At 44.1% G+C, this 144,179-nt stretch overlaps 1 protein-coding gene across 6 annotated transcripts; it reads left to right on the plus strand.

The window, feature by feature from the left end:
• The first annotated feature begins 9,872 nt into the window (after window positions 1-9,872).
• Window positions 9,873-93,880, plus strand: guf1 (GTP binding elongation factor GUF1). 6 transcript variants are annotated; one of them, XM_070863153.1, is made up of 17 exons: window positions 9,873-10,018; window positions 14,599-14,710; window positions 15,281-15,429; window positions 15,849-15,929; window positions 19,849-19,926; window positions 20,140-20,223; window positions 24,736-24,800; window positions 44,852-45,055; window positions 46,071-46,210; window positions 46,816-46,939; window positions 53,584-53,716; window positions 53,871-54,014; window positions 56,603-56,736; window positions 60,610-60,711; window positions 72,682-72,801; window positions 73,770-73,806; window positions 92,959-93,880. In XM_070863153.1, the coding sequence occupies exons 1-17, from the start codon at window positions 9,875-9,877 to the stop codon at window positions 93,094-93,096; spliced, it is 1,989 nt and encodes a 662-aa protein (XP_070719254.1). In that variant the 5' UTR covers window positions 9,873-9,874; the 3' UTR covers window positions 93,097-93,880. The 6 variants fall into 6 exon arrangements, with proteins under 6 accessions (XP_070719254.1, XP_070719263.1, XP_070719284.1 ...); XM_070863162.1 differs by lacking the exons at window positions 73,770-73,806; window positions 92,959-93,880 and adding an exon at window positions 66,867-66,941 and having other exon boundaries at window positions 72,682-72,768; XM_070863183.1 differs by lacking the exon at window positions 14,599-14,710 and having other exon boundaries at window positions 9,939-10,018.
• Window positions 93,881-144,179: the final 50,299 nt, after the last annotated feature.

Consider the following 144,179-nt stretch of genomic DNA (forward strand, 5'->3'; position numbering starts at 1 on the left):
TATCCTTTGAAGCGGCATGAATAGGCTGAATGGAGGCCTCTACAACGCCAGCAAGGTGTGAATTGCCTTGCATTCATCCTTTGTTGCGGACTCTGAGTCATCTGGGTCACCTGAGGCCTGCTGGCAGTTGCAGACTCGTGGTTTCTGCCCTGTACATTTCTGCTCGCAAACACAGTTCCAGTTAATTTATGAACATTGCTTGCACTTGTGTGCTGAGAGATTTGTTTGGTGTTATCACTGGTGGACATAAACGCCTGTGCTATCGCAATGGCCTTACTGAGGGTCGGTGTCTCTCCAGTCAAAAGTTTTCGTAGGATGGTCTTGTGGCCAATGTCCAGTACAAAAAAGTCTCTGAGCATTTGCTCCACGTAGCCATCAAACTCACATTGTCCTGCAAGTCACCTTAGCTCGGCGACGTAGCTCGCCACTTCCTGACCTTCAGATCGCTGGCACACGTAGAACCGATACCTCGCCATCAGCACGCTCTCCCTCGGGTTAAGATGCTCCCGAACAGGTGTACACAGCTCCTCATACGACGTATCTGTGGGTTTCACCGGAGCCAGAAAATTCTTCACGAGGCTGTAGGTCAGTGCCCCGCAGACTTTGAGGAAGACCGCTCTTCTTTTTGCAGTGCTTCCTTCTCCGTCCAGCTCGTTGGCTACAAAGTACTGATCTAGCCGTTCAACATGGGCTTCCCAGTCCTCACCCTCCAAGAACGTCTCCAGGATGCCCACAGTTTGCTGAATCTTTGCGTTGGATTCGTATACTCGTCGCCAGTTGTTGTGTTCCTAACACAGATGAGACTGCACACAGGGAGGTTAAAGTAACAGTGACCTCAGTCTTTATTAAGACACTCCAGAGTGAGAAACAGGCCTTAGGGGCCAACTTATATACAGAGCTCCCAAGGGATGCTGGTATCCCTTGGGACTTCAGGGGATGCACTCCCTGGTGGCGGAACATGGGAGTACATGCTTTATAGATACACAACAAATATCGCCCATGGTTATTGCCGTTCCTTTTTTACAAGCCTCCATTATTTCTTTATTTATACTCCGTCCAACTCTGTAACTACTTTTAGGGGGCCTATAGACTGTGCCCACCAGTGACTTTTTCCCCTTATTATTCCTTATCTCCACCCAAACTGATTCAACACCTTGATCTTCTGAGCCAATATCATTTCTCATTTACATACTCATCACATCCTTTATTAGCAGAGCTACCCCACCTTCTTTTCCTTACTGTCTGTCCTTCAGAATTGTCAAATACCCCAGAATATTTAGTTCCCAGCCTTGGTCACCTTGCAACCATGTCTCTGAATTAGCTATCAGATTTTTACCCATTTGTATTTATTTGTGCTGTTAACTCATCTATTTTGTGACGAATGCTGCATGCATTCAGATGAAGAGCTTTTAAATTTGTTTTTTTTTTACCATTTTTTCCTGCTTTGACCCCACTTTCTGATTCACCTTTATGTTTATACATTCTGTCCCTTCCTGTCGCACTCTGGTTTTCATTCCCCCCACTATTGCCTTTTCCTCATTGACTTTTTACATTTTCGCTCACCTGAACCTACCCCCCCATTAATTAGTTTAAAGCCCTCTCTACAGCCCTAGTTATTCAATTTTCCAGGACCCTAGCCCCAGCACGGTCTATTTGGAGCCCAAGCCAATGGAACATAGAAACATAGAAACATAGAAAATAGGTGCAGGAGTAGGCCATTCAGCACTTCACGCCTGCACCACCATTCAATATGATCATGGCTGATCATGCAACTTCAGTACTCTTATCCTGCTTTCTCTCCATACCCCTTGATCCCTTTAGCCGTAAGTGCCACATCTAACTCCCTTTTGAGTATATCTAACAAACTAGCCTCAACAATGTTCTGTGGCAGAGAATTCCACAGGTTCACAATTCTCTGAGTGAAGAAGTTTCTCCTCATCTCAATCCTAAATGGTTTACCCTTAGACTGTGATCCCTGGTTCTGGACTTCTCCAACATCGGGAACATTTTTCCTGCATCTAACCTGTCCAATCCTGTCAGAATTGTAAGTGTTTCTATGAGATCCCCTCTCATTCTTCTAAACTCCAGTGAATATAAGCCTAGTCGATCCAGTCTTTTTTCATACAGCTCCCTCTTACCCCAGTACTGGGGCCAGTGTCCCACAAACCAAAACCCATTTCTCCCACACCAGTTTTTGAGCCATGTGTTTAACTCTCTGATCTTATTTACCCTATGCAAATTTGCTCGTGGCTCAGGTAGTAATCCAGAGATTATTACCTTTGGAGGTCTGCTTTTTAATTTGGCCTCCAGCTGCTCATAATCCCTCAGTAGAACCTCTTTCTTTGCCCTACCTATGTCATTGGTACCCACGTGGCCCACGACAACTGGATCTTCCCCTTCCCACTCCAAGTTCCTCTCCAGCCCAGAGGAGATCTCCTTAACCCTGGAGCAGTCATCTAGCAGTGCACAGGGAACTGCTGACTCGCTTGCCTGGGTGTTATTTGGTTTGGGAGCCTGGCTGGTCCCGGTCCATTTGGGAGAAATGTTGCGGGTGAACCTTCGTTCCCGGGTATGGCCTTGGTGGCGATAGGGTCTGAGGGCTGCGCCTTAGTACAGTTTGCTCTTTCAGGTTTGTGGCGGTTGGTGCCATCGGGTGCCTGAGAGGTGGAGCCGATCAGGGGCAGGGTATCGATACCGGTGCCGTTGCCCTCCTGAGATCGCTTGTTCTGCAGCTTTTTTATTGGCTGCTTGTGGTCACATTCCATGGTACATAACTCTGGTTCCAGGGATGCAGGCTACTATATTGGGTAGCTCGCTGGACCTGTTTGCTCCCGATGGGTGTCTGCCCACTGCATTGACTGAATGCACTTGAAATCCTACATCGCACAACGTTTCGTTACTCATTGTAAGTAACTGTAGCTCCAATCGCGATCGCACGACTTTTCTTTGCTTATTGTATGTACACAACTCTGATCATCAATTACACATTTTACATCTAACTCACAGTTGCTATGACATTGAGACTTTTCTTTGCTAATTGCATGTACACAAATCTGATCATCAATTGCACATTTTGCATCTAATTCACAGTTGCTTTAAGTGTAGTGGGTTGCAGGCCTCCTTTAAGAGAGACTTGCCATCTTTACCCCAATCCTCTTCTTCGCTTGGTGCCACATGTTGCTCCATCAGCGCTGCACCTCGTGGTCTGGCCGCCGCCATCTTTTTCTTCAGCGCATCACCTCGTGGTTTGGGCACCATCTTTCCTGCATCCACGATGTCGACTGTGGTGATCCTCTTCTCCCCGGGTTCTGCCACCGAAGCTGAGAAGTCACCTTTAGATCTGATTTTCTTCCTCCGGAGTCCTGCCACTGGAGCCTGGAAGGTGCGTTCAGGTCGTTTCAGCTAGATCATCTCCAAGCAGTCGTGCTGGGCGGTCTGTGCCTCGGGTGCTGTGCTGGTATGCTCTCTGGTGCCGGATCCAACCTCAGGTGAGGGTTTGCTTTGCCTCTGAGAGCGGCGGACGTCGATCGCTGGAGGGATGAAATCTTCCCAACTCCAATGGATCTTCTCCATCCACCTTCTTCCGAATAGCGTTGGTCCATCACCTGCAACAATCCACAGGGATAACTTGTGCGCCACGCCATCATGGAGAACCTTTATATCTGCACTACCAACAACTGGGATAAATTCATTGGTGTAGGTGCACAGCTTTGCCTGAACCGGGACCAACTTGGGTCATTCAGTTTGATTGTCCTATAGGCTCTCAAAGGCTTCTTGATTCATTACTGACTGGCTCGCCCCGTGTCCACTTACATGAAGACTGGAACGCTATTCATCTCGACTTCCATCCTCCACGCGGAACACTCGGTGGTGCAGGTAAACATGCTTCTATATGCACGTTCGTCCAGAAGGCTAGGACATAGCGGCATTTGTTGCCAACCTGAGATATCTTGCAGGGTCTTGCAAATTTGGACCTGCGTTGGAAGACATGCTGCGTGAATTTTTCGTGATCGGGGTCAACCATGAGGCGACCTTAAGTAAGCTGCTGGCTGTGGAGACGCCGGACCTCAGCAAGGTCATCACCATTGCCCAGGCTTGCATGTCCACACAGAAAAGCACGAAGCAGATATCGCAACAAAACAGGAACTCCACGGCAAGTACTGTGTACAAAATTGTATCGACGGCCGACAGAGCTGCACATGGCAGGGCCTACTCGACTGCATCTACAAGACCGGGAGCCACTCAAAGTTCTCCATCGAGGGCCTACTCGACCGCGTATGTGAGAACGGGAGCAGCTCAAAGCCCGCCATCAGGCGCAAACCCGAGCTCAACGTGTTGGCGTTGCGGGGGCAATCACCGACCCCATCAGTGCCGCTTCAGGCAGTATGTATGCAGAGGGTGCGCGAAGACGGGGCATCTTCAGCGGACTTGTCCACAGCAGAGCAAGCGAGCTGCGACACACCACGTCGATGATGACCAATTCAGCGTGGATCTGGCGATGCAGCCCGAGTCATTTGAGAGCTCCGAGGAGGAAGTGCATAGCGTATGTGCGTTCCTAACAAAGAGCCAACCGATAATGATGGAGGTAAAATTACTAACAAAGAGCCAACCGAAAATGATGGAGGTAAAATTACTAACAAAGAGCCAACTGATAATGATGGAGGTAACGTTAAACAGCGTGCCGGTATCCATGGAATTAGACACGGGTGCGAGTCAATTGATAATGAGCCAGAGGACTTTCGAAAAGCTGTGGGAGACCAAGGCAGTGAGACCCAAGCTGAGTCCGCTAAATATCAAGTTGCGTACCTACACCAAAGAGCTCATATCAGTGATCGGTAGTGCAGTAGTAACAGTGTCATACGAGGGAGCGGTTCATGATCTACCGTTATGGATTATCCTGGGCAACGGCCCATCGTCATTCGGCAGGAGTTGGCTCGAGAAAATAAAATGGAAATGGTACGATATCAAAGCTTTGTCATCAGCGGATGATGATTGGTGTGCTCAAGTGCTAAGCAAATTTCCCTCACTTTTGAACCGTGAATTGGCAGCTTCAAGGGAGCCAAGGTGCAGATTCACCTAGGCCCAGATGCAAGGCCCATCCATCACAAAGCCAGGGCGGTCCCGCACGTGATGAGAGAAAAAGTCGAGGAATTGTGGAGACTACAGGTCACGATCAGCCAAGTTTCGAAACATAGAAACATAGCAAACAAGATCAATACCCGCTACCGAAAGCTGATGACCTGTTTGCTAGGCTAGCCGGGGGAAAATCGTTCACCAAATTGGATCTAATGTCGGCCTACATGACACAGGAACTGGTTGAATCATCAAAGAAACTTACGTGCATCAACACACACAAAGGACTGTTTATTTACAACAGGTGCCCTTTTGGCATTCGTTCGGCGGTAGCCATATTTCAGAGAAACATGGAGAGCCTATTGAAATCCGTCCCCAGGACCGTGGTATTCCAAGATGACATCCTAGTCACAGGTCGTGACACTGTCGAGCACCTGCACAATCTGGAAGAGGTTCTGCGTCGTCTGGACAAAGTGGGACTCAGGCTGAAACGTTCGAATTGTGTTTTCATGGCACCAGAGGTCGAATTCCTTGAACGAAAGACTGCTGCAGCCGGAATCAGGTCTACAGACATGAAAAGAGAGGCCATCAAAAATGCACCCAGGCCCCAGAATGTGACGGAGCTGCATTCGTTCCTAGGTCTTCTCAACTACTTCGGTAACTTCTTACCCAAATTGAGCACAGTATTCGAGCCTTTGCACAAGCTGCTCAGGAAAGGAGATGACTGGGTGTGGGATGAACTTCAAGACAGAGCCTTTAAGAAGGCTAGAAATCTGTTGTGTTCCCACAAGCTACTGGTACTGTATGATTCATGCAAGCATCTAGTTTTGACCTGTGATGGGTTGTCCTATGGGGTCGGCTGCGTACGCCAGCAAGCCAATGAGATAGGCAAACTACAACCAGTTGCATATGCATCTCGAAGCCTGTCCAAGGTGGAAAGAGCCTACGGCATGGTAGAGAAAGAGGCTTTAGCATGTGTTTATGTGGTAAAAAAAATGCACCAGTACCTGTTTGGGCTTTGCTTCGAGCTGGAAACCGATCACAAGCCGCTTATATCGTTGTTCTCGGAACAGAAAGGTATCAATAACAACGTGTCGTCTCGCATCCAGAGGTGGGCGCTGACATTATCTGTCTATGATTATGTCATTTGCCATAGACCAGGCACCGACAATTGCGCTGATGCATTGACTATTGCCCACACCGGAAGTGGAAACGCCAATGCCCACAGAGCTACTCATGGTCATGAATGCCTTTGAAAGTGAAGGGTCGCCTGTCACTGCTCAACAAGTTAAGAACTGGTCCAGCCAGGATCCAAACCTATTGGTTGTAAAACATTCTGTTCTTAACAGGGACTGGTCGACCATCTCTATGGAAATGGGTGATGAAACCAAATCTTACAGCCATCGCAAAGATAAGCTTTCCATCCAGTCCGATTGTTTACTGTGGGGTAATCGTGTTGTAATGTCCAAGAAAGGCAGGGCGAGATTTGTATGGGAGTTACATAGTATGCATCCCGGTATTGTCATGACGAAGGCCATCGTCAGCTCCCATGTTAGGTGGCCTGGCTTAGAGTCATGCGTGCATCAGTGTAGCACTTGCATGCAGTTAAGCAATGCCCCAAAGGAAGCTCCGCTCAATCTGTGGTCATGGCCATCCAAACCGTGGTCTAGAATCCACATCGACTTTGTGGGTCCCTTCCTTGATAAAATGTTTTTTGTGGTGCTGGATGCATACTCCAAATGGATAGAATGTGTGATCATGTCATCCAGCACTTCCACTGCCACCATTGAGAACCTGAGAGCCATGTTTGCCACACGTGGTCTGCCTGACATCGTTGTCAGCGACAACGGACCGTGTTTCACCAGCCTGGAGTTTCATGAAACGCAACGGCATAAAACACGTGAGGTCAGCCCCGTTCAAACCTGCGTCCAATGGTCAAACGGAGTGGGCAGTTCAAACCATCAAGCAGAGCCTGAAACGCGTAACTCACGGTTCCTTGCAGACATGCCTGTCACGCATATTGCTCAGTTACAGGACAAGGCCATACACGCTCACCGGGGCCACACCTGCGGAACTATTGATGAAGTGAGGCCTCAAAACCAGGCTCTCTCTAATCCATCCTGACCTTAACGATCATATTGAAACCCGACGTCAACGCCAGCAGTGGTGTCACGACCGCGCCGCAGTGTCACGCAACATATCTGTAAATGACGCAGCGTATGTACTTAACCATGGTCAAGGGCCCAAGTGGCTTCCGGGCAATGTTACGGATAAGGAGGGTAACCGAGTATATATGGTTAAGCTCAAGAATGGGCAGATGTGCAGGAAACACATTGATCAAATCAAGCTAAAACACGCTGACGAACCGGAACAGTTGGAAGAAGACATCGCGAGCTTAGACGACCAACAAACTCACGTCCACTGGGATTGTACTGAGACGGTCAACCAGGGAGCGAAGGGCTCCGGACCGTCTGTAATATGGACATGTGCCCAGAATTGGCGGGGGGGGGGGGGGGGGGAAATTATGTAATGTATGTACATAAGGTCTGCCCACCAACAGGGGGCACTACCGTCGGAGTTCCGAGGGTCATAGGTACACTCGTGCTGGGCTCGGTATATAAGCTGAACTTCACCTTTGTATCTTCACTTCTGGAAGCCATTAAAGACTGACCAGGTTACACCTAGTCACTGGCTCACAGTACTGAGTTCATTGTATATTTCATACACTACAGTCTTAAAGGAGGAAAGGGAGGTAGAGAGGCAGAGAGGTTTAGGGAGGGAGTACCAGAGCTTAGGGTCCAAACAGCTGAAGGCAAGGCCAACAATGGTTGAGCAGTTATAATAAGAGATGTTCAAGAGGCCAGAATTTGAGGAGTGCAGACATCTTGTGGAGTTGCGAGGTTGAAAAAGGTTACAGTGATAGGGAGGGGCAAGGCCATAGATGATTTGTAAACAAGGATGAGAATTTTGAAATCGATGCATTTCACTGGGTCAGAAAGGTCAGAAAACCATGTCTCAGTAATGGCTCTATCATAATCCCACATGTCTATCTGTGCCCTTAGCTCATCTGCCTTTTTTTCTAGACTCCTTGTATTTAAATATATACCATTTAACATTGCCAAACTGCCTCTAATTGACTGGGATCTATTTATAATAAGAGTTCCGAGTAGAGCGCATGCTTAGGGAGTCTCGTGTCAGGCATGGTGACGATGTGGCCAGCCCAACGGAGCTTCGATGCCTGAGCAAGAACACTGACGTTGGTGCATCTATCCTCCCAGTGGATTTGCAGGATCTTGCGGAACCAGTGTTGGTGGTACTTCTCCAGCACTTTGAGATGTCTGCTGTATATGGTCCATGTCTCTGAGCCATATAGGAGGACGGGTATCACTACTGCCCTATAGACCATAAGCTTGGTGCCAGATTTGAAGTCCTGGTCTTCAAACACTCTCTTCCTCAGGCGACCGAAGGCTGCACTGGCACACTGGAGGCAGTGTTGGACCTCGTTATCGATGTCTGCCCTTGCTGATAGTAGGCTCCCGAAGTATGGAAAATGGTCCCCGTTGTCCAAAGCCGCGCTGTGGATTTTGATGACCGGGGGGGCAGTGCTGTGTGGCAGGGTCAGGTTGGTGGAGGACCATTGTCTTATGGATGTTTAGTGTAAGGCCCATGCTTTCGTACGCCTCGGTGAAGGTGTTGACAATGGCTTGGAGTTTGGCCTCTGAGTGTGCATCATTCGCATATTGTAGTTCGATGACAGAGGATGGGATGACCTTGGATCTAGCCTGGAGGTGGCGAAGGTTGAACAGGTTCCCATTGGTTCTATAGTTTAGTTACACTCTAGCGGGGAGAACATAAGAAATAGGAGCAGGAGTAAGCCATTTGGCCCCTCGAGCCTGCTCCGCCATTTATTAAGATCATGGCTGATCTGTTAAGAGTGAGATTAAGCATTGCAGCAAGGCAGCAAAGAAGGTGGGCAGAGGAAACATTTCAAGGACACCCTCAAAGCCTCCTTGATAAAATGCAACATCCCCACCAGTACCTGGGACTCCCTGACCCAAGGCCGCCCAAAATGGAGAAAGAGCATCCGGGAGGGAGCTGAACACCTCGAGTCTCGTCACTGAGAGCATGCAGAGATCAAGCGCAGACAGCGGAAAGAGCGTGCAGCAAACCAGACTCCCCACCCACTCTTTCCTCCAACCACTGACTGTCCCACCTGTGACAGATTGTAATTCCCATATTGGACTGCACAGTCACCTGAGAACTCACTTTTAGAGTGGAAGTAAATCTTCCTCGATTTCGAGGGACTGCCTATGATGATGATTTATAATAATAATTAAGCCTTGTATCCTTAGTATTTAGTAACATAATGCATTGTACAATATAATTATACCAAGTAGCATTATTAAATAGGTAAGTTCTCTGTGAGCACTACAGTTAGTGAGGCCATAGGAGATCTGAGTTTTTGTTCAAAAGTAGACAAGGTGGATGCATTCCATTTCCTGATTTTTCTTTAAAAGCAGGGTACATCGAAATAGTTTATTTTGGTTAATGATTTTGCAATCTATTTCATTCTGATCATTACGAATCTGCATCCCATCATTTCCCTGTGTCCGCAGTTTGATGTGATGGGTCAAGGTAACAAAAATTGGAACTAGGATCTGGGCTGACACAAACTCTTGCTGTCTCCGTCTACCGGGAGTGAAGAGTCGCGCATGCTCAGAAGTGCGCCTGACGGGTCACGTGCTCGATGGTTGCCGGGATGCGCGCGCGCGGCCGTGGCCCCGCCCCCTCCGCGGCCGCCATGTTGACTCCCGTCGCCCGGCTGTCGGTGCCGGCCGTCGCCGCTCGCAGACTTCTGAGTATCAGGTTAAAGCGGCGGCAGGGAGCGTCGAGAGCGGCCTCAAGCGGGCCGCCCGGGATAGGAGACTGTCCACAGCGGGAAAAGGTGACGGAGGCCTGAAAACAAGCGCAGCCGCAGCGCCGGGGGAGCGGTGCAGTGCGGTGCGGGTCCTACTGTGTTGGTGCAGCTGTAGACCCGCTCACTAAGGAGCTCGCCTTCACACAAATCAAACTGATTCTGAAACGCACTTCCCCCGTGTTTAAAGTGGGGGCGGGGGTTGCAGTCTGTAAGGCGAGTTGTTGACCACGTTACCAGAGTGACACGGATGACGATATATGCACATGCCCTGGAGTAACACTGCTGCTGCAGGATGAGCAGACAGCCTGCGTGTTGTGTATTTAGTTTTGTGCATTTTATCTACATGTTACCTCTCGGTGACATCATCCGGAAACATCACGTCAGTTTCCACATGTATGCTGATGATACCCAGCTCCACGTCTCCACCACTTCTCTCAACCCCTCCACGGTCTCTCAATTGTCAGACTGCTTGTCCGACATCCAGTTCTGGATAAGCAGAAATGTTCTCTAATTTAATATTGGAAAGACCGAAGCTATTTTCGGTCCCTGTCACAAACTCTGCTCCCTAACTACTGATTCTATCCCTCTCCCCAACTTCTGTCTGAGGCTGAACCAGACTATTCGCAACCTTGGTGTCATATTTGACCCTGAAATGAGCTTCCGACCACCTATTTCCACCTTCGTAACATTGTCCGTCTCTGACCATGCCTCAGCTCATCTGCTGCTGAAGCCCTTATCAATGCCTTTGTCACCTCTAGCCTTGACTATTCCAACGCACTCCTGGCTGGCCTCCCACATTCTACCCTACTTAAACTAGAGGCTATCCAAAACTTGGCTGCCTATGTCCTAACTCGCACCGAGTCCCGCTCACCCATCTCCCCTGTATACGCTGATCTAGATTGGCTTCTGGTTAAGCAACGACTCAATTTCAAAATTCTCATCCTTATTTTCAAATCCCTCCATGTCCTCTGTAATCTCCTCCAGCCTTACAACCCCCCTGAGATGTCTACGCTGCTCTAATTCTGCCCTCTTGAGCATCCCTGATTATAATCGCTCAACCATAGGTGGCTGTGCCTTCTGTTGCCTAAGCCCCAAGCTCTGGAACTCCCTGCCTAAACCTCGTTATCTCCCTTTCCTCCTTCAAGACACTCCTTAAAACATAGCTCTGTCACCTGTGCTAATTTATACTTGTGCGGCTCGGTGTCAATTTTTTTATCTCAACACTCCTATGAAGTGCCTTGGGACGTTTCACGATGTTAAAGGCGCTATATAAATACAAGTTGTTGTTGAAAGTGAGCAATTGTTGCTCCTTAACCTCTGCAGGTTTGGTACTAAATAATGTGATTAAATAATCATCCATACCTGTTAATCCAAATGGTAAAAGATGGAAAGGTGGCTTAAAAAAGTGAAGTAATTTGTAGATACCTACCTGTCAGTGAACTATAGACTCATGACTACCTGGGAGCAATGTAATTCAACACCACCAGCTTACACATTTATGCTAGTGGTATAACATGCAATGTGCTCATATGATAGCTGAGTTTTAACATACCCTGCTTTGCCACATTATTGATGGCCCTGTCTTCAGCTGTTAGGCCCTAAGCTATGGAATTCTTTCCCTAAGCCTCCACTTCTCTGTTTAAGCCCCTCCTTAAAACCTACTTCTTTGACCAAGCTTTTGGTTACCTGTTCTAATGTCTCCTAAATTCCAACATCCAAAGTATTTTGCTGATATTGGAATGTCACCTATGGCTCAGTATTGATGTTTGTCTGATTTATGCCGTGTGAAGTGCCTTGGGACATTTTACTATACCTGTATTAAAGGTGCTATATAAATTCAAGTTGTTGTTGAGATCACCTTCATTGTAATTAAAGCCAAGGAAGTGGCATACAAATTGGCCAGAAATAGCAGCGAACCTGGGGACTGGGAGAAATTTAGAACTCAGCAGAGGAGGACAAAGGGTTTGATTAGGGCAGAGAAAATGGAGTACGAGAAGAAGCTTGCAGGGAACATTAAGGCGGATTGCAAAAGTTTCTATAGGTATGTAAAGAGAAAAAGGTTAGTAAAGACAAACGTAGGTCCCCTGCAGTCAGAATCAGGGGAAGTCATAACGGGAAACAAAGAAATGGCAGACCAATTGAACAAGTACTTTGGTTCGGTATTCACTAAGGAGGATACAAACAACCTTCCGGATATAAAAGGGGTCAGAGGGTCTAGTAAGGAGGGGGAACTGAGGGAAATCTTTATTAGTCGTAAAATTGTGTTGGGGAAATTGATGGGATTGAAGGCCGATAAATCCCCAGGGCCTGATGGACTGCATCCCAAAGTACTTAAGGAGGTGGCCTTGGAAATAGCGGATGCATTGACAGTCATTTTCCAACATTCCATTGACTGGATCAGTTCCTATGGAGTGGAGGGTAGCCAATGTAACCCCACTTTTTAAAAAAGGAGGGAGAGAGAAAACAGGGAATTATAGACCGGTCAGCCTGACCTCAGTAGTGGGTAAAATGATGGAATCAATTATTAAGGATGTCATAGCAGTGCATCTGGAAAATGGTGACATGATAGGTCCAAGTCAGCATGGATTTGTGAAAGGGAAATCATGCTTGACAAATCTTCTGGAATTTTTTGAGGATGTTTCCAGTAAAGTGGACAAAGGAGAACCAGTTGATGTGGTATATTTGGACTTTCAAAAGGCTTTCGACAAGGTCCCACACAAGAGATTAATGTGCAAAGTTAAAGCACATGGGATTGGGGGTAGTGCGCTGACGTGGATTGAGAACTGGTTGTCAGACAGGAAGCAAAGAGTAGGAGTAAACGGGTACTTTTCAGAATGGCAGACAGTGACTAGTGGGGTGCCGCAAGGTTCTGTGTTGGGGCCCCAGCTGTTTACATTGTACATTAATGATTTAGACGAGGGGATTAAATGCAGTATCTCCAAATTTGCGGATGACACTAAGTTGGGTGGCAGTGTGAGCTGCGAGGAGGATGCTATTAGGCTGCAGAGTGACTTGGATAGGTTAGGTGAGTGGGCAAATGCATGGCAGATGAAGTATAATGTGGATAAATGTGAGGTTATCCACTTTGGTGGTAAAAACAGAGAGACAGACTATTATCTGAATGGTGACAGATTAGGAAAAGGGAAGGTGCAACGAGACCTGGGTGTCATGGTACATCAGTCATTGAAGGTTAGCATGCAGGTACAGCAGGCGGTTAAGAAAGCAAATGGCATGTTGGCCTTCATAGCGAGGGGATTTGAATACAGGGGCAGGGAGGTGTTGCTACAGTTGTACAGGGCTTTGGTGAGGCCACACCTGGAGTATTGTGTACAGTTTTGGTCTCCTAACTTGAGGAAGGACATTCTTGCTATTGAGGGAGTGCAGCGAAGATTCACCAGACTGATTCCCGGGATGGCGGGACTGACCTATCAAGAAAGACTGGATCAACTGGGCTTGTATTCACTGGAATTCAGAAGAATGAGAGGAGATCTCATAGAAACGTTTAAAATTCTGACGGGTTTAGACAGGTTAGATGCAGGAAGAATGTTCCCAATGTTGGGGAAGTCCAGAACCAGGGGTCACAGTCTGAGGATAAGGGGTAAGCCATTTAGGACCGAGATGAGGAGAAACTTCTTCACCCAGAGAGTGGTGAACCTGTGGAATTCTCTACCACAGAAAGTAGTTGAGGCCAATTCACTAAATATATTCAAAAGGGAGTTAGATGAAGTCCTTACTACTCGGGGGATCAAGGGTTATGGCGAGAAAGCAGGAAGGGGGTACTGAAGTTTCATGTTCAGCCATGAACTCATTGAATGGCGGTGCAGGCTAGAAGGGCTGAATGGCCTGCTCCTGCACCTATTTTCTATGTTTCTAGACTACAGCCTCAAATTATTATCTTTTACAACATGTAATTTAGCTGCTTTATATACCATTTCATTCATTAGGTGCTGTTAATAAAACCATTCTCTGGTCGAGTTGAACATTCCTCTCCTGGGTCTGCTCATACAATGGAATTGGGCTGTAGTTGTATTTATCCTGCTGACCAGCAAAATGGTGGCATTGTAGCAATATTTCAGTTGAAATGAAGCAACATAGACAAATTATCTATGCATGTATAGCACATTAATTTTATTAGTGATAGGATCAGGATATTGGGAATTCTAACAGCCCTATTTGCCTATTATCAGAAAGTGCTGGAAATATGCAACAGGTCCATCAGCATCAGAAAAGATAAAAGACAGGTTAATGTTATGGGTAAAGTCTGTCAGAACTAGTAGTTCTTTATTAACTAATTCTGGTCAATGGTCTATGCCAAACATTAACTTGTCTTTTCTCTTTTCAGATGCAGATGCACCTGTATATTTCCAGCATTTTCAAATTTCCAGTGATTTTCTTTTTCAGCTTAAAAAAACTTTTAATAAAATTTGAAAAGATCCATCAAGATAATGTGCATTGTCTGATAACAGAATCGTTATCTAAATACAGGTTTCCTTTTTATATCTAAAACCAGGAACCAACTAGTTTGTAAGAGAGATAAATTCTGTCGTTACTGATGATTTCCCCCTCCCTTTCATGCACATAATCATAGTTGCCATGATCTTTTGTAGGAAAACTATGACCTGTCTAAATTTCCTGTAGAAAATATTAGGAATTTCAGCATCATAGCACATGTAGACCATGGAAAAAGTACACTGGCAGATAGACTCCTGGAAATAACAGGTAACTTGTCTTTTACACAACATATACTGCAATGTTTTAATTTTTAAATTGTTTTATAACCTTTTTTTAAAAAATCATATTCAAGTTTGGTATGAATTAGGCTCTTGGTAATATGTGACATTTCAATTGTTTCTCCTTTTATAATTTTAAATAATTTGTTTGTGTATTGCTCCCTGTTGTATTGCAACAGGTTACAATTATGTCTCAGGTATGAAGAAAAAGTGACCCTTATTGCCTGACTGATCTTTGATTTCACTGTAGAGGCAGATTATGTACAGGAAGTAGCAAGGGCCGAAATCAGAGCAGTTGTACGATGGCATTAACTGTCCCTGTACTGATCAAAATAAAATAATAAAACAGATTTAAAATTGGAGCTCTAGGGAGGAAATATAAAGGAAGCAAGTACCTATAGAGATAAAATTGTCAGAAATTAACCTCACTATGAGGGCTGGTTACTTTGTTAAATGTTTATTTTTTTATTTTTATTACTACATTTAAATGAGTAGCATTTTAAGTACACCAGGGTGGAAAAAATACATGTCTTAAATATTTTAATTGATACATTTTCAGGGGCAATTGTCAAAACTGAACGAAACAAGCAAGTACTAGATAAACTGCAAGTGGAACGAGAACGAGGTATCACTGTGAAAGCACAGACAGCAACTCTCTTTTACAGTCATGCAGGAAGGACCTATCTCTTAAACCTCATCGACACACCGGTAAGTCAGATCTGCTCTTTTTTTAGGGCAGGAAGCTCCGTAACTGAGCTCAAGCAAATCCATTTGGAGATACTTTTGTGGCTGTCATTGTCTTGGGCACTCCCACATAACTCTGGTTTCTGTTGCCCTTTTAGAATAAGACTTGGGAACTCCTAACTGAAAGTAGCTTCAAGCCAACTGTACTCCATTGCCAAGCTCCATTTCAGGGGAAAGTACTCACTGAGCTGCCTTTGCATTGGTGGCTCCTTGTAATTTGCCTCTTATGGAGCATATCTCATCATATAAGTACAGTTACTTATCGGGTTGGGCTTGGTATATCTGGAAAATACTTTGTTAGCGTTTGTTCATAAATGATTTCTTCTTTGCTAAATATATCTTTACACAAATGGAAGATTTTCAGCTCTGTCTTTTCCCTACAGGGCCATGTGGATTTCAGTTATGAAGTTTCTCGATCACTGTCTGCTTGTCAAGGTGTACTACTGATAGTGGATGCCAATGAGGTAAATTGATTCAAGTGGAGCTTGAATACTTTTTGGTTTTGGTCAACACTATTGCACTCTCATTGGTACAGTGTAAACATAAGAGGCTGAATTTTCAGTCTTCTGCCACCCCTGTTAGTGCCCCGGAGGGACGACAATGGCGGCGGTAAGCACTTCTGGGCAAGTGGCCAGCTTCCAGCAACCCGTCGGGACATTTGATGCCGGTTTCACAGGGGGTGCAAATCTTTACCGCCTGCAAGTGGCGAGCCGGTGTGCAACGTCTTTGATTGCGACACAGGCTCATAGAAACACAGAAATTAGGTGTAGGAGCAGGCCATTCGGACCTTCGAGACTGCACCGCCGTTCAATAAGATCATGGCTGATCATTCAACCTCAGTACCCCTTTCCTGCTTTCTCTCCATATCCCTTGATCCCTTTGGCTGTAAGGGCCATATCTAACTCCCTTTTGAATATATCTAACGAACTGGTCTCATCAACTTTCTGAGGTAGAGAATTCCACAGGTTAACTACTCTGAGTGAAGAAGTTTGTCCTCATCTCAGTCCTAAATGGCTTACACTTATTCTTGGACTGCGACCCCTGGTTCAGGAACTCCCCAGCAACGGGAACATTCTTCCTGCCTCTAACCTGTCCAACCCTGTCAGAATTTTATGTTTCTATGAGATCCCCCCTCATTCTTCGAAACTCCAGTGGATACAAGCCCAGTTGATCCAGTCTCTCCTCATATGTCAGTCCTGCCATCCCGTGAATCAGTCTGGTGAACCTTTGTTGTACTCCCTCAATAGCAAAAATGTCCTTCCTCAGATTAGGAGACCAAAACAGAACACAATATTCTAGGTGTGGCCTCACCAAGGCTCGGTACAACTGCAGTAAGACCTCCCTGCTCCTATACTCAAATCCTCTAACTATGAAGGCCAACATGCCATTTGCCGCCTTCACCGCCTGCTGTACCTGCATGCCAACCTTCAGTGACTGATGTACCATGACACCCAGGTTTCGTTGCACCTCCCCTTTTCCTAATCTGTCACCATTCAGATAATATTCTGTCGTCCTGTTTTTGCCACCAAAGTGGATAACCTCACATTTATCCACATTATACTGCATCGACCATGCATTTGCCCACTCACCTAACCTGTCCAAGTCACCCTGCAGCCTCTTAGCATCCTCCTTACAGCTCACACTGCCACCCAGCTTAGTATCATCTGCAAACTTGGATATATTACTTCAGTTCCTTCATCTAAATCATTGATGTATATTGTAAATAGCTGGGGTCCCAGCATTGAACCCTGCGGCACCCCACTGGTCACTGCCTGCCATTCTGAAAAGGATCCGTTTATTCCGACTCTCTGCTTCCTGTCTGCCAACCAATTTTCTATCTACATCAATACATTACCCCCAATACCATGTGCTTTAATTTTGCACACTAATCTCTTGCGTGGGACCTTGTCAAAAGCCTTTTGAAAGTCCAAATGCACCACATCCACTGGTTCTCCCTTGTCCACTCTACTCGTTAGATCCTCAAAAAATTCTAGAAGATTTGTCAAGCATGATTTCCCTTTTATAAATCCATGATGACTTGGACTGATCCTGTCACTGCTTTCTAAATGCGCTGCTATTTCATCTTTAATAATTGATTCCATAATTTTCCCCACCACCGATGTCAGGCTAACAGGTCTATAATTCCCTGTTTTCTCTCTCCTTTTTTAAAAAGTGATGTTATATTAGTTACCCTCCAGTCCATAGGGACTGATCCAGAGTCAATAGAATGTTGGAAAATGATGACCAATGCATTCACTATCTCCAGGGCTACTTCCTTAAGTACTCTGGGATGCAGCCTATCAGGCCCTGGGGATTTATCGTCTTTTAATCCCATCAATTTCCCTAACACCATTTCCTGACTAATAAGGATTTCCTTCAGTTCCTCCTTTTCGCTTGACCCTCGAACCCCTTGTATTTCTGGAAGGTTATTTGTGTCTTCCTTAGTGAAGACAGATCCAAAGTATTTATTCAATTGGTCTGCCATTTCTTTGTTCTCCATTATAAATTCACCTGATTCTGATTGCAAAGGACCTACATTGGTCTTCACTAATCTTTTTCTCTTCACATACCAATAGAAGCTTTTGCAGTCAGTTTTTATGTTCCCTGCAAGCTTCCTTTCATACTCTATTTTTCCCCTGCTAATTAGACCCTTTGTCCTCCTCTGCTGAATTCTAAATTTCTCCCAGTCCTTGGGTTTGCTGCTTTTTCTGGCCAATTTATATGCCTCTTCCTTGGATTTAACACTATCCTTAATTTCCCTTGTTAGCCACAATTGAGCGACCTTCCCCGTTTTATTTTTACTCCAGACAGATATGTACAATTGTTGAAGTTCACCCATGTGATCTATAAATGTCTGCCATTGCCTATCTACTGTCAACCCTTTAAGTATCATTTGCCAGTCTATCCTCGCCAATTCACTTCTCATACCATCAAAGTTACCCTTCCTTAAGTTTAGGACACTAGTCTCTGAATTAACACTGTCACTCTCCATCTTAATAAAGAATTCTACCACATTGTGATCACTCTTCCCCAGGGGGCCTCGCACAACAAGATTGCTAATTAGTCCTCTCTCATTACACAACACCTAGTCTGAGATGGCCAGCTCTCGAGTTGGTTCCTCGACATATTGGTCTAGAAAGCCATCCCTAATACACTCCAGGAAATCCTCCTCCACCGCATTGCTACCAGCTTGGTTAGCCCAGTCTATATGTAGATTAAAGTCGCCCATGATAACTGCTGTACCTTTATTGCACGCATCCCTAATTTCTTGTTTGATGCCATCCCCAACCTCACTACTACTGTTTGGTGGTCTGTACACAACTCCCACGAGCATTTTCTGCCCTTTAGTATTCCGCAGCTCTGTCCATACAGATTCCACATCATCCAAACTAATGTCCTTGCTTACTATTGCCTTAATTTCCTCTTTAACCAGCAACACTACCCCAGCTCCATTTCCTTTATGTCTATCCTACAAGAATGTTGAATAACCCTGAATGTTGAGTTCCCAGCCTTGGTCACCCTGGAGCCATGTTTCCGTAATCCCAATTATATCATCATCGTTAATAGCTGCCTGCGCAGTTAATTCATCCACCTTATTACGAATACTCCTCGCATTGAGGCACAGAGCCTTCAGGCTTGTCTTTTTAACATTCTTTGTCCCTTTAGAGTTTTGCTGTAATATGGCCCTTTTTGATTGTGGCTCGATATTTGGATCGCGCCTGACCTGTAGCGCTTTGTATAGCGCCCTGGTTGGAACGCCTGTGGAACCTGGCGTTCCAAGCTGTAGCCACCACAGTGAGGTAAGTAATGTCGATCTGAGGTAAGTGTGATTGATTTTTTTTTACGATTTCTATTTGGTGGCATGAGTTATTTATTGTGCATGTTTTTGATGGGGTTTTTTCATTTTTTTTCCCCCCGAGGCCTCTCTTGGGTCGCTCCCAGACCGGCTGTTTAGCTCGGGACTTTCAGTTGCTCAGCCAGCCTTGCGCCCTAAAAGAGATGTGCAACGCCTCCCTTAGCGCTCCATTCCAAACTCAGGGCCCAGCTGATGAATTTTGTGGTGGCAGACGCAAACCATTTGCCGGTGCAAAATTTATCGTTCCGTCTGGATTAATGCCGCAACAGAGGCGCGACTGAATTTCTACCCCAAGAAATCTATTATACCAGCATTTTAGACTGAAGTGTGAATTTTAGTTTAACTTTCTGTGCTGTGAGTGGTGATTTACAGTTAAATGAGTTTGTAGAATCTTTGAGTTCGTTCAGACATGTTATACTGTAAAATACCAGTTGCTTAGTTCATATGTTGTCTGTGAGTACTTCTGTCAAGTTTGTAGAGTGCATTGTTCAGTAATTTTCTGTTTCAATTGTTTTTCCCCCCCTCAGGGTATTCAAGCTCAGACTGTGGCAAACTTTTTTCTTGCCTTTGAATCCCAGCTAACGATAATTCCAGTGATAAACAAGGTAAGTAGACACTCTGGTTTATATACTTGTAGTTTTCGTAGATATTGTCTTTAAGTTGCAAAGTCAAATGTTTTCCCATTACCTTTTAAGAGCAAGAAACTGGAAGGATGCAAACAATGTCTTGCTTTTGTTCTCAGTACAGAAAGCCAAATAAAATAATTTATATACAGATTGTTCAATCTATTAACAATGTTTGTGAATCTATCTCTGTAGATTGATCTCAAGCATGCTGAACCTGACAGGGTTGAAAAACAGATTGAAAAGGTCTTTGATATTCCTAAAGAGGAATGCATTCGGGTATGAAACTTGCTCTTTTCCTTTTGTATAGTTGTCCAATAACTCCACCTGTGAGTGACTGCAAATATTATTCACAATAAACCCATCACATTGATTATTTATATGTTGTTTCTGTAAATGTTAACTGTTTTAGCATTTATCAGCTGTACAAACTTCTACTTTTTAATGAGTTAACAGCTTTTATCTTATTTACACACTTTGAGGATGTTTACTTTAAATATTGAAATAGATTCATTCTAAACTTGTGGCACAGTGCATTTAAAGTTTGGTATTATATTCAAATGTTTAAAACTTATTTCTAAAGTTACAAAAGTACAATACAGACATTGCGGAACATCAGAGAGAGGGAGAGTTATCTGGACACTTTGATCCAGGAGGCAATCACACCCATTAGGTTAAGTAGTGCTACAGTCTGGTTTGTAGTCAGGAACAAGAGGCTGTGACTGCAACTCAGGCAGGTAAGGGGGACCCCAGGTGCAGTGCTGGAGGAGCCTCGGCCTTTGCCCCGATCTAACAGGTTTGAGGGTTTTGCTGCCTTTGTGGATGAGGGCGAAGTCTGCAGGGTGGATGAGCAAACTGACCACTGCACCGTTGTACAGGAGGCCAATGAAGTGTGTGGGGGGGGGGGGGGGGTGCGTGAAAAGGAATTCTATAGTGATAGGGGATAGGTACTGTTCCCTGCAGCCGCAACCTGGCGTTCCGAAGGCTGTATTGCCTGCCCGGTGCCAGGGTTAAGGATATCTCCTCGATGCTGGAGAAGAATTTGGAATGGGAGGGGGAGAATTCAGTTGTCGTGGTTCATATAGGAATCAACAACATAAGTAGAACTAGGAGTGAGGTTTTGCTGAGAGAATTTGAAGAGCTAGGATCCAAATTAAAAAGCACAATCTCAAAAGTAATCTGATTGTTACCTGAGCCATGCTCAAGTTGGCATAGGGACGAGCAGATCAGAGAGTTAAATGCTTGGTTTAAAGAGTGGTGTGGGAGGAAGGGGTTTTGATTCATGGTGCACTAGTACTGGGGAAAGGGGAAGCTGTTCTGTTGGGATGGGCTCCACTTAAACTGGGCTGGGACCAGTATCCTGACAAATCGAATAACTAGGGCTGCAGATAAGGCTTTAAACTAAAAAGAAGGGGGGGGGGAGGGGTCAGGTGAGGGGAAATTTAGAAATCTAAAGAGAAAGGTCAAGGCAATGGAACAGGGTAGCGATTTGGATAAAGTTAAGCAGAATGTGACAGGAAGGAACAGCAAGTCTAACGGTAATAGTGCGTCAATGAATAAGGTGATAGCAGGGTATAATAAAAAGTTAAAATTAAAGGCTCTATTTGAATGCGCAAAGCATTTGTAACAAGATAGACGAATTAGGGGATCAAACGGATAAATAGATTTGCTCTAACAGCCATTGCAGAGACATGGTTGCAAAGTGACCAAGGTTGGGAATTAAATATTCCAGGATACTTGACGTTTCGAAAAGACAGGCAAAATGGAAAAAAGAGGGGTAGCCCTAATAAAAGGATAACATAAGGACAGTAGAGAGAAAGGATCTTGGCTCAGAAGATCAGGAAGTAGAATCAGTATGGGCAGAGATAAGAAATAACAAGGGGTAGAAAACACTGGTGGGAGTAGTTTATAGGCCCCCAAATAGCAGTTATACCATTGGACAGATTATTCATCAACAAATAATAGGAGTGTGTAACAAAGATAATACAATAATTATGGGAGACTTTCATCTTCATACAGACTGGGAAAATCAAATTGGCAAAGGTAGTTTTGAGGACGAGTTCACGGAATGTATTTGAGACAGTTTCATAGAACAATACATTGTGGAACTAATCAGGGAAGAAGCTATTTTAGATCTTGTATTGTGCAATGAGACAGTTAATTAGTAATCTCATAGTAAAGGATCCTTTGGGGGAAAGTGTTCTATCCATGGCTAACTAAAGAAGTTAAGGATAGTATTAAATTAAAAGAAGAGGCTTATAATATTGCAACGAACAGTAATAACCCTGAGGATTTGGAGACGTTTAGAAACCAGCAAAGGATGACCAAAAAATTGATGATAAGGGAGCAAATAGAATGAGAGTAAACTAGCAAGAAACATAAAAAACAGATTGAAAGAACTTCTATAAGTATATAAAAAGGAAGAAAGAGAGTAGCAAAAGGAAGCATTGGTCCTTTAGAGGCTGAGGCAGGAGAAATTATAACAGGAATAAGGAAATGGCAAAAACTTTAAAGAAATACTTTGTATTTGTCTTCGCAGTAGAAGACACAAATAGCATACCAAAAATCTTAGAGAACCAAGGGGCTAATGAGATTGAGGAACTTAAAGTAATTAATATCTGTATAGAAAAAGTACTTGGGAAATTAATGGGACTAAAAGCCAACAAATCCCCTAGACCTGATGGCCTTCTGAAAGAGGTAGATGCATTGGTTGTGATCTTTCAAAATTCCCTAGATTCAGGAACGGTCCCAGCGGATTGAAAGGTAGCAAATACAACCCTGCTATTCAAGAAAGGAGGGAGAGAGAAAACAGGGAACTATAGACCAGTAAACCTGACATCAGTTGTCAGGAAAATGCTGGAATCCATTATTGAAAAATGGTAACAGGGCATTTAGAAAAACATAATATGATTAGGCAGTTATTAAAAGGAAAATCATGTTTAACATTTAAGAGTTTTTTGAGAATGTAAGCAATTAGAAAGGCAAATGGCATGTTGGCCTTTATTGCAAGGGGGTGAATTACAAGAGTAAGGAAATCTTGCTACAATTGTACAGAGTTTTGGTGAGATGACATCTGGAGCACAGTGCACAATTTTGGTCTCTTTATCTGAAGAAGGATATACTTGCCTTCGAGGTGGTGCAACATAGGTTCACTAGATTGATTCCTGGAATGAGAGGGTTGGTCGATTGAGGAGAGACTGAGTAGAATGGACCTATACTTTGGAGTTTGGAAGAATGAGGTGATCTCATTGAAACATCATAGACTCTAAGGGGATTGACAGGGTAGATGCTGAGAGGCTGTTTCCCTGGCTGGAGAGTCTAGAACTAGGGGGCATAGCCTCAGGATAAAAGGTCTATCATTTAAGATTGAGATGAGGAGGAATTTCTTCTCTGAGGGTTGTGAATCTTTGGAATGCCACAAAAAGCTGTGGATGCTGAATCATTCAGTATGTTCAAGGATGAGGTAGATAGATTTTTGGACTCTAAGGAGATCTAGCGGGAAAGTGGAATTGAGGTTGAAGATCAGCCAAAATCTTATTGAATGGCGGAACAGACACGAGAGGCTGTATGGCCTACTCCTGCATATAATTCTCATGTTATTTTATTTAAAGTGGTGTCAGTACTAATGGCTACTGTAAACTAGCCATTGTTCTATTAATACGGTATTTTGCTTTGTGTCAACAAAATAGACTTCATTTTGCGCTAATAACAATTTGATACAACTGTGACATATAGGCAGCACCAATGCCCATGTTGTAGAGTTGAACCTAAAATACTAAGGTCAGGATTTGTTTGCTTTGCTGTTTGCTGTGTCAGCTGTGGATTAGTGGGTAGTACTGTCGCCTCCGAGTCAGAAGGCTGTGGATTCAAGTCCCACTCCAGAGACTTGGAACACAAAGATTCTCGGCTGACACTCCAGTAAGGTACTGAGGGAGTGCTGCATTGTCAGATGGGACGTTAAACCAAGGACTCTGTCTGTTCTCTCAGGTGGACGTAAAAGATCCCATGACACTATATCGACAAAGAGCAGGGAAGTTATCCCAGGTGTCCTGGCCAATATTATCTGGTCATTATTATATTGCTGTTTGTGGGAGCTTGCTGTGTGATAATTGGCTGCCACGTTTCCTGGAGTTTAGAAGGGTGAGAGGGGATCTCATAGAAACATATAAAATACTGACGGGATTGGACAGGTTAGATGCAGGAAGAATGTTCCCGATGTTGGGGAAGTCAAGAACTAGGGGACACAGTCTAAGGATAAGAGGTAAGCCATTTAGGACTGAGATGAGGAGAAACTTCTTCACTCAGAGAGTTGTTAACCTGTGGAATTCCCTACGCAGAGAGTTGTTGATGCCAGTTCACTGGATATATTCAAGAGGCCCTTATGGCTAAAGGAATCAAGGGGTATGGAGAGAAAGGAGGAAAGGGGTACTGAGGTGAATGATCAGCCATGATCTTATTGAATGGTGGTGCAGGCTCGAAGGGCCGAATGGCCAACTCCTGCACTTATTTTCTATGTTTCTATGACAACAGTGATTACACTTCAAAATATATCATTGGCTGTAAGGTGTTTTGGGACTTCCTGAGGTTGTGAAAAGTGCTGTATAAATGCAAGCCTTTCTTTTGCTTAGTTGTCTTTCTCTTGATCCAGTTTGTAAGAGAACTATTAAACAAAACTAGTTATTTTACATTTAAAACAAATGTGGTTGTTACAGCGATGTGGAGCATGTGACTCGGGAATTTACACTGCAGGTGCTTTCTCCTACATTTACCGAAGTATTGTCATTGTTACAGATTTCAGCCAAACTAGGAACAAATGTAGATAAAGTTTTGGAAACAGTTATTGAAAAAATTCCTCCGTAAGTATTTTTGACTTAAATCATTGCGATTCTGAGGATAATAGTTTACTTCTCTTGTTCTCCTAGTTTAAAGTGAAAATGAGGCTTCTATCTTAAGCAACAGGATAGGTTCCAAAATTGTCCGAATCCCCTGCCCTCGGCAGGGCTCCTCCCCCTGCCCTCGGCGGGGCCCGGACCCCCTGCCATCGGCGAGGCCCTTCCCCCCTTTCTGATGTTCCGAAATCCGGAAATACCCAAACCTGGGCGCAGGTATTTCCGGAATCGTGACATCAGAAAGGTGATCAAAAACCCTGAATCCGGAACGGCCTTGGTCCTGAGGGTTCTGGATTCTCGACACTGCACCTGTATATCAGTAATTTAGACATTAATGTAGGGGGGCATGATTCAGAAATTTGCAGATGATACAAAAATTGGCCGTGTGATTGATCGTGAGGAAGAAAACCGTAGATTGCAGGAAGATATTAATGGACTGGTCATGTGGGCAAAAAAGTGGCAAATGGAATTCAGTCTGGAAAAGTGTGAGATAATGCATAGGAGGGCTAACAAGACAAGGGAATACACAATAAATGGTAGGATACTGAGAAGTGCAGAAGAACAGAGGGACCTTGGAGTGCATAGGGAGGTAGACAGGGTTTTAAACTAAATGGGTGGGGGTGGGGGGGGGGAGGAGCGGGCGGGGGAGGACAGTCGCAGTGGAGAGAAATCTCGAATACTAAAGAGAAATGAAAAGAAAGCAATGCAGGAAAGTGATTGTGGTAAGGATAACCAGATTATGTCAGGAAGGGACAGAGCATACAAACAAAAGAGTGCACTAGCAAATAGGATCCAGGTAAGAAAAAATAGAGATAAGACAAATAGGCCTATAGTACAAAGAAATGTTAAGATGTCTAACTTTGGCACATTTACAAAATAAATGGTGTGCAATTTTTGAAACTTTTAAAAACAATACCCCGACAAATCTAAAAGCATTGTATCTGGATGCACGAAGCATCTGTAATAAGGCAGACGAATTAACAGAGCAAATAGATGTAAACAGATACAATATAGTTGTAATTACAGAGACATAGTTGCAGGGTGACCAAGGTTGGGAATGAATATCCAAGGATATTTGATATTTAGGAAGGACAGGCAAGAAGGAAAATGGGGTGGTGTGGCGTTGTTAGTAAAGGATGAAATCAGAGCAATAGTGAGAACGGATATTGGCTCAGAAAATCAAGATGTAGAATCAGTCTGGGTGGAACTAAGGAGCACCAAGGGGCAGGAAACATTGGTGGGAGTTGTCTATGGGCCTCCAAACAGTAGTGGTAGTGTAGGGGATGGCATCAAACAGGAAATTAGAGATACATGTAGCAAGGATACTACAGTAATCGTAGGTGACTTTAATCTACATATAGACTGGCGAAACCAAATTAGTAATAATACTATGGAAGACGAATTCCTGGAGTGTGTACGAGATGGTTTTTTAGAACAGGAAGTTGAGGAGCCTACTAGGGAACAGGCTATCCTAGATTGGGATTTGTGTAATGAGAAGGGGTTAATTAACAGTCTTGTGTGTGGTCCTTCAGAGAAGGGTGACCATACATGATTAAATTCTTTATTAAGATGGAAAGTGAAGTAGTCTAATCCGAAACTAGGGCCTAAATCTAAACAAAGGAAACTACGAAGGTATGAGGAATGAATTGGCTATGATAAATTGGGAACATAAGAACATAAGAAATAGGAGCAGGAGTAGGCCATATGGCCCCTCGAGCCTGCTCCGCCATTTAATACGATCATGGCTGATCCGATCATGGAATCAGGTCCACTTCCCTGCCCACAGCCCATAACCCCTTAATCCCTTATCGGTTAAGAAGCTGTCTATCTCTGTCTTAAATTTATTCAATGTCCTGGCTTCCACAGCTCTCTGAGGCAGTGAATTCCACAGATTTACAACCCTCTGAGATGAGAAATTCCTCCTCATCTTAGTTTTAAATGGGCAGCCCCTTATTCTAAGATTATGCCCCCTAGTTCTAGTCTCCCCTATGAGTGGAAACATCCTCTTTGCATCCACTTTGTCAAGCCCCTTTATAATCTTATACGTTTCGATAAGATCATCTCTCATTCTTCTGAATTCCAATGAGTAGAGGCCCAACCTCCTCAACTGTTCCTCATAAGTCAACCCCCTCATCTCCGGAATCAACCTTGTGAACCTTCTCTGAACTGCCTCCAAAGCAAGAATATCCTTTCTTAAATATGGAAACCAAAACTGCACGCAGTATTCCAGGTGTGGCCTCACCAATACCCTGTATAACTGTAGCAAGACTTTGCTGCTTTTATACTCCATCCCCTTTGTAATAAAGGCCAAGATTCCATTGCCTTCCTGATCACTTGCTGTACCTGCATACTAACCTTTTGTGCTTCATGCACAAGTACCCCCAGGTCCCACTGTACTGCATTTTTCTCCATTTAAATAATAACTTGCTCTTTGATTTTTTTTCTGCCAAAGTGCATGACCTCACACTTTCCAACATTATACTCCATCTGCCAAATTTTTGCCCACTCACTTAGCCTGTCTATGTCCTTTTGCATATTTTTTGTGTCCTCCTCACACATTGCTTTTCCTCTCATCTTTGTATCATCAGCAAACTTGGCTACATTACACTCGGTCCTTTCTTCCAAGTCATTAATATAGATTGTAAATAGTTGGGGTCCCAGCACTGACCCCTGTGGCACTCCATTAGTTACTGATTGTCAACCCGAGAATGAACCATTTATCCCGACTCTCTTCTCTATTAGTTAGCCAATCCTCTATCTATGCTAATATATTACCCCCAACCCCGTGAACTTTTATCTTGTGCAGTAATCTTTTATGTGGCACCTTGTCAAATGCCTTCTGGAAATCCAAATACACCGCATCCACTGGTTTCCCCTTTATCCACCCTGTTCGTTATATACTCAAAGAACTCCAGCAAATTTGTCAAACATGACTTTCCCTTCATAAATCCATGCTGACTGACCGAATTTTGCCTTTCCAAATGTCCTACTGCTTTACTAATGTACTCTTAACATTTTTCCAACCACAGATGTTCAGCTAACAGGTCTATAGTTTCCTGCTTTGTGTCTGCCTCCTTTTTTAAATAGGGGCGTTACATTTGCAGTTTTCCTATTTGCTGGGACCTCCCCAGAATCCAGGGAATTTTTGTAAATTACAACCACTGCATCCACAATCCCTGCCTCTACTTCTCTTAAAACCCTAGGATGCAAGCCATCGGGTCCAGGGCATTTATCTGCCTTTAGTCCCATTATCTGACTGAGTACCACCTTCTTAGTGATTATGTTGAATTCCTCTCCCCCTATAGCCACTAGACTATCCACTGTTGGAATATTGTTAGTGTCCTCTACCGTAAAGATTGATACAAAATATTTGTTCAGAGTTTCTGCCATCTCCATGTGCCCCATTACTAATTCCCCGGTCTCGTCATCGAAGGGACCGACATTTACTTTAGCCACCCTTTTCCTTTTTATATACCTATAGACACTCTTGCTATCTATTTTTATATTTTGCACTAATCTATCTCCCCTTTCTTAATCATTTTTTTAGTCATTCTTTGCTGGCTTTTAAAAGCTTCCCAGTTTTCTGTCCTCCCACTAGTTTTGGCCACTTTGTTTGCCCTTGTTTTTAATTGGATACCATCCTTTAATTAGCCATGGATTGCTATCTTTTCTTTTGCACCCTTTCCTCCTCCCTGGAATATATTTTTCTTGAGAGTTGTGAAATATCTTCTTAAATGTACACCACTATTCATCAACTGTCCTACACTTGAATCTATTTTTCCCAGTCCACTTTATTCAACTCTGCCCTCATACCTTCATAGTCTCCTTTATTTAAGCTTAGTACGCTGGTTAAAGATCCAACTTTCTCACCCTCTCATCTGAATTTGAAATTCACTCATGCTATGATCACTCATTCCGAGGGGATCCTTTACTAGGAGATTGTTTATTAATCCTGTCTCATTACACAGGACCAGATCTAAAATAGCCTACCCCCTGGTTGGTTCCGTTACATACTACTCAAGGAACCCGTCCCTTACGCACTCTATGAACTCTTCCTCAAGGCTACCCTGACCAATTTGATTTGTCCAATCAATATGGAGGTTAAAATCACCCATGATTATTGCTGTTCCATTTTTACAAGACCCCACTATTTCCTGGTTGATGCTCTGACCATCAGAGTTGCCACTGTTAGGGGGGGGGGGGCCTATAGACTACGCCCACCAGTGACTTTTTCTCCTTATTGTTCCTTATCTTCACCCAAACTGTTTCAGCACCCTTATCATTTGAGCCAATATTGTTTCTTACTATTGCAGTGATTCCATCCTTTATCAATAGAGCTACCCCACCTCCTTTTCCTTTCTGTCTGTCCTTCCGGATTGTCAAGTACCCCATAATATTTAATTCCCAGTCCTGGTCACCTTGCAACCACTTCTCTGTAATGGCTATCAGATCATACTCATTTGTCTCAATTTGTGCCGTCAACTTATCTATCTTGTTGCAAATACTATGTGCATTTCGACAAAATTCCTTTAAGTTTGTTTTTTTACACTTTTTTCCTGCTTGTTTCCTTTCCTTCAAACTCACTTTCTTTATTTTTGTTTTCTAATTCCAGCTTTACTCCCCTCCCGACTGAATCTAGTTTCAAGTTCCCATCCCCCTGCCAAGCTAGTTTAAACCATCCCCAACAGCACAGCGCGAGGATATTGGTCCCTGCTCTGTTGAGGTGCAACCCGTCCGTCCTGTACAGGTCCCACCTCCCCCAGAAGTAGTCCCAATGCTTCAGGAAACTAAAGCCCTCCCGCCTGCACCATCTCTCCAGCCACGTATTCATCTGCTTGCTAGTGCTGTTGGGGAGGGTTTATACTCATATGACAGTAGGATGGGAATCTATGCATGGAGACCGAGGGAAATAAAATGGGGGCAAAAGTTAGGAAGGAGATGAAGAAAAGTGGAGGTCAGAGAAATCAAAGGCAAAAATCAAAAAGGGCCACATTACAACATAATTCTAAAAGGACAAAGAGTGTTAAAAAAACAAGCCTGAAGGCTCTGTGTCTCAATGTGAGGAGCATTCGTAATAAGGTGGATGAATTAACTGTGCAGATAGCTGTCAACGGATATGATGTAATTGGGATTACGGAGACATGGCTGCAGGATGACCAAGGCTGGGAACTCGGAGGTATTCAGTATTCAGGAAGGATAGACAGAAAGGAAAAGGAGGTGGGATAGCATTACTGGTTAAAGGGAAGATTAACACAATAGTAAGAAAGGACGTTAGTTTGGATGATGTGGAATCTGTATGGGTAGAGCTGCGGAACACCAAAGGGCAGAAAACGCTCGTGGGAGTTGTGCACAGACCACCAAACAGTAGTAGTGAGGTTGCGGATGGCATCAAACAGGAAATTTGGGATGCATGCAATAAAGGTACAGCAGTTATCATGGGTCACTTTAATCTACATATAGATTGGGCTAACCAAACTGGTAGCAATACGGTGGAGGAGGATTTCCTGAAGAGTATAAGGGATGGTTTTCTGGACCAATATGTCGAGGAATCAACTAGAGAACTGGTCATCCTAGACTGGGTGTTGTGTAATGAGAGGGGATTAATTAGCAGTCTTGTTGTGCGAGGCCTCTTGGGGAAGAGTGACCATAATATGGTAGAATTCTTCATTAAGATGGAGAGTGACAGTTAATTCAGAGACTAGGGTCCTGAACTTAAAGAAAGGTAACTTCGATGGTATGAGACATGAATTGGCTAGGATAGACTGGCGAATGATACTCAAAGGGTTGACAGTGGATAGGCAATGGCAGACATTTAAAGATCACATGGATGAATTTCAACAATTGTACATCGCTGTCTGGCGTAAAAACAAAACGGGGAAGGTGGCTCAATCGTGGCTAACAAGGGAAATTAGGGATAGTGTTAAATCCAAGGCAGAGGCATATAAATTGTGCAGAAAAAGCAGCAAACCTGAGGACTGGGAGAAATTTAGAATTCAGCAGAGGAGGACAAAGGGTTTCATTAGGAGGGGGAAAATAGAGTATGAGAGTAAGCTTGCAGGGAACATAAAAACTGACTGCAAAAGCTTCTATAGATATGTGAAGAGAAAAAGATTAGTGAAGACAAATGTAGGTCCCTTGCATTCAGAATCAGGTGAATTTATAATGGAGAATAAAGAAATGGCAGACCAATTGAGCAAATTCTTTGGTTCTGTCTTCACCTAAGGAAGACACAAATAACCTTCCAGAAATACTACGGGACCGAGTGGTAGCGAGAAGGAGGTACTGAAGGAAATCCTTATTAGTCAGGAAATTGTGTTAGGGAAATTGATGGGATTGAGGGCCGATAAGTCCCCAGGGACTGATAGTATTTAAGGAAGTGGCCATAGAAATAGTGGATGCATTGGTAGTCATTTTCCAATATTCTATAGACTCTGGATCAGTTCCTGTGGATTGGAGGGGAGCTAATGCAACCCTACTTTTTTAAAAAAGGAGGGAGAGAGAAAACTGGAAATTATAGACCAGTTAGCCTGACATCGGTAGTGGGGAAAATGTTGGAATCAATTATTAAAAATGTAATAGCAGCACATTTGTAAAGCAGTGATAGGATCAGTCCAAGTCAGCATGGATTTATGAAAGGGAAATCATGCTTGACAAATCTTCTCGCATTTTTTGAGGATGCAACGAGTGGAGTCGACAAGGGAAAACCAGTGAATGTGGTGTATTTGGAATTTCAAATGGCTTTTGACAAGGTCCCACACAAGAGATTAGTGTGCAAAATTAAAGCACATAGTATTGGGGGTAATGTATTGACGTGGGTAGAGAACTGATTGGCAGACAGGAAGCAAATAGTAGGAATAAACGGGTCCTTTTCAGAATGGCAGGCAGCGACTAGTGGGGTACCACAAGGTTCAGTGCTGGGAACCCTTCTATTTATAATATGTATTAATGATTTAGACGAAGGAATTGAATGTAATATCTCCAAGTTTGCAGATGACACTAAGCTGGGTGGCAGTGTGAGCTGTGAGGAGGATGCTAAGAGGCTGCAGGGTGACTTGGACAGGTTAGGTGAGTGGGCAAGTGCATGGCAGATGCAGTATACTGTAGATAAATGTGAGGCTATCCACTTTGGTGTCAAAAACAGGAAGGCAGAATATTATCTGAATGGTGACAGATTTGGAAAAGGGGAGGTGCAATGAGACCTGGGTGCCATGGTACATCAGTAGCCAATCTTTCCAATTCTTTGTCAGATCACAAACGCCAGAGGTCACCTTGCACACATCAAGGATCACCCTGCGCTACTGCTCTTAGCCAAAAGGCCTAGAGCCCAAGTACCGTTCCTGGAAGTACTGCAATACCAGGTTCGTGCCATGGAGGTGGATGGGTCAGCAACCCCACACACCTCCGTGGAGGTGGATGGGTCAAACCGCCCCACCCACCTCAGTCATTGAAAGTTGGCATGCAGGTGCAGCAGGCGGTGAAGAAGGCAAATGGCATGTTGGCCTTCATAACGAGAGGATTTGAATATAGGAGCAGGGAGGTCATACTGCAGTTGTACAGGGCCTTGGTGAGGCTACTCCTTGAATATTGTGTACAGTTTTGGTCGTCTAATCTGAGGAAGAACATTCTTGCTATTGAGGGAATGCAGCGAAGGTTCACCAGACTGATTCCCGGGATGGCAGAACTGACATATGAAGAAAGACTGGATCGACTAGGCTTATATTCAGTGGAATTTAGAAGAATGAGAGGGGATCTCATAGGAACATATAAAATTGTGACAGGATTGGACAGGTTAGATGCAGGAAGAATGTTCCCGATGTTGGGGAAGTCCAGAACCAGGGGTCACAGTCTTAAGGATAAGGGGTAAGCCATTTGGGACCGAGATGAGGAGAAACTTCTTCACTCAGAGAATTGTGAACCTGTGGAATTCTCTACCGCAGAAAGTTGTTGAGGCCAGTCCGTTAGATATACTCAAAAGAGAATTAGATGTGGCCCTTACGGCTAAAGGGATCAAGGGGTATGGAGAGAAAGCAGGAATGGTACTGAAGTTGCATGATCAGCCATGATTATATTGAATGGTGGTGCAGGCTCAAAGGGCCGAATGGCCTTCTCCTGCATGTATTCTCTCTGTTTCTATGTTACTATGCTCTAGCCTCCTATTTCTGTACTCATTAGCTCATGGCACTGGGAGTAATCCGGAGATTACTACTTTTGAGGTCCTGCTTTATAATCTCTCTCCTAGCTCCCTAAACTCATCCCTCTTCCGACCTATGTCATTGGTACCTGATGTGGATTATGACAAAGACACTCAACACAGGCATGTGTGGAGAAAAGAATTGTTTAATTGCTTGATCAAGGGAGACACGGTCGACACCAGTTCCTTAATTGGATGCCTTCCCAACCATTCTCATCGAACACTTTAAGAGCTGCTTCTGTTGTACAGAATTCTTTGCAAAGTCATCATTAACATTATAAGAATTAGGAACAGGAGTAGGCCATCTTGCCCCTCGAGCCTGCTCCGCCATTCAATAAGATCATGGCTGATCTGGCCGTGGACTCAGCTCCACTTACCCGCCTGCTCCCCGTAACCCTTAATTCCCTTATTGGTTAAAAATCTATCCATCTGTGACTTGAATACATTCAATGAGCTAGCCTCAACTGCTTCCTTGGGCAGAGAATTCCACAGATTCACAACCCTCTGGGAGAAGAAATTCCATCTCAACTCGGTTTTAAATTGGCTCCCCCGTATTTTGAGGCTGTGCCCCCTAGTTCTAGTCTCCCCTACCAGTGGAAACAACCTCTCCACCTCTATCTTGTCTATCCCTTTCATTATTTTAAATGTTTCTAGAAGATCAACCCTCATCCTTCTGAACTCCAACGAGTGAAGACCCAGTCTACTCAATCTATCATCATAAGGTAACCCCCTCATCTCCGGAATCAGCCTAGTGAATCGTCTCTGTACCCCCTCCAAAACCAGTATATCCTTCCTTAAGTAAGGTGACCAAAACTGCACGCAGTACTCCAGGTGAGGCCTTACCAATACCCTATACAGTTGCAGCAGGACCTCCCTGCTTTTGTACTCCATCCCTCTCACAGTGAAGGCCAACATTCCATTCGCCTTCCTGATTACCTGCAAACTAACTTTTTGGGATTCATGCACAAGGACTCCCAGGTCCCTCTGCACCTCAGCATGTTGTAATTTCTCCCCATTCAAATAATATTCCCTTTTACTGTTTTTTTTTCCCAAGGTGGATGACCTCACACTTTCCGACATTGTATTCCATCTGCCAAACCTTAGCTCATTCGCTTAACCTATCCAAATCTCTTTGCAGCCTCTCTGTGTCCTCTACACAACCCGCTTTCCCCCTAATCTTTGTGTCATCTGCAAATTTTGTTACACTACACTCTGTCCCCTCTTCTAGGTCATCTATGTATATTGTAAACAGTTGTGGTCCCAGCACCGATCCCTGTGGCACACCACTAACCACCGATTTCCAACCCGAAAAGGACCCATTTATCCCGACTCTGCTTTCTGTTCGCCAGTTAATTCTCTATCCATGCTAATACATTTCCTCTGACTCCGCGTACCTCTATCTTCTGCAGTAACCTTTTGTGTGGCACCTATCGAATGCCTTTTGGAAATCTAAATACACCACATCCATCGGTATACCTCTGTCCACCATGCTCGTTATATCCTCAAAGAATTCCAGTAAATTAGTTAACCATGATTTCCCCTTCATGAATCCATGCTGTGTCTGCTTGATTGCACTATTCCTATGTAGATGTCCCGCTATTTCTTCCTTAATGATAGTTTCAAGCATTTTCCCCACAACAGATGTTAAACTAACCGGCCTATAGTTACCTGCCTTTTGTCTGCCCCCTTTTTTAAACAGAGGCGTTACATTAGCTGCTTTCCAATCCGCTGGTACCTCCCCAGAGTCCAGAGAATTTTGATAGATTATAACGAATGCATCTGCTATAACTTTCGCCATCTCTTTTAATACCCTGGGATGCATCTCATCAGGACCAGCAGACTTGTCTATCTTGAGTCCCATTAGCCTGTCCAGCACCACCCCCCCTAGTGACAGTGATTGTCTCAAGGTCCTCCCTTCCCACATTCCCGTGACCAGCAATTTTTGGCATGGTTTTTGTGTCTTCCAATGTGAAGACCGAAGCAAAATAATTGTTTAAAGTCTCAACCATTTCCACATTTCCCATTATTAAATCCCCCTTCTCATCTTCTAAGGGACCAACATTTACTTTAGTCACTCTTTTCCGTTTTATATATCTGTAAAGGCTTTTGCTATCTGTTTTTATGTTTTGCGCAAGTTTACCTTCGTAATCAATCTTTCCTTTATTTATTGCTTTTTTAGTCATTCTTTGCTGTTGTTTAAAATTTTCCCAATCTTCTAGTTTCCCACTAACCTTGGCCACCTTATACGCATTGGTCTTTGATTTGATATTCTCCTTTATTTCCTTGGTTATCCACGGCTGGTTATCCCTTCTCTTACCACCCTTCTTTTTCACTGGAATATATATTTTTTGCGCACTATGAAAGAGCTCCTTAAAAGTCCTCCACTGTTCCTCAATTGTGCCACCGTTTAGTCTGTGTTTCCAGTCTACTTTAGCCAACTCTGCCCTCATCCCACTGTAGGATGAGGGCAGAGTTGGCTGAAGTTTTTTTAAGCATAGTACGCTCGTTTCTGACACCACTTCCTCACCCTCAATCTGTATTACAAATTCAACCATACTGTGATCACTCATTCTGAGAGGATCTTTTACTAGGAGATCGTTTATTTTTCCTGTCTCATTACACAGGACCAGATCTAAGATAGCTTGCTCCCTTGTAGGTTCTGTAACATACTGTTCTCAGAATCAATCCCGTATGCATTCTATGAATTCCTCCTCCAGGCTACCCCGTGCGATTTGAGTTGACCAATCGATATGTAGGTTAAAATCCGCCATGACTACTGCTGTTCCTTTTTCACATGCCTCCATTATTCCCTTGATTATTGCCTGCCCCACCGTGAAGTTATTATTTGGGGGCCTATAAACTACGCCCACCAGTGACTTTTTTCCCTTACTATCTCTAATCTCCACCCACAGTGATTCAACATTTTGTTCATTAGAGCCAATATCGTCTCTCACAACTGCCCTGATATCATCCTTTATTAACAGAGCTACCCCACCTCCTTTCCCTTCTTGTCTATCTTTCCGAATTGTCAGATACCCCTGTATGTTTAATTCCCAGTCTTGGCCACCTTGCAACCATGTTTCTGTAATGGCCACCAAATCATACCCATTTGTAATGATTTGTGCCATCAACTCATTTACTTTATTTCGAATGCTGCGTGCGTTTAGGTAGAGTGTTTTAATCCTAGTTTTTAAACCATGATTTTTAGTTTTGACCCCTCCTGCAGCCCCTTTATATTCATTGGCCCTTTTTGTTTTTTGCCTTGGGTTTCTCGGCCCTCCACTTTTACTCATCTCCTTTCTGTCATTGGTCAGTCTTTCTACTGTGTGACAATTTTTTTTCCGCTTTGTAACAGATTGATTAATTGCAACTTTGTTAATTGTTTCGCATCCTCCTTGGGTATGAACATATGTATCCTGCATCCTGCCACTAACAGGAATTTATTTCTAAGTTCTGAATACAACGGGAAGCCACTTCCTAGGCCTACGACCTTAGCTCTGAATAACAGGAACTGTACCATTGTCCTACAGTTGCACCTGCTAATTCTGCCACATCAGCAAATTGTGTTTTTGCCTTCCTAATCTAAAACGTGTTTAACTCTTTAATTCCCGCTTCAGTACTGATGTGGACCACGACACCTGGCTGTTCACCCTCTGCCCCCAGAATGCCCTGCAGCTGCTCAGTGATATCCTTGACCCTGGCACCAGGGAGGCAACATACCATCCTGGAGTCACGTCTGCGGCCGCAGAAACACATTTCTGCTCCCCTGACTATTGAATCCCCGACCACTATAGCTCTTTCATTCTTCTTCCTCCCCACCTGTGCAGCTGAGCTGGTAGTGTTTCCATGGACTTGGCTCTGGCTGCGCTCCCCAGGTTGGAGAGCAAGATGGACTCAGTGGACTCCTGCACTACCTGCCTAGTCCTCCTCTTCTGTCTGGCGGTCATCCACTCCCTATCTGCCTGCACACTCTTAAGTTGTGGGGTGACCGCCTCCAGAAACATGCTATCCACGTTGCTCTCAGTCTCGTGGATGCACCGCAGTGACCCCAGCTGCTGCTCAAGCTCCAAAACACGAGCTCGAGTTGGTGCAGCTGGAGACACTTCCTGCACACATGGTCATCCCGGCTGCGCGAAGCACCTGGGACTTCCCACATGCCACAGGATGTGCAATCCATGGGACTGAGCTGCCCTGCCATCCCTCTAGTTATACTCGCAACTATCGAGTAGAACTAAATTCTAAACCTTCGCACAACACACCCAGCCACTACTCAACAAACAGCCGATTTAATTAACTGGCTCTCCTTAGATAATAAAGATCACATATATTTACTGGCAGATGCTACTTACAACAATGCCAAAGGTTTCCTACCGAAAGGAAAAAGAAAAATACTCACCAATCCACCAGCCAATCACTTACCCGCTTGGCTGTGATGTCACATTTCGATTTTGATATTTTTAAAGTACTTTTTGTCCCTGCACCAGCTGGCTCCTCCGACTCTCAGGCCCCTTTTATGGTCCTCTCGATCCTCCCGCTCCTGCTCCTGTGACTCCTCCGACTCTCGATCCTCCCGCTCCTGCTCCTGTGACTCCTCCGACTCTCGAATCCCTTTTATGGTCCTCTCGATCCTCCTGCTCCTGCTCCTGCTCCTGTGGCTCCTCCCACTCTTCCGCCCCTTTTATGGACCTCTTGATCCTCCCGCTCCTGCTCCTGTGGCTCCTCCGACTCTTGGGCCTCTTTTGTCTTGCTACAGTTATACAGGGTGTTGGTGAGGCCACACCTGGAATATTGCGTGCAGTTTTGGTTTCCATATTTACGAAAGGATATATTTGCTTTGGAGGCAGTTCAGAGAAGGTCCACAAGGTTGATTCCAGAGATGAGGGGTTTGACTTATGAGGAAAGGTTGAGTAGGTTGGGCCTCTACTCATTGGAGTTCAGAAGAATGACAGATGATCTTATCGAAATGTATAAGATTATGAGGGGGCTTGACAAGGTGGATGTAGAGAGGATGTTTCCACTGATAGGGGAGACTAGAACTCGAGGACATAATCTTAGAATAAGGGGCCACCCATTTAAAACTGAGATGAGGAGAAATTTCTTCTCTTGAGGATTGTGGATCTATCAAATTCGTTGTTTGAGAGTTGTGGAAGCTGGGACATTGAATAAATTTAAGACAGCAATGGACAGTTTCTTAAACGATAAGGGAATAAGGCGTTATGGAGAGCGGATAGGGAAGTGGAGCTGAGTCCATAATCGGATCAGCCATGATCGTATTAAGTGGCGGAGCAGGCTCGAGGGACCGTATGGCCTACTCGTGCTCTTATTATGTTCTTATGGATTGAAAATTGGTTAACTGACAGGAAACCGAGAATAGGAATAAACGGGTCTTTTTTGGGGTGGCAGGCAGTGATTAGTGGGGCACCACAGGAATCAGTGCTTGGGCCCCAGCTATTCACAATATGTATAAATGATTTGGATGAGGGAATCAAATGTAATATTTCCAAGTTTGCTGACAAAACTAGGTGGGATTGTGAGTTGCGAGGAGGATGCAAAGACGCTGCAAGACGATTTAGATAGGTTGAGTGAGTGGGCAAACACATGGCAGATGCTGTATAACATGGATAAATGTGAAGTTATCCACTTTGGTAGGAAAAACATAAGAACAACGTATTATTTAAATGCTGATGGTTTGGGAAGTGTCGATGTACAGAGGGACCTGGGTGTCTTTGTACACCCGTCATTGAAAGCAAACATACAGGTGCAGCAAGCAGTTTGGAAGGCAAATGGTATGTTGGCCTTCATTGGAAGAGGATTTGAGTATAGAAGCAAGGATGTCTTACTACAGTTATACAGGGCCTTGGTGAGACCACACCTGGAGTATTGTGTGCAGTTTTGGTCTCCTTACCCAAGAAAGGATATCCTTGTCGTAGAGGGAGTGCAGCGAAGGTTCACCAGATTGATTCCTGGAATGGCAGGACTGTCGTATGAGGAGAGATTGGGTCGACTAGGCCTGTATTCACTAGAGTTTAGAAGAATGAGAGGGGATCTCATTAAAGCATATAAAATTCTTACTGGGTTTGATAGACTGGATGCGGGAAGGATGTTTCCCTTGGCTGGGACGTCTAGAACAAGGGGTCACGGTCTCAGGATACAGTAGAAAATTTAGGACCGAGATGAGGAGACATTTTTTCACTCCAGGGGTGGTGAACCTGTGGAATTCTGTACCACAAAAGGCTGTGGAGTCCAAGTCACTGAATATATTTAAGAGGGAGATAGATAGATTTCTAGACACTAAAGGCATCAAGGGGTATGGGGTAAAAGTGGGAATATGGTGTTGAGATAGAGGATCAGCCATGATCATATTGAATGACGGTGCAGACTCGAAGGGCCGAATAGCCTGCCACTTCTCCTATTTTCTATGTTTCTATGTCCACAGATCCCTGAAGGTAGCAGGACAGGTAGATAAGGTGGTTCAGAAGGCATATGGGATACTTTCCTTTATTAGCCGAGACATAGAGCCCAATTTTGGCCATGACTTGCATTAATATTTTTTGGAGTAAGTTGGTTTTTCTGACGTAAGTTTTAAAAAAAACATTTTCCCTAATAAACTTGCTCCAGTGTAACTTAGTGAGGTACGATTTTTTTTAGTTCAGTTTTTTTTTCAAAGGGGGGGTTTCCCAGACACTTAGCCAGTTTTGGGCCATTTATACCACTTTGGCCAGCTAACACTTACACCAAATCAACTTAGGTCAGCGTATGTGGCCAGCTCTGAAAAACGTTGCGGGCAGTTAAGAAATCGGCGCAGGTAAGTTAGTAAGGACCAGCACCCAAGCACCAAGCAGCAAATATTCCAAATAAAAGTTAAAATAACTAAATAAAAATAAAGAACTCAGGTAAACAATTGATTAACAATTCAATATTTGAAGTAAATCCTACCTTGGGCAGGGGAAGGCAGCGGGCCGGCCTGTCCAGGAGGCCATTTGGTGTGCGATAGGGGCGGCCGGCAAAGATGCATCGGGAGGCTGGGGGGGGGCGGGGGCGGGGCGGGCCGGGGGGGAAGGAATGGAGGGAGAGGAAAGGCAGGGCTCGATGGCATCGGGAGGGAGGGAGAGGAAAGGCTGGGCTCCACGGCAACAGGAGGGAGGGTGAGGAAAGGCTGGGCTCGACGGCATTCGGGAGCATGGAGAGGAAAGGCTGGACTCGGTGGCCTGTGCGGGAGGCCACTCGGCCTGGGCTGGGGCGGGAGCGATCGGCATCGGCAATCAACCGGCGTCTGTATTCCACGGGGGGGAGAGAGAGAGAGAGAGAGAGAGGCTGGGCTGCACTGCAAATGAACGGTGGGGGGAGGAGAGGAGAGCGAGTCAACGCAGCATCTGTGGTGGGAGAGAGAGAGAGAGAGGCTGGGCAGATTGCCAAATTTTGGCGCTACTGTGCATGTGCGGACATCGCGACCTGACTGCAATGAGCATGTGCAGACGACCAAGCACTGTTTTCAGTGCAGGACACTGGCTCCACCCCCGACTCGACTGGCCACGCTGCATGGAGAGGCCGGACAGCGGCCAAAGTGAGGAGGAATTTTTTCGCCGCACTTCTGAATGGAGAAAAGCGGCGAAAAAAGGGGTGGGCCAAAATTGAACGCATAGAATATAAGAGCAGGGAGGTTATGCTTGAACTTTATAAATCACTAGTTCGGCCACAGCTAGAGTACTGCGTACAGTTCTGATCACCACATTACAGGAAAGATGTGGTTGCACTGGAGAGGGTGCAGAGGAGATTTACAAGGATGTTGCCTGGACTAGAGAATTTTAGCAATGAAAAAAGATTGGATAGACTGGGTTTGTTTTCTTTGGAACCAAGGAGGCTGAAGGAGACTTAATTGAGGTGTACAAAACTATGAGGGGCCTAGATAGTGGATAGGAAGGACCTGTTGCGCCTAGCAGAGAGGTCAATAACTAGGAGGCATAGAGTCAAAGTCATTGGTAGAAGGATTAGAGGGGAGATGAGAAATGTTTTCATACAAAGGGTGGTGGAGGTCTGGAACTCACTGCCTGAAAGGGTGGTAGAGGCAGAAACCCTCATCTCATTTTAAAAAAAAAGTACTTTAATATGCACTTGAAGTGCTGTAACCTACAAGGCAATGGACTAAGAACTGGTAAGTGGAATTAGGCTGGATAGCTCTTTTTCCCACTGGCAAGGACATGGTCCAAATGGCTTCATTCTGTGCTGTAAATTTCTCTGATTCTCTGAAATCCTGGAACTCCTGGATTGCCTGAATTGGCAATAAATGCTGGCCTTACCAGCGTCACCCCCATCCCCTGAATGAATACATTTTTTTTATATGACCTGACTGTTGCAGTGTGACAGACATTGTCTTCCTACCTTTGGGATCGGGCTTCAGCCAGACTGATATAGTAGAAGTCTTTTCTCTGCTGGTTGTAAAGGCCCAATATTAAACTAAATTAAATTAGAGAGTGTCCATTCTAAATTGCAATGACACTCATGGGATCGCTTGTGTGGGAAATGAACATTTTCAAACTATTGCATTAGGGATTGTTTTCTAAGGCTCGTGCTGAGGTTGTGGTTTTCAAGCTTGGAGAGCTTTTGCCCTACCTCTCCTCGTAGGAGAAAACAAGATGCCTTGCCAGTTAGTACTCAATAAAGCAAAAAAAAAGGAAAAATATTGCATTTTTGAAGCCTACCAGACACAACATAAAAAATAATCACACTAACAGTATAATGGCAAATAGCACCAAAGTGGTGCTGTTACAGGTCTGCTTGGCATTTGTTAAATTGATACTTACGCACAGTTTCAAAATACTGAAATTGCATATTCTTGTGCACTTGCTTGTATTCTGAGTTTGCCAATCCTCACATTTGCACATTCAATCCTCATATACAGGATGCTCTTGAACTGAAACTTGGTTTATTCTGATTGGCAATAGCTCAGCCTTCAATCTAAAAAGAGCACTGCTTACTGAGTACATTTAAAGTCAAACAAATAATCAGAGAGATAACCAAATTTTAAAATAGCCTTGATCTTAATTATTCAGCTTGTAATTGAAAAAAGTCCATTATAGCTATTGATTGACACTAGCAACTTAGCATCAGCAATACATTACAACAGTGACTATTTCCTAAAGTGGTTATGGTGTTGTCTTTCTATTTTCAAAATATAAATTGAAGTATCTGCTTGTAGCTTCATTACATTATGATAGCCAAGTAGGTTTCCGCACGACTACAATTATACTATGCTACTATTGACCTCCAATATCGAACCATTCCCCCAACCAGTGTCGTCTTCTCTTCTTAGGCAGTCCCTCGGAGTCGAGGATGACTTGCTTCCACACTAAAAATGTGTTCTCAGGTGACTGAAGAGTTCAATGTGGAACCTACAGTCTCTGTTACAGGTGGAGCAGACGGTGGTTGAAGGAACGGGTGGGTGGAGGGCCTGGGTTGCCGCGCGCTCCTTCCGCTGTATACGCTTGGTTTCTGCTTGCTCTCGGCGATGAGACTCGAGGTGCTCAGCGCCTTCCCGAATGCTCTTCCTCCACTTTGGGTGGTCTTGGGCCACGAAATTCCAGGTATCAGTGGGGATGTTGCACTTTATCAAGGAGACTTTGAAGGTGTCCTTGAAGCGTTTCTTCTGCCCACCTGGAGCTCGCTTGACATGCCAAAGCTCCGAGTAGAGCGCAGCTTTGGGAGTCTTGTGTCAGGCATGTGGACGATGTGGCCCGCCCAACGGAGCTGATCGAGTGTGGTCAATGCTTTGATGCTGGGGATGTTGGCCTGAGCGAGAACACTGACTGTGCATCTATCCTGCTAATGAATTTGCAGGATCTTGCGGAAGCAGCACCGGTGCTACTTCTCCAGCGCTTTTAGGTGTCTGCTGTATAAGGTCCACATCTCTGAGCCATATAGGAGGACGGGTATCACTACTGCCCTGTAGACCATAAGTTTGGTGCCGGGTTTGATGTCCTGGTCTTCAAACACTCTTTTCCTCAGGCAACTGAAGGCTGCACTGGCACACTGAATGCAGTGTTGGACCTCGTCATTGATGTCTGCCTTTGCTGACAGAAGGCTACCGAGGCATGGAAAATGGTCCACGTTGTCTAAGACCTCGCGTGGATTTTGATAACCGGGGAGGGCAGTGCTGTGTGGCGGGTTCAGCTTGGCAGAACATAAGAAATAGGAGCAGGAGTAGGCTATTTGGCCCCTCAAGCCTGCTCCACCATTTAATTTAATAAGATCATGGCTGATCTGATCATGGAATCAGCTCCACTTCCCTGCCCGCTCCCATTAACCTTTATTCCCTTATCGCACAAAATCTGTCTATCTCTGCCTTATATATTCAATGGCCCAGCCTCCACAGCTCTCTAGGGTAGAGAAGACCACAGATTTACAACCCTCAAAGAGAAGAAATTCCTCCTCATCTCAGTTTTGAATGGGCGACCCCTTATTCTGAAACTATGCCACCTAGTTCTAGATTCCCCTATGAGTGGAAATATCCCCTTTGCATCTATCTTGTCGAGCCCCCTCATTATCTTATATGTTTCAATAAGATCACCCCTCATTCTTCTGAACTCCAATGAGTATAGGCCCAACTTACTCAACCTATCTTCATAAATCAACCCCCTCATTTCCGGAATCAACCAAGTGAACCTTCTCTGAATTGCCTCCAATGCAAGTAAATCCTTTCTTAAATAAGGAGACCAAAACTGTACGTAGTACTCCAGGTGTGGCCTCACTAATACCCTGTACAGTTGTAGCAGAATTTCTCTGCTTTTATACTCTCTCCCTCTTGCAATAAAGGCCAACATTCCATTTGTCTTCTTGATTACTTGCTGTACCTGCATACTAACTTTTTGTGTTTCATGTACAAGTCCCCCCTGATCCTTTGTCGAGGACCTTTGTCTTACGGTGTATTGTGAATTTAGTATGTAGTATCTATAGGATGCACTGTAACAACTCACTAAGTTTACTGCGATAGCAATGGATTTTTATATTCGGAATTCTTTTTGTATTTTTCACATTGGAAATAAAATTATTTTTTTCCTGCTTCACATTTAATTTTCCCCCACTCCCCAACAACTTCTGCCATCAAGAAGGAAAGTGGGAACACTATTGCCTCCAGTCAGGCACCGACACAATACCGTCATCACGGGGTCAATGTCCTACAATTCCCTACCTAACCATTGTGCAGGACTGCTGCGGTTCAAGAAGGCACACCACCACCGTCTCAAGGTTACTAAACATGGGCAATAAACACTGCCTCACATCCTGAGAACAACATTATAAAAATATATTTGCATATGCGCAGAGATCCACTTCTCACCAGTAAACGTTGAATGTATTTGAGAATGAATGTGTCCATATTCTTGAAATGTAAAGGAACCTCTTGACATTACTGTAACCATGACCAGCTACTACACTGGAGTAATATGCCATTATGTATCAAGTTCATGTGGTGTGAGGTGGCCCACTCCAAGGGAGCCTTGCATTGCGATGTTCCAAAGTCTGGGATCTGAGTCTGCAGTTTTGTGTCTCTGCAAAGTAAGCACTACTTTGTAATGATAAAGGGCCGGTATAACTAAACCCTTAAAGAACAGGAGAATTATTTCTGTCATTTGAGAAGTCTCAGCCAAATTTTGTGCACTCATAACATTTAATTAATAACTGATTGCTAATTACAGGCTTTAGTATTTTAGATTAGAAATCTCAGATGTTTCTAGATCATTATTTTAATTTTATTTTAAATGCATAATTTCTGATTTTAGCAACTGAATTAAAATTAGCTGAATGAAATAATTACAAAGTGTTTTTATTTCAGGCCAAGTGCAAACCTTTCAGTTCCACTGAAAGCTTTGGTATTCGACTCCACCTATGACCACTACAGAGGAGTCATAGCCAGTATCGCACTTTTTGATGGATGGGTGCAAAAGGGGGACAAAATAATGTCATCGTACACGAAGAAGGTGTATGAAGTTAATGAAGTTGGAATCCTGAGGCCGGATCAGTATCCAGTAGAAAAACTGTAAGGAATCACTGCTCTGTGTCAGTGTCATGTTCACAAATATTAGAGCAGTAATGGGATGCATAGATGCTACTCAGCAGAGTGAAAATTCATTTCACAAGGAAAACCCAATAATTCAGGTGACAGTCTCAACTTTCTCACAAATGAAACAAGTTCTGTATTTCACAGTTTCCCATTGAGTAATCTGTTGAGATGTAAGAAAATATGCCCCAATTCTAGGTGGTATTTTGTTGCTCCTCAGCAGGTCTTTTTCTTTTCCTTCTTTCTACAAGTGAACAATTTGAAAATTGCCTTAGTGGAATTTGAGTTAGATTCGTTAAACTACTTTGGTACAGAATAGAACGTTGCCATTATAGAAATGAGGTTAAAATGTGCTGCTACTGCTTCAATTCAGTACAGCAATAAAAAAAATGTTAAGTACAGTGGTGCCCTCTAAGTCAAGTTACAGAGCTGAAGTTTGATGTTTCTGTGAGCTACTGTCTGTTTAAGTTGACATGGCTTTGTGATTTTAATCATTCACCTCTACTGAACAGAAATTGGTGTGAATTTCTAATGTAACCCATGTTAGCAACTGCAGAATTAGTCCCAATTGTTTTATCCTCTTGTGCACGTTGGCTCAAGTTAAATCTAAAATAAATTTACCACATAAATGGATTATGTACCGTCATGGCTGAATCACTTGTCAATGCTACATTTTTGGGCTCTGCGAACATTTTACAGAATAGTTGCAAAATGAAGCCTAACTTTTGTACATTGAAAGACCCTTTCTTCCATTTCATAAGCAATAATGGTTATAGTGGCTTATAAACTGCATTTTAATAGGTATCTAGATTAGGATTTAGTTAGATTACAATTCCAATTATACATTGCATTATAACAGTCTAATGTTAATGGTCAAGTGATATAAATTTGTTAGTACAGTATTATCAATAACATTTTAGGGTATTATTTACTTGGAATAGAGACATTATTCAAAACTAATTGTACTAACTAATATTTTTATTGTATTGTGTAGGTGTGCTGGACAAGTGGGCTATCTGATAGCTGGAATGAAGGAAGTGAAGGAGGCACAGATTGGAGACACCTTTCATTTACAGAAACAACCTGTGGAGCCACTAGTAGGGTTCAAACCTGCTAAACCAATGGTCTTTGCAGGTAAGGGAACTGGTGTAGCTCCATCGTGGCTAACGTGATATAAAAAGAACCAACTGAAAGAAGCTGTATTACACGGTAATGTTTCTCATTGGGATTGGAAGTTTTTGCAGCCCTTTAGAGAGTCAATTAATGATCTACACATTTGATTCCTTTTTTAAATGTAAAACAAGCTGACTAATCTCTCCAATTTTTATCACAAGGATCCTGTACTATTTTTTGAGTTCAGTGGTTTATTATCCTGTTGTCTTTGTTAAATATATTTCACCGAGAATTCTGCATTAATGTCTGATGGCCAGAAATACTGTATGGGCACTTTGTTTTCTGGCATGGCAAGGGGTCTGTTCCAGGGCCACAAACTACATTTTTCTCACATTGTTATTTTTGCCAAAGGCCGGATTTTTTTAAATTGTAAATTTTGCTGCTATACAGCGAAAGTTAAGGATTTTACAGCACTGGTGTCTTTCAAACTCGCAGTGTTGACAGTTGAAGTGACATTTATCACAAAAAGTAACAATTGAGTTGTATTTTCCATTAAATTATCTCAAGCCATTTGAGTGCAATGTTCTGATCTATGTTCTTACCTAAATAATAGTTTAATTTCCAAGGAATGTATCCTATTGACCAATCTGAGTATACCAACTTGAGGAAAGCGGTGGAAAAGCTGACACTGAATGACTCCAGTGTGACAGTTCACCGGGACAGCAGCCCAGCCTTGGGGGCTGGCTGGAGGTGAGTGACCAAATTATTCATTATACTAACTACCTGTATTGGCTTTCATGGTTTTTAATGTAATGCCTTTCTCCTCTTAGTTTTATCCTTTCTTATCAAAGGCAAAAAAACCTTTTGTGATTTCCAGCATGTATTTGGGCAGCAAATTCCTATCTATTTTAAGAAATGAGCAATATTGTTGCACTATAGGCCAACAATTGTTTTTTAGGAATAGTATTTTTTATCCCCTCAATCTCCCACTGATGGAAGGCCAGATTATTTCTTCTGAAGTTGGGACAGTCCTTTGTGATTACTAATCCATGATATTTCTCGTGTTCCAGCAAACATCATCCACTGTATCAAAGGACACCTTGTTTCCAATTTCAATAAATATAGATTATTGAATTTTGGAATACTTTTCTAAAAGTTGCCTAGACACAGAATTATAGAATCATATAAATTTTTGCATGGAAGGAGGCCATGTTGGCCTGTCATGTCCACGCCGGCCGACCAACCTAATCCCACTTTCCCGCTCTTGGTCCGTAGCCCTGTATGTTACGGCATTTTAAGTGCACATCCAAGTATTGTTTAAATGTAATGAGGGTTTCTGCCTCTACCACCCTTTCAGGCAGTGAGTTCCAGACCCCCACCACCCTCTGGGTGTAGAAATATCCCCATATATCTCCTCGAAACCTCCCCCCAATTACTTTAAATCTATGCCCCCTAGTTGTTGACCCCTCTGCCAAGGGAAACAGGTCCTTCCTATCCACTCTATCCAGCCCCCTCATAATTTTAGACACGTCAATCAGGTCTCCCCTCAGCCTCCTCTGTTCCAAAGAAAACATCTCCAATCTTTCCTCATAGTCAAAATTCTCCAGTCCAGGCAACATTCTTGTAAATCTCCTCTGCACCCTTTCCAATGTAATCACATTTGTCCTGTAATGTGGTGACCAGAACTACACACAGTACACCAGCTGCAGCCTAACCAGTATCTTATTTCAATTTCTATCCTAGATATTGGAATTTAGGACCCCTACCCCCATCTTTAAAACCCACTCCTTCAACTAACTTTGCAATTTCATTCGTTAAAATCTCCTTAATTTTGTCTGACAATGTCTGTGAAACGAGTTGGGACATTATTCTATGTTAAAGGTGCTTTATAAATGTACATTGCTGTCATACAGAGGATATTTCTGGTTTAAATCTGGGCATTACCCATGTTCTACTGTCTTGCAACTGTATTATCTTCATTGTGAACAAGCTGCAACTTTTCTGCTATCACCAAATGCCAGGGATTTCACCTAGTTTTAAGAACATAGAGCATAAGAATTAGGAGCAGGAGTAGGCCATATGGCCCCTCGCGCCTGTATGTTATGTAAAGCATAGAACTAGGTTCGATGCTAGCAAGTACTTTTTGCACAAAGTCATTGACCATTAAAGTAAGTTGCTGGCATGTGCACTGAATGCAGATTTACTATAAGTATTCAAACGGGAGCTAGATGAGTACCTGAGAGTGACAAACATACTTACATTTAGAAGGTAGCTGGGTTATTGGGGGTTGTGTCACTTAGTCACTGTCGTCTCCTGAAACTTGTTTGATAGATTTTGGGGATTGGATAGAATTTCCTGGCATTTTTCTTAAAATTGACGTACGGTTTATTTTTTTGTCTCTCTGGAGATTGTGTGGTTGCATGTAGGGGAGAGGGGTATGTGGAGGGCACAGAAGACATGGGGTGATTGTGCAGAAGTTGCACCATTCATGGCTCGAATAGTCTGGATGGACCATCATACAATCATAGAAACATAGAAAATAGGTACAGGAGTATGCCATCCTGCCCTTCGAGCCTGCACCACCATTCAATAATGATCATGGTTGATCATGCAACTTCAGTACCCCATTCCTGCTTTCTCTCCATACCCCTTGATCCCTTTAGCCGTAAGGGCCACATTTAACTCCCTTTTGAATATATCTAATGAACTGGCCTCAACAATTTTCTGTGGTAGAGAATTCCACAGGTTCATAATTCTCTGCATGAAGAAGTTTCTCCTCATCTCAGTCCTAAATGGCTTACCCCTTATCCTTATCCTGGTTCTGGACCTCCCCAACATCGGGAACATTCTTCCTGCATCTAACCTGTCCAATCCCGTCAGAATTTTATATGTTTCTATGAGATCACTTCTCATTCTTCTAAATTCCAGTGAATATAAGCCTAGTCGATCCAGTCTTTCTTCATGTGTCAGTCCTGCCATCCTGGGAATCAGTCTGGTGAACCTTCGCTGCACTCCCTCAAGAGCAAGAATGTCCTTCCTCAGATTAGGAGACCAAAACTGCACACAATACTCAAGGTGTGGTCTCACCATAGCCCTGTACAACTGCAGTAAGACCTCCCTGCTCCTATACTCAAATCCTCTAGCTATGAAGGCGAGCATGCCATTTGCTTTCTTTACTGCCTGCTTTACCTGCATGCCTACTTCAATGATTGATGTACCATGTCACCCAGATCTCGTTGCACCTCCCCTTTTACTAATCTGTAACCATTCAGATAATAATCTGCCTTCCTGTTTTTGCCACCAAAGTGGATAACCTCACACTTATCCACATTATACTGCATCTGCGATGCATTTTCCCACTCACCTAACCTGTCCCAAATCACCCTGCAGCCTCCTAGCATCCTCCTCGCAGCTCGCACTGCAACCAGCTTAGTGTCATCTGCAAACTTGGAGATATTACATTCAATTCCTTTGTCTAAATCATTAATGTATATTGTAAATAGCTGGGGTCCCAGCACTGAACCCTGCGGCACCCCACTAGTCACTGCCTGCCATTCCGAAAAGGACCCGTTTATTCCTACTCTTTGCTTCCTGTCTGCCAACCAGTTCTCTATCCACGTCAATACATTACCCCCAATCCTATGTGCCTTAATTTTTCACACTAATCTTGTGTGTGGGACCTTGTCAAAAGCCTTTTGAAAGTCCAAATACACCACATCCACTGGTTCTCCCTTATGCACTCTACTAGTTATATCCTCAAAAAATTCTAGAAGATTTGTCAAGCATGATTTCGCTTTAATAAATCCATGCTGACTTGGACCGATCCTGTCACTGCTTTCCAAATGCGCCGCTATTACATCTTTAATAATTGATTCCAGCATTTTCCCCATCACCGATGTGAGGCTAACCGGTCTATAATTCCCTGGTTTCTCTCTCCTTTTTTTAAAAAGTGGGGTTACATTAGCTACCCTCCAATCCATAGGAACTGAACCAGAGTCCACGGAATGTTGGAAAATTACCACCAATGCATCTACTATTTCTAGGGCCACTTCCTTAAATACTCTGAGATGCAGACTATCAGGCCCTGGGGATTTATCGGCCTTCAGTCTCTTCAATTTCCCTAACACCATTTCCTGACTCATAAGGATTTCCTTCAGTTCCCCCTTCTCACTAGACCCTCGGTTCCCTAGTATTTTCGGGAGGTTGTTCCTTGGCTCAAAACAGCAGGAAACCCATGGCTTGTTATAAGTGCGATTCAAGCAAAACGTAACTTATTATTAGAAATTTGTACTGTGGCATGGCCAGAAATATGTGCAGGGCACCTGCAATAAAGCCTTATCTGCCTCAGGGCTATGTTGGGAGTCTAAGCCTGCAGCTTATCTGGTTCAGTCTAGTGAAGGGTAAAGTGGAAAGAGATGGGGGGGAGGGCGCGGATATTATACGATAATATATTTTATAAAACTGTTTCAGAAAAATATTAGAAACATGCAACCTACCATAGTACCTAATGTGCAAATATATTACAAGTGCATTGATTAAAAGTCTACTGTTTCACTTCAGCGCTGTTTTAAAACATAGTTGGGTTTCTTTTTGTGCTTTTTTTCTTCCCTGGGTTTCCTTTACTTTCTACAATGAGTGTATAGTACTGCAAATGGGAAATATAAGAATAGGAAGCAATTATACTCCATGGGAGGGATAGAACTTCTGAACGGAGGAGGTGATGGAGATCTAGGTGTGTTAGTTGACTCGTGTGATATGGTCCTTAACAAAGTTAATAGGATGCTGGATTATGTTGCCTGATATACTGCCCATCAGTCATGATGAGGCTGCATGATGTCCAGGTTAGTCTTCACTGGAGTACTCCATAAGGTTCACATGGCTACAACATATGAGGACCATCCAGAACCCGGATACAGGGCAGCAGAGAGATGGGGATCAGTGGCTAAGGCTTTAAGGAACAACTTGATAAGCTAAGGCTTAGCTAAAAGGGTTTAAATTATGAAGGCAAGTTCCATAGATTACGCATATATTTCATTGTGTAACGAAGAGTAAGGCGTGATCTAATTGAAGTGTTTAAGATGATTAAAGTATTTGATAGGGTAGATTGAGAGGGACTATTTCCTCTGATGGGGGCGTCCAAAACAAGGGGCAGTAATCTTAAAATTAGAGCTCTGCCATTCAGAGCCGTTTTTTGGAATTAAAGGATATGGGGATAGTCCAGGAAAATGGAGTAGAGGTAGTAGATCAGCCATGATCTCATTAAATAGCAGAGCAGGCTCAAGGGGCCGAATGGCCTACTCCTACTCCTTATTCTTATTTTTTTATGCCCTATCCGAACATGAGACCCACCTCCTGCTTACTCGTCCCTATTCCCATTAAACTGGTGACCACCCAACTTTCATTCCTGGCCCTCATGTTAGTTGATATTGATAACCATTCTCCCTCCTCAGGTATATTCTCCTCCTTCAAATCTGCCATTATCATCCCTCTTCTCAAAGAAACAACTCTTGACCCCTCCATCCTTGCAGACTACCGCCCCAACTCCAAATTCCCTTTCCTCTCCAAAGACCTTGAAAATGCCAAATCCATGCCCATTTTTCCAGGAATTCCTCCAGTCAGGTTTCCACCTTTGCCACAGCACCGAATAGGCTCTTATCAAAGTCACAAATGACATCCTATGTGACTGTGACAGTGATAAATGGTCCCTCCTCGTCTTTCTCGACCTGTTTGCAGCCTTTGACACAGTTAACCACATTATCCTACACGTCTCTCCAGCGTCTTTCAGCTAGGTGGGAGTGCATGCACCTGGTTCCATTCTTATCTATGCAGTCGTAGCCAGAGAATCACCTGCAATGGGTTCTCTTACCGCTCCCACACCATTACCTCTGGTGTCCCCCAGGGATCTATCCTTTATCCCTTCCTATTTCTCATATATATGGTGTCCCTTAGTCACATCATCCAAAAACACAGCGTCATTCTCCACATGTACGCTGATAACGTCCAGCTTCACTTCACCGCCACCTCTCTCGACCCTCTACTATCCCTAAATTGTCAGACTACTTGTCCAACATCCAATACTGGATGAGCAGAAATTTCCTCCCAATGAAATATTGGGAAGACCGAAGCCATTTTGTCATTTTTAGCCCCTGCCACAAACTCTGTTCACTCGGCACTGGCTCCATCACTTTCACTGGCAATTGTCTGAGGGAGGGATGCTCCCGCAAAATAGCAGAGACGTGAATCCAGTAGTGCCGTGCCCAGCTGGTAGTGCCCCGGGCCATTGCGCCTCCAGCGATGACTTCATCGTCGTGCACAGCGACCCTTTTTCGCCCCATGGCAGAAATTGGGCAATGCCCCATTTAGGCTGCCGTGGGCAATGTCAGCGCCAGCCTCGCAGCGCAAACAGGGCCGCACACCGATCGCAAGGTGAAACTTAAAGGGGAGCTGCGCTGTGCCACGCGCTGCCAAATTTTTTTCCCGCCTCACAGATCATTTGTCCACTGATGTTCCGGGGTCCGGGCCGCAATCATGCAGCCCGGCACTCTGCTTCGGTGCCAGGTTGCAGCCACGGCACTCTGCATCCCTGATGGCCAAGTGAAGGCCCATCAAAAGGCTGCAGAGCTCACAGCGTCCCTCCCCTTTAATGGAAGGGGTGGTTCGTTGAAACGCATCAGCTCCACGTGGAGAGGCGTAGCACTCCGCGATACGCTTGGGTAGCGCCCCTGATCCCACCCAAGAGGAAGTGGAGCGCACGACATTGCGCTCCACTTCCTGTGAGGGACAGTAACCTCAATTACGCTTTTGGGGCGTGACTTCTGCACCAGGCTTGGAATGTCTGACCTCGGAAAAGTTACCGCCCCCAACCGGGGCAATACACAATTTCGGCCCCTTATTATCCAAGAGATATGTGGTCTCCTTATTCTTCCTACCGAAATGCACCACCTCACACCTATATATCAAAATTAATTTGGCAATTATACACCCATTCTGGAAGATTTAAAAAAAAAATTTAAACACTGGAATAAGGCTTTGAACAAGTAATTTTATTTAGATTTCCTTGTACCTTACTCTAATTAAAATGACACCGTGGTGTGATATTCTACTCTTTGTCAGTTAAACCAACATAAATCCTGCTGTAGCTATTGTGTATCACAAAGAACTATGGATAAAAGCGCAGAATTCATATGCATAGATTCCTACCATTTCAGTGTTGTAGTTAAAAATTCACAGTGAAGCTGAAAGTACATGGATACTCAAGTATGTTTTTTTTATACATAATTATCTCCATAGCATTCATTCTGTAAACGTGTGTTCATCACAGAGCTGTGCTGTTTGTAAGATTAAAATCAAGTTTACAGCACTATGGAAGATAAATTAATGCTTCTTATTGGCAGATTGGGTTTTCTAGGACTTCTGCACATGGAGGTTTTCAATCAGCGCTTGGAACAAGAGTATAATGCATCCGTCATTCTTACTGCTCCTACTGTTCCATACAAGGCAGTTCTGTTATCCAGCAAATTAATCAAGGTAGTGTATTTTTAAAAATCAGTTTTCAGACCTAATGCTTTGAAGTCTGATTCCATTGAGCAGCTTTCTGTGCCTAGATTACTTTTTAAAAAAAATATATACTTTCAAAGAGTTGAAACCAATCTGTACAATATACTTATTTTGATTGTCTTAGAACTACGGAAAAGAAGAAATTACGATTTTAAATCCATGCCATTTTCCTGATAGAGTGCAAGTTAGAGAGTATTTGGAACCAGTAGTCACTGGTACTATCCTCACTCCTGAAGATTACATTGGGAAAATAATATCTCTGTGTCAGGTACTGTGGAAGTAGTTTCCTTCTATTTACATTTTTATTTCATGATATATTGCATATAAGCACCACATGTATATAAGCACCACATTGTTCGGAACTATTAACAGTTTATGTGTCACTACCATAGATCCTCAAAAATCCTGACTTTAACAGACACCTCAGAAAAGGGTAGTTGTGACAAGAAATTCATCTATATAAAATAAAATTGAGTTTGTTCATCCATTGGTAAGGCACTGCTCTCTGTGATCTAATTGTTCTGTGGTAAACTGATGACCATCAATATGGCTGGTCCTTCCTAATGGAACAGGTGCTGGACTCTCGCCCAGCTCTGAGAACAGCAACATGCTCAACCAGCTCTTACCTTTGGTCACATCGCTGGTGATCTGTCTCCCCTCTGCAGCCTTTCTCTGCTTCTCCCACACACATCCCCTGAGTTCTAGTTTACTTTTTCAGGCCCTCCTTTGCACTTGTGCCTCGAGTTCTGCACAAAGTCGTCTTGTTTAAATGGAGTCTGCAGAGTTCACAGCAGATACATGTGGGAAGAGGCTAGAGAGACTGAAATCCGTGGCTAAGCAGCAGACAGTTGTTAGCACGATCGTTGGGAAGGTAGTAAAAAGCAGAGATCGAGGAAGGAAAAAAGAACGCTGGAGAGAAGGTAAATAAAAAAATGTACTGAGGGAATGGGAGAAGGAGGAATTTTAAAGATAGAAAAAAAGGCAGTTTTCTTCTTGCAAAAATTATGGGGAATCTTGTGATGCATGCTGGCTAACATGTGAGTAATTCCAGGAAGTGCTTACATAGCCACAATTTGCTGCAAATGTTGCTACAGTGGGCCTAGGGAAGTGGGAGCACCTTCGTATTCAATCTCAAAAGCAGCCAAGTTGCATGCTGCTGGGTGAGCAGGACCACGACCATACTGCAGCATGAGTGCCAGATGCACGCTCACCTTGAATGCTGAGAACGCAGCCTGCTGCTGTTCATTAGTGGCAGACCTAGGGATCAAGATTATAGAATGTTCCAAAAAAGCACACCTTCCAAAACTACCATTGATCCAAGCTCTCTACCAATGTCAAGCAGGTGACCAAGACATTGGAGATTGGCCTTCATGACCCAAGCACAGTGTAATCCTGGAGGAAAGGAGAAACATCGGAGAAGGTTCTTCAATCCTCACTACTAAATCCTCTGCTTTTTATCTAAGCTATGCCCCAGATATCGCCAGTTTATAATAAGTTACAACATTTATTACAGATTATATTTGTATGGCAAAAGTTGGATTATAAGATCAAGTACAAACTAAGTAAGAGATCATCTGATAAGAACATAAAAATTTGGAGCAGGAGTAGGCCATTTTGCCCCACGAGCCTGCTCCACCATTCAATGAGATCATGGCTGATCTACCTCAACTCCACTTTCCTGCACTATCCCCATATTCCTTGATTCCCTTAATATCCAAAAATCTATCGATCTCTGACTTGAATATACTCAAAGTCTGAGCTTCCACAGCCCTCTGGGATAGAGAATTTCAAAGATTCACCACCCTCTGAGTGAAGAAGTTTCTCCTCATCTCAGTCCTAAATGGCTGACCCCTTATTCTGAGACTGTGACCCCTGGTTCTAGACTTCTCAACCAGAGGAAACATCCTCCTTGCATCTATCCTGTCAAGCCCTGTAAGAATTTTGTACGTTTCAATGAGATCACCTCTCATTCTTCTAAACTCTGGTAGAGAATATAGGCCTAGTCTACTCAGTCTCTCCTCATCGGACAATTTCCCCATCCCAGGAATCAGTCTAGTGAACCTTCGTTGCACTCCCTCAATGACAAGTATATCCTTTCTTAGGTAAGGAGACTAAAACTGTACACAATACTCCAGGTGCGGTCTCACCAGGGCCCTATATAATTGCAGTAAGACGTCTTTACTCTTGTACTCAAATCCTCTTGAAATAAAGACCAACATACCATTTGCTTTCTTAATTGCTTGCTATATCTGTTTGTTAACTGTCAGTGATTCGTGTACAAGGTCACCCAGTCTCTCTGAACACCAACATTTCCCAATCGCTCACCATTTAAAAAATAATCTACTTGATAACAATTGGTGACTCAGCATTCCACTACTCAGTGGAGCGTAAACGCTGGCATGGACTGGTTGGGCCAAATGGCCTGTTTCTGTGCTGTATAAAATAATTCTATGTAATTATCCCATGTAAATATTGCAACTCAGAGGAAATGTTCCCCTAGAATTCACTAAACTAAATCTGATGTTCATAGCATCCTCTGCAGTTAATACTTCTGTACTGTGAAACCCAAATTGAATTGTTGCTTTGACCTGAATTGCAATGTTGCATGTAGTAAGAATAAACATTTGCTTTATTCTTAGTCCCATTGTCCACATGTACTGAAACTTTCTTTATCTTTTCCTCCTGACTTTGTATCTTGATAGTATGTGATTTTAAAAACTGCTACTGAGTAGTTTTAATTACTGAGCAAAACAAAGTATTTTTTAAATAAACATTATTTGGAGATATTTCTAATTCAAGTCTGTTTACTGAGTTTTAAATTTCAAAAAATCCTCACTAAGTACTGATTTGTCTTAGAGTCGAAGAGGAGTTCAGAAGAACATGGTTTACATCGATGATCACAGAGTTATGATGCAATACCTTTTTCCACTAAATGAAATAGTGGTGGATTTTTATGACAGTCTAAAATCTCTTTCTTCAGGATATGCCAGGTAGGAAATTGTAAATCTAGTTTCTCTGTAACAAAGTAGAATTTAAAGAAAATTCTGTCCTTCAGTTAATAAACAAGTAAATTCAGAGAGCAGTATGAAAAGCCTCAGAGCGGATGCGTTGCATTAAAGAACAAGTATATTGGAGGAACAATTATGACTTATCTGGAGCTAGGAGTCAAAAGCACAGTGGCTAAATTTGCAGATGATATAAAGCTAATGAAGCTGGTAAACTCCAAAGCTGAACAGGATAAGCTACAGAAGGTTTTGAATATACTTGGAAATTGGGCAGACAGGTGACATGAAATTCATTGTAGAGCAGTGCAGCGTACTTCACATGGGGATTAAAAAATCCAAGAAGGGAGTATTAGTTAAATGGAAAGAAAATAATGTGCATGAGAAATTAAACTGATCTGGGGGTTATGATTAAAAACATAAAATACTCAGGTCAGATAGCATCTGTGGAGAGAGAAACAAAAGATAGGTCTAGAAGAGGTGTAACTGGGAATATCAGAATAATCAGCATCAGCTGCCATCTGGAAAAAATGGGGGCAGAGGTTAGGATCTGAAATTATTGAACTCAGTGGTGAATCCAGAAGTTTGTAAAGTGCCTAATCAAAAGATGAGGTGCTGTTCTTCGAGCTTAAATTGAGCTTCATTGGAACAGTGTCATAGGCCGAGGACTGAGGTCAGAGTGGAGTGGAGTGAAGAATTAAAGTGACAGGCGACCGGAAGCTCGAGGTCACGCTTATAGACTGAACGGAGGGAGGTGTTTCGCAAAGTGATCACCCAATCTGCGTTTGGTCTTCCCAATGTAGAGGAGACCGGATCATGAGCAGCGAATACAGTATACTAAATTAAAAGAAGTACAAATAAATCATTCTCACCTGGAAGGAATGTTTAGGGCCTTGGACAGTAAGAAGGGAAGAGATAAAAGGGCAGGTGTTGCATCTCCTGTACTTGCACGGGAAGGAGCCGTGAGAAGGGGAGGGGGCTTTGGAGGTGATTGAGGAGTGGACCAGGGTGCCGCAGAGGGAACGGTCTCTGCGGAATGCTGAAAGGGAATGGGAAGCGGTGTTTGGTGGTGGGATCACAGTGGAGGTGGTGGAAATAATGGAGGATGATCCATTTAATGTGGAAGCTGATGGCGTGGATGATGAGGACAAGGGGAATCCTATTGTGGTTCTGGAAGGGAGGGGAAAAGGGTGAGAGCAGAAATGCGGGAAATGGAACAGACATGGTCGAGGGCCCTGTCAACCACGGTAGAGTATAATCCTCGATTGAGGAAAAAGGAAGCACTGTTATGAAAGCTGGCGAGGTCAGAACAAATGCGACGGAGACCGAGAAAGTGAGAGAATGGAATAGAGTCATAATGGGAAGCGCCATAGAGTCCTTACATTAAACTCTTTCTGTCACAGTTTTGCCCACTCACTTAATCTATCAATATCTCTGCAACTTTCTGCGGCCATCTATATTATTTACTGTACCATCTAATTTACTGTCGTCATCAAACAATTGTCTCTATGTGGAACCTTGTTGAATGCCTTCTGGAAACCCATATTGTTAACTTCCATAGATACATTACCATATTTGTTACCTTACAAAAAATTCAACTGGGTTTGTTAGTCATGACTTGCCTGTAACAAATCCATGCTGGCTCTCTCTTAATAGCTTATATTTGGATTGATTTCGAAGGAACAATTATGTAAATTGTGCACGTTCTCGCTGGAAAAGAATAGGTTGAGAGGTGACATGATTACTGTTTTTAGGATTCTAAAGGGATGAGAAAATGTAGACCATGACGAGATGTTTCACCTTGTCCAGAACAGTAGAACCAGAGGACATGGCCTGCACTTGAAGGGGGGTAAATGCAAAACAAATCTGCGGAAACAATATTTCAGTGAGCGAGTCGCCAATTTATCGCACAGACTCCCTAGGGAGACAGTGAAAGTAGTTAGTATTGATTAATCCAAATGCAAATTGCATAGATTTCTTTCAGAAAATAACATCTTGGGATACAGTATGAGTAATTGGTGTGACGCGACGTGGTAAGTGTAGCATGCTTGGAAGGAAAAAGGTGACTTTGGACCTATGGTTCCCAAAAGCTCTTCACCTCTGGGGTTTTTCTCGTTTTATTTCTGCATTTGTTGTAGACTGATTGATGGAGGTCGCGAGCTATGGTTAGTCAACAACTCAATTTAATTGTATCATGCGACTACCACGATTGTAGAAGGAAAACATATGTATAGCAGCATTAATAGTAAATCTGACCTTAATTTAACTTGAGCAAAATACTGCGGAAGCTAGAAATCTGAAATCCAAATGAAAAGAACAGAATGGACAACTTTCAGCTACCTTCACCACAATGGGCTCAAGTTTCGGCCTGAGTTGCTCCTATTTTTTTGGAGCAACTAGTTTAGAATGGAGTATCTTAGAAATTGCAATTCTCGGCATTTAGTTTGCTCCAGTTCTAGTCAGTTAGAACAGTTTCATTTTAGAACAGATTTTTTTTTCAAAAGGGGGCGTGTCCGGCCACTTATGCCTGTTTTGCAAGTTTAGGCAGCGAAAACTTACTCCAAACTAACTTAGAATGGAGTAAGTGTAGATTTTTGTACGCTCAGAAAAATCTTGCCTACACTTAGAAAATCAGGCGTAAGGAAGAGAGATTGGGGTGGGGGTGGCAGGGAAAGGGAAGTTTACAAACATGAAACACATCACTTTTGCAAATAAAGAGCCATCATCAATAATAAATGAAAAATAAATCAATAAATCAACCAATAAATCAATCAAAAAAAATTAAAAGTTTCTACTCACCAACTGCAGCACCGGGAGCCCTCCAACAGGGTGCTGGGACGGGCCCCCCCCCCCCCTCAGTGTGTGGGTCTCTGTCTCTGTCAGTGTCTCTCTCTCTCTCTCTCTCTCTCTCTCTCTGTCTATGTTAGTGTCTCTCTGTCAGTGTCTCTGTGTTTCTGACAGCAAGGGGTGGGGGGAGGAGGAATGGGGGGGGAGGAGAGGGGGGGGGGAAGAGGGGAGGGAGGGAAGGGGGGAGGAGAGGAGAAGGGCGAGGGGAGGAGAGAGGAGAGGGAGGAGGAAGTGAGAGGAGAGGAGAGGAGAGAGAGGGGGAGGGGTGAGAGGAGAGGGGGGGGGGTGCGGAGGCTGAACGGGCCCGGCCGACAGGAAGAAGCCGGGCCGAAGACTTCGGGCGGAGCCCGCCCCCAGCAAGATGCCGGCCGGGCGGGCCCCGCTGAAGACGTGGAGAGGGAGCGGACAGGACCTGAGCGGGGGGGAGCCAGAGCGGAGCTGGGGTGGGGGGGGGAGTGACAGGCAGCGGAGCGGGAGCTGAACGGGGTGGTGGGGTGGTGCGGAAGAGAGCAGGACCGGGAGCTGAACGAGGGGGGGGGCGGTGGAGGGAGGTGCAGTCCGATCTTCGCCGTGAGCCCATTGGGCCAGGGCTCGGGGCGGTGTGTTCGGGCGCCTGGAGCTATTGCATATGCGCGCGCACTGTAGCACGCATTTGCAGAGGTCCCGGCACTGTTTTCAGCGGCGGGTCCTGGCTCCGCCCCCCCCCCCCCCCCCCCCCCCACAGCTTGTGCTGCGCTGCGCCAAGGGCCTGGTTTGACCTGAGGGAGGGGAGAATACCGAGGTAAGTTTTCGCCGCAGTTTTGAGCGCGGAAATCAGGCAGGGCTGCACCGTTCTAGGCGCAGCCCGAAACTTGACCCCAAAGTGTTTACACACCCCATACACAGGTGTTTGTATAAAAATAATGGATGCCTCAAAATATATATTTTCAAGCTGTGGACATTAATATGAACAGAGTTTAAATTGACCCTTGGATTTATTGAAATAATTTTCTTGAATGTTATTTATTCTTATAGTTTTGACTATGAAGATGCAGGATACCAGGTGGCTGACCTGATTAAAATGGATATTTACCTGAATGGAAAGAGTGTGGAGGAACTCACAACAATTGTGCACAGGTTTGTCACTGATATTGTAGAGCTGCAGTACAGTTACTATTCATGCTTTTCTGTAAAACATGCTAAGCCATTCAGATTTTTTGTATTGTTCCTGATCTGAATCTTTTACTGATTCAGATGTCATATCTGCAATGAATTGGACCAACCAAGTACCTTCAGAAAACTTAAAATTACCAAGATCTCTTCCAAATTCACAGCTGCCCCTTAGTTAAAACCAATAAACTGCATTGTGTAAGGTAGGCATGCAAGTTGAGTGGTAATTTGCTAAATGTTTTGTGTACCTCTGTATTAGCTGAAGTATCTTTAGTGATTTAAAATTTTTAAACTTAAGCCGTGATTTTGCAATAATTGCAAAAGTGGAATCGAGCTGGCCCATGACACTGTCACTTGCATCAACAGCTCAGGGTGCAGGCTGCTCCAAACTTTCTGCGGTGTCTCTCCCCGCTAATTTGAATAACCTAATGGCACGTGAAAAGCTTGCCTATAGAGAATGGCCTGAAGCACACACGTAAAGTCGACGAGAGAGCAGCTCTTTAAGGTGCAGCTCATCATTATTGGATAAGTTGTGACTGTCGCAGAAGAGTAGACCAAATATTCAGAATGGCACTGCCGATGTATGTCGGCAGCACTGCCCCCTTTAATGCAGAAGAGTTGGTGGTAGTGCTGCAGAAAGTCCATCATAAAAGGTAACCAATTTGGGGTTTAAGGCCATTCTCCTGTAAAAGCACAGGTACAAGAAATGGTTTTACTGAAGGGTGGCCTTCATTCTAAAATAAAGAGGGAGGTTGTCAAGTCCATACAATTTCTCAGAATGTGTCGTGTCTGGCTGCGAATAAGAGACACTGTTGCTGATATGAGGAGGAAGATGAAAATATGTTTGCTCCTCACTTATGCGCACATTCTTATGGGACCCATCAAGGATGGAACAAACTTAAGTTGCGAACCACCACACTCTAAAAGGTACAATTTCAAGTATTCTATGCAAATACTGCCCATTTGCGCGCACACTTTCATTGTGCCAATGTTGGACAACACACACGCAGATGGAGTTGGTGACCCTAGAATGGCTTGCAGGCTGAGGCAGTTCCATGTTGTTAGGGGGGTCAGCAGCCCCCCGCCCCCATTATTAGGGGGTCAGCAGCTCCCCGCCCCCATTGTTAGGGGAGTCAGCAGCTCACCCCACCCCCCATTGCTAGGGGGTCAGCAGCCCCTTCCCCACTCCCTCCTGTTATGGGGTCAGCAGCCCTGGACCCAGGGGTTTTCTATCATCTCCAATGTTTAGTAATTTTCTAAAAATGTGGGCACTGTGGACCTCCGCCTAATGAAGACATCATGGCTGCTTCCTGGAAAAAGGCAATTGATGTGTGTAAAGATATTTCTGTCGTCAGATACCACCTGAACATTAATTTAGTTATGTATGCCATGGGATTGTTATGGGTGCCATCTTTGATTCTTTCCACTCCAGTAAACCACGTCACCCAGTGAAAGCTCTGTGCCCTGTCCAACAAATGCCTCCGTTCATTCAGTGATAACCTTTGCTTCTATAGGAAGAGCCAACCCTGTTCCATATGTTGTCTGGAGATTATTCTGAAACAGATAGTAGGACATAGGAAGATAGGAACAGGAGCAGGCCATTTAGTCCCTTGAGCCTGTTCTGCCATTCATGGCTGATCTGCAACTTAACTCCATATACCCATCTTTACCCCATATCTCTTAATAACTTTGTTTTATCAATCTCAGATTTAAAATTAACAATTGATCTGGCATCAATTGCCTGTAGCAGAAGAGAGTTCCAAACTTCTACCACCTTTTGTGTGTAGAAATGTTTCCTAATTTCATTCCTGAAAGGTCTGACTCTTAATTTGTAGACTATGGCCCAAATTTCCCCATGAGTTGCACCGTTTTTTTTGGTGTAACTTGATTTTTCTGGTGCATCTTTTTAGTTGCAAATATGGCCATTTATTTTGGGCCAGTGTAAGTGAGTGAGTTTAGGTTTTTTGTTAGGTCAGTTTTTTTTGTCAAAACGAGGTGTTCCCAGCCACTTACACCATTTATGCCAATTTGGCCAGAAAAAAGTTGTACTAAACTCACTTAGGGCAGCATATGTATCCACTTTTGTCCGCTCAGAAAGACCTTACTTACAGTTAAGGAATCGGCGCAAGTAACTACATCTAAAGCACCACCAAGCACCAAACAAAGCACAAAAAGTAATAAGCAATTAATTAACAAATAAAAAAGAAGGAACCCTGCACCTAAAGCACCAAAATCAATCAGTAATTAACAAATAAAAAATAGAACTCTTACCTTAGGGAATGCAGCGGGCCGCCGATGAGGGAGCCCATTCGGCCAGGGCTAGGGACGAAGCGCTTCGGCCCCTCCCACACAGCGCGTTTGCCGAAACAACCTGCCAGGAGCTACTGCACATGCGCGCAGACTCTAGCGCGCATGTGCAGAGGTCCCGGCACTGTTTTCAGCGCCGGACCTAGCTCTGGCCCCTCTCTTTCTTCTGCGCCACGCCAGCTCCACAGATGGCCCGAGAATCGGCCATGATCGCACGGATTTTTTTTTTCTTCTGATGTAAAATGTCAGCGGGGTGCTCGGAGGTGCGCCAAAAAAACCAGAGGGCCAAATTTGGGCCCTATGCCCCTAGGCCAAGACTCTCCAACCAGAGAAATAGTTTCTCTCTATTTACCCTATCTGTTCTCCTTAATATCTTGAAAACTTTGATCAAATCACTCATTAACCTTCTAATTCCATGGAATGCAATGTAAGCGTTTCTGATGCTAGTTCCCCGTTAGAAACAGTTCTTTGACTTGGGTTTTGGCTCAACTTTAGATTTGTTAGTTTATTGAACATACACACAATTACTTCCCCAGTATAAATCCCTACGATTTATATTGGAGTAACAAAACCCAAAATACAAAATACAAACCCCTGCACAAGGGTAATTTGCATCGACACATTATGACACAGTTAAACCCGTCTGCGATTCGACTGTTCTGTATAAGAGCAGGCGTAGGCCATACGGCCCCTCGAGCCTGCTCCGCCATTCAATAAGATCATGGCTGATCTGATCATGGACTCAGCTCCACTTCCCTGCCTGCTCCCCATAACCCCTTATCCCCTTATCGTTGAAGAAACTGTCTATTTCTGTCTTAAATTTATTTAATGTCCCAGCTTCCACAGCTTTCTGAGGCAGCAAATTCCATTGATTCACGAGCCTCTGAGAGAAGAAATTTCTCCTCATCTCAGTTCTAAATGGGCGGCCCCTTATTCTAAGATCATACCCTCCAGTTCTAGTTTCCCCCACCAGTGGAAACATCCTCTCTGCATCCACCTTGTCAAGCCCCCTCATAATCTTATACGTTTAGATTAGATCACCTCTCATTCTTCTGAATTCCAATGAGTAGAGGCCCAACCTACTCAACCTTTCCTCATAAGTCAACCCCCTCGTTCCTGGAATCAACCTAGTGAACCTTCTCTGAACTGCCTCCAAAGCAAGTATATCCTTTCGTAAATATGGAAACCAAAACTGCATGCAGTATTCCAGGTGTGGCCTCACCAATACCTTGTACAACTGTAGTAAGACTTCCCTGCTTTTATACTCTTAGCAATAAAGGTCAAGATTCCATTGGCCTTCCTGATCACTTCCTGTATCTACATACTATCCTTCTGTGTTTCATGCACAAGTACCCCCAGGTCCTGCTGTACTGCAGCACTTTGCAATCTTTCTCCATTTAAATAATAACTTGCTCTTTGATTTTTTTTCTGCAAAAGTGCATACCTCACACTTTCCAACATTATACTCCATCTGTCAAATTTTTGCCCACTCACTTAGCCCACTGTCTATGTCCTTTTGCAGATTTTTTATGTCCTCCTCACTCATTGCTTTTCCTCCCATCTTTGTATTGTCAGCAAACTTGGCTAAATTACACTTAGTCACTTCTTCCAAGTCGTTAATATAGATTGTAAATAGTTGGGATCCCAGCACTGATCCCTGCGGCACCCCAATCGTTACTGATTGCCAACCAGAGAATGAACCATTTATCCTGACTCTCTCTTTTCTGTTTGTTAACCAATCTATCCATGCTAATATATTACCCCCAACCCTGTGAACTTTTATCTTGTGCAGTAATCTTTTATGTGGCACCTTGTCAAATGCCTTCTGGAAGTCCAAATACACCACATCCACTGGTTCCCCTTTATCCACCCAGTTCGTTACATCCTCAAAGAATTCCAGAAAATTTGTCAAACATGAATTCCCCTTCATAAATCCATGCTGACTCTGCCTGACCAAATTTTGCTTTTCCAAATGTCCTGTTACTGCTTCTTTAATAATGGACTCCAACATTTTCCCACCCACAGATGTTAGGCTAATTGGTCTATAGTTTCCTGCTTTTTGTCTGCCTCCTTTTTTAAATAGGGGCATTACATTTGCAGTTTTCCATTCTGCTGGGACCTCTCCAGAATCCAGGGAATTTTGGTAAATTACAACCAATGCATCTACAATCCCTGCCGCTACTTCTCTTAAGACCCTAGGATGCAAGCCATCAGGTCCAGGGGATTTATCTGTCTTTAGTCGAATTATCTTACTGAGTACCACCTCCTTAGTGATTGTGATTGTGTTAAGTTCCTCCACCCCCCCCCCCCCCCCCCCCCATAGCCCCTTGACTATCCATTCTTGGAATATTGTTAGTGTCCTCTACCTTAAAACTGATACAAAATACTTGTTTGGAGTTTCTGCCATCTCCATGTTCCCCATTACTAATTCCCTTTACTTTTGCCACCCTTTTTCTTTTTATATACCTATAGAAACTTGCAATCTGTTTTTATATTTTGTGCTAGTTTACTTTCATAGTCTATCTTCCCTCAATCATTTTTTTTAGTCATTCTTTGCCGGCTTTTAAAAGCTTCCCAATCTTCTGTCCTCACACTAATTTTGGACACTTTGTATGCCCTTGTTTTTAATTAGATACCTTCCTTTATTTCTTTAGTTAGCCACGGCTGGCTTTCTTTTCTCTTTCACCCTTTCCTCCTTAGTGGAATATATTTTTCTTGAGAGTTGTGAAGTACACCACAGTTCATCAACTGTCCTACACATCAGTCTGTTTTCCCAGTCCATCTTAGTCAACTCTGCCCTCATACCTTCATAGTCTCCTTTATTTAAGCTTAATACGCTGGTTAGAGATTCAACTTTCTCACCCTCCATCTGAACTTGAAACTGAATCATGCAATGATCACTCATTCCAAGGGGATCCTTTACTAGGAGATTGTTTATTAATCCTGACTCATTACACAGGACCAGATCTAAGATAGCCTGCCCCCTGGTTGGTTCCGTAACATACTGCTCAAGGATCCCATCCCTTATGCACTCTATGAACTCCTCCTCAAGGCTACCCTGACCAATTTGATTTGTCTAATCAATATTGAGGTTAAAATCACCCATGATTATTGCTGTACCCTTTTTACAAGCCCCCACTATTTCCTGCTTTATGCTCCGACCAGCAGAGTTGCTACTGTTAGGGGGCCTATATACTTACGCCCACCAGTGACTTTTTCCCCTTATTATTGCTTATCTCCACCCAAACTGTTTCAACATCCTGATGATCTTTTGAGCATATATCGTTTCTCACTATTGCAGTGATTCCATCCTTTCTCAATGGAGCTACCCCACCTCCTTTTCCTTTCTGTCTGTCCTTCTGGATTGTCAAATATCCCTGAATATTTAATTCCTAGTCCTGGTTACCTTGTAACCACGTCTCTGTAATGGCTATCAGATCATTCTCAATTTGTGCCGTCAACTCATCTATTTTGTACAACAAAATTTGTTAATATAAAATTACTCAGACTAAATCTCAAAAACCCTTCTATGATTTGACTGAAACATACAATCACCCCCTCATCGATTGTTTCCTGAGATTGTTTGTAGGCCCTGACCGTAGTTACCAGCTTGTGTCCTTCTTGTCGACTGTCCAAACACACTGCTGCCGTCTTCGAAGTGGCTCTTTGTACAAAATTCAACTTGCAATATCTTGAAAAAGATTTCCTGTTGCCCTCATGTGAACGGTGGCAGTTTGTTCCTGTGCTGTAATTGAATGATGAATGCGTGAATGTCTCTAGCAGAAAGACTATGATGCTAATTATTCCTCGTTTAGGGACATTGTCCATGATCACCTTGACCACAGCCTGTCTGTATGATGAGGTCTTTCTGACAATGCAATCTTCCCAAGGTAACTGCTTATTTAAATGTTGGTTTCTAGTAGCATTTGTTTTCAAATGGTTCATGGATCCGGCCGATTGTCTGGGCCTGCACTGTTGCTGTTGGGGAGGGGTTAAGCTAATATGGCAGGGGGATGGGAACCTATGCAGGGGGGCAGAAGCAGAAGATAGAAAGAAGAAAAGTAAAAGTGGAGGGCAGAGAAACCCAAGGCAAAAATCAAAAAGGGCCACATTACAGCAAAATTCTAAAGGGACAAAGTGTGTTAAAATAGACAAGCCTGAAAGCTCTGTGCGAGGAGTATTCGTAATAAGGTGGACGAATTAACTGCGCAGGCAGCTATTAACGAATATGATATCATTGGGATTACGGAGACATGGCTCCAGGGTGACCAAGGCTGGGAACTCATCCAGGGGTATTCAACATTCAGGAAGGATAGACAGAAAGGAAAAGGAGGTGGGGTAGCGTTGCTGGTTAAAGAGGAAATTAATGCAATAGTAAGGAAAGACATTAGCTTGGATGATGTGAAATCTGTATGGGTAGAGCTATGGAATACCAAGGGGCGGCAAACGCTAGTGGGAGTTGTGTATAGACCACCAAACAGTAGTAGTGAGATTGAGGACAGCATCAAACAAGAAATTAGGGATGCATGCAATAAAGGTACAGCAATTATCATGGGCGACTATAATCTACATATAGATTGGATTAACCAAACTGGTAGCAGTACAATGGAGGAGGATTTCCTGGAGTGTATTAGGGATGGTTTTCAAGACCAATATGTTGAGGAACTAACTAGAGGGTTGGCCTTCGAAGACTGGGTGATGTGTAATGAGAAAGGACTAATTAGCAATCTTGTTGTGCGAGGCCCCTTGGCAAAGAGTGACCATAATATGGTCGAATTCTTTATTAAGATGGAGAGTGACATAGTTAATTCAGAGACTAGAGTCCTGAACTTAAGGAAAGGTAACTTTGATGGTATGAGACGTTAAATGGCTAGAATAGACTGGCGAATGATATTTAGAGGGTTGACGGTGGATAGGCAATTGCAGACATTTAAAGATCACATGGATGAACTTCAACAATTGTACATCCCTGTCTGGAGTAAAAACAAAACGGGGAAGGTGGCTCAACCGTGGCTAACAAGGGAAATTAGGGATAGTGTTAAATCCAAGGAAGAGGCATGTAAATTGGCCAGAAAAAGCAACAAACCTGAGGACTGGAAGAAAGTTAGCATTCAGCAGAGGAGGACAAAGGGTTTAATTAGGAGGGGGGAAATAGAGTATGAGAGGAAGCATGCTGGGAACATAAAAACTGACTGCAAAAGCTTCTATAGATATGTGAAGAGAAAAAGATTAGTGAAGACAAACGTAGATCCCTTGCAGTCAGAATCAGGTGAATTTATAATGGGGAACAAAGAAATGGCAGACTAATTGAACAAATTCTTTGGTTCTGTCTTCACGAAGGAAGACTCATATAACCTTTCGGAAATACTAGGGGACCGAGGGTCTAGCGAGAAGGAGGAACTGAAGGAAATCCTTAGTAGTCAGGAAATTGTGTTAGGGAAATTGATGGGATTGAAGGCCGATAAATTACCAGAGCCTGATAGTCTGCATCCCAGAGTACTTAATTAAGGAAGTGGTCCTAGAAATGGTGGATGCATTGGTGATCATTTTCCAACAGTCTATCGACTCTGGATCAATTCCTATGGACTGGAACGTAGCTAATGTAACACCACTTTTTAAAAAAGAAGGGAGAGAGAAAATGGGGAATTATAGACCGGTTAGCCTGACATCAGTAGTGGGGAAAATGTTGGAATCAATTATTAAAAATGAAATAGCAGTGCATTTGGAAAGCAGTGACAGGATCGGTCCAAGTCAGCATGGATTTATGAAGGGGAAATCATGCTTGACAAATCTTCAAGAATTTTTTGAGGATGTAACTAGTAGAGTGGACAAGGGAGAACCAGTGGATGTGGTGTATTTGGACTTTCAATAGGCTTTTGACAAGGTCCCACACAAGATTCGTGTGCAAAATTAAAGCACATGGTATTGAGGGTAATATATTGACGTGGATAGAGAACTGGTTGCAGACAGGAAGCAGATTAGGATAAACGGGTCCTTCTCAGAATGGTAGGCAGTGACTAATGGGGTGCCGCAGGGCTCAGTGCTGGGACCCCAGCTATTTACAATATACATCAATGATTCAGATGAAGGAATTGAGTGTAATATCTCCAAGTTTGCAAATGACACTAAGCTGGGTGGAGGTGTGCGCTATGAGGACGATGCCAAGAGGCTGCAGGGTGACTTGGACAGGTTAGGTGAGTGGGCAAATACATGGCAGATGCAGTATAATGTGGATAAATGTGAGGTTATCCACTTTGGTGGCAAAAACATGAAGGCAGAATATTATCTGAATGGCGGCAGATTAGGAAAAGGGGAGGTGCAATGAGACCTGGGTGTCATGGTACATCAGTCATTGAAAGTTGGCATGCAGGTACAGCAGGCGGTAAAGAAGGCAAATGGCATGTTGTCCTTCATAGCTAGGGGATTTGAGTATAGGAGCAGGGAGATCTTAATGCAGTTGTATAGGGCCTTGGTGAGGCCTCACCTGGAATATTGTGTTCAGTTTTGGTCTACTAATCTGAGGAAGGACGTTCTTGCTATTGAGGGATTGGAGCAAAGGTTCACCAGACTGATTCCCGTGATGGCAGGAGTGACATATGAGGAGGGACTGGATCGACTGGGCCTGTATTCACTGGAGTTTAGAAGGATGAGAGGAGATCTCATAGAAACATATAAAATTCTGGCGGGACTGGACCGGCTAGATGCAGAAAGAATGTTATCAATGTTGGTGAAGTCCAGAACGAGGGGTCACAGTCTAAGGATAAGGGGTAAACCATTTAGGACCGAGATGAGGAGAAACTTCTTCACTCAGAGAGTTGTTAACCTGTGGAATTCTCTACCACAGAGAGTTGTTGATGCCAGTTCGTTAGATATATTCAAGAGGGAGTTAGATAAGGCCCTGACGGCTATAGGGATCAAGGGGTATGAAGAGAAAGCAGGAAAGGGTTACTGAGATGAATGATCAGCCATGATCTTATTGAATCGTGGTGCAGGCTCGAAGGGTCTTGTACAAGACAACACCAATAGGCAGCAGTCAGTATGGTTTGTGCAATGGATCAGATTTATTTAGCTTAACAAAAAGCGATAATCGAACAAAAGCTCGCAGGCCCAAGTCCCTGGAAACTTCTGGACACAGGTCGATGTCGTCCTAAATCTGTACATTGCTGTTCGAGCAGTTTCTGTGCAAAGCTATTCTTTGAGTATGTTTTAACCAATTTCTTATCAAAGGTTCGTTTGGCCAGTGTCTATCTATGGTCTTTGACAAAATCACCTTTTCAATTGGTTCTAATGGTCAAAATACCATTGTCATCAAACCAGAGCGAGTATCCTGGCCACTCCTGCCTCCATTAATTTTGTTATCTTGTTTACAGATTCCTTCATTTCCTTGGAACCTGTTTTATTTATGCTGTTGTATTCTAATTGTTAGTTTTGATTAAACCGACTCAAATTTCTACTTTGTTATTATAATAATGTGACCTTGGTTAACAGCTCATGTTAGTTTGTTATTTGAACCTAGTCAAAACTGAGTGCGTATATTCGAGGAGCTTCTTACATTTCCATGCCCACAGAGAATCATGGGCAAAATTAGTTTGGTCAATGACTACAAATTGAATATATATATATGAATCTCATCATTATCATCATAGGCGGTCCCTCAAAACAAGGATGACTTGCTTCCACGCCAAAAAAGGATAAGTTCACAGGTGTTCCAATGAAGGACCTAAAATTCCAGTTCCTGAACTACATCCTGAAGGGTGGAAGATGCCTGTGCATGGATTTTTTTTATCGTGTGATGGCCGTTGCACCCCAACCACCACACGGGCTTGACAGAGCTAGGTCTTGGTTCAGCGGCAAGGGTTATCCAAGACGACTGGAGACCTGCTCTGCTGCACGGGCCTCGTGCGCACACATATCACAGTGTGGGCTGGCCCCTGCTGCCCCTGGCCCTGAACTCACGCCTCTCCTGGGCCCCGATCACATGCCTCCACAGTCTCTCTCTGCTCTTTCGCCCCGATCTCACCGCTCCTGCTGTATCTGTCCACGCTCCAATCACCGACCTGGACCTTGATGCCGTCACTCTTCGCTGCCGCCGCAGCTCGTGCTACTCCCTGAAGTAGTATGCCGCCACATTGCTCCCAGGCCGCTCACCTCCGCTCCTTTTATGGCCCCGACCTGCCACTGGTGTTCTCTCGCAGGTCGGGGCCTCCACACTCAATCTCTTATACTACTCTTTCGTACACCGCCCTTCCCTGTCTCCGCACTTCTTGGGAGAGGCAAAAAGCACAGAACCATACCCATTTCTGGAAACCCTGTCAAAACCTCCTCACCAACCTCTCAATGGTGATCAGGCAAGTCCCAGGAGAAATCATGTAGTATATTCAGAACCTCCCAAAAGAACATCTGTCCTATTTGCTAAAATTTAAATGCCAGCATCAACCTGGAAGAATGAAGGACAGCATTGGCAGGGAAACTTTTTCCACTAACTAAAATGGCCAGCTCCCTTTAAGAATGCATACTTCTGCAGGGCAGTTCCAGGATTTCCCATGCATTCATTTTATCTGGACAATGTGCCACTGTGGGCAGAGCCTCACCCAAATTCACGACGCTCGACTTGGGGTTTTATTTAATAATTATATAATGGATCAGATTTTGCTGAACAAAAAACAGCGTCTGAATGATGCATGGCATTATTAATGCACAAATCGGCCAGCAACTTGTAGCAAGGAAATACTAGCCCTGTGAATTACAAATTGCTGGCCAATTTGTGTCGCTCGGCCGTTAGCTTTTCAAAATCGGCATCTTTGACTTAACTTCCCTGTGATTTTAATGAAGTTGTTGCATTTGCACATTCATTGCTCATTAAACTCATGACAAAGTTAAGTCTAGTAATTAGAGCATAAGCACCCTGTTAATGATGTGATTGTTAATGACAGCCAATCAACCTCTCTTGCCCAGAAAGTGAATAATTAATTGTGGAGTCTCAGTCTCAGGTTGTGAATTGTTTTAGGAGATTTCAAAAATGTCAATTTTTTAATTAAAAAATTTTTTTTTTTGCTTTTCCTTTGTCTCTTTTTTCGCTCAATCCAATCTTCCTTTCCCTCTCTATTTCTGTTTCTGTACCTGATTTGATATTGAATTCACCCACTCAAATTGATCCACCTTCTCAGTCCTTCCTCAAACCTTATATCTCATTGGTTAGGCAGATACACTGTTTGTCCTGTTCACCAAGGTCCCAGATGCTCTGTTTCCCTCGCTGTGCCGTTATCAGCTTGCATTTCCATCAACTTTGTGAGCAAAAATTTTAAAACCTAAATGTGCATGAACAGAGCACGCGTGAGACGCCCCACTCCAGCAAAATCTGTCCCGATGTTGTTCTCTCCCCAAATTGTGCACTGCAAAATGTGGCACTCAATGAATTGGGAGCACAAGGTATGTGCCTGATTTTATGACCCATTCACACAAACTGCAAGACTACTGATGGTGCAGCACCTTGCAAAATTAACCATTCAGACTAGACCAATTAGATATGCAAAAATTTCAGTGGATCTAGATTTGATCAATACTTGTCAGTAATATGTTTAATTAATAAAGGCCTATCTTTTGAAGAGTTAATTGGTTGCTTACTTGCAGGGAGAAGGCTTACGCTGCTGGTAAAGCAATAGCAGAACGTTTAAAAGACACAATACCTCAACAACTTTTTGAAATCGCCGTCCAGGCAGCTATAGGCAATAAGATCATAGCAAGAGAAACGTGAGTATCAATTTCGTTTACCACATTTTAGCTTTGCGTGTCCTTATTTTCTAATCATGACTTTGGAAATAGTAATACAGGTACAAGAATTTTATTTTTTAAATAGAGCAGTGACTTCTCCAGAATGAGTTTCTCCCCCTCCCACAAAGAAATGGAGAATGACAACTTGCACTTTATAAAGCACCTCTCACACCCTCGAAAATGTCCCAAAGTGCTTTACAACCAGAGAATTATTTTTGAATTGCATTCACTGTTTACCTGCATAACAACAATGTCATTCACTGCAGTGGTGTACCAAAAGCATAATGGATCTATCTGTTTTGGAATCGGCTTTCCAAATTGGATGTCTGATCAGGTCAAAAAAATAGATTTTATTTTTTTTAAAGAACTGGTGTTTGTTTTGGATGTGCCTTTATTGGAGGCACTGCAACTGAAGTGAAGTGAGATTTGTCCGTGTTTTTATACTGTATTTTTTGTTCTTGTGCAAAGTATTACATCTTTCAACATTAGGTTCTGATAATTAAGCAATGCAAAGCAGTAATTGATTTTCTAACAATTAATATAGAATTGAAACATGACACATAATGTGTCTGGATGACTATAAACTGGTAAACTGCTGTGAGTGAAACAATTTTAATACTGAGTGACTTCATGTGATGTTGTATGCCTTCAGGTGAAACTTCACAATCAATCTTCATATTATCTGACCTAGGTCTCTGGCTCTCAGACTTGTGATCCATACTAAGGATATCTTTGCAAAACAGTTAATTGAATAAATAACTACCTGGAGTGATCTACAACCTTTAACTCAATTTCAGGATTCTGTCAACATTCACATGCAGCTTGGAATTTTCTCTCACTGAATATCATGAAAAATTTGTTGATTGAATTATTTTATGACAGGTTCCCAATTATTTCTGTTTCTATACATAGAATATTTATACTACATTTTTTATTTTCCTTTTCAGTATTAAAGCAGTGAAGAAAAATGTACTGGCAAAATGTGTAAGTACAGTTTTTTCCAAATACTATATTTTTCCAGAGCAAGGAAATGTGCCTTTTTATATGATGAAGTGACAATAACACACAGTACCAATACAAATCTCCGTCATACTCAGAAAGTTACGGAGCCCACTTAAACTAAATTTGAAATAACTTTAAGTTGACTTACGGGGATTCGAAGAAGACATTTAAGGAGTGATTCTATTGATCCGGCATCCCCAGAAGAGACTGCTAGATTGCAGCATTGTCTTGTAGAAAATTGTGATGAGTAAATTAGCATACAAATGGCCTACTCCTCCTATTTCTTATGTTCTATATGTCATTAACCATTGTAAACTAGAGAAATAGAACATTAGAGGTCAACTGTTTGTTTGTCCCATCATTTTAGACTTAGCAGTGTTGGGCCATGAGCCAAGATGTCACTAAAAACATTTGTGGTGGACTCTTCCAATCTGCTCCATGCCTCTAGAATATTTCCATTTTTCCATATTTTGGTTAATAAATATTGGCCCGGATTTTGCAGTCAGCAACGAAGGGACAGCGCTCGCCGCTGACCTTGAATAAAGCTGCCCACAAAGATTTAGTGGGCCCCGTGGCGTCGATTTTCCCAATTCCGACGTGACTTTTAATCTGGCGCCACCTATGGGTATCTGTGGAGTACGGGAACAGTAAACAGGCTGAGCAGCCAATCAGATCGAAGAATTCTCAGACAGCAAAGCAGGAAGTAAAAAGCACTAATTATCATTCACGTTTTAATCATTTTACAGAAAGCAAATAAAGATTGGGACATACTCATGAGATTAAGGCAGAAGCTGAAATATTAACAAATTTAACATTTTTTTTATTATTTTAAAAATCATGGAATTTTGAAATGTATTCTGAAGGAATGATATCCCACAATTGTAAAATTAGTCTTTCAGGGCCAGAGAGGTTGTTCAGTAATTATGACTGTACACCATTGAAAACTCAGTAACACCTCATTTAACAAGGCTTAACTATTTTGGTGGTTTTTACAGCAAGAATAGTGCGTAAAAAGTTAAAGTTCACGTCAAATCACTGATTCTGTGTTGATTGCATCTGTGAAAACTGCAACAGTGCACCCTATGGAGGAGCAAGATATCACTAAAAGCAACTTGCGGATTTCCGTGTTTAATTGTTCATATGCGGACACCAGAAGTTGCTGTCAGTTTTACACAGTAATGACGGCGAACGCTGACAATTTCACTGTCATTACAACCGCAAATTCCAGGCTATTATATTTTAATATACTGATACCATCAGGAAGGTCACATCCTCAGTGCGTCTCAAAATGCTTCACATCTACTGAAGTGGTTACTATTTTACATAGGTGAATGCAACATCTAAACACCAATTCTGTGATGATGTGATCTAAGGATATACTCATGTATTTCATGAACGTATCTTACTGAATTAGGCAAGTAGGTCCTAGCGCTAAATCAAAAGTTCAAATTCAGTTACCTGAGGTTTTTTTTGTCATTTAAAATATACGGGTTACATGAGCCTCATTCCTTCTTAGTTGTAGGTACTCTGTGGTAAGTTGGTCCAATGATGAACTTTGCTGTCCTTTTCACCTATTTGCTCTTTTAGCACTGCTCATCATCAGTTTAAAATAGGCACCACTAGGATTTCCTTCTGTTCTTCAGAAATTTAATTCTTAAACTTATTTGTTTATTTTATCATAAGTTTTTTTTAAACTTTTCAAGATACCATTATCATTGGAGCATTACTTTCTGCTGTTGCATTGACTCGTTACAACACTCCTTTGACCGATATCTTTTAATCGTACTGTTGCTGGCAGCAGCTACTTCATTAGCAGCAACCATGATGTTCACTATACGAATTCCAGTGGCCGTTCTAGTTTTAGAGGAGTTCCGGCAGAAAGAACAAAGGCATGTGTTTACACCTTGGATACCTGCTACCTACTTGGTCTTGTCCCTGGAGGAAGAAGAAGAAATGAAGTGAGGGTGACATGTAGCCAGGGAGACTGATGCTCAGTTTATGACCAACAGTTCTAAATGTATTCCTGCATGAATGGTCCTATATTCTTCAAAATATACTGGTTTCATAACATGCACTGATTAATCACAACTGCCTCTACTGACATACTCACTTTTCACCCACTGCCTGCTATGTTAATATGTCCCTTTTAGAAATGGACAAAGTGAACCTCTGACCATCCCAATGCCTCACCATCTCACCGAAGGGCGCTGCTCAACGCCGAGCTTACGGCTCGCATCCCGCCATAGGTCCAGTTGTTTTGGACCCCCTAGCCACTGGGCCAAGTCCTTGCTCTGCTAAGCCTGTGTTGTAGCCGGTGTGCAATGGCCACCCCACGTTAAAAGAACTCGCGCACAAGCATCTTCCACTCTTCAAAATGAAGTTCGGGACCTCGAACGTCAGGACCCTCATGGACAACTCCAACAGCGACAGAGGTTGCCCGGGAACTTAGACGCTTCGATGTTGACATCGCCGCCCTAAGCGAGACCCGGTGGGCAGGGGAAGGCCAGCTCAAAGAACAAGGTGGAGGTTACACCTTCTTCTGGAAAGGCAAACCAGAGGAAGAACGGCACATTCACGGAGTCGGTTTCACCATCAAGAACAAGCTGGTCAACTGCCTCAGAGACTCCCCCTGCAGGATTAGCGAATGTCTCATGACTCTCCGACTCACCCTATCCTGGAACCAATGCGCCACAGTTATCAGTGCGTACGCCCCAACACTTGACACAACAGATGAGGCCAAAGAGGGATTTTACGACAAACTAATCCTCCTCGGCGACTTCAACGCCAGGGTTGGTAAAGACACAGACCTTGGGGGAGGCGTGATCGGCAGAGAGAGGGTAGGGAAAACCAACTCCAGTGGTATCCTGCTCCTGACAAAATGCCTAGAACACGATCTTGTCATCATCAACACCTTGTTCCGTGAGAGGGACAAGTACAAGGCATCGTGACAGCACCCTCGCTCCAGACACTGGCACCTGCTCGATTACGTCATCGTTCGAGCGAGGGATCGCAAGGATGTGCTCATCACCCGCACCACGACAGGAACCGACGACTGCTGGACGGACACCGCCTAATCCGTTATGTCATTAACATCAATATAGCTCCAAAGCGGTGACGGCAGCAGAAGCAGTGCCGCAGAAAAGTCAACACCGGGGCAATCAAAGACTTAGCTAAGAAAGCCTTATACAGCCAGTGCCTCATTGCTAACCTGGCGACCCTTGATGATCCCAAGATGCAGAGTGCCCATAGTGTTTGGTCTGCCCTTCAGGCCACCATAACCACTGCCTGCGAAGAGACGCACGGTCACTTAACCAGGAAACACAAGGACTGGTTTGATGAGAATGACCAGGAGATCCAAGAGCTAATAAATCGCAAGTGCAGGGCATTTCTGAACCTAAAACAACAACCCAACTCGGGAGCAGCAAAGCAGCTTTACAGACGGCTTATGGCTGAGGTCCAACAAAAAACCCGTGACCTAAAGAATAGATGGTGGGTGGAGAAAGCACAGGAGATTCAGCAGCTGGCCGACAGCCATGATGTGCGAGGATTCTTCACCGCAGTCAAGTCCATCTACGGCCCAAGCACCCAAGGCTCCACCCCACTGCTGGCTAAGAATGGGGAGACACCTCATCAAGGACACTGAGGCAGTCAGGACTCGCTGGAAGGAGCACTAAGAAGATCTCCTGAATCGAGACTCTGCCTTTGACACGAGTGTCCTCGACTCCATCCTGCAGCATCTCAGCAATACCCCAGCCCTGCACGAGGTAGAAAAGGCTATCCGTCAGCTCAAGAACAACAAGGCATTGGGAGCTGATGGAATCCCGCTGAGTCACTAAATTATGGCTGAGAGGCACTATTGGTACAAATGCATGACCTCATCGCTCTCATTTGGAAGGAGGAGAGCATGCCGGGAGATCTGAGATGCAATAATCGTGACCATCTTTAAAAAAGGGGACAAGTCCGACTACGGCAACTACAGAGGAATCTCCATTATCAGCCACTGGGAAAATCATCGTTAGAATCTTCCTCAACCATCTTCTCCTTGTGGCTGAGGAGCTCCTCCCGGAGTCACAGTGCAGATTCCATCCACTACAAGGTACAACGGACTATGGAGCGTCCTCCGTTTCGGCTGCCCCCAAAAGTTTGTCGCCATCCTCTACCTGCTCCACAATGACATTCAAGCCGTGATCCTGACCAATGGATCCACCACAGACCCAATACACGTCCGGACCGGGGTCAAGCAGGGCTGCGTCATCACGCCAACCCTCTTCTCGATCTTCCTTGCTGCAATGCTCCACCTCACACTCAACAAGCTCCCCACTGGAGTGGAACTAAACTACAGAACCAATGGGAACCTTTCAATCTTCGTCGCCTCCAGGCCAGATCCAAGACCGTCCCATCCTCTGTCATCGAGCTACAGTACGCAGACGACACTTGCATCTGCGCACATTCAGAGGCTGAACTCCAAGTTATTGTCAACACCTTCACCGAGGTGTACGTAAGCATGGGCCTTACACTAAATATCCGTAAGACAAAGGTCCTCCACCAACCTGACCCCACCACACAGCACTGCCCCCCAGTCATCAAGATCCACGGCGCGGCACTGGACAATGTGGACCACTTTCCATAACTCGGGAGCCTATTATCAACAAGGGCAGACATCGACGACGTGGTTCAACACCGCCTCCAGTATGCCAGCGCAGCCTACGGCCGCCTGAGCAAGAGAGTGTTCGAAGATCAGGCCCTCAAATCTGGCATCAAGCTTATGGTCTACAGGGCTGTAGTGATAAATGCCCTCCTGTATGGCTCAGAGACATGGACCAGAAACAGTAGACACCTCAAATCACTGGAGAAATACCATTAACGATGTATCCGCAAGATCCTGCAAATCCCCTGGGAGGACAGACGCATGAACGTTAGTGTAGTGTATGGAGAAAGAATCAGACTAAACACTGTGAGCTTAAAGTAAAGTGTGACCTTAGTCTTTTATTGCAGGTCTCCAGAGTGCCTCTCCAACCTGTGAAACCTTAAATACCTGTGCTCTCAAGGGATTATGAGATACCTTGGGACTCCAGGGGATGAGCCCTCTGGTGGCTGTACAGAGTAAATACAAGTTTACATATATAACAACACTCCCCTGCCATTCTCTTCCCCCCCCCCCCCCCCCCACTCCCAAAGTAAATAGTGTAACTATTTATAATGTGAGTCGATCTGGGGCCCTGATTGATCATCTCGGTGTGAAAGCTGGTGTTGTTGAATCATTTGTTGGGCCTTCGCTGGGCTGCTGTGCAGCTGGCCTTGCTGGGCTACCTGGTGTGTTGGGCCCTGCATGGCTGCTGTGGATGATGGGTTCTGCTTCGTGGTCAACAGTGGTGCCGGTTGCCACTGGTGTATATGTTGGGAGATCAAAAAATGTAGGATCCAAGGTGGGTTGCTCAGGATAGTCCATGAATCTGAATTTGATTTGGTCCAAATGTTTCCGGTGAATGAGTCCATTTGAAAGTTTGAAACACTCTGCTCCCCTCTTTGGCCATGACAGTGCCGGAAAGCCACTTGGGACCTTGTCCATAATTTAATAAAAAATACAGGATCATTGATTTCAATCTCGTGTGACACATTTGCGCTATCATGGAATGCACTTTGTTGAAGCTGCCTGCTCTCTACCTGTTCATGTCGATCAGGGTGAACTAACGAGAGCCTTGTCTTAAGTGCTCTTTTCATGAGCAGGTGGGATCCCAGTGAGTGAGTGGGGTCTCGTGCAGTAGCTAAGCAGGGCTCGGGATAGGTGAGTCTGCAGTGAGCCTTCAGTTACCCTCTTCAAGCCTTGCTTGATGGTTTGCACTGCTCTCTCTGCCTGACCATTGGACGCTGGTTTAAACGGGGCAGATGTGACCTGTTTGATCCTGTTACGGGTCATGAATTCTTTGAACTCAGCACTGGTAAAACATGGCCCGTTGTCGCTCACCAGGACATCGGGTAGGCCGTGTGGCAAACATGGCACACAGGCTTTCAGTAGTGGCAGCGGACGTGCTAGCCGACATTATCTCACAATCAATCCTCTTGGAGTACGCATCTACAACCACGAGGAACATTTTACCCAAGAACAGGCCTGCATAGTCGACGTGAACCCTAGACCATGGTTTGGAGGGCCAAGATCATAAATGTAGCGGCGCCTACCTAGGTACATTGCTTAACTGCGAGCATGTATTACATCTGTGAACGCAGGACTCTAAGTCCACATCGATACCGGGCCACCACATGTGGGATCTGGCTATCGCTTTCATCATTACGATGCCTGGGTGGGTACTGTGGAGGTCATTGATGAAGGTGTCTTTGCCCTTCTTGGGGACCACTACTCGATTGCCCCACAGAAGGCAGTCTGCCTGTATAGACACTTCATCTTTGCGCCACTGGAACGTCTTTATCTCTTCCTGCATTTCCACTGGGACACTGGACCAGCTCCCGTGAAGCACACAGCTTTTGACTAGAGATAGTAAGTGGTCTTGGCTTGTCCAGGTTTTGATCTGCTAGGCAGTGACGGGTGATTGCTCACTCTCAAATGCTTCCATAACCATTGCTAGATCTGCGGGCTGTGCCATTTCCACCCCCGTGGTGGGCAATGGCAGCATACATTGAGCATCGGCGCAGTTTTCTGTGCCTGGCCTGTGGCAGATGGCATAGTTGTATGCGGACAATGTGAGCGCCCGTCTCTGGATGCGGGCCGATGCGTTGGTATTTATCCCTTTACTCTTGGAGAACAGGGATATAAGTGGCTTATGGTCAGTTTCGAATTCGAATTTTAGCGCAAACGGGTATTGATGCATTTTCTTTACCCCATAAACACACGTTAACGCTTCTTTCTCCATCATATGCTGTAGGCTCTCTGAACCTTAGACAGACTCCTGGATGCATAAGCAACCGGTTGCAGTTTCCCGAAATCATTAGCTTGTTGCAATACACACCCGACGCCATATGACGACGCATCTCATACTAGTACCAAACGCTTACATCGATCATACAACACAAGCAATTTGTTTGAGCATAACAATTTTTTCGCTTTTACAAAGGCATTTTCTTGGCTTTTGCCCCAAACTCATTCGTCCCCTTTTCGTAGTAAGACATGTAGTGGTTCTAACAGTGTGCTGAGACCCGGTAAGAAGTTACCAAAGTAGTTCAGGAGTCCTAGAAACGACCGCAGCTTCGTCACGTTCTGTGGCCTCGGTGCGTTCTCGATTGCCTCCGTCTTCGCGTTGGTGGGGCCTGATGCCATCCGCCACAATCCTCCTTTCCAGGAACTCCACTTCAGGTGCCAGGAAAACGCACTTCGAGCATTTTAACCTGAGCCCCACGCAATTGAGTCGACTAAGAACCTCCTCCGGGTTCTGCAGATGCTCGACTGTGTTCCGACCTGTGACCAAGATGTCGTCCTGGAAGACCACGGTGTGTGGGACTGAATTCAGTAAGCTTTCCATGTTTCTCTGGAATATCGCCGCCGCCGATAGGATTCCAAACGGGCATCTGTTATAAACAAAAAGATCTTTGTGCGTGTTGATGCAGGTGAGGGCCTTCGATGATTCCTCCAGTTCCTGCGTCATGTAGGCTGAAGTCAGATCCAGCTTCGTGAACGTCTTTCCTCCCGCCAGCGTTGCAAAGAGGTCGTCAGCCTTTGGTCGTGGGTATTGGTCCTGCAGGGGGAAACTATTGATAGTTACTTTGTAATTGCCACAAATTCTGACGGTGCCGTCTCCCTTGAGGACTGAGATGATGGGACTGGCCCACTTGTTGAACTCGATCAGGGAAATGATGCCCTCTCTTTGCAGCCGGTCTAGCTCGATCTCTACCCTTTCTCTCATTATGAACGGTACTGCTCTCGCCTTGTGATGGATGAGCAGAACCCCCGGAATTAGATGGATCTGCACTTTTGCTCCTTGGAATTTCCCGATGCCTGGTTCGAACAGCGAAGGAAATTTGTTTAAGACCTGGGCACACGAAGTGTCGTCAGCGGGTGATGGTGCTCGGATGTCGTCCCAATTCCAGCGTATCTTTCCCACCAGCTCCTGCCGAGCGTGTGGGACCATCGCCCGGTGCCACCCAGAGTGGTAGCTTGTGCACCGCTCCATCGTAGGAGACCTTTACGGTAGCACTGCTGATTACAGGTATCAGTTCTTTCTTGTAAGTTCTTAGTTTTGTGCAAACTGGAGTTAAGACTGGCCTTGAGGCCTTGTTGCACCACAACCTTTCGAAAGTCTTTTTGCCCATGATGGACTGGCTCACGCCTGTGTCCAGCTCCATTGGCACCTGGAGTCCATTTAGTTCAACATTCAGCATTATCGGGGAACAATTTGTGGTGAATGTGTGCACCCCATATACCTCTGCTGCCTCAATCTGAGACTCTGGTTCGTTGTGATCCTCCGTGGATCTGTCCTCCTCTGCAACATGGTGGTTTGCAGGTTTAACAGGCTCAGCAGCTCGCCCGCACACTCGTTGGAGGTGTCCCATTGTTCCACAGTCCTTGCAAATGTATTCTTTGAATTGGCATGAATGGAAATGATGATCACTCCCGCAGCGTCAACAAGGTGTTAATGACCTTGCATTCATCACCCTTGATGGTGGACTCTGAGACATCTGCGGATGTGTAGCTGCAGGCATGTGTGACCTGCCTTGTACGTTACGATTCGAAAACAACATCACTTTGTTCACAGTACTTGTAGCAGCACTTGTATGCTGAGAGATTTGTTTCGTATTGTCACTGGTGGCAATGAACACCTGGGCTATCGCTATGGCCTTACTCAAGATTGAGGCCTCTACAGTCAAAAGTTTGCGAAGTATGGTTTCGTGGCCAATGCTAAGTACGAAAAAGTCTCTGAGCATGTGCTCCAAATGTCCTTCAAATTCGCAATGTCCTGCAAGGCGTCTTAGCTCGGCGACATAACTCGCCACCTTCCTGGCCTTTCAGACCTTTTGTAGGTGTAGAACCGGTACCTCGCCATCAGAACGCTTTTCTTCGGGTTCAAATGCTCTCGGACCAGTGTGCACAAACCGTCATATGATTTCTCCATGGGTTTGGCTGCAGTGAGCTGATTCTTCATGAGGCCATACATTGGTGCCCCAAAGACGGTGAGGAGGATCGCCCTTCGTTTGGCAGCGCGCTCTTCCCCATCTAGCACATTGGCCACAAAGTATTGGTCGAGTCGCTCTACAAAAGTTTCCCAATCATCTCCCTCCGAGAATTTCTCCAGGATGCCCACTGTTCTCTGCATCTTTGGGTTCACTATCTGTATCTCGTCGCCAGTTGTTGTGTATGGAGAAAGAGTCAGACTGAACACTGCAAGCTCAAAGTAAAGTTTGACCCTAGTCTTTTATTGCAGGTCTCCAGAGTGCCTCTCCAACCTGTGAAGCCTCCTTAAATACCTATGCTCCCAAGGGATTATGGGAACCCTTGGGTCTCCAGAGGATGAGCCCTCTGGTGGCTGTACAGAGTAAATACAAGTTTACATATCTAGCAGTTAGTGTTCTTGATCAGGCCAACATCCCCAGCATCAAAGCACTAACAACACTCGACCAGCTCTGTTGGGCGGGCCACATTGTTCGCATGCCCGACACAAGACTCCCAAAGCAAGCATTCTACTTGGAACTCCTATATGGCAAGCGAGCCCCAGGTGGGCGGAGGAAACGTTTCAAGGACACCCTCAAAGCCTCCTTTTTAAAATGCAACATCTCCACCGACACGTGGGGAGTCCTTGGCCAAAGACCGCCCTAAGTGGAGGAAGAGCATCCGGGAGGGCGCTGAGCACCTCGAGTCTCGTCGCCGAGAGCATGCAAAAACAAGCGCAGGCAGCGGAAGGCGCTTGCGGCAAACCAGACTCCCCACCCACCCTTTCCTTCAACGACTGCCTGTCCCACCTGTGCCAGAGACTGTAATTCCTGGATTGGACTGCTCAGTCACCTGAGAACTCACTTTTGGAGTGGAAGCAAGCCTTCCTCGATTTTGAGGGACTGCCTATGATGATGATGATGATTTAGGAGCAAATCTCCATACTACATACTACATTCTCAAGAAGATGCAAACAGTTTATTTCCCTACTATTAGTATGGTGAATGCTTGAAATGGTTCCACATTGAGTTCTATGTTACTGCTGGGTAGATGTGCTTGTGTGTTAATTTAATGGGGAGTCAGTAAGTTGTTGTGAAAGAACACTTGCCTTGTTGAGTTGTCACCAAGCTTTCTCTAGCACGTCCTCTTTTGCATCCACTCCCACAATTTAAAGGGCTGCCTCCTCATGATGGACTAAAATTCAAAGATGTCAGGTCCATCACCAGTCTGGTTTCTCTCTTTGATTGTGGGTAGTATTCTCCTTTAATAAGAGACAAAATATATACTTTGGAAATAAGTATCCATTTTGCATGAATGGAGGGCCACACAACTTGCAAGTGGTTTCAGGTGGTATTTTGACGGTACATCAAAGGGGTAATTCTTCCTTACTGACGTTCCATTCATGCTTGTTCAGACAGATACAACTCGCGCCCCTTTCATTCACAGCTTTCCCTGCACTCATGAGAAAGAAGCAAAAAGCACTTAATTATTTAAATGAGCTGGCCTCAGTGAATCTGGCTTCCCACTCCCTATGTACAAGATATCATGCTCATGCAGCAATCCTAGCTTTATTTGCCAGGAATGAGGAATTGGCTCGATTATGTCATTGCGAATAAACTTTTTTCTGAGATTGCTGGTTTGATAACTTCCCAAGATTAATTGGAGCTTCTGAAGAAGGCCCAGATGTTTCCATTAAATGAAATAGCTTGACTTGTGACATTAATCGTCGCTACCATCCTGCTGTAGAGAGCGTTATTCTGCAAACCAGGTTGTTGCCTGCAGTGTCAGAAAACATAAAATGGGGAGGGAAAAGGTATATGTAGTAAAGGTGTACATAAGAACATAAGAAATAGGAACAGGAGTAGGCCATTTGGTCATTCGACCCCTTATTCTGAAACTATACCCCTTAGTTCTAGATTCCCCCACAAGGGGAAACATCTTCTCTGCATCTACCCTGTCAAGCCCCCTCAGAATCTTACACATTTCAATAAGATCACCTTGTAGATTAACCTTACATTCAAAATGCTTGTAGTTTAAAATATATTCTGTACAAGGTATTGGTGAGACCACACCTAGAGTACTGCGTACAGTTTTGGTCTCCTCGTTTAAGGAGGGATATACCTGCTTTGGAGGCAGTTCAGAGAAGGTTCACTAGGTTGAGATGAAGGGGTCGACTTATGAAGAAAGGTTGAGCAGATTGGGCCTATACTCAATGGAGTTGAGAAGAATGAGAGGTGATCTTATTGAAACATGTAAGATACTGAGGGGTCTCGACAAGGTAGATGCAGAGAGGATGTTTCCACTCGTGGGGGAATCTAGAACTAGGGGGCATAATTTAAGAATAAGGGGTCGCCCATTTAGAACTGAGATGAGGAGGAATTTCTTCTGAGGGTCGTAAATCTGTGGAATTCTTTGAGCCCAGAGAGCTATGGAGGCTGGGTCATTGAATATATTTAAGGTGGAGATAGACAGATTTTTGAACGATAAGGGAGTGAAGGGCTATGGGGAACGAGCAGGGAAGTGGAGCTGAGCCCAAGATCAGATCAGTCATGATATTGAATGGCGGAGCAAGCTCCAGGGGCCAAATGGCCTACTCCTGTTCCTATTTCTTATGTTCTTATGTTTTATTCTGCTTAATAATATGGGGCTGAGAGCTTTGCCTTTTTATCCAAGAGTTGTGGAATACGTGAACTAAATTACAGTTAAAATAGAACTTCATTGAATATTTTATTTTTATGAGGGGAAATGATTCTGGTTTGGAAAAAATATTGAATATTAGTGAATATATCTTTAATTTTTTATGCAACAAAGGTTGGTATATTAATGGATCAAATGTAAATGACTAAACTAAAACATTCAATTTTTTAGATTAATTGAAGAACTCATTACTTTTTTTTGGTGTGCATCCAAAAAATGGTTAGGAATGTAAAGAAAATACACTTGTCATATTACGATGAGTTGTGCTACTCCTGTGCTGCTACTGATGAGGTCCTGGTATTGCTGTCCATGTAGCTGAGGCCTCAAACCCAATAATAAAGATTTACAACTAACGAGTTACTATCCTTCTTGGGAGCAGAGGAGAGTTAAACAGTGTCTGCTAAAGGTTGAGGTGGCTCCAAGCTGACATTCTGCTGATGGATATTCAAAATCAACTCGTTATTCTGTGGCAGTGCCTACCTGAGCTAGGCAAACCTGTAGTGCTCTAAGGGCACTGTTGACTGATCACCAGACTGGCTCGTTAAGGGGGAACCTAGGAGGGCAGCAGACCTGTCACAGGAGCTTGGATTCTTCAGATAATCCTGCATGCCAGTGCCTAATGGATAACAAAAACAGAAATACTGGAAACACTCAGCAGGCCAGGCAGCATCCGTGAAGAGAGAAACAGTTAACGTTTCAGGTCTGTGACCCTTCATCAGAGCTGGAAAAGTTAGATATGTAACAGATTTTAACCAGGTGCAGGGAAAAGGGGGTTGGGAGAAGGAAAGAAAAAAAGGGACGGTCTGTGATAGGGTAGAAGGCAGGAGTGGTTAAATGCTGCAAATGGGGATAGCAGAATCATAAGCAGCTGCCATCTGAAAAAATAAGGGCAGAGGTTATGGTCTGAAATTGTTGAACTCAATGTTGAGTATAAACTGTGTCTGTCTGGGTTTCTCAGTAGCTTGCTTTGGAGATGTTTAAACAGAGTAATGGTTTCTACATGTGTCAGACATCTGGGAAACTAAAAAAAATGTTTCTTTGATATTGCAGACCACACAGTAATATGTTCATCTCATTTGCAAGTGAATTAACAAAGTTACTTATAAGGTTACTAATAGGCAAGGACTCTCATAGTAGAGCTGGTCTCCAGTTGTCTTGGTTAATCCTTGCCACTGGATCAAGACCGAGCTCTGTCAAGCCCGTGTGGTGGCTGGTGTGCAGTGGCCATCACACGTTAAAATAAATCCACGCACAGGCATCTCCCACCCTTTAACATGTAGTTCGGGACTGGGAATATCAGGTCCTTCATCGAAACACCCGTGAACTCATTCCTTTTTGATGTTGAAGCATAGAAACATAGAAAATAGGTGCAGGAGTAGGCCATTTGGCCCTTCGAGCCTGCACCGCCATTCAATGAGTTCATGGCTGAACATGCAAGTTCACTACCCCATTCCTGCTTTCTCGCCATACCCCTTGATCCCCCTAGTAGTAAAGACTACATCTAACTCCTTTTTGAATATATTTAGTGAATTGGCCTCAACAATTTCCTGTGGTAGAGAATTCCACAGGTTCACCACTCTCTGAGTGAAGAAGTTGCTCCTCATCTCGGTCCTAAATGGCTTACCCCTTATCCTTAGACTGTGGCCCCTGGTTCTGAACTTCCCCAACATTGGGAACATTCTTCCTGCATCTAACCTGTCTAAACCTGTCAGAATTTTAAACGTTTCTATGAGATCCCCTCTCATTCTTCTGAACTCCAGTGAATACAAGCCCAGTTGATCCAGTCTTTCTTGATATGTCAGTCCCGTCATCCCAGGAAGCAGTCTGGTGAACCTTCGCTGCACTCCCTCAATAGCAAGAATGTCCTTCCTCAAGTTAGGAGACCAAAGCTGTACACAATACTCCAGGTGTGGCCTCACCAAGGCCCTGTACAACTGTAGTAACACCTCCCTGCCCCTGTACTCAAATCCCCTCGCTATGAAGGCCAACATGCCATTTGCTTTCTTAACCACCTGCTGGACCTATCATGTCACCTCTTTCCAAATGCACTGCTATGACATCCTTAATAATTGATTCCATCATTTTACTCACTACCGATGTCAGGCTGACCGGTCCCTGTTTTCTCTCTCCCTCCTTTTTTAAAAAGTGGGGTTACATTAGCTACCCTCCACTCCATAGGAACTGATCCAGAGTCTATGGAATGTTGGAAAATGACTGTCAATGCATCCGCTATTTCCAAGGCCACCTCCTTAAGTACTCTGGGATGCTGTCCATCAGGCCCTGGGGATTTATCGGCCTTCAATCCCATCAATTTCCCCAACACAATTTCCCGACTAATAAGGATTTCCCTCAGTTTCCTCCCTCTGACCCCTTTTATATCCGGAAGGCTGTTTGTGTCCTCCTTAGTGAATATTGAACCAAAGCACTTGTTCAATTGGTCTGCCATTTCTTTGTTCCCCGTTATGACTTCCCCTGATTCTGACTGCAGGGGACCTACGTTTGTCTTTACTAACCTTTTTCTCTTTACATATCTATGGAAGTTTTTGCAGTCCGTCTTAATGTTCCCTGCAAGCTTCCTCTCGAACTCTATTTTCCCTGCCCTAATCAAGCCCTCGATACGAGGGTACTGCCTAAAAAAGAATTTACACACTATTACTAACCTGTCCAGGTGCCTAGATTGTAGGTTAATATAGATATTGCAGTGCAAAAGACAATACTATATTTGGCACACTCACTTTGTGGTAATTTAACTGTTTTTAGAGAGTTTGGATAATATTTGATCACATTTGGCTGAAAGGTGAAAAGAAAATGCCATTGAACAGTAGGAATTACGTGCCAGTAAGAGTGTAAAATTATGCTGTATTCACATTTCTTTTTAATTAAAAAATGGCTTGTTTTCTAGAATTATGGGGGGAAAATTGCGGTCGGAGGCTTTCTTCGTACGAATGCCTCCGACCCTCAAAAAATCTACGAAAGTACCTGGTGGTCCCAGTGGAACGTAAGATCCCGGTCGGAGGCCTAGATTCGCTACGCAGTGCATGGGGAGATGACTTTCCTGTACGTGTGTATATGCTGGAGTCACGTGGGCCTGGACCACCAATCACAATGCAGTATTCTCAGTGATAAAAATGGGAACTCCGTTTGTACGAGTTCCCATTACTATCAATGAGAAAAAATCCTAAAACATTGAATACAGCATAATAAATCAATAAAACACCTCACATATTTAAAATTAATTGAAATTAATTGTAATATAAGGCTCAAGTATCGGACTCGCGCTAGAACGGCGCACATCGGAGAGGCCCGCCTAGTTTGTGGAACAGAAATTGCACCGAATAGTTACCTCGTGATTCTTGGATATATGTAGGCCCGTTTCCAGCTCGGCGCAGCGCAGCAGGAGCTGCTGGGGGCGGAGCTACAGCCCTGCGCCAAAAAGAGTGCCGGCAGCCGCGTGCGCAGTGGAAGCTCCGGGCCCCCCCAGCGCGTCCTGTCTCCGGGCGACGACCCTATCCCTGTCCGAAGGTACGTCGCCCCTATCCCAGGCTGAGTGGCCTGACTGCCCTTACCTCTTCTGCGGCGGGCCCACCTGGCATCCCCTGGGGGCAGGCCCCGCCCGAGCTCCTCATCAGCGACAGGCCCGCCCAACCGGCATCTCCTGGGGAGGCGGGCCCCGCCCGAGCGGCTCTTCAGAGGTTGGAGGACTCCCGGTGCTGCAGTAGGTGAATAGAAACTTTTAGTTTTTTATTGATTGATTTATTTATTTTTTTTTGGATTGATTTATTGATTGTTTTTTTATTGATGATGGCTCTTTATTGGTAAAAGTGAAGTGTTTAATGCTTGTAAAATCCCCTAACTTCCCTTCCCCTCCCCCCCACCCCCATCTCTCGCACCCTGCGCCTAATTCCTAAAATGTAGACGAGGTTTTTCTGAGCATATAAAAATCTACACTTACTCCATTCTAAGTTAGTTTGGAGTAAGATTTCGCTGCCTAAACTTGCTAAACAGGCGTAAGTGACTGGTAACGCCCCCTTTTGAAAAAAATACTGTTCTAAAATGAAACTATTCTAACTCACTATAATTGAAACAAACTAAATGCCGAGAATTGCAATTTCTAAGATACTCCATACTAAACTAGTTGCTCCAAAAAAATAGGAGCAACTCCAGCTGAAACTTGAGCCCTTGAATGTTTTTTTTTTTAAATTTGGGGGAATTTTTTTAATGTGTTTTAATAGTGTTAAAAATAAACTTACCTTAATGACAGGGTTTTTAATATAAAAATGAGTGCTTAAATTTAATTTTTATATGTTTTAAACTCTTACGCTTGTAAAAGTAAGCTATGCATCTGCTTTTACCAGGCATAAAAGTTTGAAGGACTTTCGCTTGGCATGAGATGGGCAAATAGCCCAAAGCCCAATTTCTCCTGCGTGAATGTCCTTCTCCCGGGGATACAGAGGATCTGTCAAGAGAAATCTTGACAAATTGGAAAATCTGTTACACACTTTGTACGGACCCGCGAGGCTGGAATTTTCGGCCCTATATTTTATGATGACTGTAGTTCACAAAAAATCCACAAGATGACACTTGTGCTGTTTTAATAATTTCTAGACAGGCTGTTTGGCTGGCTTCAGCTGAAAGACTAATAAATCAGGCTTAAGTGTTTATTACTATATTATTATTTTGGGGTTCTGGGAGATGTTAACATTACTTTACATATTGGTGATCAACTTTAAATTTTTGTTTTTCGTGAATACATCATTCATAGAATCATAGAATGGTTACAATACAGAAGGAGGCCATTCTGCCTGTCGAGCCTGTCTTCAAAAGCATTTTAGCCAGTCCCACTCCCCCGCCCTTTCCCTGTAGCCCTACAATTTATTTCCTTCAGGTACTTATCCAATTGCCTTTTGAAAGCCCCAATTGAACTTGCCTCCACCACTCTTTCAGGCAGTGAAATCCAGATCATAACCACTCGCTGCGTAAAAATGTTTTTCCTCGTGTCACCTTTGGTTCTTCTGCCAATCATCTTAAATCTGTTTTTCTCTGGTTCTCGACCCTTCTCCCAATGGGAACCGTTTCTCTCTATCTATTCTGTCCAGACCCCTCATGATTTTGAACACCTCTATCAAATCTCCTCTCAACATTCTCTGCTCTAAGGAGAACAACCCCAGCTTCTCCAGTTTATCCATGTAACTGAAGTCCCTCATCCCTGGAACCATTTTTGTAAATCTTTTCTGCAACCTCTCTAAGGCTTTCACATCCTTCCTAAAGTATAGTGCCCAGAATTGGACACACTAATCCAGCTGAGGCCGAACTAGTGTTTATAAAGTATAAAGATTCCAACATCCACAGTATTTTGCTTTTGTATTAGTGTTTATAAAGGTTCATCATAACTTCCTTGCTTTTTTCCTCTATGCCTCTATTTATGAAGCCCAGTATCCCACATGTGTTTTTAACCGCTTTCTCAACCTGCCCTGCACATTCAACAATTTATGCACATATAGACCCAGGTCTCTCTGTTCCTGCACCCCTTTAGATGTACCCTTTAGTTTATATTGCCTCCCCTCGTTCTTCCTACCAAAATGTATCACATCGCACTACTCTGCGTTAAATGTCATCTGCCACGTGTCCGCCCATTATCACTATCCTCCTCACTGTTGACAGAAAACTTGGAAGTGTAGTCATCTGCAAATTTTGAAATTGTGCCCCTGTACAACCAAGCGTGTCATTAATATATATCAAGAAAAGCAGTGGTCCTAGTACTGACCCCTGGGGAACACCACTGCCTACTTTCCTCCAGTCTGAAAAACAACCGTTCACCACTACTGTTTCCTGTCACTTAGCCAATTTCGTATCCATGTTGCCACTGTCCCTTTTATTCCATTAGCTTCAACTTTGCTAGCAAACCTATTATGTGGCACTTTATCAAACGCCTTTTGGAAATCCATGTACATCACTTCAACCACATTACCCTCATCAACCCTCTTTGTTACCTCATCAAAAAACTCAATCAAGTTAGTTAAACATGATTTGTCATCAACAAATCCGTGCTGGCTTTCCTTAGTTAATCTACACTTGTCCAAGTGACTGTTAATTTTGTCCCAGATTATCATTTCTAAAAGTTTCTCCACCGAGGTTAAACTGACTGTCCTATAGTTGCTGGGTTTATCCTTACACCCTTTTTTGAATAAGGGTGTAACATTTGCAATTCTCCAGTCCTCTGGCAACAACCCCATATCCAAGGAGGATTGGTAGATTATGACCAGAACCTCTGCAATTTCTGCCTTTACTTCCCTCAGCGTCCTCTGAGGAATCCCATCTGGTCCTGGTGACTTATCTACTTTAAGTGCAGCCAGCTTTTCTAGTACCTCCTCATCAAATTTTATTCCATATAGTATCTCAACTACTTCCTCTTTCATTATGACTTTGGCAGCAGCATCTTCCTTGTTAAAGACAAATACAAAGTACCTATTTATGCCTCCATGTGTCGGTCTCCATTTTGGTCCCTAATTGGCCCCACCCCACCTCTTACTACTTGTTTACTATTTATATTCCTATAGAAGACAATTCTAGTATAATACATATTCATTTGTATTTCATAGGTATTTGGACCATCGGTGATTAATTAGAGAGATGCTTTTTTCTTAAATATATGTTTGGATCGAAATATTCTTAGTCTGAACATATGAATGGTGTTTATGTTCAAGTACATTTACAACTATTCGTGCCTTGGGGTGCTTTTCTATGTTATAAGTGCTATGTAAATGAAAGTTGTTGTTGAAGTGTGTCTGATATTGGCAACTTTTTAAAAATATGATAGGTACTTGAATAGTATTTATGAAGATTAAACTATAGCTGGAAATACTTTGATGTCTTTGTTTACAGCTTTTCTCATTGTAGTCATAAATACGGAATATTTGAGTATTCAGTCTGTCCTAAGTGTTAACCATAAATGTGCTAAAATGCTTAGAGGTTCACTATAATTTCTGAATTTTAGGTTTTATTGCAAATTGCAAAAGACCAATAAGGTGTGTTCCATATTTTAAAGTTGAAGATGCAAGGGAGGGTATTGTGCTTAATTGGTGTAAAATCCTAAATATCATAGATACTTGTACAATTGCTGATCTCTCCCCATCCTCCCTTGTTACTTTGTTTTAATCGTTTTATGCAGCTGGTCTGAGAACGGGCACCATGGCGAATGGTTTCCTCAATTCACCATTTATAATGAAATCACAAATATTAGAATAAAGAACATGTTGCCTATTTTGATACAAATAGAAAAGGACATCTTCTCTCCCACCCCCTTTATTGAAGGTGTGATTAAAAGCTGTTTTTATTATTTTCAGTATGGTGGGGACATAACTCGTAAAATGAAGCTACTGAAGAGGCAAGCTGAAGGAAAGAGAAGAATGAGGAAGATCGGCAATGTGGAAATACCAAAGGATGCCTTCATAAATGTACTAAAGAGACAAAAGGACAAGTAGCATAAAATATAAATGGCGAATCCATTCCATTCTGATTAACCTGGCCATTTATCTCATGCTGGTGCAGAATAGCTAACATTGTATAGAAATTACAAGTGTTGTATCAGATTGTGTGGCATTTCTAGAACAATATATAGACAGCATTATCACCATCAAATTAATGAAATGATTAACTCTGGATTATGCATTTAGTTACTTGCAGTACAAGTTCTTGATTTGACTCATTACTGGAAGCCTCTTTGACTCAGTGAAGTATTTCAAATCATTGTCCACAATTAAGACCAATACAATACAATTATTATGTTGTATGACTCACAATCTGAATTACCTGATGAGGATGACTTTTTCATAAATAATTTTGCTGTGATCTGTCAAATGAAATTAAATTCATATTGAGATTTACAGTTTCAATAAACAATTGTACTGCAGTTCTCGTGATTGTGAAATCTGCTCTCTGTATTTGGATACTGAACTGTTCTGAATAATGATCAGCTAATCAAAATATACTGAGCACAGTCTTTCTGTTCGTAAATAGGAGAGGTGCTATCACCTGGTAACCTGTCTTATTTTTCCCCTCTTTCATGGAGCATTAGCAGCAAAATCCGCTCATGCCAGATGTTGAGCTTGTCCTTCATGGACAATAGTATGACCTGGAGGATGTAACCCTGCCATCTAATATTCCCTTTTGTGGAGTATTAGGAAAGTAGAAGGGAGAATTATCTCCACAATGATTGTGGTTTCTGATATCCTAGATGTAGCAAACCTGAAGATACTTTTTTAATTTCAAATAAAAACAGAAAATGCTGGAAATACACAGCAGGTCAGGTAGCATCTGTGGAGAGAGAAACGTTTCAGGTTAATGGGTCATCAACCTGAAACGTTAACTCTGTTTCTCTTTCCGCAGATGCTGCCTGACCTGCTGTGTATTTCCAGCATTTTCTGTTTTTATTTCAGATTTCCAGCACCCGCAGTATTTTTGCTTAAGATACTTTTTACTTGGTTGATTACTTTTGGTGATCAGAGAGTAATTTCCTTGAGTTTTTCCTAATTTCCTCATGTTTATTTGTCTTTCCGATGAGATTATGTTGCATGTGGGGGGGGGGGGCGAAGAGGACATGGAGGTGATTATGGAAAAGTTACTCATTCCATGGTTCAGATAGTCTGGATGGACCATCATACAATCATGTATTACAGTGTTAGCTTTTCTAACAACCTGTATCTGTGTTCTATGAGAAAGAAAAATTATTAAAAGGCCATAGAAATGGACATCACTCAGATATTGTCTTGAGCAATGTTACGATGAAATGATGAGATACCACCAAGGAGGAATGAGATGCAAGAATATGGTACCAATCTTGTGTTTTTCTCTTCACAAATGCTGCCCGACCCGCTGAGATTTCCAGCATTTTCTGTTTTTATTTCAGATTCCAGCATCCGCAGTATTTGCTTTTGTCTTAATTCTACATTGCTTAATTCGAAAGATCTGATGAGTCAAATTGAAAATGTGCAAAAATTGTCGCCCATTGAAAGACGTTAAAAATTCGTTGATAATTTCAAGTTTTAAATTCCCATTCCAAATGGGGCTCAAGACTGGTGAAGTCTGATACTCAATTCAAATTCTACAATCAATATCAGGTGCCTTGTTGTGGCAGCCATCCCACACTTAGTGTAGTGCGTCTTTCAGTGAAGATGAAGGGAATTTGAGAGGTTTCAGGAGACGTTTTAAGCAGTTCTAATCTTCACATTAAAAAAAGGATATAGAGGCGTTGGTGAAGATGCAAAAAAGATTTGCGAGGATGATACCAAAACTGAGAGGATATAATTATCAAGATAGGTTGAACAGGCTTGGGGCTCTTTTCTCTAAGAAAAGGGAAGGGTGAGAGTGATCTAATAGAGGTCTTTAGATCATGAAATATTTTGCTAGGGTAGATGTAGAGAAACTGATTCCACTTGTGGGTAGTCCAAAACTAGAGATCATAAATATAAGATGGTCACTAATAAATCCAATAGGTTACTCATAGAAATTTACAGCACAGAAGGTGGCCATTTCGACCCATCATGTCTGTGCTGGCCGACAAAGAGCGATCCAGCCTGATCACACTTTCCAGCTCTTAGTCCGTAGCCTTGTAGGTTACGGTACTTCAAGCGCATATCCAAGTACTTTTTAACACTGAGGGTTTCTGCCTCTACCACCCTTCCAGGCAGTGAGTTCCAGACCCCCATCATCCTCTGGTGAAAACATTTCACCTCAAATCCCCTCTACACCTCCTCCCAATTACTTTAAATCTATGCCCCCTGGTTGTTGAGAAACTTTTTTACGCAGAGTGGTAAGAATGTGGAATGTGCTACTACAGGATAGTTGAGCTAATTAGCATAGATACATTTAAGGAGAAGCTAGATAAGCACATGAGGGAGTAAGGAATAGAAGGATATGCTGGTAGGGTAGGAGGAGATTCGTGTGGAGCATAAATGCCAGCATAGACCAGTTGGGCCAAATGGCCTGTTTGTGCTGTACACTCTGTAATATAGATTGGAGTAAAAGTAATGTAAGCAGCAAAGAAAGGAAATAGTCTTTACAATGCATCAGAAAAGCTTTCTTGATAAGTATACTCTTAGTCCAACAAGGTAAGAGGAAGTGTTGGATTTAGTTCTAGAAAATGAACTGGGACAAGTAGACTACATAAAGATCGGAAAAAATTTAAGAAACAGTAATTAGGTGTGAAGTAAAAATTGAGAAGGGAGAAGGTACAGTCAAAGATTAAGGTATTTCTTGACTGGAAAAAGCTCATTTTAATAAGATACTGTCCCAGATAAATTTCAATGAAAAGTTAGAAACATAGAAATTAGGTGCAGGAGTAGACCATTCGGCCCTTCGAGCCTGCACCGCCATTCAATAAGATCATGGCTGATCATTTAACCTCAGTAACCCTTTCCTGTTTTCTCTCCATACCCCTTGATCTCTGGCCGTAACGGCCATATCTAACTCCCTTTTGAATATATCTAACGAACTGGCCTCAACAACTTTCTGCAGTAAGAATTCCACAGGTTAACCATTCTCTGAGTGAAGAAGCTTCTCCTCATCTCGGTCCTAAATGGCTTACCTCTTATTCTCTTAGACTGTGACCCCTGGTTCTGGAACTCCCCAGCAATGGGAACATTCTTCCTGCCTCTAACCTGTCCAATCCCGTCAGAATTTAATATGTTTCTATGAGATCCCCTCTCATTCTTCTAAACTCCAGTGGATACAAGCCCAGTTGATCCAGTCTCTCCTCATAAGTCAGTCCTGCCATCCCGGGAATCAATCTGGTGAACCTTCGCTGTACTCCCTCAATAGCAAGAACGCCCTTCCTCAGATTAGGAGACCAAAACTGAACACACAATTCCAGATGTGGCCTCACCAAGACTCTACACAACTGCAGTAAGACCTCCCTGCTCCTATACTCAAATCCTCTAGCTATGAAGGCCAACATGGCATTTGCCGCCTTCACCGCCTGCTGTACCTGCATGCCAAACTTCAATGGCTGATGTACCATGACACCCAGGTCTCGTTGCACCTCCCCTTTTCCTAATCTGTCACCATTCAGATAATCTGTCTTCCTGTTTTTGCCACCAAAGTGGATAACCTCACATTTATCCACATTATACTGCATCTGCCATGCATTTGCCCACTTGTCTAACCTGTCCAAGACACCCTGCAGCCTCTTGGCATCCTCCTCATAGCTCACACCGCCACCCAGCTTAGTGTCATCTGCAAACTTGGAGATAATTCCTTCATCTAAGTCATTGATGTATATTGTAAATAGCTGGTGTCCCAGCACTGAACCCTGCGGCACCCCACTGGTCACTGCCTGCCATTCTGAAAAGGACCCGTTTATTCCGACTCTGCTTCCTGTCTGCCAACCAGTTCTCTATGCACATCAGTACATTACCCCCAATACCATGTGCTTTAATTTTGCACACTAATCTTTTGTGTGGGACCTTACCAAAAGCCTTTTGAAAGTCCAAATACACCACATCCACTGGTTCTCCCTTGTCCACTCTACTAGTTACATCCTCAAAAAATTCTACGAGATTTGTCAAGTATGATTTCCCTTTAATAAATACATGCTGACTAGGACCGATCCTGTCACTGCTTTCCAAATGTGCTGCTATTTCATCTTTAATAATTGATTCCAACATTTTCCCCACCACCGATGTCAGGCTAACTGGTCTATAATTCCCTGTTTTCTCTCTCTTTTAAAAAGTGGTGTTACATTAGCTACCCTCCAGTCCATAAGAACCGATCCAGAGTCAATAGAATGTTGGAAAATGATCACCAATGCATCCACTATTTCTAGGGCCACTTCCTTAAGTACTCTGGAATGCAGCCTATCAGGCACTGGGGACTTATCGGCCTTCAATCCCATCAATTTCCCTAACACAATTTCCTGACTAATAAGGATTTCCTTCTGTTCCTCCTTTTTCGCTAGACCCTCAAACCCCTAGTATTTCTGGAAGGTTATTTGTGTCTTCCTTCGTGAAGACAGATCCAAAGTATTTGTTCAATTGGTCTGTCATTTCTTTGTTCCCCATTATAAATTTACCTGATTCTGACTGCAAAGGACCCACGTTGGTCTTCACTAATCTTTTTCTCTTCACATATCTATAGCAGCTTTTGCTGTCAGTTTTTATGTTCCCTACAAGCTTCCTCTCATATTCTTATTTTCCCCCTCCTAATTAAATCCTTTGTCCTCCTCTGCTGAATTCTAAATTTCTCCCAGTCCTCAGGTTTGCTGCTTTTTCTGGCAAATTTACATGTCGCTTCCTTGGATTTAACACAATGCCTAACTTACCTTGTTAGCCATGGTTGAGCCACCATCCCCATTTTATTTTTACATCTGACAGGGATGTACAATTGTTGAAGTTCATCCATGTGATCTTTAAATGTCTGCCATTGCCTATCCCCACTGTCAGCCCTTTAAGTATCATTTTCCAGTCTATCCTAGCCAATTCACGTCTCATACCATCGAAGTTACCTTTCCATAAGTTCAGGACCCTAGTCTCTGAATTAACAGTGTCACTCTACATCTTAATAAAGAATTCTACCATATTATGGTCACTCTTCCCCAATAGGCCTTGCACAACAAGATTGCTAATTCGTCCTCTCTCATTACACAACACCCAGTCTAGGATGGCCAGCTCTCTGGTTCCTCGACATATTGGTCTAGAAAGCCATCCCTAATACACTCCAGGAAACCCTCTTCCACCGCATTGCTACCAGCTTGGTTAGCCCAATCTATATGTAGATTAAAGTCTCCCATGACAATTGCTGTACCTTTATTGCATGCATCCCTAATTTCCTGTTTGATGCCATCCCCAACCTCACTACTACTGTTTGGTGGCCTGTACACAACTCCCACTAGCGTTTTCTGCCCTTTGGTATTCCGCAGCTCTACCCATACAGATTCCACATCATCCAAGCGAATGTTCTTTCTTACTATTGCGTTAATTTCCTCTTTAACCAGCAATGCTACCCCACCTCCTTTTCCTTTCTGTCTATCCTTCCTGAATGTTGAATACCCCTGGATGTTGAGTTCTCAGCTATGATCACCCTGGAGCCATGTTTCCGTAATCCCAATTATGTCATCATCGTTAATAGCTGCCTGCGCAGTTAATTCATCCACCTTATTACGAATACTCCTCGCAGTGAGCCACAGAGCCTTCAGGCTTGTCTTTGTCCCTTTAGAATTTTGCTGTAATGTGGCTCTTTTTGATTTTTGCCTTGGGTTTCCATGCCCTCCACTTTTACTATTCTCCTTTCTATCTTTTGCTTCTGCCCCCTTTTTATTTCTCTGTCTCCCTGCATAGCTTCCCATCCCCCTGCCATATTAGTTTAACCCCTCCCCAACAGCACTAGCAAACACTCTGCCTAGGACATTGGTTCCGATCCTGCCCAGGTGGAGACCGTCCAGTTTGTCCTGGTCTCGCCTCCCCCAGAACCAGTTCCAATGTCCCAGGAATTTGAATCCCTCCCTTTTGCACCGTTCCTCAAGCCAAGTATTCATCTTAGCTATCCTGCAATTCCTACTCTGACTAGCATGTGGTACTGGTAGCAATCCTGAGATTACTACCTCTGAAGTCCTACTTTTTAATTTAACTCCTAGCTCCCTAAATTCAGCTTTTTACCTATATGCACCATGACAACTGGCTGTTCATTTTCCCCCTCCAGAATGCCCTGTAGCCGCTCTGAGACATCCTTGACCCTTGCACCAGGGAGGCAACATATCATCCTGGAGTCTCGGTTGCGACCGCAGAAACGCCTATCTATCCCCCTTACAATAGAATCCCCCACCACTATAGCTCTCCCACGCTTTTTCCTGCCCTGTGCAGCAAAGCCACCCACGGTGCCATGAACTTGGCTGCTGCTGCTGCCTTCCTCTGGTGAGCCATCTCTCCCAACAATATCCAAAGCGGTATATCTGTTTTGGAGGGAGATGACCACAGGGGGCTCCTGCACTGCCTTCCTACTCCTGCTCTGCCTGGTGGTCACCCATCCCCTATCTGCCTTTGTAACCTTTACCTGCGGTGTGACCAACTCACTGAACATGCTATCCACGACATCCTCAGCATCGCGCATGCTCCAGAGTGAATCCATCCGCAGCTCCAGTGCCGTCATGCGGTCTAACAGGAGCTGCAGCTGGATACACTTCCTGCACAAAAAGTCGTCAGGGACACTGGAAGCGTCCCTGATTTCCCACACGGCACAGGAGGAGCATGACATTGGACCAGGGAATGGTGGAGACACTAAATGAGTACTTTGCCTTGGTTTTCAGTGGATAGTGTGGCAGTGGGAATAAAAAACTGCAAGAGGAGTAGGTGGGAAAAGGTATAGGATAAATCAAATAAGGAAGTAGTAGTGAAAAATAAATCAGTGGAATTCAGAGTAGAAGATGCACGAGGTCTTGATGGCATGCATAAAGCAGGCTGAGGGAAGTTGAAAAAATAGCTGAGTCTCTGATCTTTCAAACATTTCAAACATTTTTGGATGTTATGCCAGAGGGCTCGAAGGTTGCCAGAGTAACATCTCAATTTGAAAAGGGATAAACCAGATAACTATAAGCCAGTCAGCCTGAACTTTGTAATGAGTAAGCTTCTAGAGAGCAGACCACCCTAGACTGGGTCTTGTGTAATGAGAGAGGATTAATTAGCAATCTTGTGCGAGGCCCCATGGGGAAGAGTGATCATAATATGGTAAAATTCTTCATTAAGGTGGAGAGTGATACAGTTAATTCAGAGATTAGGGTCCTGAACTTAAAGAAAGGTAACTTCGATGGTATGAGACGTGAATTGGCTAGAATAGACTGGTGAATGATACTGAAAGGGTTGACGGTGGATAGGCAATGGCAGACATTTAAAGATCACATGGCAGAACTTCAAAAATTGTATACCCCTGTCTGGCGTAAAAATAAAAAGGGGAAGGTGGCTCAACCGCGGCTAACAAGGGAAATTAGGGATAGTGTTAAATCCAAGGAAGAGACATATAAATTGGCCAGAAAAAGCAGCAAACCTGAGGACTGGGAAAATTTAGAATTCAGCAGAGGAGGTAAAAGGGTTTAATTAGGAGGTGGAAAATAGAGTACAAGAGTAAGCTTGCAGGGAACATAAAAACGGACTGCGAAAGCTTATGTGAAGAGAAAATGATTAGTGAAGACAAATGTAGGTCCCTTGCAGTCAGAATCAGGTGAATTTATAATGGGGAACAAAGAATTGGCAATTGAACAAATACTTTGGTTCTGTCTTCACAAAGGAAGACACAAATAACCTTCCGCAAATACTAGGGGACCAAGGGTCTAGCGAGAAGGAGGAACTGAAGGAAATCCTTAATAGTCAGGAAATTGTGTTAACAAAATTGATGGGAAAGGGCCGATAAATCCCCAGGGCCTGATCGTCTGCACGCCACAGTACTTAAGGAAGTGGCCCTAGAAATAGTGGATGAATTGGTGGTCATTTTCCAACATTCTATAGACTCTGGATCAGTTCCTCTGGATTGGAGGGTAGCTAATGCAACCCCACTTTTTTAAAAAAGGAGGGAGAGAGAAAACGGAATTATAGACCGGTTAGCCTGACATCGGAGGGGGGAAAATGTTGGAATCAATTACTAAAGATGAAATAGCAGCGCATTTGGAAAGCAGTGACAGAATCGGTCCAAGTCAGCATGGATTTGTGAAAGGAAAATCATGCTTGACAAATCTTCTAGAATTTTTTGAGGATGTAACTAGTAGAGTGGACAAGGGAGAACCAGTGGATGTGGTGTATTTAGACTTTCAAAAGGCTTTTGACAAGGTCCCACACAAGAGATTAGTGTGCAAAATTAAAGCACATGGTATTGGGGGTAATGTATTGACGTGGATAGAGAACTAGTTGCAGACAGGAAGCAAAGGGTAGGAATAAATGGATCCTTTTCAGAATGGCAAGCAGTGACCTGTGGTGTACTGCAAGGTTCAGTGTGGGCCCCCAGCTCTTTACAATATACATTAATGATTTGGACGAAGGAATTGAATGTAATATTTCCAAGTTTGCAGATGACACTAAGCTGGGTAGCGGTGTGAGCTGTGAGGAGGATGCTAAGAGGTTGCAGGGTGACTTGGACAGGTTAGTTGAGTAGACAAATGCATGGCAGATGCAGTATAATGTGGATAAATGTGAGGTTATCCACTGTGGTGGCAAAAACATGAAGGCAGAATATTATCTGAATGGCGGCAGATTAGGAAAAGGGAAGATGCAACAAGACCTGGGTGTCATGGTACATCAGTCATTGAAAGTTGGCATTCAGGTACAGCAGGCAGTGAAGAAGGCAAATGGCATGTTGGCCTTCATAGCGAGAGGATTTGAGTATTGGAGCAGGGAGGTCTTGCTGCAGTTGTACAGGGCCTTGGTGAGGCCACACCTTGAATATTGTGTACAGTTTTGGTCTCCAAATCTGAGGAAGGACATTCTTGCTATTGAGAGGGTGCAGCGAAGGTTCACCAGACTGATTCCTGGGATGGCAGGACTGACATATGAAGAAAGACTGGATCAACTAGGCTTGTATTCACTGAAATTTAGAAGAATGAGAGGGGATCTCATAAAAACATATAAAATTCTGATGAGATTGGACAGGTTATATGCAGGAAGAATGTTCCTGATGTTGGGGAAGTCCAGAACCAGGGGTCACAGTCTAGGGATAAGGGGTAAGCCATTTAGGACCGAGATGAGGAGAAAGCTATTCACTCAGAGAATTGTGAACTGTGGAATTCTCTACCACAGAAAGTTGTTGAGACCAGTTCGTTAGATATATTCAAAAGGGCCCTTATGGCTAAAGGGGTATGGAGAGAAAGCAGGAATGGGGTACTGAAGTTGCATGATCAGTCATGATCATATTGAATGGTGGTGCAGGCTTGAAGGGCCGAATGGCTTACTCCTGCACCTATTTTCTATGTTTCTAGAGGCCATTAATATGGGATCAAAATAATCACTGAGATAGTCAGCACAGATGCTTAAGCAGGATGCCGTGATAGACAACATTAATAGTTCTTTAACAGAGTATTTATAAAGTGAATGTTGTGTAGATTGATTTTCAAAAGATGTTTCATAATGTGGGCACAGGAATCTTGTTGATAAAACTAAGGCACATGATATTAAAAGGAATGTGGTCACATGGATAGGAAGTTGGTTAAAGGACAGATAACAATGTTGATTAATGGGTGTAAACAGTGGTGTTCCACAGGAAACAGTGTTGGGAGCATTGTTCTTCATATAATATGAATTATATGGATTCTGTTATAGGGTGTACAAGGTCAAAAATGGTTACCTGAATAGGACATCAGGAATGTATAGACAGGTTAGTAGATTGGGCGGGTCAATGTTGGGAGAAATGTGAGTTCTATTTTAGAGGAAGAATAAGGAGAAATAGGCACAAAATGATAAACCTAAAGTGGGCAGAAGAGCAGAGAGACTTGGGGATTCAGATGAAACAAAACGTGATAAATCTGTTTAAAAAAAATAAAAGATATGGACCCCTAAGTTTCATTAAGAAGTGTATGGAGTATGAGAACGGGTAATTCTAAATCTATGCAAATCATTGGTTAGGCCACAATTAGAATATTATGTCCAGTTTTGGGTGCCCTACTTTAGGAAGGAAGTCAAGGGTACAGAAGAAATTCACTAAGACGGTATCTGGGATGAGGGATATTAGCAATGAGAAGAGACGAGGGAAAGTGGGTCTCTTCACTGGAACACAAAACGTTAGGAGATTTAAGAGAGATGTCCAAAATTGTGAAGGGTTTTGATAAAGTAAATCAGGGAAAACTACTTCCATTAGCTGGTGAATCAATACCTAGAAGGCATAAATTTAAGATCATCAATGAAACAAAAGAGAAGAGGTGAAGAGAATGTTATATATTTGGAGCAGAATCCATAATAGCTTTTGTTTTCAAAACATCAGCAACTTGAATTAATATAGTGTCTTTAAGATAGTAAAGCATCCCAAGGTGCTTCACAGGAGCATTATAAAACAAAATGTGACACCAACCCACATAAGGAGATATTAGAGCAGAAAGAGGTAAGTTTTAAAGAGTGTCTTAAAGGAGGAAAGAGGTAGAGAAGTGGAGAAGTTTAGGAAAGGAATTCCAGAGCTTAGGGCCGAGGTAGCTGAAGGCACGGCTGCCAATGGTGGAGCGATTAAAATTGAGGATGCTCAGGAGGCCAGAATTGGAGAAGCACAGATATCTTGGAGGGTTGTGGGGTTGGAGGAGATTACAGAGATAGGGAGGGACGAGGCCATGGAGGATTTGAAAACAGGATGAGAATTTTTAAATTGAAGCGTTGCTCAACCAGGAATCAATGTAGGGCAGCAAGCACTGGGGTGACGGGTGAGTGGGACTTGGTGTGAGTTAGCATACGGGCAGCTGAGTTTTGGATGACAAGTTTACAGTGGGTAACTTCGGAGGCCAGCCAGGAGTGTGTTGGAATAGTCAAGTCTAGAGGTAACAAAGCGTGGATGAGAGTTTCAGCAGCAGATGAGCTGAGGCAGGGACGGAGTCTGCCGATGTTACGGTGGTGGAAATAGGCGGTCTTAGTAATGGCGCGGATATGTGGTCGGAAGTTCATTTCAGGGTCAAATATGAAAACAAGGTTGCGCACAGTCTGGTTCAGCCTCAGATAGTTGCCAGAGAGAGGGATAGAATTAGTGGCTAGGGAACAGAGTTTGTGCTGGGGACCAAAGACAATGGCTTCAGTCTTCCCAATATTTAGCTGGCTGAAATTTCTGCTTATTCCAGCTGGATGTCGAACAAGCAGTCTGACAATTTAGAGAGTGGAGGGGTTGAGAGGTGGTGAGGTAGAGCTGCGTGTCGTCCGCATACAAAAGGGAAGTGGATAAATATTGGAACAGAAAAATGTTAAACTGTAGAGGAAAGGTCAGAGAAATGGCACTAAATGGATGGCTTTTTTTAGAGCCAATGGCCTCCTGCATTTAAACATATATGATTCTGTAGATTATAAGTGCATCAATTATGCAGAGATATTTGTTATTTTTAGTAGATACTATTAATAGCTTCTACTAAGGCTTTTGGGGATAATTGCTAGATTTGAAAATCGATTGAGGATAAAAAAACAAATGGAAAATTAAGGAGGTTGAATGTTTTCAAATACACTTTTTAGTCATTGCTACTTTAATTTTGATCATGATTTCAAGTTGCAATCAAGTACAATGTTTTGTTTGAATTCTTTAGGCTGAAAAAAGTTAAATGTAAACTGCACCCTTCCCATGCCCACCCCCATACAGGTTCAGCTGTTTAGGAGGCTCTCTCGCATGTGTAATACTTGATAAGTTTCTCCTATTAATGAAATCCAAGGGCCAAATCTGAAGATTGCAGAGAGTTTTTGGTTGGCGCATCAGAAATTAATTTTTCAGATAAATTATTTGTGAAGATATTGCTGATAAGTTTGCAAAAAAGATGGCGAATTGACTATGATTTACATATTAAATCATTTTGAAATTTGAGGAATCTTTTGAAAATTTTCATTTCTTTTCATCTTTTGCAATTAAATTTTTAGTCCTCTTAGCAGATTTCTTAGTGGTTACCGTTGTAACGAAGGGTTGTTAGTGTGGCGACAATATCATCATCATCATAGGCAGTCCCTCGAAATTGAGGAAGACTTGCTTCCACTCCAAAAATGAGTTCTCAGATGACTGTACAGTCCGATAGGGGAATTAATTTTTGAAGAGTGGAAGATGTCTGTGCGTGAGTTCTTTTAACGTGGGGTGGTCGTTGTACACCAGCTACCACACGGGCTTAGCAGAGCAAGGTCGGGGACCGAGACGACTGGAGACCAGGCTCTCCTGTATGGGCCTAATTGTCTACGGTGGGGTGTGAGCCGTAAGCTCGGCACTGAGCAGCGCCTTCAGGAGAGGTGGTGGGAGATCTGAGGTGTGATGAGGGGAGGGGATGGAAGACACTGGGGACCTGCTCCATTTTAATCTTCTCGAAGGGTCGTAGGAGAAGTCAGTTTGGCCGCCGCCATTACCCACGCCACAGGCTGCACTTAAAACATCTACTTTTTTTTTAAAGTTGAGATATATAATTTTATTTTAGCAAGTAAGAGGGGAAGAGAACAACCAGTTTTCAAATGGCAACATTCTTTACAAGTATGTATATAAAAACTGGTTGGCACTGATATCTGTATTGTTTGAAACATAGCCAACACATACTGAGAAATTGTGCGTTATAAAAATTGTTATATAGGTTTCTATTCCATTTTAATGCAGTCAGTGTATGCTGATAAAGGAGTGCTAACTCACCAATGGTCATCTGCTTTGACGCTTTCAGCTGACGTCTCTATTTTGAAGTTGATTTCTCCATTTTACAACTATTAAAATCAAAACCTACGCATTTTTTTTTATGGCGACAATAACTGCGCTTATGATTCACGTATGAGTGGTTTTTATAATAACAAGCTTTATTACGCTGTCCCAATCCAAATTCTTTGTCCCTCTCTACTTCAACCCTGCATTTTCAGTTCTGAATTTGGATTGGGACAATTGAAGACTAAGGAAAATAGTACTTAACCAAGAATTATCTACAAGATGGATATGGGTAACAGGAGAGCTCGAGAATCTTAAGTCACTGAATTTCTTAATAGTATGGTACAGTGTAGTTTTCTGTACAATGCATTATGATTGTCTCTGCATCATAATGTCATATTTACCAAATGAAATTTAGACTAGTTATGTGTGTTTACGTAAATGTAATATTACTTGATTGTAAACTCCAAGATGATCCAAGGTAAAGACAGAAAGAAATGTAATTGATTCAGAGTGATTGTTCATTCTATGTCAAAAAGGAGGAATGCTAGAATGTTTTAAGATAATTTAAAAAGTCAATCTATCCTACCATTCCTTTTAGCATTTTAAGTAGCAGAACAAACATGAGAGAATGGAAAATCTTAATTTTGTCTCGAGATATGAACATAAGAACGAGGAACAGGTGTAGGCCATCTAGCCCCTCGAGCCTGCTCCGCCATTCAACAAGATCATGGCTGATCTGGCCGTGGACTCAGCTCCACTTACCCGCCCGCTCCCGGTAACCCTTAATTCCCTTATTGGTTAAAAATCTATCTATCTGTGACTTGAATACATTCAATGAGCTAGCCTCAACTGCTTCCTTGGGCAGAGAATTCCACAGATTCACAACCCTCTGGGAGAAGAAATTCCTTCTCAACTCAGTTTTAAATTGGCTCCCCCGTATTTTGGGGCTGTGCCTCCTCGTTCTAGTCTCCCCGACCAGTGGAAACAACCTCTCTGCCTCTATCTTGTCTATCCCTTTCATTATTTTAAATGTTTCTATAAGATCACCCCTCATCCTTCTGAACTCCAACGAGTAAAGACCCAGTCTACTCAATCTATCATCATAAGGTAACCCCCTCATCTCCGGAATCAGCCTAGTGGATCGTCTCTGTACCCCCTCCAAAGCTAGTATATCCTTCCTTTAGTAAGGTGACCAAAACTGCACGCAGTACTCCAGGTGCGGCCTCACCAATACCCTGTACAGTTGCAGCAGGACCTCTTTCGTACTCCATCCCTCTCGCAATGAGGGCCAACATTCCATTCGCCTTCCTGATTACCTGCTGCACCTGCAAACTAACTTTTTGGGATTCATGCACAAGGACCCCCAGGTCCCTCTGCACCGCAGCATGTTGTAATTTCTCCCCATTCAAATAACATTCCCTTTTGCTGTTTTTTTTTCCCCAAGGTGGATGACCTCACACTTCCTGACATTGTATTCCATCTGCCAAACCTTAGCCCATTTGCTTAACCTATCTAAATCTCTTTGCAGCCTCTCTGTGTCCTCTACACAACCCGCTTTCCCACTAATCTTTGTGTCATCTGCAAATTTTGTTACACTACACTCTGTCCCCTCTTCCAGTTCATCTATGTATATTGTAAACAGTTGTGGTCCCAGCACCGATCCCTGTGGCACACCACTAATCACCGATTTCCAAACCGAAAAGGACCCATTTATCCCGACTCTCTGCTTTCTGTTAGCCAGCCAATTCTCTATCCATGCTAATACATTTCCTCTGACTCCGCGTACCTTTATCTTCTGCAGTAACCTTTTGTGTGGCACCTTATCGAATGCCTTTTGGAAATCTAAATACACCACATCCATCGGTACACCTCTATCCACCATGCTCTTTATATCCTCAAAGAATTCCAGTAAATTAGTTAAATATGATTTCCCCTTCATGAATCCATGTTGCGTCTGCTTGATTGCACTATTCCTATCTAGATGTCCCGCTATTTCTTCCTTAATGATAGTTTCAAGCATTTTCCCCACTACAGATGTTAAACTAACCGTCCTATAGTTACCTGCCTTTTGTCTGCCCCCTTTTTTAAACAGAGGCATTACATTAGCTGCTTTCCAATCCGCTGGTACCTCCCCAGAGTCCAGAGAATTTTGGTAGATTATAACGAATGCATCTGCTATAACTTCCGCCATCTCTTTTAATACCAACAGACATTTTAGAAACGCAAGAACAGAGAATGTAAACATCCAGGTCTAGGGGATAAACATTTAGCCTAAGTACTTACTGTACTATAAACAACGCTTGTAGCACAGAGGCAAAGTCTGAAAGGTATAAGCTGGGAAAACACCTAACAAAGTGTCCTCAGCTAAATGTGCAAACTATGTACTTATACCTACATATAACATAAGCACAGGCCAAGGTTGTATTATCATATAAGAATAGAACCAGATCTCCCTTTAAGGCAGAGCATTCCCGAGGGTCAGGAGCCATGTAGCCATGCAGAGAGCCTGGAGGGCTGGAGCTGGTCACTCCACGACCTGTGTTGTTCCCTGATATCTGTGACCGTTCTTGGAGATAGTCGGAGCCTGGGAACCAGTTTGTAGTATTTGCCTGTCATTTAGTATAAATGGAAGGTATTGTGTCTGTAAGCACTCTAGTAATGACTCCACGAGGCAAGGTATTGTACTTAAACTGTGGTCACCTTAGTCCATTTATTGCAGCTCCTGAGTGAGGGTACAGTAAGGTGAGCTCCCTTTTATACCTGGTTACCTGTCGTGTACAGGTGACCCCTAGGTCTCCACCAATTGCACCCTCTGGCGGTACAAGCATAATGTATACAGTGTGAAGGTACATCCAGTAGTCTTATGTAACTGTACATTGTATAGGGAGTATATTTATATTATACATACACATCATCACTCTCCCCTAAGTCTTGTGCCACTGGCCTTTGCACTGTGTGCTCTGGCCCTAGACTTGAGTGCACAAAGCTGTTGCACCTTGTCTATGCTTTGGCTTGGCCCTCTCCCTGGAGACCCCCAAGTCCTTATTGCCACAACATTGGGAAATGGTCAGCAGTGGACGGTTAGAGGTTGCAGTGGGGGTTGAGTGGGTTCTGGGTGTGAGTGTGATCCATATGTGTCCATGGCTACATACATCCATTTCCCCGCCCCCCCCCCCCCATACATAGACCATGTGTGTGGCTCAACACCTGCATGTGCATACATGTACAGAAAGAAAGAACAAAAAAAAACATGGATTAATTACATCACTGGGTTCTGCAGTAGTGGAACAAGTACATTTTACAGGTAAGGTACATACGTGGTATCACGATCTTTTCCCTGGGTTGTGTAGGTGCAGGTGGGTGAGGACGCTAGTTCCAGAGTGACCGGACTGTGTCTAGGTTGTCTGATGGTGGCACTATGCCCCCTGCCAGCTGGGTGGGCTTGGATCGCTCACCTGGCTGAATCTCAGGACCTTTGCCGTTGCTTAGTGGTGGGCAGAGCCACAGGAGTGTGTGGCCTCCCTGTCCTTTGAGGGCTGCAGTGTCTCCCTGCTACCCTTCAGCGATAGTGGGAGCCTAGTCATCCCAGATCACATTGGGAAAACTGGAGGGTGCGAGCCTCTTGCTCCCGTTACTGACCCTGGCGGCCAGAGAGGTAGAGCCGATCTGGGGCAGGGTACCAGTAGTGGTGCCTTTGCCGTCTGCTGATTGCTGGCCCTGCAGCTGGTATGCTCCCTCTTGTGTGTAGCCACGCTCCCTGGGGCATCACATTGGTCCCGGAGGCGCAGGCTACATGATCGGGTGCTTCTGACGGGAGGTTGCCTTTGGTTTTGTCGGCGTACATGTAGAACCTGGCATTGCACATCATTTCTTAATTTACTGTCTTAATACGTTGGCTCCGACCGCAATCGCCCAACTCATTACATTTACATGCTTGCATTTGTCAATTACATCTTTTACATGTGTATTACTGGCATCGCTGTACAAAGAGTGGAACTGTCCCTTTAATTGCGATGGGTTGCCGGTCTCCTTTAAGAGGGCCTTGCAATCTTTACCCCAATCCGGTTCGCTGCTCAGCATCATGTGTTGCTCCATCCATGCTGCCCCTCGTGGTCTGGCCATTGCCATCTTTACTTCAGGCACTTCACCTCGTGCTGTGGGCACCATCTTCTTTCTCTCCACAAGGTAGGCTGCAGTGATCCTTTTCTTCCCAGGTTCTGCCATGGAAACAGGGAAGTTGGCTTCTGTGCCAATTTTCTTCATCCGGAATCCTGCCGCTGGAGCCTGGAAGGTGAGGTTGTGTCGTTTCTGCTGGATCATCTCACCGTTGGGTTGAGCGGTCTGTGTCGTCTCCACGCAGTCGAGTTGAGCGGCTGATTTCTCAGGTGTTGTGCTGGATCCAAATTTGGGGCTGCGTAGGATGTCGATTGCCGGAGACTGAAGCTTTTCCCAGCTCCAACGGATTTGTTTCATCCATCTTCTTCCTAGCAGTGTTGGACCATCACCAGCAACAATCCACAAAGGTAACTTGTGCATCGCGCCGCCATGGGACACCTGGACATCCATGCTGCCAATGACTGGGATGGTGTCGTTTGTGTAGGTGAGCAACTTCACTTGGATCGGGATCATTTTAGGTCATTGGATTGGATTGTCCCAGAGTTCTCAAAGGCCGCCTGATTCATCAGCGATTGGCTCGCCCATGTCCACTTCCATCGTGACTGGAACACCGTTGATTTCGACTTCCATTTTCAATGGAGAGCTCTCGGTGGTGCAGGTAAACACTCCGTACACCTCATCATGGGGCTGAGCTGCCTCATGGACTCTCTCTTCATCGTCGCTGGAGTCCAGATGATCGTCCAACTCTTCATCACCTCGGTGAGTACAATTTCTCTTGCACATTCGCTGGAGGTGGTCATTCGTGTTACAGCCTTTGCATGTATAGTCTTTATAGCGGCACTGGTGGGCCCTGTGATTTCCTCCACAGCGCCAGCATGGGGCTGGCCGGTTGGCCCCATATGGCGGTCTCAGGGTTGTGGGACTCGGGGTTCTGTTCTCTCTACCCTGAGAGAGACTGCGTTCAGCAGCCTTGCCTCTAAAAGGCGCTAGTCGGTTCACAGTACTTGCTGAGTTAGAGTCCCGGGGGTGAGTCATCCGCTTCGAATCAAGGCCGAGACCGTGAACGCCTGGCTCACGTTAATTGCCTTCTGCAGGGTGACCATGGTGTCCGCAGAGAGCAGCTTCTGGAGAAGGCCCTCGTGGTTGATTCCAATAATGAAAATGTCCCTCAGTGCGTCGGTGAGGTTGTCACCAAAATCACACAGTGCAGCCAATTGTCTGAGGTCTGCAGCATATTTTGCAATTTCTCGGCCTTCGGGCTGCCAGTGGGTGTAGGACCGGTGTCTTGCTGTGAGGATGCTCTCTTTAGGTTTGAGCTGTTCCTGTATCGTTATGAGCTCCGCGTATGTTTTGGTGGTTGTCTTCGCTGGGACTAGCAAGTCCCTGACGAGGCCATAGACAGTGGGCCCACAACTGCTGAGCAGGATAACTCTGCACTTATCAGCCAGCGAGGTCGGTGTGTCTCCCGTCAGGTTGTTCGCAATGAAAAAGTATTCGAGCCTTTCCACAAAGGCCTCCCAATCTTCCCCATCGGCGAATTGTTGAAACGTGCCAAGGTTAGCCATTTTTTGCGTGGAAATTCGTAATCTCGTCGCCAATTATTGTGTCTGTAAGCCCTCTAATAATGACTCCACTAGGCAAGGTACTGTACTTGAACTGTGGTGAGTCCATTTATTAGAGCTCCTGAGTGAGGGTACAGCATAGTGAGCTCCCTTTTATACCTGGTTACCAGTAGTGTACAGGTGACCCCTAAGTCTCCACCAGTTGCACCCTCTGGTAGTACAAGCATAGTGTATACAGTGTGAAGGTACATTCAGTCTTATGTAACTGTACATTGAGTGTAGAGGGAGTATACTTATATTATACATACACAACAGAAGGCTAAATCATTTACTTTAATACTTGTTATTATAAAAAATACTTGTGTGTGAATCATAAGCAGAATTATTGTCACCAGACTAACAACTCTTTGTTGTGATGATAACCACTAAGAAATCCGTTAACTGGGCCTATACTTCTAAATCAAACTTGAGATCAATGTCTTTGTTACAGTTGCTTCTGGCTACAGCCCGCTCTTATAACACTCACTATATTAAAAAAAAGCACCCTCTATACCAGTAGAGCTTATCCTTTTTCTCTGGAACTCCCTCCCTAACAGCACTATAGAAGTGCTTTCACCACTCGGACTGCAGCGGTTCAAGAAGGTGGCTCACTACCACCTTCTCGAGGATAATTAGGGATGGGCAATAAAGACGTCAGCATAGCCCACATCCCCAGAACGGATAAAAAAAAACACCCACTATTATTATAGTCACTTTGAGAGAGACTGCCAAATTTTGGTTGATTTCTGTTGTGACTTTGTGTCAGAAAAGTGCAGCAAAGCTTTAGTATAACAAATCATAGGACTAATTTCCTTATATGATTTCAATGCTCAATAGGAATGACAGTTCTTGACATGAGGAGCAGATGTTGTGATTTTTTTGTGTCAAGTGCCTTTGACTAAAAACAAGAAGCCAGACAGTCTTGCAGTTGATGGGATTGTATATTGAACCTTCTCGCTATCATTAGCTGTTTAGCATGCTATCGTAACTAAAATTCTCACATGCTGAAAGAATTTATACCACAGTTATGACTTTCAAAGCCTCTGATTACTTGATACTTAAGAAAGTGAACTATGTAATCAAGTTGGCCTTTGGATGATCAAATCACTTGAAGTGGTATTGTATGGTAGTTTAAAGTATTTAAGATCAGACATACTTCACCTAAATCACAAAAGTATTAATAGGTTTCAGAAAGCTCTTGGAATTAAAGGCAAATTATTGACCTGGTTAGGAGATTGGTTCGGTGGTAGAAGACAGCATAGAGATAATGGATAGGTAGGTATTTGAATTGCAAGGAAGTGACTAGTGGTGTCCCACATGGATCTGTGCTGGGGGCCTCAACTATTCACAATGGCCTGGATTTTGTGGTCGGCAGTGTAACTACAGATTACACTGTCAGCATCCGAAAGGAACGCACACTTACCTGATGGGGTGTCTCCTTCGAGAACTAGCTGGCAGACACTGTGTAGTAGAGGGCAACATAGTGGCCCACGGATCCCAGGGACGCACCATGTGCGGAAACGTACCTAGGACCAAGTGGACCGGTGCTCCAATCAGAAAACTGAAGAGGTCGCTCATTATTTATGAGATGTTCATGCACATTAAATCCTAGAAGGGATGTTTATGCACATTAAATCCAGTAAGAGGGTTTTTTTTCCTTTCCTCCACTTTCTGCATGGATTTACTTTAATCTTATGCTGCACATCAATGCAAAAAGTAAATAAAACCCGCAATGCAGCAATCGCTTCCTCTGAACTTTTCATGGACAATAAATACTTTTCATGGACAAAATCTAAAATGCTTCCATGTCCGCCCTCATATAGCTTTTACCATCACTTGGATTTGTCAGGAGGTATCCGCTTGAGCTGTGCAAACAGGCACAGGGCCTGTTTGCACCAGCCGCAAAACTTTTCAGGCGTAATTGCTAGGCAGTTAGGATTTCCTTGTCGGTGTCGATCATCTGTCAAGTCAGAGCTTGAAAGATCGTAAGTTCGAGATTTAGCGCTTGTGCAAATCCCAAACTTGCTGTCCATTTCAAAGGCAGTATTATAGCGTATTCTGAGAGTATCCCGCCATACTGACTGCAAATTCTGGCCCAATATTTATTAGTGACCATACAATAGAGAGCCATGTAGCTAAGTTTGTCGATGAGACAAAGATTGATGACATAGTAAGTATTGTAGATGGGAGCATAAAATGACAGAGACATTGATAGATTAAGTGAGTGGGCAAAACTGTGGCAGATGGATTTCAGCAACAGGTCAGTATGAGATTATCCATTTTCGATCAAAAAAGGATAGATCCAAGTATTTTATAAATGGTGAAAAACTGGGAACAGTGGATGTCCAAAGAGATTTAAGGGTCCATGTAAACAGATTGCTGAAATGTAGTGATCAGGTACAAAAAATAATCAAAAGGCTAACAGAATATTAGCCTTTATAAATAAAACGCTAGGATATACAGGGTAGTAAGTTCTGCTACAGCTATACAACACATCAGTGTCCTTGGAAGGAGTGCAGCCCAGATTCACCAGAATGTTACCAGGGCTCCAAGGGTCAGATGATGAGGAGAGATCACATAAACTAGGGTTACATTCCCTAGAATATAAAAGGTTAAGGGAAGATATGATTGAGGTTTTTAGGATTTTGAATGGAATTGATAATGTAGATAGAGGGAAACTTTTTCCATTGATGGGGTAGTCCAGGATAAGGGGACATAACCTTAAAATCAGAGCCAGGCCATTCAGAATAGAAATTAGGAAACACTTAAGAGCATAAGAAATAAGAACAGGAGTAGACCATGCAGCCCCTCAAGCCTGCTCCGCCATTCAATAAGATCATGGCTGATCTGACCATGGACTCGGGTCCATTTCCCTGCCTGCTCCCCATGGCCCCTTATTGTTTAAGAAATTGTCTATTTTTGTTTTAAATTCATTCAATGTCCCAGCTTCCACTGCTCTCTGAGGCAGCAAATTCCACAGATTTACAACCCTCTGAGAGAGGAAATTTCTCCTCATCTCTGTTTTAAATGGGCGGCCCGTTATTCTAAGATCATGCCCTCTAGTTATAGTCTCCCCCATTAGTGGAAACATCCTCTCTGTATCCACCTTGTCAAGCGTCCTCATAATCTTACACGGTTCGATAAGATCGCCTCTCATTCTTCTGAATTCCAATGAGTAGAGGCCCAACCTACTCAACCTTTCCTCATAAGTCAACCCCCTCATCCCCAGAATCAACCGAGTGAACCTTCTCTGAACTGCCTCCAAAGCAAGTATATCCTTTCGTAAATATGGAAACCAAAACTGCACGCAGTATTCCAGGTGTAGCTTCACCAATACCTTATATAGCTGTAGTAAGACTTCCCTGCTTTTATACTCCATCCCCTTTGCAATAAAGGCCAAGATTCCATTGGCCTTCATGATCACTTGCTGTACCTGCATACCATCCTTTTGTGTTTCATGCACAAGTACCCCCAGGTCCTGCTGTACTGCGGTACTTTACAATCTTTCTCCATTTAAATAATAACTTGCTCTTTGATTTTTTTTTCTGCCAAAGTGCATGACCTCACACTTTCCAACATTATATCTGTGATGTATGTAGCACACAAATCACTGACTCCACACGGTCTGGTGTTGATCTAACTGCTGTGACCTTGGTCCTTTATTGAACAGCTCCAGAGTGCTCCACAGGTGTGGTGGCCAGCCTTTTATACTGCCTCATGCAGGTACTTTCAGGTCTCCCACCACAGCGCCCTCTGTGGTGCACCATTGTACTTATCATACATTTAATGTACCAGAGCAATACACAACATCACTGTCCACCCACCCCGCACCACCCCCCCCCCCACCCCACCCCGAGTTCAAGAAGCCGTTGCTTGAATCCCCTAAATCAAAAAACGCATTAGCCTATTGGTAATGTTGGTCACGGATCCTCGTCCCTGAATTTAAATACAGTGACCATTCAGCATTGAAATATTAACTCTTGTCGTAATTCGCAATTCATGTCCATTATTTTAAACACGGAGACCACCCAGCATTAAAATATTATTTCTTGTCATAAATCCATCATCCTACATTCACATAGCACACTTAGACTTGCTCTAGCCTTACAAAAGTCCAAAAGTCTTTATGTGGGGACCGCAGTGGTGTGACGCCCGGGAGCATTTTCCTTTTAAGACGTCATCTTGTGGCTCCCACGAGGCTTCCGTTGGGCGCTGCCATCTTAGGTGTTCAGCTGGCCTAGAAAGAAGAAGAAGAAACACGGAAGGAGGGAAAGGGAAACACAGAAGGCGGGGAGAGGGAATTTTTGGGAAAGGTTTCAGGCATTTGTCCAAGATCCTCTTCCTCTGGCGCTGCTGGAAATACTCGCTGCTGGCGCGCTCAAACTCGGCGCGGCGTTTTGTTAACAGAATGAGAAACAACAAACATCAGCGGCAGCGCCAGTTTGCTTGCTGCCGTGGCTGCCCCTCCTGCCGCCGCCGTGGCCGCCACCATCGTGGCCACTGCCACCGCCCAACTGTTCCGCTGCGTGGGTCCGCCAGCCACCGATGGACCGCAGCGCCCCGCCGGCCCGCACCCCAGCAATGGGCCCGCACCTGTAACCTTGGGTGGAGGCTGAGGCTGCAGGATTGCTTGGGGCCAGGAGTTCTGGGCTGCTGCTGCAGCTCCAGCTCGGTTGGCGCTGCCCTTTGGAAACCCGGGGAGCAGCATTCTGTGGAGGAGTGAAGAAGTCTTCCCAGCTCCCATGGACCTTTGCCATCTATCTTCTGCCGAGGAACGTCGGCCCATCGCCTGCAATGACCAATAAAGGTAAACCGTGCGTCTTGCCCCCGTGAGATACCTGTACATCCGCTCTGCCGAGAACAGGTATCAGTTCCTTGGTGTAAGTACGCAGCTTTGCCGTGACCGGGACCAGCTTGGGTCGTGCAGCCGGGTTACCCCACAGTTTATCAAAAGTTCTCTGACTCATCAACAACGGACCCGATCCCGTATCCACTGCCATACTCACTGGGACTCCGTTGATTTTTACTTCCATTATCACTGGGGGTGAATCGTCGGTGCACGTATACAGTCCCAACACCTCATCTTCTTCTGCCTGCTCCTCACTGAATAGTGGATCATCCCCCATCTCCTCAGCCACATGGTGAGTCCGATTTCTTTTACACATACGCTGAAGGTGGCCTTTAATGTGACAGGTATTGCACGTGTACTCCGCAAACCTGCACCGGTGAGCCCCATGGCTTTCTCCGCAGCGCCCTGTGCAGAGCCACGTTCTGCAGTTTTGTCCATGGTGGCCGCTATCCTGTGGACAGTGCCTGCACGTTGAGGTCATATATGCCCAGCTGATGGTGATGGCATTTGTCAGAGTGAGTGTGGGTTCTGTGGCTAGCAGCTTGTGAAGGAGGACCTCATGACCGATCCCCATGATGAAAACGTCCTGCAGCACCTTGTCAAGGTGTGCCCCAAAATCACTTGGCGCCGCGAGTCTCCTAAGGTCCGCAGCATATTTGGTGACATCCTGGCCCTTGGGTCTGCAGTGATGGTAAAATTTGTATTTGGCCGTGAGGATGCTCTCTTTCGGTTTCAACTGGTCACGAATGAGTGCGACCAGCTCCTCATATGACTTGTCCCTGGCGCTCCCAGGTGCCAGCAAATCCCTGATGAGACAATAAACCTCATCGCCACAACTGGAAAGCAATATCGCCTTACGCTTCTCTCAGTGCGTTCGTCTCCTTCGTCAGATCGTTTGCTGTGAAGTAGTACTCGAGCCTTTCTGTAAAGGCCTCCCAATCATTGCCCACCATAAAATCCTTTAGCGAGCCCAGAGTAGCCATGGTTACGTGGAATTCATCCGCTTCCTCATCGCTAATGTGGTGTATGTAGCACACAAATCACTGACTCCACACGGTCTGGTGTTGATCTAACTGCTGTGACCTTGATCCTTTATTGAACAGCTCCAGAGTGCTCCACAGGCATGGTGGGCAGCGTTTTATACTGCCTCGTGCAGGTACTTTCAGGTCTCCCACCATAGTGCCCTCTGTGGTGCACCATTGTACTTATCATACATTTAATGTACCAGAGCAATATACAACAATACCCCATCTGCCAAATTTTTGCCCACTCACTTAGCCTGTCTATGGGCCCAATTTTGGCCATGACTTGCATCAATGTTTTTGGAGTAAGTTGTTTTTCCTGGCGTAAGTTTAAAAAATTCCATTTTCCCCAAAAAATTTGCTCCAGAGTAAGTCAGTTTTTTTTAGTTCAGTTTTTTTTTTTCAAAAGGGGGTGTTCCCAGACACTTATGCCAGTTTTGGCCATTTATGCCACTTTGGCCAGCTAAAATTTATTCCAAATCGACTTAGGTCAGCGTATGTGGCCAGCTCTGAAAAACCTTGTGGGCAGTGAAGAAATTGGTGCAGGTTAGTACATTTAAACCAACACTTACCAAGCCCTAAACAAAGCACAAAAATAAGCATTCAATAACAAATAAAAAATAGAAGGAAGCTGAGAGGACCTGCACCAAGACTTACAAAGCACTAAACAAACCACAAAAAGTAATAAGCAATCAATCAATAACAAATAAAAAATAGAAGTCCGACCTTTATGCCAGAATCAAGTTTTTTTTTAAAAGTCCCCCCCCCATCAAAACACTCTTTCTCCCCCCTCCCCCTCACCTCCCCATTAAAAAAACTCTCCGCCCCCCCCAAGAACACTCTTTCCCCTCACCCCCCCAAACACTCTTTCTCCCCCCACCCCCACCCCCAATACTCTCCTCTGCCTCCCTCCAATTAAAACTCTCAAGCACAACCAACAATAAATAAAAAATAAAACTGAAGTCCTACCTCAGCCTGGGAACTCAGCCGGCCGGCCGGCCACTCGGCCAGGGATAGTGTATGGCGAAGATCGGGGCGCCCTTCGGCCGGGGATAGGGGCTGCGAGCATTGGGTCCTGCTCACAGCCCGCAAGACACACTGGGAGGGCGAGGAGCATGCGTACAGACTTCACTGTGCATGCGTGCAGCTATACCGGCAGTGCTTTCTGCGCTGGCCTGTTGCTCCGCACCCCCACTTGACTAGCTACGCCACGCTCAGACACCGGAGAGTCGGCATAGCGGGCAGGATGGGGCCCCTTTTTCGGCGCCGTTTCCAGCTTGCAAAGTTAGCGCATTTAAGTTAACTACACCAAAAAAGGGGTTGGGGAAAATTGGGCCCTATGTCCTTTTGCAGATTTTTTGCAAGGGTGTTAGAATTGTGGAACTGTCCACAAAAAGCAGCAGATGCTTGCTCAATTAATCATTTAAAATCTGGGATCGATAGATTTTTGCTAGTGAAGAATATTGTGGGATATGGAGCCAAAGTGGGTAGATGGAGCTAGGATACAAATCAGCCAGATCTCATTGAATGGCGGAACAGGCTCAAGGTGCTCAATGGCCTACTCCTATTCCTACATTAACAACAAAATTAGATAATTAGAAGTTTCAAGAAGGTCTTGGCAAGTTGGGGGGGAGTGAATGTAAGTTATAAGGTTTCAGAAAGATTGCATTTTTTTAGTTCTAGGTGTGTGTTCCAATATAATTCAACAGCATAACTTTCTAAGTACTGAAGTAATGTAATAGCCAACAGAGAAATTACAGGTGGAGAAGAAAGAAGATTCACCACAGACAGCCCCAGGATCTGAAACCAGAGGAGAACAGAGTTGCCTGATGCTCCCTACGGAGGCACTGAATTATTTTATGCTGATGTTACCACTACACAGACAGCCTAAACACTGGAAATTGACCAGTGATGTTTTGAATATAAATTATGAGCCTATCCTTGCTAAACCCACATTATAATCTCAGACATTGAATATAATATAGATTGACCCTCCCTTATCCGGAACCTCGGGACCTAGCCTGTTCTGACTGAGGGATATTTCCGGATAAGGGGAGGTTACGTGTTTTCAGTGTGTGGTGTGTGTGTGCCGATTGGCTGGAACGACAGTCAGTCAGTCAATGTGGTATCAGTGGGCTCCGAAGGTGTCGGTGCGCCATTGGGCCCTGAAAGTGTCGGCTCCGAAGTTGGGTAAATTTATTATACATTGATATTTTTTGAGGATTTGGGGTAAATTTATTGTAAATGGGCAAGTTTTGTTTTCATTGATATTTTTCGATGATTTTGACTGGCCGCGTTGTACTCATGCGCCACCCATGAATGGTTCCGAACGAGGGTTGGTTCCGGATAAGGGAGTTCCAGATAAGGGAGGTTCAAGCTGTACTGTTATTTGGTAAAACCCAACTAACGCTAAGATATTTATTACAGTTAAATTATTGTAGTGTTTTTAATTATCTAGATTTGCATGACAGTTTATTTTTTACTATAATCACTAATACCTATTATTATTAGTTGTAGTTAAATCATGTAGTGTTAGTTACATCGAATTAAATGGACATTACAGCATGGAGAGGCCAACCAGCCCGAGGTGGTTTTTATCCTTCACATGAGCAGTAGTCATAACCCCATGTTTTAGCAATGCAACTCTATCTGATACCCTGGCCCTTGATACTGATAACATTCCACTATCACAGGTTACAAAGTAGGGTTTTTCAATAAAACAATTCCTAATTACCTTTCAGATTTACACAAAGACCATCCAATTTATCTAATCACCTTACATAAAAAAGCAGAATTTTATGCCATCAATCCAGGTTGGATTCAAACCTAATGGAAAATTTAAAATAAATTGAATGTTGTGATGGTGATATTATCTGAACAGATCTATTTCAAGTAAAAACTTGATGTGTTAGTGTAATGTCGTGAAAAAATACCAGTCCTTGAGCAATAATGCTACTATATGGTAGGACAGTAACCTTGTTCATTATTTAAGTAGATGGTAAAGAGGAAATATCATTTGTCATGCTAATGGGCTGTGAATTAATTTAGGAAGTATAGGTCACGAATAGTAAGAGGAACATTTCCATTAAAATTAAACACTAAATCTAATCTTAAGAAGGTTTTCCATCTAATTGACCATTTTATTTTATGGTAGTTGAACCATTAGGAATCCATGGTTGGCACACTGTGCTTGAAATGTATTTTAAAAGCCCAGTATCGAATTTTATGGAACTTGGAATTGTGCCAAACATATCTTGGTTGTTAATATTTTATATGAAATTGTGAGCATTTTTTTCTAACCTTAAGCTTGTCAATGTTTTAGATAACAAAAAATGTAAGGTTTGTTATATTGCGAACAGAGAAAAATACAGGCAACGTGGAAGGGGAGAGGAAGAGGGAAATGGGAATGGGAGCACGACATGATAGCAAGATTAGGCAAGGGAAGAGAAAAGTGTTTCAGAGGTAGCACAGGAAGGAAGGTGATGCAGGAGGAATGATAAGACACATATCAGAGAAGAAGGAACAGTGATCACAGTATGGTTGAATTTGTAATACAGATTGAGGGTGAGGAAGTTGTGTCAGAAACAAGCGTACTATGCTTAAACAAAGGGGACTACAATGGGATGAGGGCAGAGTTGGCTAAAGTAGACTGGAAACACAGACTAAACGGTGGCACAATTGAGCAGCAGTGGAGGACTTTTAAGGAGCTCTTTCATAGTGCGCAACAAAAATATATTCCAGTGAAAAAGAAGGGCGGTAAGAGAAGGGATAACCAGCCGTGGATAACCAAGGAAATAAAGGAGAGTATCAAATCAAAGACCAATGCGTATAAGGTGGGAAACTAGAGGATTGGGAAAATTTTAAACAACAGCAAAGAATGACTAAAAAAGCAATAAAGAAAGGAAAGATAGATTTCGAAGGTAAACTTGCGCAAAACATAAAAACAGATAGTAAAAGGTTTTACAGATATATACAACGGAAAAGAGTGACTACAGTAAATGTTGGTCCCTTAGAAGATGAGAAGGGGGATTTAATAACGGGAAATGTGGAAATGGCTGAGACCTTAAACAATTATTTTGCTTCGGTCTTTACAGTGGAAGACACAAAAACCATGCCAGAAATTGCTGGTCACGGGAGTGTGGGAAGGGAGGACCTTGAGACAATCACTATCACTAGGGGGGTAGTGCTGGACAGGCTAATGGGACTCAAGGTAGACAAGTCCCCTGGTCCTGATGAAATGCATCCCAGGGTATTAAAAGAGATGGCGGAAGTTATAGCAGATGCATTCATTATAATCTACCAAAATTCTCTGGACTCTGGGGAGGTACCAGCAGATTGGAAAGCAGCTAATGTAACGCCTCTGTTTAAAAAAAAGGGGGCAGACAAAAGGCAGGTAACAATAGGCCGGTTAGTTTAACATCTGTAGTGGGGAAAATGCTTGAAACTATCATTAAGGAAGAAATAGCGGGACATCTAGATAGGAATAGTGCAATCAAGCAGACGCAGCATGGATTCATGAAGGGGAAATCATGTTTAACTAATTTACTAGAATTCTTTGAGGATATAACGAGCATGGTGGATAGAGGTGTACCGATGGATGTGGTGTATTTAGATTTCCAAAAGGCATTCGATAAGGTGCCACACAAAAGGTTACTGCAGAAGATAAAGGTACGCGGAGTCAGAGGAAATGTATTAGCATGGATAGAGAATTGGCTGGTGAACAGAAAGTAGAGAGTCGGGATAAATGGGTCCTTTTCGGGTTGGAAATCGGTGGTTAGTGGTGTGCCACAGGGATCAGTGCTGGGATCACAACTGTTTACAATATACATAGATGACCTGGAAGAGGGGACAGAGTGTCGTGCAACAAAATTTGCAGATGACACGAAGATTAGTGGGAAAGCGGGTTGTGTCGAGGACACAGAGAGGCTGCAAAGAGATTTGGATAGGTTAAGCGAATGGGCAAAGGTTTGGCAGATGGAATACAATGTCGGAAAATGTGAGGTCATCCACCTTGGGGAAAAAAAACAGTAAAAGGGAATATTATTTGAATGGGGAGAAATTACAACATGCTGTGGTGCAGAGGGACCTGAGGGTCCTTGTGCATGAATCCCAAAAAGTTAGTTTGCAGATGCAGCAGGTAATCAGGAAGGCGAATGGAATGTTGGCCTTCATTGCGAGAGGGGTGGAGTACAAAAGCAGGGAAGTCCTGCTGCAACTGTATAGGGTATTGGTAAGGCCACACCTGGAGTACTGCGTGCAGCTTTGGTCACCTTACTTAAGGAAGGATATACTAGCTTTGGAGGGGGTACAGAGACGATTCACTAGGCTGATTCCGGAGATGAGGGGGTTACCTTATGATGATAGATTGAGTAGACTGGGTCTTTACTCGTTGGAGTTCAGAAGGATGAGGGGTGATCTTATAGAAACATTTAAAATAATGAAAGGGATAGACAAGATAGAGGCAGAGAAGTTGTTCCCACTGGTAGGGGAGGCTAGAACTAGGGGGCACAGCCTCAAAATACGGGGGAGCCAATTTAAAACTGAGTTGAGAAGGAATTTCTTGTCCCAGAGGGTTGTGAATCTGTGGAATTCTCTGCCCAAGGAAGCAGTTGAGGCTAGCTCATTGAATATATTCAAGTCACAGATAGATACATTTTTAACCATTAAGGGTTACGGGGAGAGGGCGGGTCAGTGGAGCTGAGTCCACGGCCAGATCAGCCATGATCTTATTGAATGGCGGAGCAGGCTCGAGGGCCTAGATGGCCTACTCCTGTTCCTAATTCTTATGTTCTTATGTTATATGAACAGATGCAGCAGACAGCATGGGGCAAAGAGAGAAAAAAGAATAAAACAGTGCAATAATTCAATCGTGATATTCTGTAGATGTCAACCTATTAAAGCAAAGCTAAAGCAGGTTACAAGAATGCACAGAACCCCAGATAGAATCTGAGTCTCAACTCCACTGCTAACTTCATTATATGTAATCGCCAGGAATTCCACAAGGGTTCTTTGGTGGGAGACCAGCAGTGCTTTGAGAGCAGAGACAGCGGACCTGCGTGGGATCAGCAGCGGGAGGTGAGGCAAGGCGGAGCACTTAAAAGCAAGGTTCAACAGGCAACATTTGAAAGGGATGTCAAAGTTTAAAAGTGACTTCAGCACAAGGGAAGTAGCTGATTGGTGAGTAGTGGGTGAATGTTTTTTTTCTGTTAAGTAAGTACTTAGTCTATAAATAAAGGCGCAAGTCCTTTTTTTGCCACTCGGCGGTCTTTCCAGGCCTAAGGCCCCAAACTTGGGGGAAGTTAAGTGCCGCCCAAAGGACCGCTGAGATCCTGACGGTACTTTAGGCGGATCTTTCATTAAAAAGTTCTGGAAAGACTGCCCGGCGGAAAAAAAGGACTTGCGGCATGAATCTGGGCGGCAGGAGATCCCAATCTGAGTTGGGCCGAGGGAGAAGGGGAACAGGTAAAAATTAAAATTTCCAAAAAATAAAAAAAAACACTGGAAAACCTTCAGGGGACCCCATCCACCTGAATCGCTGGGGAAAAAAATTAAGAAAAGAAGTTTACTAACCTTTTTATGCAAGTCTTCATTCTTACCGTTGAGGTTAGACCTGCCTTCACGCAGCAGTCCTTCCTCTGCTGCAGCGCACTCCCGCCCAGACCAAACTGGCAGCTCGGTGGGCAGGAGGACACTTACGCGCATTGCATGCCAGCAGACAGTCCCCAGCGGTCTTCCCTCCCCGCCGGCGGGAGGCCTCCACTAAACTCACTCGGAGGGGAGACCGCCCAGAAAACTCAGCGGCAGCGGGTGCCTGCGGACAGTGAGTCCACCAAGTTCGGCCCTATAGTCTTTTAAATAAAGGAGCCTAAAATTAATTTGATACGTGATATTTCTAATCTAAAAAACCTAATTAATTAAATCAGCTGATTGCTGAGTAGCTGCTAGGTATGTTTTGCTAAGGTTTAGAGTTTATTTTTGCTTGATAGTTCCGAGTCTAACTCAAGGAATGGCCGGACAGCTCATTCCTGTGGACTGCACATCCTGTGGCATGTGGGAAGTCCTGGATGCTTTGCACAGCCTGGACGACCATGTGTGCAGGAGGTAACTCCGGCTGCACCAACTCGAGCTCCGCATTTCCGAGCGTGAAAGGCAGCTGGAGTCACTGCAGTGCATCCGCGAGACTGAGAGCTATGTGGATAGCACGTTTCTAGAGGTGGCCACCCCGCAGCTTAAGAGTGCAGGCAGAGAGGGAGTGGGTGACCAGCAGACAGAAGAGGACTAGGCAGGTAGTGCAGGAGTCCCTTGAGTCCATCTCACTCTCCAACCGATATTCTCTTCTGAGTACTGGTGCAACTGGGGAGTGCAGCCAGAGCCAAGTCCACGGCACCACGGGTGGCTCAGCTGCACAGGGGGAAGGAAGAAGAATGGAAGAGCTATAGTGGTAGGAGATTCAAAAGTCAGGGTAGCAGACAGGTGTTTCTGCGGCCGCAGACGTGACTCCAGGATGGTACGTTGCCTCCCTGGTGCCAGGGTCAGGATGTCACCGAACACCTGCAGGGCATTCTGGGGGAAGAGGATGAACAACCAGAGGTCGTGGTCCATATCGGTACCAATGACATAGGTAGAAAGAGGGATGAGGTCCTGCAGGCAGAGTTTAGGGAGCTAGGAGAGAGTCTAAAAAACAGGACCTCAAAGGTAGTCATCTTTGGATTACTCCTGGTGCCACAAGCTAGTGAGTACAGAAACAGGAGGATAGAGCAGATGACTGTGGCTGGAGAGATGGTGCAGGAGGGAGGGCTTTAGATTCCTGAGGCATTGGAACTGCTTCTGGAGGAGGTGGGACTTGTACAAGCCGGACGAGTTGCACCTCAACAGAGCCAGGACCAATATGCTCGCGGGGTGGGTTGGGGGGGGCGCAGGAGTTGATAGTGCTGTTGGGGAGTGTTTAAACTAGCTTGGCAGTGGGGTGGGAACATGAGAATAGATTCAATAGGAAGGGGAGTAAAGCTGGAATTGGAAATCAAAAATGTAAAAAGTGAATTTGAAGGACAGAGTAAAAAGCGCTAGAAAGTAGTCAACAAGGAGGTTTGGGTGTACTAAATGCTATATACTTCAATGCAAGGAGTATAGCGTATAAGGCAGATGAGCTGAGAGCACAGGTAGACACTTGGGAGTATGATATTATCGCGATAACAGAGACATGGCTAAAAGAGGGGCAGGTATGGCAGCTCAACATTCTTGTTACAGAATCTTCAGACGGGGATTTGAGTATATGAGAAGGGAGGGCTTACTGCAGTTGTACAGGGCCTTGGTGAGACCACATCTTGAGTATTGTGTGCAGTTTTGTTCTCCTAATCTGAGGAAGGACATTTTTGTTGTTGAGGGAGTGCAGCAAAGGTTCACCAGACTGATTCCTGGGATGGCAGGACTGATATATGAAGAAAGATTGGATCGACTAGGCTTATATTCACTGGAATTTAGCAGATCTCATAGAAACATATAAAGTTCCGACGGGATTGGACAGGTTAGATGCAGGAAGAATGTTCCCGATGTTGGGGAAGTCCAGAACCAGGGGTCACAATCTAAGCATAAGGGGTAAGCCATACTAATTTACTGGAATTCTTTGAGGATATAATGAGCATGGTGGATAGAGGTGTACCGATGGATGTGGTGTATTTAGATTTCCAAAAAGCATTTGATAAGATGCCACGCAAAAGGTTACTGTAGAAGATAAAGGTACGTGGAGTCAGAGGAAATGTATTAGCATGGATAGAGAATTGGCTGGTTAACAGAAAGCAGAGAGTCGGGATAAATGGGTCCTTTTCGGGTTGGAAATCGGTGGTTAGTGGTGTGCCACAGGGATCGGTGCTGGGACCACAACTGTTTACAATATACATAGATGACCTGGAAGAGGGGACAGTGTGTAGTGTAACAAAATTTGCAGATGACACAAAGATTAGTGGGAAAGCGGGTTGTGTAGAGGACACAGAGAGGCTGCAAAGAGATTTGGATAGGTTAAGCGAATGGGCAAAGGTTTGGCAGATGGAATACAATGTCGGAAAATGTGAGGTCATCCACCTTGGGAAAAAAAAACAGTAAAAGGGAATATTATTTGAATGGGGAGAAATTACAACATGCTGCAGTGCAGAGGGACCTGGGGGTCCTTGTGCATGAAACTCAAGTTAGTTTGCAGGTGCAGCAGGTAATCAGGAAGGCGAATGGAATGTTGGCCTTCATTGCAAGAGGGGTGGAGTACAAAAGCAGGGAGGTCCTGCTGCAACTGTATAGGGTATTGGTGAGGCCGCACCTGGAGTACTGCGTGCAGTTTTGGTCACCTTACTTAAGGAAGGATATACTAGCTTTGGAGGGGGTACAGAGACGATTCACTAGGCTGATTCCGGAGATGAGGGGGTTACCTTATGATGGTAGATTGAGTAGACTGGGTCTTTACTCGTTGGAGTTCAGAAGGATGAGGGGTGATCTTATAGAAACATTTAAAATCATGAAAGGGATAGACAAGATAGAGGCAGAGAGGTTGTTTCCACTGGTCGGAGAGACTAGAACTAGGGGGCAGAGCCTCAAAATACGGGGGAGCCAATTTAAAACCGAGTTGAGAAGGAATTTCTTCTCCTTGAGGGTTGTGAATCTGTGGAATTTTCTGCCCAGGGAAGCAGTTGAGACTAGCTCATTGAATGTATTCAAATCACAGATAGATAGATTTTTAACCAATAAGGGAATTAAGGGTTATGGGGAGCGGGCGGGTAAGTGGAGCTGAGTCCACGGCCAGATCAGCCATGATCTTGTTGAGTGGTGGAGCAGGCTCGAGGGGCTAAATGGCCTACTCCTGTTCCTAAATCTTATGTTCTTATGTTCTTATGTTCTCTTATGTATAAGGAGAAACTTCTTCACTCAGAGAATTGTGAACCTGTGGAATTCTCTACCACAGAAAGTTGTTGAGGCCAGTTCGTTAGGTATATTCAAAAGGGAGTTAGATGTAGCCCTTATGGCTAAAGGGATCAAGGGGTATGGAGAGAAATCAGGAATGGGGTACTGAAGTTGCATGATCAGCCATGATCATATTGAATGATGGTGCAGGTTCGAAGGGCCGAATAGCCTACTCCTGTACCTACTTTCTATGTTTCTATGATAGAAATGGGGGTAAAAAGGGAGGGGGGGGGGTCCGCAGTATTCAAACGAGGCCATATGGGTCGAACTAAAAAACAAAAAAGGGGCGATCACACTGTTGGGAGTGTACTATAGACCCCCAAACCGTAAGAGGGAGATAGAAGAGCAAATATGTAGGCAAATTTCTGAGAAGTCCAAAAACTATAGGGCGGTAATAGAAGGGGATTTCAACTATCCTAATATTAACTGGGACAAAATTAGTGTGAAGTGTATAGAGGGTGCGGAATTCCTAAAATGCATTAAAGAGAACTTTTTAAATCAGAAAGTAGCAAGCCCAACACAGGAGAACAGAAGAACATAAGAAATAGAAGCAGGAGTAGGCCACCTGGCCCCTCGAGCCTGCTCCACCATTTAATAAGATCATGGCTGATCTGATCATGGACTCGGCTCCATTTCCCTGCCTGCTCCCCATAACCCTTTATTCCCTTATCGCTCAAAAATCTGTCTATCACCGCCTTAAATATATTCAATGACCCAGCCTCCACAGCTCTCTGGGGCAGATAATTCCATAGATTTACAATCCTCTGAGAGAAGAAATTCCTCCTCATCTCAGTTTGTTTTCGGCGGCCCCTTATTCTGAGACTATGTCCCCTCGTTTTACTTTCCCCTAAGAGTAGAAATATCCTCTCTGCATCCACCCTGTCAAGCCCCCTCATTATCTTAAATTTGATAAGATCACCTCTCATTCTTCTGAACTCCAATGAGTATAGGCCCAACCTAATCAACCTATCTTCATGTCAAACTCCTCATCTCCAGAATTAACCTAGTGAACCTTCTCTGAGCGGTCTCCAATGCAAGTGAAAAGTGAATCCTTCGTTAAATATGGAGACCAAAACTGTATGCAGTACTCTAGGTGTGGCCTCACCCTATACAGTTGTAGCAGGACTTCTCTGCTTTTATACTCCTTCCCCTTGCAGTAAAGGCCAACATTCCATTTGCTTTCCTGATTACTTGCTGTACCTGCATACTAACTTTTTGTGTTTCATGCACAAGGACCCCCAGGTGTCTCTGTACTGCAGCACTTTGCAATTTTCCTCCATTTACATTATAAATTGCTTTCCTATTTTTTTTTCCGAAGTACATTTTGTAATTACTACCCATTTAAATAATAATTTGCTTTTTAATTTTTCCTTCCAAAGTGGATAACTTCACATTTTCCCACATTATACTCCATCTGCCAAATTTTTCCCCACTCACTTAGCATGACAATATCCCTTTGCAGATTTGTTGTGTCCTCCTCACAATTTGCTTTCCCACCCATTTTTGTAGCATCAACAAACTTGGCTACATTACACATGGTCCCTTCAACCAAGTCATTAATATAGATTGTAAATAGTTGAGGTCCCAGCACTGATCCCTGCGGCATCCAACTAGTTACTGTTTGCCAACCGGAAAATGACCCATTTATCCCGACTCTATTTTCTGTTAATTAGCCAATCCTCTATCCATGCTAATATATTATCCCCCACCCTGTAAACTTTTATCTTATGCAGTAACCTTTTATGTGGCACCTTATCAAATGTCTTCTGGAAATCCAAATACACCATATCCACTGGTTCCTCCTTATCCACCCTGCTCGTTACATCCACAAAGAACTCCATCAAATTTGTCAAACATGATTTCTCTTTCATAAAAATATGCTGATTCTGCTTGATTGTGCAACAAAAAGCATAATTCAAACGGCAATTTCCCTTGTCGTGTGACTAGTAGTTGCCTGCGACGGTTCCTGAGTTAAATATCAAATTACACACTAGACACATGACAGTACCGTTAATGTTCGTTTAATACAGAAAAAGTACAAGACTCACTACTTATACTCTATTTAACTCTGCTTAACTCTGCAGAAAGGCGTTCCAAAAGGTGTTCTTTTCCACTCAAAATACTAACTCTGTTCAACTCTGTTTAACTCTGCAGAAAAGGCGCTCCAAGGGGTGTTCCCTTCTGCTCAAAATAAGCTCATAGTTACCCAATACGTCTCTGGGTGATCAATCCAGTCCAGACACTGTTCCTTCAAGGATCTCTCCCCTGGTCCCTGCTTCTGTCGAATGTTGGTTCTAGGTTCTTGCTCCAGACTTTCCGAGATTGTCTATCTTTATACCTATTTTTCCGTCACTTAACCATGTGTGTTGCTATTAATTGCCTGCTTGTTTTTACAAGAAGTACAGAGACACTCTGCTGTTATCGCAACTTGTCTCTTGCCTCCAAGAATTATTACCAAGTCGGAGTCTTCCTTACCTTGTTGAACCTTATCTTGATCAATTAAGTCTTTTTTTACCATCCCCTGCTGGTGCCACAGCTGGTCCTGTATGGTAACTCCCTCCTGTCCGTTGGCCTTCAGTCTGTTATTCCTACACCTGACCTTTTGTTTGGTCATTAGTATTTGCCGGAACTTTGTTAATTGGCATTCAGTATTTCCATACTATCTCTTACCCAGGGCAACTCCTTTGAATTTGGCTTTATTATCCTGTAGCTTTCCCTGCTGTTTTACAACTTTACCTCATCCCTTATCTCATTCACCCTGAGGTTTTTTGTGCAAGAGAGTTTATTAGTTTTTTGGACCCCAGGTCTGAACTAACTTCTTAATCCTTTCTGATATTTCCACACTTTTCCAAATGTCCCGCTGCTGCTTCCTTAATAATGGACTCCAGCATTTTCCCAAAGACAGATGTTAGGCTAACTGGTCTATAGTTTCCTGCTTTTTACTGCCTCCTTTTTTAAATAGGGGCGTTACATTTGCAGTTTTCCAATCCGCTGGGACCGCCCCAGAATCCAGGGAATTTTGGTAGATTACAACCAATGCATCCACTAACTCTGCAGCCACCTCTTTTAAGACCCTAGGATGTAAGCCATCAGGTCCAGGGGACTTGTCCGCCTTTTGTCCCATTATTTTACCGAGTACTAATTCATTAGTGATACTGATTGTATTAAGTTCCTCCCCCCCTATAGCCCCTTGATTATCCGCTATTAGGATGTTTTTAGTGTCTTCTACCGTGAAGACCGATACAAAATATTTGTTCAATGTCTCTGCCATTTCCCTGTTCTCTATTATTAATTCTCCAGTCTCATCCTTTAGGGGACCAACATTTACTTTAGCCACTCTTTTCCTTTTTATGTACCTGTAGAGACTCTTACTATCTGTTTTTATATTTCATGCTAGTTTACTTACATAATCTATCTTCCCTCTCTTTATCATTTTTTTTAGTCGTTCTTTGCTTGCTTTTAAAAGTTTCCCAATCCTCTGGCCTCCCACTAGTCTTGGCCTTCTTTTCAATTTGATACCATTGCTTATTTCCTTAGTTTGCCATGTATGGTTATCCCTTCTCTTACATTTTTTCCTTCTCATTGGGATATACTTTTGTAGCGAGTTATGAAATATCTCCTTAAATGTCTCCCACTGCTCATCAACCATCCCACACTTTAATCTATTTTCCCAGTGCAATTTAGCCAACTCTGCCTTCATACCATTGTAGTTTCCTTTATTTAAGCTTAGGCCACTGGTTTGAGATCCAGCTTTCTCACCCTCCAACTAAATTTGAAATTCAACCATGTTATGTCACTCATTCCTAGAGGATCTTTTACTTGGAGATCATTTATTAATCCGGTCTCATTACACAGTACCAAATCTAAGATGGTTCCACAACGTACTGTTCAAGGAAACTATCCCGGATACACTCCATGAACTCTTATCCACCGGTCCCCTTTTTTACCCATCCCTTTTTTCACATTAAACTTCATAGTGTTTGATTCAGGGCCTTCAAGTGCTCGCAAGGTCAGGTTTTTATACAGGCTTATGGTCTCTGGTGCGCAGTAGTTGGGGATGGTTATGTCCGTTAGGTTTAGGAACACCGTAATTATTTGCTGATGTACCCCAAAGTGCACCTTATCCTTGGTTTGCTTTATTACCAATCCCTCTTTTGCTCCAGTGTTCATGGTTGGACGCTTTGGTGTCACTGGGGGTGTGGTGGTCGGGGCCCTGGTAGTGCTCAGTGTATTGCTATAGTGGTTGGTGGGGCAGTGGTGGTGGGTTTATCTCGGGGACTAACCCTCCAACACTATTCATAGGCATCTGCACACCGGGAGGGCTGGCACATTTTCCACTCATCGTGCCCTTGCTGGGGTACACCGGAGAATTGAGCGAAAATTGGCATGCACCTTATCTGCACCCCTCTTTCCTGGGTGCAGTATCCTTGTCCCCCCTTTATTACAAAACACACCGCAGTCTTATTCACGCGAAACGTTAGTCCCTTATTACTGGTCCATCCCCATTGTCGATCTGACCCCTTGCTACGTTGTCTTATGCCCATTAGTCCGACGCTACAATTTAAGTCCACTGTTGCTCCGACTGTCACCGTCAGCGTTCCTGATTCTTTATCACAACTAATGTCGCCCAAGTCCCTGTAATACAGGCCTTGCTGCTCCTCGGCCGATTGTCCTCGGTATAAGGAGGAGTTACACCATGTTGTTCTCACAAGCACCAGAATTCTGTAAAAAAAAAATATATTTCCCGGTCGTCATCAGTTAGTTAGAGACTATAAATAGGGCCTAAGTTTCAACTGGATTTGCTCCTTTTTTTTTGAGCAACAAGTTTTTTTCGAGTATCCTAGAAATTGCAATTCTGCACATTTAGTTTGCTCTAGTTTCATTGAGTTAGTTTAGTTTCGTTTTAGTTCAGTTTTTTTTTCAAGAGGGGGGCATGTCCAGTCACTTACGTCAGTTTTGCAAGTTTAGACTGCGAAAAGTTACTCCAAACTGACTTAGAACAGAGTAAGTGTCCACTTTTGTATGCCACGAAAAACCTTGTGTAGAGTTAAGAAATCAACGCAGCTAGCCAGAGATTGTGGGGTGCGGGGGGAGGGAAGAGAGAGCAGTAAACACCTTCATTTTTAAAAATAAAGAACCATCATCAATAATAAATGATAAATCAATCAATCAATCGATCAATTAATAAATCAATAAATAAAAAATAAAAAATAAAAAAAAATAAAAGATCAATAAATCAATAAATAAGAAATTAAAAGTTCCTATCTCACCTACCCGTTCGGGTGCACCAGGAGCCCCCCAGCAACACACACAGCAGCAAGCACACGCAACCTATACACGCAGGTAGCAAGCAGCGGCAGGCCACTCGGCCAGGGATAGGGTTGTGAGCGCGGCCGGGAGGAGTGAGTGGGGGAGGAGGAGTGAGTGGGGTGGGGGGGAGGGGGGCGAGGGGACAACATTAAACAGATGAGCCTGCCCAGGTCCCATCCTACTCACGTCTTGTCCCCAATCTCTTTGCTTTCCTGCTACCCCCGCCCCTCCGAACATCTCCGAGACAGTCCCCCAGAACATTTGATGGCCTCAGTCAGTGAGAGCAATCGACATCTTCCTTCTTGATGGTCACTTTTACCAGCTCCTTCTCCCTTTCTTGTTTGCCGTCTCCAGGTCTGAGCTCAGGATCTCCTTCTCCTCCGCATAGTCGGTCACCTGCTCCAGGAGTCCATTCGGCCAGGGCTAGGGGTGGCATGCTTCATGCCCCTCCCACACAGCCTGCAGCACACTCACACAGAATCTGGGGGCCAGGAGCTACTGCACACGTGCGCAGACTCCACTGCACATGCGCGCAGCTGCTGGCAGTCTTTTAGGCGCAGGCCTGTAGCTCCGTCCCCCGCTGGTGCTGCTATGCTGTGCCGAGGCCACAGGAGGCCTCATGAAAGTCAAGAATAGCAATTGGAAACAGGCGCGCTTTTTATTCCAGGAAATCAGCAGATCTCTGAGGTGCGCCGTTCTAATCCTCAACTGAAACTTGGGCCCTGTGTCTTTTCAACTGGGTCCAGTGTTTCCTTTTGCCAATACCCCCTATATTTACGCATGTTCACATGTCACTTACCATTATTACCTGATGGGGGCCGGTCCATTTTGGTGAGAACCCGGGTTTCTCTGGGTTTTTCTTCACCATTACCTGACTGTCTACTTGAGGTATTTGGACCTTCTGTTCTTTAGTGTCGTCTCTAAGTCTTTGATGATTTGTTAATCTCTTGTCTGTGCTTTTAGGTCATGTAACTGCTTACAGAGTTCCATCACAAACCTCAGTATCCTGTCTTTATATGGTCCTATGTCCTCGTTTCCTGTAACCAAGACTTCTGGCAATCTCATAACTCTTCCAGTCATCAGTTCAAAGGGCTTCAGTCCTGTAGTCCGACTAAGGGTTGCCCTTAATTTCATCAGTACTCGGGGTAACATAGCTACCCACCCCCTTTCTGTCTCCTCGATTGTCTTGGCTAGTGTTGTCTCTAAGGTCCTATTAATTCATTCCGCTAATCCAGATGACTCCGGGTGGTATGGGATATGGAATTTCTGTCTAATCCCTTGCCTTGGTGGTGTTGCCTGTGACTGCAATTTTGGCTGAGCTACAAAATATAAATGAGGTTATTAGTGGAGAAGGGAGTGCTAGGGTCACAAGGTGATTCAAACACTACACACAGCATATGCATGAGAACAGCACTACCGCTTTCAAAATAATCACAGACATCACATTTAATGAACATAACCAAATTCTGTATTTCAGTGATTTTCATGAGCCTGTCATTAATTACATAACACTTTCATCAATCATCTATCATATATTATTTGAATATGAGTGGGTGTGGCATCTATTGACTTTACATCACGCAGTGGTGTATACTTTACTCATGTGGCATCACATCTGGTTCTGCTGCTGCATGCGTGGCCATCCGAGGTGGATCCCCACGAGTGCCAGCGTCGCTCCTCAAGGTCGGTCAGCTCGCACATCACTGGTGGGCCGCTACCCGTGCGCCGCTGCTTGGCCCTATTCTTCGAAAGCTTCTTCTGCAAAAGGTAACAGCATGACATGGCAATAGATCATTGCATAAGATCATTGCTAGGTACTGTCACAGATACTGATGGAATGCATAATCGACAAATGTTATCATTATTAATCTAAGCACTTACACCATAAATGTAGGCTTTGAGTAAAACATTCCCGGTCTAACTGCAATACATCAGATATGAATTTATTTGCTCATTACACCTACAATTCCAATTATATAAATATATAAGTACAGGCAACTCTCGATTATCCGGGGCCCTCAGGGATCGGGCGATTTTGCCGCTAGGGCGAGTGCACGTACTTGCCGAGAATGTTTGGGTCCCAAATTTGTACTTTAATGCTAGATTAACTTGCTGGAGTCAACGATCCCTCCCTCAAATCAGTTTTGAAACTAGTTAGAACATCAACTCGACGAGCCTAATCCCCAATCCTTCGGCAGTCATCGGTCGGCGGAGAAAGAGCACAGACAAGCCGGACGGTGCCAGCATCCCCAGATCCTGCCTAGAAATCCAAGCTCATTCCCAGCTAGTGCCACGATCAGGCCCAGCAGCGTGGCTGAAAGGTGAAATGGCCAGTCTAAAGGCTTCAACCGCTGGAGGTCTAATGAGACTCGGCTTTACTTACCCCCGAGGCCGGGCGGCACTCTCAGTGGCGGACAGGTGCAGAAAGTGGTCAGCGCAGGACTATGTGTGAGGTGCGTTTAATGGTCGTGTGCAGCTGTACACGGGACAGAATCATAGTTTTTAAAAGTGCCGTTCTCCGTTAGATCCGTGTAGAGATAATCGAGAATTGCCTGTAAATGTAAATAAATGTAATACTTACTCTGCCAGAGCCGACAAGGTCGTTCCAGCGCTTGGGGCACTGGTTGCCCTCACGCACCTCGTACGTCACCGATGAGACCACCTCAGCTATCTCGGCCCAAATTTTCTGGTAAACCTTCGGGGTAGGCTTCCCACACCCACCCCGGGTCAATTGACCCCAGCGTGATTCCACCTCCTGTAGGAGGACAGCATTTGCCTCATTGGAGAATCTCCTCGCTCGTTTTTGTCTTCCCAACTCCACTTCCTCTCCAACCTCACTGTCCTCACCAGCCTCCTCCCCCTCCACATTGTGCTCTCTCACCTCCTCCATGCCTTCCATGTTATTATTTTTTTTTCTTCCGATATTTATGTGTCATCAAACTAAATAGTACTCTAATTTATTATTACTCCTCACAAAACTCTTTACTACCTCCCACAACAGCCAAACAAACCACAAAAAACCAGACAACAAACCCACACATGCTTTCTCTTCCTCTCTGCTCTCTCTCCTCTTCTGCGCATGTATTGATGACCCCTGACCTCCTGAAATGCGGGAAAAGACAGTTGCTATGGCGTTGCTATGGACACCGACATTTTGCGACAGAAGAAAAAAAAAATTACCACTTACACCCATCTCATATTGCTCCCGCTAATGCCCATTTTATAAAGTGGAAACTAGGGGGTTTGAAAATGGGCGATAATCCAGCGATCTCAAAACCCATAATAAACGGCAAATCTGGAAATAACGCCTATTTTGGGGCAATCTACACAATAATGGAAAATCTAGCCCCATATCTTCCCTTTGTGGTTGGGTAGCAGTCCAGTAAAATCCATCTGTAAGTTTTCCCAGAGTCCCTTTGATCGGGGTTGATGTCCCATCCTGACCTTTATTTTCCCCCCTGGATTGTACTTCGCGCATGTCACGCACTTTCTACAATGGTTTTTTATATCTCTACCCATTCCCTTCCTCCACCAACATTGGGACATCAAATTTATCATGTTGGTTCTATCTGTATGGACATATCCATAGTATATGTTCGATAAGCTCTCCTAGATGCACTCTGGTGCTATCACATTCCCATCTTTCCTCCATATCCCGTTTGTCCCTTTTTGGGCTTCCCTCTGCTTCCACTCCTCCTTTTCCTGTGGAGTGGCTTCTCCCTGTACCTTAAGCATGTTTACTTCCTCGGGCCCGATTGTACATGCTCCGACCTGGGCTTCCCTGGCCAGATTACCTGTCTCAGCCACCCGCTTGGCTGTTTCATCTGCCCATGCATTTCCCTGTTGGTGCTGATCAGTAATTTTTAGGTGCGCTTTGATTTTTATTATTGCACATTCTTGGGGTAGGAGGGAGGCTTCCACTAATTTTTTAACAATATCCTTGTGTCTTATTGGTCTTCCTCCTGAGGTCATATATCGTCGCCCACTCCAGGCTATCATGTAATCATGCACTACTCCAAAAGCATACCAACTGTCTGTATAAATGTTTACTCTTTTCCCTTTGGCCAACCTCAGAGCCTCGGTGAGAGCCACCAATTCAGCCACTTGGGCCGATAGGCCCCCTTCTAGCCATCCTCCCCTTCCAACCTGTCCACTGCTTCTACCACTGCCCATCCCATTCGTGGTGTCCCGTTAATATATCACCGGGATCCATCTGCATATAGATCCATGTCCGCTTCCTCAAGCGGGGTTTTGCTAGCCTGACTACCTCCCTCTTTGCCTCCTGTTGGGTTACACTGATGCTCTTCTCCTTCCGTAATAATCCACCCTGCGGGATTGTTACAGTTGTCTTTTATTATTGTTACTGTAGTTGGGGGGTAAGAGTATTGCCTCCCACCTAGGCCTACGTGCATCGGATACTGTTCTTAGCCTTCCCGTATTAAGCAACTCTACGAAGATATGTTGGGTATGTAGGATAACTTGTCCTGACATCACTATTGGTTCGCTAACTCTGATGGTCCACCAGGCAGCAACGCACCTGGATAGTCCTGCGGCTACATGTTGCTGTTTACTTGAATAATACGCTACTGGCCTATGCCAATCCCCATGTATTTGAGTCACTACTGTATTATAATGCCCTTTATTGTGGTAGGTATAAATGTGGAAGGGACTATTCTGGTTGGGTAATCCCAGGGCTGGAGCGCTTACGAGGGCCTTTTTTAACTTTATGAATGGAAATCAGAGCCCCAGTCCACTGGCTCTTGAGATGGTTACCCCCCTTTGACCAGATCCTATATAGGTTGGGCCATCTCCGCATATTCGGGGATAAAATTTCGGAGGTAATTAATTAGCTCTACTACCTGCCTGACCCCTTTCACGGTCCCTGGCCTTGGCATCGATCGAATAGCCTCCTTTCTGTCCTTGGGCATTTGTCTTTTCCCTTGTGTTTTTATGTATCCTAGATAGGTTACTTCATTCTTTCCCACCTGTGCCTTCCTAGGATTTATTTTTAGTTCCGCATTCTGTAGAGCTCCTAGCACTGTAATTAAAGCTATTATGTGTTGTTGTACTGTACTGGAGGCAATAAGGATTTCATCCACATACTGCAAAAGGATGCTCCCTTCTCCTATGTCTATCGGTTCCAAGATCCCCGACAATACTCGGTGAAATATGCTCGGACTATTGTGGAATCCCAACAGTACTCTAGTCCATGTATACTGTTTCCCTTTTACGGTGAAGGCAAATTTTCCTTGGGAACCTTCATCTTAAATCCGTTTACTATATCGAGCATGGTGAATATCTAGCGCTCTGGATCCAGGTCGTTAAAGATAGTGGCCGGTCTCGCCACTATCGGGTGCTCTCTAGAAGTAACCTTGTTCAGAGTGGTATAATCGATAGGTACGAGATGTGTTTTCTGTTCTGGTCCGGGAATTTTGATGGGTGGTACCCCTGCTTGCCCATAATCCTGCTTGTGTTGTGCCCACAGAGATGGGTATAATTGGCTCATGCTACCCCATACACCCTTTGTTTCCCACTCAGGCCGTATTGGGGTTATTCTGGCCACCCGCTGTTGCTGGTGTCCCGGGTGATCAAACTTAATTTGGTTTTGATGTTTATCTCCCAAAATTATCCAATTATGCTGGGGATCTATCAGTACCGCTATTTAAGGTGTCGGCGCCCTCTGGATTGTGGCAGCACCAAAACTGAGTAGGTAGCATTACTCCTTGTACTTCTAGTAACACAATCTCACTTAAGGTTGCTTTTCTATATCCCCCTTCTGCTCCTTATATGTTAACTGTCCTTTTGGTAAGGGGCAAGTCTAAGTTGGTTATGGATACGGATGCTCCTCTGTCTACTAGCATATCGCATTGCCAGCCCCCTAATACTGCACTGATAAACATTCTTGGATCCTCTATTTGCCATCCGATACCTCCGCCGGGGGCCGGTAACCCCTAGCGTGTCCTAGCTAGTTGGAGCATGTTGATAATGTCCTCATTGAAGGGCGCCTCGGGTGGGGGCGGAGGAGGCAGTGATGCTGGTACGTGTCTGAGCATGTCCATCAGCTCTTCACAGCTTACTGGTGTTCCATTTTTTGCCTGCTGGGGTCCCTGTCCTTCCACGTCTCCTCCCTTTGTCCAGCAATTTTTGGACCTGTGTCCCATTCTATCACAATTTTGACATTTCAATTTAGAATTTCCGTATCCTTTCCTCTTCTGCGGGCACTCTTTACTGCGGTGACCTTCCTGGCTGCAGTTAAAACATGTCAGGGGAGCTGCATAAGGGTTCTTCCCCCCCCTCCCCCACCCCCGTCTCTGCTACTATGGTCACTGCTGCCATTTTAGCTATCTTTTCCCTTTGTTCGGCCTTTAACTCTTCTATGTTATCTGCCCATTCTAGAGTTTTGGCGTAATCATCCCCCACTTTGAATCCCAATTTAATTATCTTTTGGTGGACTTCCCCCAGTCCATCCTTAAACATTTTCAAAAATGCTGCGTCATCTTTGTCAGTGTTATTGGCGCCAGAATGGTCTTTTTACTCGATCCACTTCCGCTCCTCGTATTCCTCTACACTTTTGCCTGCTTTTTAAGTTACTTTCAGTATCCTACTCCAACTAGTCCTAATCGGTCCCCAGCACCCATCCATCCAGTATTTGAGGTATTCCAGTTTTCACTGTTTTGTCAATTGGGCCCCTCCCCTAATCTGCCAGCGTCCACTTTGCACCAATTGTGTCGCCGTTTGCCAATTTACTGGACCCATTTTGACTTTCATCAGATTGTGAACATCTGTTAGTGTTAGGTTATGGGCGTCAACCGTTTGCCAGAATTCTGTATTGCTACTGTTTGGCATAGGAGTTGGTAATTCATTCAATAGTATTTGTCTCTCATGTGGACTAAGGGTTCCACCTGTATGGCTGTTTGGGTTGGTCTCTGTCTGTTTGGGGGAATCGTAATGGTGTTTTTGGGTGCCAGTGGTACGCAACTATTATCATATTGCGGGGGCCAATCTTCCCTGCCGTCATCATTGGCCAGTTCATCCCAGTCTGATTTACTGTCAGGTTGGATTTGTGGACTAATCTTACCCACCGAGGGGTATAGCGGCGCTATTGCTGGTGCCAAAGGTGGCCCTTTCATGGCTGCGCACTGCACTACTCGTCCGGTTCCTTCTGTATTTCCTCCAGCTTGTTTATCTTAGCTTCTAATCTTTGAATTTGTTTTATTTGAATATCTACTTTATTTGTTCCGGGTAACAGGCAAGTATTATTATATAGGCCTGCTCCATTTTGTTCTTTGTCTGACAGTCCCACCACTTCCTCTGTCTGTCTGGTGGGTCTTCTGGTTGCCACCCTTTATTTTTCATTGCTTCTATTAGTTTCACATTCTTCTCTGCGAGCATATATACCAGAGACCCCTCTGGTCCTCATTCTATTCCATTGGCCATTTTATTAAGATCTCTGGGGTCGTCCCAGTAGGTTACTCTTGTACTCCTTCTTGTTTGCGCCGTGCACGGTTAATACAGGTTCGTTAGTATTAGTACTGTGTCACCCGTCGCGCTTCATAACCTAAGTTGTTCTTGTCCCTCGGTTTCCATCCTTCCGTGGTTCGCAATAACTTAGTTCTTTATACAGATTACCTCCTTCCCCATCAATGTTTTAGCTCTAACTTGTAGGTGGTATTTAAGAGTTACTCACCCCAATAGCTGCCACCATCGTCCGGGTCGGAGAGTCTATATCCTGTTCGTGATGCCAATTGTTGCAGTAAAAAGAAGGCTTCTCTTCTTCAAGGTGGATTCCCTGAAATAAGGAATCGACATCTGCCCTAATAACGACCATGGAATCAAACAGACGAAAACTTGGATTCACTTTTACGATCTTTATTCAAGCATCTGCAGGGGAAGCTCACAGTCTTTGCCGCCTAAGACAGGATCTTCCCCGAGTGATGGTTCTACACACAGTTATACATTTTCTGAGGCGTGAGACTCTCGTGCACAACCTTCTACGACCACCGGTTGGCCTATAGCTTATCAGCGGAGCTACATTGATTCGTTAACCCTTATCAGCCGGGCTGCTGAATGGTTCCACAGCATCTCCATCTCCCAGCTCATGCGGAGCTGACCTCAGTCTATTGGACTGTGTTGTTCTGCAGGTTTTAACCTTGCTCCGGTTTTTTAAGCTTGTTCTGCTGTTTTTAATGGATAAGCATACAGGCATGAGCGCTACGCCTTTTAGCATGATTTCGTACCATACCCTTATTTTGGTTTTAAATATATTTTTTACCCCCTTACAGCTACCCTGGCCAATTTGCTTTGTCCAATCAATATGAAGGTTAAAATCGCCCATGCTTATTGCCTTTCCTTTTTTACAAGCCTCCCTCATTTCTTGATTTATACTCTGTCCAATAGAGTAGCTACTGTTAGGGGGCCTATACACTACACCCACCAGTGACTTTTTCCCCTTATTATTCCTTATCTCCACTCAAACTGATTCAATGTCTTGATCTTCTGAGCCAATATCGTTTCTCACTAATGCACTGATCTCATCCTTTATTAACAGTGCTACCCCACCTCATTTTCCTTTCTGTCTCTCCTTCCAATATGTCACATAACCCTGAATATTTAGTTCCCAGTTCTGGTCACCTTGCAACCATGTCTCTGTAATGGCTATCAGATCATACCTATTTGTATTTATTTGTGCCGTCAACTAATCTATTTTGTTGAGCGGCAGTTGGTGAGAGGCGGGAGCAGCCTATAAAAGGTCCAGCGGGAGATCGAGAGCCAGCGGCAGTTGGTGAGAGGCGGGAGCGGCCTATAAAAGGCCCAGCGGGAGATCGAGAGCCAGCAGCAGTTGGTGAGAGGTGGGAGCGGCCTATAAAAGGCCCAGTGGGAGATCGAGAGCCAGCAACAGTTGGTGAGAGGCGGGAGCAGTGTCGGAGCGGCCTATAAAAGGCCCAGCGGGAGCTCGAGAGCCAGCGGCAGTTGGTGAGAGGCGGGAGCAGTGTCGGTGCGGCCTATAAAAGGCCCAGCGGGAGCTCGAGAGCCAGCGACAGTTGGTGAGAGGCGGGAGCGGCCTATAAAAGGCGTACTGGTGCAGCTACAGTGGGAGAGAAAGCAAAATAGAAGTAGAAAGGAATCAAAAGGTGACATCACAGCCAATGGGGTAAGTGATTGGCTGGTGATTGGTGAGTAGCTTTTCTTTTTATTTTTATATCAATAAGTAAACTGTAACATTGTTATTACCAATTTAAGGGTATCTAAGGGTTAAGGCATGGCAGGAGAGCTCGGTCACGTGATATGCTCCTCCTGTGCCATGTGGCAACTCAGGGACACTTCCGGTGTCCCTGAGGACTACGTGTGTGAGAAGTGTATCCGCCTCCATCTGACGGACCGCGTTGCGGAATTGGAGCTGAGGGTGGATTCACTCTGGAGCATCCACGATGCTGAGAATGACATAAGTGGCACGTTTAATGAGTTGGTCTTACCGCATGAGAAGGATCCACAGCCAGCTAGAGAATGGAAGACCAGCAGGAAGAGTAGTACAAAGAAAATAGTGCAAGGGTCCCACCTTGCCATTCCCCTGCAAAACAGATACACTGCTTTGGGTACTGTTGAGGGAGATGAGGAAAGCAGCAACAGCCAAGTTCATGGCACCGTGGCTGGCTCTGTTGTACAGGAGGGCAGAAAAAAGAGTGGGAGAGCGATAGTGATAGGGGATTCAATCATAAGGGGAATAGATAGGCGTTTCTGCGGCTGCAATCGAGACTCCAGGATGGTATGTTGCCTCCCTGGTGCAAGGGTCAAGGATGTCTCCGAGCGAGTGCAGGACATTCTAAAAAGGGAGGGAGAACAGCCAGTTGTCGTGGTGCACATTGGTACCAACGACATAGGTACAAAAAGGGATGAGATCCTACGAGACGAATTTAAGGAGCTAGGAGTTAAATTAAAAAGTAGGACCTCAAAAGTAATAATCTCGGGATTGCTACCAGTGCCACGTGCTGGTCAGAGTTGGAATCGCAGGATAGCACAGATGAATACGTGGCTTAAGCAGTGGTGCAGCAGGGAGGGATTCAAATTCGTGGGGCATTGGAACAGGTTCTGGGGGAGGTGGGACCAGTACAAACTGGACAGTCTGCACTTTGACAGGAACGGAACCAATGTCCTAGGGGGAGTGTTTGCTGTGCTGTTGGTGAGGAGTTAAACTAATATGGCAGGGGGAAGGGAACCAATACAGGGAGACAGAGGGAAACAAAAAGGAGACAAAAACAAAAAACAGAAAAGAGATGAGCAAAAATGTAGGGCAGAGAAACCAAAGGCAAGAAACAAAAAGGGCCACTGAATATAAAAAGGCTGCAGGAGGGGTAAAAACTAAAAATCATGGTTTAAAAACTAGGATGAAAACACTCTACCTAAATGCACGCAGCATTCGAAATAAAGTAAATGAGTTGACGGCACAAATCATTACAAATGGGTATGATTTGGTGGCCATTACAGAAACATGGTTGCAAGGTGGCCAAGACTGGGAATTAAACATACCGGGGTATCTGACGATTCAGAAAGATAGGCAAGAAGGGAAAGGAGGTGGGGTAGCTCTGTTTATAAAGGATGATATCAGGGCAGTTGTGAGGGATAATATTGGCTCCAATGAACAAAATGTTGAATCATTGTGGGTGGAGATTAGAGATAGTAAGGGGAAAAAGTCACTGGTCGGTGTAGTTTATAGGCCCCCAAATAATAACTTCATGGTGGGGCGGGCAATAATCAAGGGAATAATGGAGGCATGTGAAAAAGGAACGACAGTAGTCATGGGGGATTTTAACCTACATATCGACTGGTCAAATCAAATCGCAGGGGGTAGCCTGGACGAGGAATTCATAGAATGCATACGGGATTGTTTCTTAGAACAGTATGTAACAGAGCCTACAAGGGAGCAAGCCATCTTGGATCTGGTCCTGTGTAATGAGACAGGAAAAATAAACGATCTCCTCGTAAAAGATCCTCTCGGAATGAGTGATCACAATATGGTTGAATTTGTAATACAGATTGAGGATGAGGAAGTTGTATCAGAAATGAGGGTACTATTCTTAAACAAAGGGGACTACAGTGGGATGAGGGCAGAGTTGGCTAAAGTAGACTGGAAACAAGGACTAAACAGTGGCACAATTGAGGAACAATGGAGGACTTTTAAGGAGCTCTTTCATAGTGCGCAACAAAAATATATTCCAGTGAAAAAGAAGGGCGGCAAGAGAAGTGATAACCAGCCGTGGATAACCAAGGAAATAAAGGAAAGTATCAAATTAAAAACCAATGCGTATAAGGTGGCCAAGGTTAGTGGGAAACTAGAAGATTGGGAAAATTTTAAACGACAGCAAAGAATGACTAAGAAAGCAATAAAGAAAGGAAAGATAGATTACGAAAGTAAACTT

Source organism: Pristiophorus japonicus, chromosome 2, assembly GCF_044704955.1.
Source record: "Pristiophorus japonicus isolate sPriJap1 chromosome 2, sPriJap1.hap1, whole genome shotgun sequence".
Classification (NCBI taxonomy): domain Eukaryota; kingdom Metazoa; phylum Chordata; class Chondrichthyes; family Pristiophoridae; genus Pristiophorus; species Pristiophorus japonicus.

What these genes read in the sequence shown, in the direction of transcription:
- guf1 (XM_070863153.1), top strand. Translation starts at nt 9,875, where the DNA reads ATGTTGACTCCCGTCGCCCGGCTGTCGGTGCCGGCCGTCGCCGCTCGC. An exon ending in CAGTATCCAGTAGAAAAACT is followed by an intron (nt 45,056 to 46,070) that starts GTAAGGAATCAC and finishes TGTATTGTGTAG; the next exon opens with GTGTGCTGGACAAGTGGGCT. An exon ending in TAAACCAATGGTCTTTGCAG is followed by an intron (nt 46,211 to 46,815) that starts GTAAGGGAACTG and finishes TTAATTTCCAAG; the next exon opens with GAATGTATCCTATTGACCAA.